This window comes from Felis catus, chromosome B1, assembly GCF_018350175.1.
Source record: "Felis catus isolate Fca126 chromosome B1, F.catus_Fca126_mat1.0, whole genome shotgun sequence".
Classification (NCBI taxonomy): Eukaryota; Metazoa; Chordata; class Mammalia; order Carnivora; family Felidae; genus Felis; species Felis catus.
In genome coordinates this window covers 65232404-65376582 of record NC_058371.1, presented here as the reverse complement: position 1 = coordinate 65376582, position 144179 = coordinate 65232404, and the positions used below count along the sequence as shown (strand labels likewise).

The 144179-nt window shown below is 36.2% G+C and overlaps 1 long non-coding RNA gene across 1 annotated transcript; it reads left to right on the top strand.

The window, feature by feature from the left end:
• The first annotated feature begins 58607 nt into the window (after positions 1 to 58607).
• Positions 58608 to 132188, top strand: LOC123384889. The gene is made up of 4 exons (XR_006596605.1): positions 58608 to 58724; positions 75373 to 75469; positions 121099 to 121198; positions 131871 to 132188. It is a non-coding gene; the product is annotated as an uncharacterized LOC123384889 (long non-coding RNA).
• Positions 132189 to 144179: the final 11991 nt, after the last annotated feature.

Sequence of the window (144179 nt, the reverse complement as noted above, 5' to 3'; positions counted from 1 at the left end):
ATGTAATACTTGGCAGAAACAGAATTTGAATTTGAATCTCTACTCTTTAGTGCTATTTAAATTATACCAAAGACAACAGCAAGCTGATAACCAATGTTTTTATCACAAACTAAGGTTATTTTACGTTGGGCCATGAAATAGATTTCTTGTTTCTGTATCATGACCTTTCTCCTATATTTTCCATTCTGTCATTCATCGTTCATGAATTACGTTCTTTCTCTCCTAGTCCGGTCTTCACATTTTAACTGCCCCGAATATGTGGCAAGGTTGTAAGTCACATGAGGTAACAGTGATAGACCCCCTCTTCAAATTGTTCATAGTATTTAGTACTTTAATTAGACATAAAGTTCTATGAAAGCTGTGTATTGGATGTATGACGTTGGCAAATTACTTAGCCTCTCTATGCTTTGGTTTTCTTATCTTTAAAATGAAAATAATAAGAATGACTCCTTCACAGTATTAGTAGCAAGATTAAATGTGTTAGTATTTCGGGGCGCCTGGGTGGCGCAGTCGGTTAAGCGTCCGACTTCAGCCAGGTCACGATCTCGCGGTCCGTGAGTTCGAGCCCCGTGTTGGGCTCTGGGCTGATGGCTCAGAGCCTGGAGCCTGTTTCCGATTCTGTGTTTCCCTCTCTCTCTGCCCCTCGCCCGTTCATGCTCTGTCTCTCTCTGTCCCAAAAATAAATAAACGTTGAAAAAAAATTTTTTTTAAATGTGTTAGTATTTATATAGCACACAGTAAGTTCTGTAAAAATGTTAAACACAAATGCATAAGAAGATGACAATCTGCCAATCTTTATATTGTAGCTTTGTATTTACATAGCCCTTACCTGATGTTTTGTGGTCCTATTAATGGATTCTCAGAAATTTTTAGAAGTTGGAATTTTGAAAATACCAGTATTAATTTTTCAGTAGAGACCTGACTCATGTTGACTTCTAAAATTATTATGATAGAGTATAGATATAGATAATTTTATCAGACAAAGATTTTTGGTGATATCCTTTCAAAATATCATTATGATTATGAAAAATACTGTTTCACCTAATGCAAAGCCATTTAGAAATAATTTCCTCCTCAAATAAAGATGTTTTTCCTACAAAATTTAATGTACATCCTTTTGGCTGAAGCAACAGTGGAAAGGTGATTACATGTAAGCTGCGTTAGACAGTGTCCTGCTTTATGATGATGATGCTGCACTGAAAATCCTGGAGTAAGATTACGTATTAGCTGTTCCCTTAACTTGTCTATAGAGTTGAGATGTTTGTTTCATAAAGTAATCCATGTGATCTGAGATTGTTTTTAACATGCAGCTGATAGATTTACTGAAAGAAGAGAAATAGAAAAAAATAATGACAGAAACCAGTTGACTCTCACTGCTCTTATGCCAGCATTTGTATAGATTTACTTGGTAAAAACTCATATAGAGAGTACATGTATGTTTGTGTTTGCAGAAACATTCTTATGTAACATGCGTATATATGTAAACATGTATGTGTGTTAATATGTAAATGTATATATAAAATACATACATCTTTTCTGTGACTTAATAAGATGATGAGAAAGATATAAAGAGGCTTTATAAAGATATGAAGTCAATCAGAAAGATATAAAGTAAGGGAAAAATGATAGAGAATACATGGACATTTTACCAGCCCTCTACAACACTCAGAAAGTATACTTCTCTACAGTGCAAAATTACACTATATATATGTTAAATCAACAATTATATCATCAATCTAGAATTTCACTTTAATTACAATTATGCAAAACAACATTCAATAGATTATTTTTTAAAAGTGTATGGTAGCAATCTTCCACATGCTAAAGTCTTCTCTTTGTCAACATGCCTACTCTACCTTTTTATATTAACACGTATCATGTTAAGTTTTTATATAATTAGGACTTTTTAAAATTTGTCATCTGACAAAGTAATTACTTCTCTTACCAACCAAGTGTTTTAAAGGATAAGGTCATTTCTTTCTCCATCTTTGTATTTCCAGCACCTGAAAAATTGTATAAATAAGCCTTCAGATCAAGAAAGGCTCTTGGCTGAAGATGCTATCGTACCATACAGATGGCATTTAACTGTATAACCTCTTCAAGGAAGAAGAGATGAATCAGTGAGACAAGTGGGAAGCATCAAAGAAGACTGAACCAGCTCTTATATGAAGAAAACTACAGTGGGATGTTCTTGAAGCTAAGTGATAAAGGTATATTATAAGAAAGCAGAGGTAAATGTTGAGAAATGAGATGAAGCTAGGAACAGTTTATTGGATTTAACAATGCAGAAATCATTAGTGATACTTATAAATGCAGATAGCATGGAATTGTGGAGGTAAAAGCCTCTAAGAGTATGTTTAAGAGAAAAAGGAAAGAGAAAAACTGAAGACAGGCAGTACAGAGAATTCTTTCCAGGCATTTTATTGCAAAAGGTAGCAGAGATATGGGATGGGAATGGACGTGCATGTCAGGTCAAAAGAAGAGTTTGTATTGTTTTATATATAATATATGTTATATATTATACAGAATATATAAAGAATATATATTATAGATATTATATATATATTAATATATATATATATGAGAAACAGAGGCTACTGACATATTGTATATTTTGAATTATATAGTATAGAAGGAAAAAATTGATGAAGTGGGAAAGAAAGCAGAACTGAGGTTTTCCTTAGAATGATTCTCAGCATATATGCAACATAAACATAACAAAGAAAACATGGTTTATCACTGGATGCCCATGTCAAAAAAATACAGCTTTTGTTTTGACCACTGATTATTTTGCTATCAGTGGGCTACATTGAAAAAAAATGTTGGAAGCAACATCTGTGATGTGTGTGACAGTGATGGCATTTTTACAACACACGCATACACCTATGTGCTATCTCATCTTCCAAAAACACTTGGTGATCGGTGCTATGTCTCCTGATGTTGTGTGGAAGAAAAAAATGGCAAAAGATAAAAGCTGTCACAACACTTCCACTTGTTATATGTAGAAATCTTTGTGTGATCTAGGAAAACACTGTTTAATCACTTTCGTCTTTGTTACTTGAACATTTGTACACACATCTGCGAAACCACCAAGCTGTACATAATTCTCATATCAGGAATTATAAATCCGTCTTTTACTTTCTCCTATAGAATTTATATAACATGTAAGTGCTTGAAAGTGACACAGTTATTAGTACAACCTTATAACCTTGAATTTATTCCATATAATAAAAACAATAAAGGAATCAAACTTTTATATCACAGTGACACAAAGTCGGGAAAATGCAAACAGCAGCAGCCTCTATGCCAGAGCCAGTTCAGCAAATATGTTGTGAGGATTTTACAGCAAAATGGAACAGATCCAGATTTAAATGTGAAGATATTTTGACATTACATTTCTGTCCATCGAAATGTTATAAACACAAGATGATACATAACGGCTTTTCAAACTAAAATTTTTTGATTGACTTTTGCAGTTTTATATCAAATCAGAAATGTGCTCAAAACACACACACACAAAATGACATTGGAGGACATCTACATAAATACCTCAAAATTTAACTTCTGGTGTTTTCTCTTTTTTAAAAGATTATTGTCTTGATCTGTTATAACCCACAAATATTCTGAGAGGCTCTTAATGAATTTTGGGAATTTAAATCAAATATTATTTGTCCACAACAGGCTAAATTATTTATGGCAAAGATTGATGGGAACAACTAAATATTAAATTATATATTAAATTAAGTTAAATTAAATTAGAGTAATTTAAGTAAAATAGAAAGATAAATATCAATTATTTATAAGGAAAACTTCAGATATATTAAAAATGAAAGAGAGGAAAATTTTTTTTTCATTTTTCATTGTTTTCACTCTGCAGTAATTTATAAAGATTGGTATAAAAATTCTGAAAATTTGGGGCACGTGGGTTGGTTAAGGGGCCGACTTCGGCTCAGGTCATGATCTCGCAGTCTCTGAGTTCGAGCCCCGCGTTGGGCTCTGTGCTGACAGTTCAAAGCCTGGAGCCTGCTTCTGTTTCTGTGTCTCCCTCTCTCTCTGCCCCTCCCCCATTCATGCTCTGTCTCTCTCTGCCTTTCAAAAATGAATAAATGTTAAAAAAAATTCTGAAAATTGACATAGATAAAAAGTAAAAGAAGCCTACTTAAAATGATGTGCTCCCACTATCACTTCCATCTTTATAACAAGTATACTGGGTATAACAAAAGAAAATTGAAAAATTATTTACTGTGGAAACCAAACAGTACAAGTGACCACCCCATGAGGCTATAGCTAATATAAGCCTCTTACATGATGTTAGTCGGGGTTCCTTAGAGAACCAGAGCAAATAGGAGATAAGATATATACATACCTCATATACATATATATGGGGTGGGGAAAAGAAAGGGAAAGAGGCTTGAAGAGACTGGTTCATGCAATTATGAAGGATGGCGTGTCTGAAACCTGTAAAGCAGGCTGAAGAACCAGGGAAGAGCTGAGGTTGAAATTCAAGTCTGAAGACAGTCTGAAAAGAATTTCCTCTTTCTTGGGGACCTCAGTCTTTCCTCTAAGGCCTGTGATGAGGCCCAGCCAAGTTACAGGGGTAATCTGTTTTACTCAATGTCTGTGGGTTTAAATATTAATCACATCTACAGAACACTTCTACAGCAAAACCTAGACTTGGATTTGGCGAAACAAATGCATCCCATAACCTAGCCAAGCTGACACAATTAACCATCACACATGGAAAGGCATTAAGTGAAGTAAATAGAGCTTAGAGGCTAGAATTTGAGCTAAACCTTTGCAACGAAATCTGCAATATGGACAATGTCCCCATAGATGGGTAGCATAAATACAAAAATATAATGTAATTCTGGTCAGAGAAGCCTAGAGAAGCATATGAAGGTGAGGATAAAACTGTAGCATTAGGAAGCACAGAAGGTGAAAAATACACATTTAAGATGAGTCTACAAAATACAACCCGAAATATGTGATGCACTTAACAGTAAGATAACTGGCAAATAAAAATTTGATGAATTAAATCTGTATAAAATTTATTTAAAAAATAAAACAATCTTAAAAGAGCTATATGACAAATGTATTTTTATCCTCAAAGAAATAAAGAATATCACTTATCAAAGCAATTAACTATAGAGGTTCCAGGGAAGATGGCAGAGTAGGAAGATCCTAGGCACACCTCGTCCCACAGATACAACTAGATAATACCAACATCAGAGTAAATAACCCAGAAAACGACCCAAAAACTGACATAACAGTCTCTGCACAACTAAATGTAGAGAAGAATCCACATCAAAAAGGGTAGGAAGTGTGGAGGCATGGTGAGGAACTAAATGGATCCATGGGGATTGATGACTTGGGCACGGAGAGGGGAGAGAAACACATCCTTGCACACAAACACCTAATGCACGGGGAACCCCCATAAAGAAGATGAATCTCCATAATATTTGGCTTTGAAAACCAGAAGGGCCTAATTTGGGGAGTTCTTACAATTTGTGGGGCTTAACACCTGGAACTTTAAAAATCAGCAATCTTGGCTCTGGGACAGCCAGAGGACAAAAGGAAACCGAGTCTCCGTCCTTAAAGACACTACACAACAATCAGCCCTGCTGAGATATAGCATAGAATCAGCAGCTTGAAAAATGCCTGGAGTATACAAGAGAGAGATTTGTTTAGTATTCTCAGAGTGTGTGTAGGAGAGGCAAGGATCTTTAGGACACTTCTCCAGAAACAAAGAAGCTGGTGGGCACCATTTCTCTCCCTCACTCCCCAGCCTGGATACATGGACACCTGAGGGAACCAGCACAGTACCAACACTTGCCACCTAACTTGCTAACAGTATCCTCTGCCCTAGCTACTCTCCTGTCAGCTCTCCACATCTGGCAATAAGGCAGGAGTCTTTCTAAAGCAGCTCCAAGTCCCCTCCCAAAACAGACCGGGGCAAACATTAACATTGCATACTCTGCCTGTGAAATCTCCTGTGGACCTTCCCCCTCCAATATGCTAAGCAGTGCCACAAATTTGAGAGTGTGTAAGCAGCCTTGACAGGAGCCAGCACCATGCCAAAATGACTAATGGCTAGGGAAGAGGAAAGTATAGCCACATACAATGGTATGACCAAAGCCCCAACACTGAGCTGGGGGCAGAGATCTGGTCTGACTACAAACCCACCCACTAATGAAAGCTCCTCAGAGGACAATACAGGAAAGCACCCAGCAGTTCACTGCTACCGCGTCTCTGGAAAACACCTGGTCTAACTCAGTTCAAGCCCAGGCTGTCCCTACATTGGCCCACTAACAACATGAGGACCAAACCCTGCCCACAACAGGCAAAGAGAGCCATTGAAGGTGACTAACCTAAAGTCAAACATGACTGAACCACAACAGTAGGGCCCACACAACATACAGAGGAGACATCCCTGAAGCTAAGGTTTATATGAACAGGCAACATTGCACTGCAAAGTACTACAGGACCTTGTCTTCCTTCATAAGACTACTACTTTCAAGACCATGAGATGTAATAGACTTTCCTAACACATACAAACAGACACAGAGAGTTGGACAAAATGAGGAAATAGAGGAATATGCCTCAAATGAACAGCACAAAATCACAGCAAGAAAGCTAAATGAAACAAATATAAGTAATATGCCTGATAAAAAATTTAAAGTAATGGTCATAAAGATACTCATCGGACTTGAGAAAAGAGTGGAGAACCTCAGTGAGACCCTCAACAAAGATTGAAAATATAAAAAAAGAACCAATTGGAGACAAAAAAAATTCAATAATTGAATTTAAAAATACAACAGAGGGAATACATTGTATACTAGAGAAAGTAGAAGAATGGATCAGTGACCTGGAACAGAGAAATATAAAGCAATCAAGCTGAGTAAGAAAAGAACAAATATAGTAAAAAAGAAAATAGACAGGGAACTCAATGATATCATCAAGCTTAACATTCACATTATAGAGATCTGAGAAGAAGAAGAAGAAGAAGAAGAAGAAGAAGAAGAAGAAGAAGAAGAAAGAAGAAAGAAAAAAAAGGTGCCAAAAATTATTTGAAGAAATAATAGCTGAAAACTTCCTGAATCTGAGGAAGGAAATGAAAATCCAGTTCCAGGAGGCTGAGACAGCTCCTAACAAATCATTTCAAGGAGGTCTGCACCAAGAAACAGTAATTAAAATGGCAAAAAAAAAAAAAGTAGTGATAGAAAATTTTAAATCAGCAAGAGGAAAAAAAAATAGTTACACACAAGGGAAAGCCCATAAGTCTATGAGTTAATTTTTTACGTCGGTAGGGAATGGCATGATATATTCAAAGTACTGAAAGAAAAAAACCTGTAACCAAGAATATCCTTTCCAAAAAGAGTATCATTCTAAATAGAAGGAAACCTAGAGCTTCCCAGACAAGCAAAAGTTAAAGAAATCCATGACCACAAAACCAGCCCTATAAGAAATACTAAAGGGAACTCTGAGTGAAAGGAAAGACCATAAATAGGAGTTAAAAAAAGGAAGTACAGGAGTAGCAAAATTAAGCATATCCATAAAAATCAGTCAATAAATTCACAAAGTAAAAGGATGTAAAGTATGACAACATATATCTAAAACATTGTGGGGGGGAGAGGAGTAACAATTTAGTATTTTTAGAATGGATTCAAGTGTAAGCGACCATCAACTGAATATAAACTGCTATATGCACAAGATGTTATATATAAACCTAATGATAACCAAAAATCAAAAACCAGTAATAGATATGCAAAAAATAAAGAGAAAGGAATCCAAGTACATCACTAAAAAAAGCCAGCAAACCATGAGAGAAGAGAGCAAGAGAAGAAACAAAGAGAGAGGAACTACAAAACAGTCCATAAAAAAAGTAACAAAATGGCTATAAGTATACACCTATCAATAATTTGCATGTAAATGGACTAAATGCTCCAATCAGAAGACATAGGGTGATGGAATGGATAAAAAAGCAAGACCTGTCTATAATGTGGCCTGTAAGAGACTCGTTTCAGACCTAAAGACGTGCAGGTTGAAAGTGAAGGGATGGAGACTATTTACCATGCAAATGAAAGCCAGGGTAGAAATACTTATATTGGACAAAATACAGTTTAAAACAAAGACTGTACCGGGGCGCCTGGGTGGCTCAGTCGGTTAAGTGTCCGACTTCAGCTCAGGTCACGATCTCGCGGTCCGCAAGTTCGAGCCCCGCGTCGGGCTCTGGGCTGATGGCTCAGAGCCTGGAGCCTGCTTCCGATTCTGTGCCTCCCTCTCTCTCTGCCCCTCCCCCATTCACGCTCTGTCTCTCTCTGTCTCAAAAATAAATAAACGTTAAAAAAAATAAAATAAAATAAAATAAAATAAAATAAAAAAATAAAACAAAGACTGTACCAAGAGACAAAGAAGGATGCTCTACAATCATAAAGGGAACAGTCCAACAAGAAGATAAAACAACTGTAAATATTTATGCACCTAACACAGAAGCGCCCAAATACACAAAGCAGCTAATAACAAACATGAAGCAATCGACAGTAATGGAATAACAGTAGGGGATTTTAACACCCCACTTGCATCAATGTATAGATCAACCGAACAGAAAATCAACAAGGAATAGTGGTTTAGAATGACATCTTGGACCAGATAGATATAACAGATATATTCAGAACATTCCATCCTAAAACAACAGAATACACATTCTTTTCAAGTGCACATGGAGCATTCTCCAGCCACAAACCTTAATACTTTCAAAAAGATTGAGGTCATATCATGCATCTGTTCTGACCATAACACTGTGAAACTAGAAATCAATAATAAGAAAAAATTAGAAAAGAGCACAAATACATGGAGCACAAATACAATGTCACTCATGCTATTAAACAATATATGGATCAACAAAGATATCAAAGAGGACATCAAAAAATGCATGAATACAAACAAAAATGAAAACATAATGGTCCCAAATCTTTGGCATGCAGCAAAATCTATTCTAAGAGAGAAGTTTATAGCAATACAGGACTATCTCAAGAAATAAGAGGTAAGAAAATAAGAAAAACCTCAAATAAACAATCCAACCTTACACCTGAAGGAGCTAGAAAAAAGGACAAATAAAACCCAAAAACAGTAGTAGGAAGGAAATAACAAAGAGCAGAAATAAATGAAAAAGAAAAAAAACAGAATAGATCAATGAAATCAGGGGCTAGTGTTTTAAAAGATCATCTAAAAAAGAGAGAGAGAGAGAGAGAGAGAGAGAGAGAGAGAGGGCTCAAATAAAAAAATCAGAAATGAAAGAGGAATTGAAAAAAAAGGAAATGAAAGAGGAGATAAAACAACCAATACCACATAAATACAAAGAATAAGAGTATATTGTGAAAAATTATATGCCAACAAATTGGACAACCTGGAAGAAATGGAAAAATTCCTAGAAACATAACAACCTCCAAAAACAAACTCAGGAAGAAATAGAAAATCTTAACAGACTGACTACCAGCAATGAAATTGAATCCATAATCAAAAAACTCCCAGCAAACAAAATTCCAGGACCAGAAGGCTTCACAGGTGAATTCTACCAAACATTTAAAGAAGAGTTAATACCCTTTCTTCTCAAACTATTTCAAAAAGTAGAAGACTAATCTATGAGGTCATCTTACCTTGATACCAAAACCAGATAAATATACTCCAAAAAAAGAGAACTACAGGCCAATATCTCTGGTGAACACAGATGCAAAACTCCTCAACAGAGTATTAGTAAGCCAAATCCAAAAAAAAAAAAAAAAAAAATTTATGATGATCAAGTGGGATTTATTCCCAGGATACAAAGGTGGTTCAATATTTGCAAATCCATCAACATGACACATCACATCAATAAGAGAATGGATAAAAACCATATGATCCTCTTAAAAGATACAGAAAAAGCATTTGACAAAATACAAGATCCATTCATGATAAAAACCTTCAACAAAGTAGGTTTACAGGGAACATACATGACCATAACAAAGGTCATATATGAAAAACCCACAACTAACATCATACTCAATGGCGGAAAAATGAAAGCTCTTCCCCAAAGATAAGGAACAAAACAAGGATGTGTGCTTTCACCACTTTCATTCAAAATAGTACTGAAAGTTCTAGTTATAGGAATTAGACAACAAAAGGAAATAAAAAGCATCCAGAATGGTAAGAAAGAAGTAAAATTTTCACTATTTGCAGGTGACAGATACTCTATATAGAAATCCCAAAAGACTGCAACAAAAAACTACTAGAACTGATAAATGATTTCAGTAAGTTTGCAGGGTACAAAATTTATATATAGAAATCCATTGTATTTCTACACACTAATAATGAGGTAGGAGAAAGAGAAATTAAGAAAACAATCCCATTTACAATTGCACCAAAAATCAAAAGATACTTAGGAATAAACTTAACCAAGGAGGTCTTTCTTAACCAAGAGAGACCTGTACTCTGAAAAGTATAAAACACTGATGAAAGAAATTAAAGATAAACAAATGGAAAGACATTCCATGTTCATGGATCAGAAGAACAAATATTATTAAAATGTCCATACTACCCAAAGAAATCTACAGATTTAATACAATCCTTATCAAAATACCAATAGCATTTTTCACAGAACTAGAACAAATAATCCTAAAATTTGCGTGGAACCTCAAAAGACTCTGAATAGCCAAAGAAATCTTCAAAAAGAAAAACAATACTGGAGGTATGACAAGCCCAGATATGAAGATATACTACAAAGCTGTAGTAATCAAGACATCATGGTATGGCAGGAAAAAATAGACACACAGATCAACTGAACAGAATAGAGAGCCTGAAACAAACCCACAATAATATGGTCAATATTCAACAAAATAGAAAAGAATGTTGTTTAAGCATAGGTCATGATCTCAGCCTAGCTCATGATCTCGCCGTTCCCGAGTTGGGACCCCACATCGGGCTCTGTACTGACAGCTCAGAGCCTGGAGACTGTTTCAGATTCTGTGTCTCCTTCTCTCTTTCTCTGCTCCTCTCCATTCACGCTCTCACTCTCTCTCTCTCTCTCTCAAAAATAAACATTTAAAAAATTAAAAAAGAAAAAATATGTATAATCGTTGAGGAGTAAGACAAGGTAATAGACAAGAAGAAATGTGCAAATACATACATGTATGCATTCACCCACATGTCTTTTCCCTTTTTCAATAGAAAATCGGTAAAGCTAGAAAAGCATCATGATATTTAAGCATACTTTTCTTTTAAACGTTTTTAATAAGTAAAGCACATTGAGATTTGCTCTTGTTTCGAGAGGAAAGACTGGAGCTAACCAATCATTCCCCGGAGCAACAGCACACCTCTCCAGAGTGGTGCTCCTCCCTTGCACCACACTTCTCTTTAGCTTCATGACACTGATCTTGTCCTGGTTTTTCCCCCTTCAATAAGATTTTCAGTTTCACATTTTTTAACTCTTTATTGCCCATTGCCCATTTTTATTAACCAATTTTTAGTGTTTAGAAGGGAAGGTTTCATTTTCTCAGAAGTGCTGCGTCAAATGTCACAACATTCTCAGCCAGACCTCCCTGAGAAATGCTCCCTGTTACACTGCTAAATAGATGGGATAAAAAAAGAAAAAAAAACACTCATTTTTAAGACCAGATTTTGTTAACACTTTTTACCATTGGTTTCTTTAAGAAAAATATATAAATAACTTGAGAAAATTACCTGAATATGCTATGCAAAAAGTGGGAAGGAAAACAGAACAGTAAATACTGCCTAGCAGCTCCATCCTTGGCCATGGGTAAGTCATTCACCATCTCTGGTCTTAGTTTCCTCAGCTGCAAAATGTGTCTGATTAAGTGAAGTATTTTTTTAGGATTATACACAAAGTTGATGTAAACTATAACATAGTAGATACTTGATATTTTTTCCTTGATCTAGCATGAGTAAATTTAAATTTCTAAGCAAAGCTGAGAAAATGTAGGTACTGTGCAAAATTAAGTTATTAACTAATTGACTATGGCCTTTGCCTTTTCATTTCTACCACTATTACTTTGGTTCAGACATCATTCTTTTCCGCCTGAGCTATTACAAATAGCCTTCAAATTCCAATGTTCACAATGGTCTCCCAATACCATGTTTCTCCTACCTATAACTACATTCTCAAGGACTTTTATTAAGGAATATTCTTTTTTTATGTTTATTTATTTTTGAGACAGAAAGTATGAGTGGGGGAGAGTCAGAGAGAGGGAGACAGAGGATCTAAAGTGGGTTCTGCACTGACAGCAGCGAGCCCAATGTGGGGCTTGAACAGCAGAAGTTGGATTCTCAACCGACTGAGTCATCCAGGGCCCCAAGGAATATTACTCTTGAAACATAATTCCAAATACTATACATTTAAATGATTCCTCTTGGCTTAAAAAATGTTAAAACACTTTGTATTCTAGGTCCTTCACGACCTGACCACAACTCATCTTTTCATCCTTATTTAGGATACTTTCTATCCTGCATTTAAGACTTACTCTTGGGGTGCCTAAGAGGCTCAGTTGATTAAGCATCTGACTCTTGATTTCAGCCCAGGTCATGATCTCACTGTGGCTGGGACAGAGCCTCACAGTGGGCTCCCTGTTGACAGTGTGGATCCTGCTTGAGATTCTCTATCTCCCTTTCTCTCTGCCCCTACACTGCTCACGTGCATTCATTCTCCCTCTCTCTCTCTCTCTCTCTCTTTCTCTCTCTGTCTCAAAATAAATAAATAAATAAATAAATAAATAAATAAATAAATAAATAAATAAATAAATAAATAAATACTTAAGGAGAAAAGACTCCCTCTCACATCTCTGCTTCTACTCATCCATTTTCTATGCTTGAAGTGCCCTTTCTCCCATTCTTCCACAACTACCTAAAATACTAGGTCTACTAAGAATTTTTCCCTAAGAATGCTCTGTAATACAGCAAAAATACACTGCCCTTCGTACACCCACATATCTCTTGACCAGCAAGAACTTTTCATTTTTCACTAAAGCTGGGTTTTATACATATATAAGCCTTTATCTAGTTTCCCACAAATTTCCCACCCAAACCTAAGACTACTGGATTCTTAGAGAAACAATATTTTACCTTCATGTCTGCTGCATCCAGTATCTTGTCTGACACATGTGTGTTATGATGATGGTCAAACCCTCTGTCTTTAAAGAGGGTGTGTTGCTCTCAAACTCTTTGTCTAAATGTATAATGCAAATCCCTTTGTTTTAAAAATCAAGCTTTAAGAAAAAAGTTGTTTTATATAATATCCCATGGTGATATATTTAGATTTCATTCACAATTTTTACTTATACTTTATATGAATAAGCTTTTAAGAACAATGTGAAAGTCAACGTCATTGAAAAGATGTGACAAGGTATACCAAACTTCCTGACAGGGGGATGTACATTTCTGAGCACACATGGTATGTGTTAGAAAGGAGAAGTGGAAAATTTTTAAAGTGGCTGAACTGTTCATAGATCTTCAAATAACCAAAATATATATACATATCCAACAGCATACAGTATTAGTGCATCTCTATAGTAATGGTAGTCCAAGAGCAATTATCCATTAATTTTCCATATTATCAGAAGTCCAGTGAGAAAACAAATACTTTAACCATAAGTAGCAAATATATTTTCCATAATTATTGCCCTTTGCAAAATTTGCTAACTATATTTGTAATAAAACATGTAGGATGAACATTGATAATGTTATTTAATGCAATATTTATTACACACTGGCTAAAAATAGGTTATATAAAAATAATATATCCATTTAGGATGTTCACTATATTAATTGTATGCTAAAAATAAATATTATTAATATTATATTCCAGAATCCTCATATTGATTCACATTTTAAAAATGAGTAGCATTCTTAAAATGTAATGTGATTCCTGACACTTGTATTAGCTTGAGCTCCCAACACATACTGCATAAAGGCTGTAGTATGCAAGAAATGGAACAAAAGCCCATCTGACAGAGGCTTTAAACTTTATACTATTTTTCTACTCCCTTTTTTCCATAACCTCTGCAAATTAATTTATCTGGGGACTAGCAGTCATGACCTAAAATTAATTTATGACAAAATTGCTCATTGCTCTTTGTTCCCCTGAAGAAACTGAAATTAGCATTATCATTTAGTCATTAGAACATACTTGCTTCAGAATAATCAGTGAAATATAAAAGCTGTTATAGTGCTCTGTTCTTAATCCTAAAGTGGCATTAGGACACTTTCATCCCCAACCATAGACCTGACATTATATGCCTCAAGAAAATCAAATCAGAATGTCAGCATGTAAGAAAGTAATATATGCACATTAAGACAAATAAATATATATGGAATTTTATGTGGGATGATTAAAATGAGAGGGAATAATATATTTATCCTTACTGCTATTACTTTAGTTCAGGCATCATTCTTTTCTGCCATAAGGTATGTACCTATCTATGTATTTATGACAAAATTGATATTTTGTTTAAAATGTGGTTTCTCTTATCTAACATAAAAATAAAAGGGCCAGAAACAGCTCTGGGAAGGGTAAATTTTACCATCAACCCAGGTAAATGCTAATTATCCTTCTAATGAAAGTTATTAAATGTAACTCTTGGTGACCTCTGAATGAATTCCTTCAAAGAAAAATGTTCCTATGTATGTTAATTTTATGCAAAGTTAAGTTCTGTGGTTAAGCTTTCCCCAAAATTCATTTTTCAATTATACGCATGATGCTCAGATAGTATAGAAAACCTGCTAATCTTATCAGTCATAATTTTTCCTTTTACTTATAGACTGAACAACTAATTAATAATAGCTTTTAGGGATATAGAAAAAATGCTTCATTATGTTGAAGATAATACAAAATTTTATACAGCCTTTCTAAATTTTAAATTCTTCACCCACCACTGAGAATGTTCCTTAAAAATTTCATGACAGCATACCAATTAGACAACTAGATGTGATTTTTAAAATATGATCTAGAGATTTAGTTGTACAAAGATTTTACATAATCTTTGACATTGGTGATAAAAGAAAGGCAAGGTATCTAAGCAAGATCAATAAATTATCTAATTCATTCATTTATTTTACTTTGATAGTTGAATTTACATCTTTAAATGCAGTGTTCCCAGGATCTTATTTTTGTTTTTTGTTTTTTTTTTTTTTTTTTTTAATTTAAGGCCAAGATTCAGGTCTTTTTAAAGCTAGCTTAGCAGGAAACTCCTGCTTCTCACTAAGACAGAGAGGCTTGTGGCCAAACAATTCTTTCATAGAAATTAACTAGAAAAGTTAGAAAATTAGAAATTTATTTATTTTCTAATTTGTTTGCATGTTCTTATTTAAAGGCAGCAGAAATGCTTCTGAGATAATGACAGAAAGCCCACCTTCCATGGAGGGGGACTGCCAAGAGGTGAGGAGATATTGTGTAGACACTTTTGTTTAGGATATTTGTTTCAAGGTAAATGGAAAGAGGCTGAGATTATAGGCAACGGGCCTGGGAAGAAGACCACAGTTGAGAGTCAGAGAAATCACCAAATATTTTGGTATTGTTGTATGGCTGAAGATAGAGATGGGAGTGACCAAGGTTCTGATAAAAATGAGAGTCACAGAACAAAGCCATAATACAGATGATTTTTCTCTCAAAGTATTTTCAAAATTATGAACTATGTAGGTAAGAAGTAAAGAATGTGAGGGGCTGCTGGGTGGCTCAGTTGGTTAAGCATCCAACTCTTGGTTTCAGCTCAGGTCACAATCTGACAATTCATGAGTTTGAGCCCCATGTCAGGGTCCATACTGACAGTGTGGGTTCTGCTTAGGATTCTCTCTCTCATCCTCTCTCTCTGCTCCTTCCCTCCTCCCTCTCTCTTTCTCTCTCTCTCTCAAAATAGATAAATAAAACTTTAAAAAAAAAGAGGTAAAGAAGGTAAGCTAAAACTTTATGAAAAGAACAGAGTTTTCCATAGTCTCACTGTACTTAAGAGACAAAGATTATAAAATTCAGAGCCCACTAGGGGACCAACTTCACTGAATATCTCACTCTCATTGGGAATCACTGGAGGCCATGCCAAGAAGTGAATGTAAAACATATACAAATATATATATTACTATGGCAACTCTAGCCCATCTCAAACTCAGCAAGTTCATAATTAGATTAAGTTCATCGATCACCTGCTCTATCTTCCTAGCAGAGCAAGGGGTAAGCCCTCTTTGACTGAAGATAGTATAATTTAGAACATCTATTTTTCAAACAATAACAGATGTTCAAAAAAATTACTAGGCTTGCCAAAAGGTAGGAACAAATGACCAAAAGACAAGAGAAAATGCAGACAGCAGAAGTAAATCCATAGGTAATCTAGATATAGTAATTAGCAGACAGGAATTTTACAATATTTATGTTCATTATTTTTACTGAAGTACAGGAAGAGATGAAAAAATCAAAGACAAAGAGATGGAGAATAATACCAGAGAACCGAAATCTGTAAAACTGGAAGTGACACACAATGCTTTAGATAGTTTCTTTCAAAGTTTGAAATTTGTATACATTAACTCAAACTATATTGAACCTACAATATAGGCGCATGACAGTTTTAAAATACAGCATTATAAATTATATCCCTCTTGAATTCAAGAATTGGGGAAATTTGAAATATACGTTGAACACTTTTGGATTATGTCTTTACTAGGGAAATATGATTCAATAAATGTTTAAAATAAAGTATAACCAAGACCCTTACTGGTGACAATCTTTCCCCTAGCCTGATGTTTTGTTGTGAAAAAATTTAGTTAGGGTAAAGTCTTGACTTCTCTCTTCATCTCGTGTCAACTGCTTACAGGAAAGAGTGAATTTTATGTTTGGGAAGTGTGATAGGAAGAATTGTAAGTTGACCTCAAAGATTTCTATCCCCCAGTGTTAACACAACACACTCTATAATCTCCTCTCCTTGTTTGTAGGAAGAACCTATGAATGTGATAGAATTCACTTTCATAATGATGTTACATTATATAGCAAAGGTAAAAGCATTTTTGCAAGTGTAAAAAAAAATGTAAAGTCCCTAATCAGTTTGACTTTTAGTTAACAAAAAGAATTATTCTGGGTAGGCCTGATCATATCAGATGAGTTTTTAAAATACATGGGGCGCCTGAGTGGTTCAGTCAGTTAAGCATCATGATCTCACAGTTTGGTTCCTGGGTTTGAGCCCCCACATCAGTCTCTATGCTGACAGCTCAGAGCCTGGAGCCTGCTTCAGATTCTGTGTCTCCCTTTCTCTCTGCCCTTCCCTGCTTGTTCTCTGTCTCTTAAAAATAAATAAATGTTAAAAAAAAATACTGTTTAGGCTTCTGCTCAGATCAGAGAGATTATCCAGCAGGTCTTAAATAAGCAAGCTGCATGTATTCTATAGCAGCAAGAAACTGAACTCTGACAATGGGCACATTAGCTTGGAAAAGGACCCTGAGCCTCAGTACTGGCCAATATCTACATTGTGGATGTGATGCCCTGAGCATAAGACTCATATTAGCCATACCTGAACTTCTGATCTAAATGTGAGGTAATATTCGAGTATTGTTTTAAGCTGCTAGATCTGTGGTGATTTTTGTGAGCAACAGAAAGTGAATATAGTAATATGAAAAAAATTAGTGAGAAAGCATTGCTCAGTCTTGTATTCTCTGGTACTGCCTGACCACAAGATGCATGGGGCTATTCCTACATGGAAATCCTGTGAGTTTTCTAATTGTGCCCCTAACAAGGTTGATTACTAAGCTCAAACCAGGGATGAGTAGTCGCAAGTTTTCTTCCCACATATATAATTCATGTCCTTCACTCAGGTCTATTTAATAATAAAGGTAAACTTTGGATCTTAATCTAAAAATCCTGAATCTCTCTCAAATGGTTCTGAATTAATTTGGAGAAAAGAAACACACATTTATTATTGGATGTTTACAAACCCCAAAATGTACAGTATTATCACTTGTCCTATAATAATAACATATTACCAGTTTGGTACATCATTCTGCTAACCAAGACAACTGAAAGTAATAAAACCAGAAAAATAAAGTGCATAATGGGGAAAATGGCATTTCTCTATGAAACTCTATAACAACTTCAATGTTATCATCAAAATTATTGCCCCTAAATTTCATTATTTTCTTCCTGATGTTAAATGGCTTGAAAATATAACTTTTCTTTTTAAATGCACAATTACAAAGATGGTCACTGTAGAAGAAAATCTTTACAAACACCGTGTCCTTGAATGATGTCAGAGTTGTTGTTTGGAATGAATTTGCATAACTGGCAGCTTTGAGCTTCCTAAATCTCCTTGGCAGAAATAACGTTCCAATTGTTTTTTCCATAACCAAGATGACAATGTTCTTAAATAAAATTGTCACTAAATTTCCTTTTGAATTCTGACTGCATCATTGAATAAATATTGTCTGCTGAAACTGGCTGTGAAGATAAGTATTTCATGACTGTTAATATATTTCCTATGCAAATGTTTTGGCCTCCTTTGATATTGGAAGCATGGAAGAAAACTTTTGCTATCTATTTAATTTATAATGTACTATCGAATCAGATGCATAAGTCCCTGAAATTAAATAGCTATTTTATTGTATCATGTTATTAAAGTAGCACATTGTGTACTGAGGACAATTCAGTGATAATATGCTGATTTCAGTGTGTATGAAATACTACCAGAAAGAAATATGTCTTATTAAATATGAATTATTTAAGTAAAATCTGCAGTCTTTACAAAATTTGTTATACACACACACACACACACACACACACACACAGACACTTGAACTCGAACTTGGGCTGGCACCCAATTCACATTTGGGAATTTGGGAAACTTGGGCTATGTCCAAATTTTCATCTAAATTCCTCCCCATAATTAAATCATCATATATTTTATCATGAATATACCCGGATTCCTTGAAACATTACAAAAATATGTATTGCTTATCTACATAAAATACCTCTGTTTAGATTATTTTAAATTGCTTTTCTATGTACACATTTCGCTTAATATCATCAAAATTTATCACCTCCACTTAAAATTATATCAACAATTTCCTTTTAAAAGATTCACAGGATTTATTTTCCCACATACAATGAGCTTTGGGCTTAATAAGCATTTTAAATTAAAAGTATGCTGGATGAGAAACGTATTAATATTTTTATTTTAGAAACACATGAATGATTTCTCATTCTCTAAAGGCAGTTCCATATTTGCCAATTCAGAAATACAATACTTCATGTTTTCTTGACACCAACTGCTCTCCTTTTCTAAAGAGGCATGGTGTTTTAATATCGTTTGTACAAGTAATGAACAATCTTGTGAAAATTCTCACTTGTCTTTAACTCTGTACTTCCAGTATTATCCCATTCACGATGGCCCTACTGTGTCCACTCCAGACTTTTCCTCTAGTGCTAGCTGTTAGCCTCCTTCCTTATCAGTACTCTGATGGTTGGTTTTTATGAAGTAAGCCAATATACTCTCTCTTATAAAATACAATTGCTTTTTATATTTCTGGACTAAAAACAAAAGATTCTGAAACACCAAAACAGAAAAAAATACTTTAATTCTTAGAAACATTAAATCTCTGAAAGAAAGAATTAGTAGGAAGATCAAAGGCCAAGGATCCAGAGGTAGGGAAACACTCAGACTTAAGCAGCAGAAACTGGAAGGAGGGGAAATGAAAGAATGAGGCTATAGGGGCCAAGGGCAGGTCACCAAAAGTGTACCACAGTGGCATATTGATTATTTTGAATTGAAGTTACCTCAGAAGCAGCCATTGTAAGGACCTTCAGGCCCTACTCTGTCCTCTGAAAGCCAGAAATAAAATCTCCCATATGAAAAACACATTCCCTGTACTAAGAAATAAAAAGAAACCCCCATTACTAGAGACAGGGACTTTAAAACGCAGAAAGTTGTAGAAGTAAATCTTGTTACTTTTTTACTAATCTATTATTTCAGCCCAAGTTCCATTTAGAATTCCTTACTAATTAAAGCTCGCCAACATCTGTTTTCTCTATCCTGTCAAGTCCTCACAAATTTATAGTCTCTTTGTCTAAAAAAGTATAGAAACTGCCGACCTTGGTCATGTCTTTAGCCCTCAGTGTCATTATCAGACCTCCATGTGAATGTAATAAAACTTCGGGTTTTTTTCTCCTGGTACTCTGTCTTGTGTAAATTTCTTAGTCCAACTGAAAGAACTTGAGAGTGAAGGAAAATGTTTCCTTCCCTACAAGGTGTTAGAGCCAAAAGAATAATGATAACTTTGAGTCCTGTGAGAAAAGCTAACAGGGAGGAGGAGGAGCAATAAAGCTTGTGAATGCTAAGAAATGTAGCAAGGAACACATGAAAGTGACAGTGTTCAAAACAGCCTCATGCAGTTGTAAAGACAAAAGCAATTTTTTGTAAAATGTAGACAGGAAAGTTAGGTTAAATTGTATGGAGACTGAAGGAATATTTAATCTACTACCTCAAAGTTGGTTCCTACTTAACCTTCTTAATTAAGTCCTCTTATGTAAAATAAACATATTTTAATACTTATTTTTCTCTTCTGTCAATAACTAAAGAAAAAGTCTTGTGATGCCCAAATGAACCACATACAGTAAAACCTTGGTTGGTGAGCATAATTTGTTCCAGAACCATGCTTGCAATCCAAAGCACTTGTATATCAAAGCGAATTTCCCCATAAGAAATAATGGAAACTCAGATGATTTGTTCCACAACCTAAAAATATTCATATAAAAGTTACGTTGCTATAATAAAATATAAAATAATAAAGAAAATAAAAATATAAAGAAAAACAAATTAACCTGCACTTATCTTTGAAAACCTCATGGCTGGTGTGAGGGAGACAAGAGAGAGGAGGGTTATTGTGTAGCATGACTTTCACTATCACTAACAGATGTTGGCTACAGTACAGTATTAATAAACTTGTGTCATGTACTGTATGTAGTGGAAGTGACAATAAGGCAGCAGAAGAAAGGGTCTGAGCTTACTCTTGTATGGAAAAGCAAAAGACTGTCCATAGGTGCTTTGAGGTGACAAAAATGCAACAGTGCAAGTTGTGGGCATGTTCCAGTGTTCTGTAAAATCAGGGATCTCTGCCAAACACTGTGGTCTGAGACTGAGCATCAGAGCATGGGAGATGATCACCCACAATCCTGCAGCAAGAGAGAGAGAGAGAAACAGAGAGAGAAGAACCATTGGCTCAGCTGTGATCATGTGACATTTGGTGTCACATATGACTCGCATTGCAAGACATCACTCATTTATCAAGTTAAAATGTATTAGAAATGTTTGCTTGTCTCACAGAATACTCACAGAACAAGTTACTCACAATCCAAGGTTTTACTATACTTATTACTAAGAATTCTATTCTCACAAAGTCACAACAAATACAAAATGGAAAGTTGAGATATTAAAAGGAGAGATTTTGTGATTATAGTTTTTAAATCCTATCAACCAATCTAGTGCTTTATCATAGTATAGATCCCTGTATCAGTCAAGGTTATCTATATATAGATAAGGTTCCAGATCATATATATATATATATATATATATATATATATATATATATATATGTGTGTGTGTGTGTGTGTGTGTATGTATATGTACATATATATATACATATATATACACATATATATGTGTACATATATATACACATATATATGTGTATATATGTATACACATATACACATATATACATATATACACATATACACATATATACACATATATATATACATATATATATATACACATATACATACACACACACACAGAGGTAAGATCTATATAGAGAGATATCTATATCTGTATATATCTCATCTATATATCTACACATATATCTATATATCTTATCTATATATCTCCTCTGTGTATAGTGATATCTATGTATTTTATCTCTTTATATATTTATGTCTATATAAATATATATGTCTATAAGAAACTTATATGTAAGCTTCTATATTTTATTGATAGATAGATAGATAGATAGATAGATAGATAGATAGATAGATAGATTGCAGTCTAGACTCTGAAATGTGTAGGGCAGCCTGGCAAACTAGAAATCCAGGGAAGAATTTTATCACAGTTTTGAGGCAAAATTCCTTCTCTAGGGAACCATAGTTTTTGCTCTTAAGGCCTCAACTGACTGGATGAGGTTTATATTCTTAAGGATAATCTCCTGTATTTAAAGTCAACTGATTGTAGATGTTAGTCACATCCAAAAATACATTCACAGCAACATCTGGAGTAGCATCTGACCAAACAACTGGGCAGTATACCATAGCCAAGTTTATGTAAAATTAACAATCACAAGCCCTAAGAATTAAAAGAATATTAAAAACAGAAGAAAGGAAATAAAAATGGAAAAGAATGGGATCTTAAAAATAAGATGAAATGCAAAATTACAGAATGTAACCTTTCAGATTTGTGAAATAGAAAATAAGAAAGTTATAAAAATGTATTAGTTAATAAATAGCATTTTCAATCTTAGATATCTGTGTAAGATTATTTTTCTGGAGCATTTCATGTTCCTCTGAAGATGACAACTGGCTCGGGGTGCTGAATTCCTCTTCTCAACTCAGTCTCAAAGATATTGCAGAAAGCAGAAATAAGTCAGAGGATCTATCACATTAACATAAAAGCTATGAGAAAACTGTAAAATAGTTTTGGGGTAACAGACTGAAAGGAAAACATTAGCTTAAAGTGAAGTACATCTGGGTAGAGCATGAAAATGAGTATTTTTTTTTAGTGTATCATTTTATCTCTTGCCTACTGGACACAGAAAGACAGAAAAATAATGGTCAACTCAGAACCACCAGGATCCCTAGGCTAATATATAGGCAGCATCCATGGCTAACCTGGATTAACCTTCCTAGTCCCTCAGATTATTGTCCTCCCCTATTTGTCTGTATCCTGAAAACTAGGTGATCTTAAGTAAGGAGAATAGCAAAGGTACAGATTGTAATCCTATAGGCACTATTCTAGGATACTGTTCATCCCCACCTCAAAATCATCACACAAGTTACAAGCTAGTATCTGCCTTTAGCTGATCCTCTGTGGTATACCTCATGAACCACTATGAATACAGCTCCAAATACAGGAACTCACAGGAAAATAAGATATTTAATGTGCTGCAACAGAAAGAGAAAGAAAAGCTAGATCACATGAGGCAGAATTAATATATGCAATAAAGAGGCATGTGAAATCATAAAAAACCAGACAGTATTAGTAATGAAAAGCAATAGTTAATATAGAGAACACAACAGATGTGCTGAGTTCTAGATTTAAAAGAGACGGATGGGTTACTGACCTGCAAGATTAGGCAGAATCACTTTCTCAGAGGTATTAGGAAGAGCAGAAGAAACGTTAGAAGAAAAAAGAGATATGGAAGTTGGAACTATAATTGCCAATACATATATCATAGATTTCCTAGAAATAAAGAGTAATAAGGCAATATCTTTAAGAAAAAATACTGAGAAATTTCTCAGAATGAAAAAATGTTGTCAAACCTATGGGATCATAAAGCGCCAGGACAATTCTACTCTAAACTTGTATTCATGAAATTTCAAATCATCAGGGGAAAAAAAAAGAAAGTGCCAGGAGAAAAACTAAATTAGCTAGTCAGAAAAAAAAAAGAATCAGTTTGACATTATAAATTACACTTGCTGCAACAGTAGAATGGAATCATATTTACAGGTGTTGAAAACTGAAACCTTAAAATGCAAATTCTTCATCTATTTTCAGGAAGGAGAAAAAAAAAAGCCTTTCAAAAGTTCACCACATAAAGGCCTAGATGTGAAGTCCTACAAGAAAGAACCACATCAAGGAGGATAATATATGACACTAGAAGTTATATTTAACAAATGAATTTAAAAGAACTTAGTTATCTTAATAAGCATTAACAAGAAGGAGAGTGGAGAAGGGAGAAAGGAGGAGGGGGGGAAGACAAAATGGTACTTAATGAGTTAGTTTTCTCACTTATGGATTCTTATATTCCTACAATATTGATAGGAAAATAAATACATGTTTGGGTAAACACTAAAATGCATTTCAAGGATGAGTTCTAGGAGAATAAATGTTACACATACATTTGGAAGCAGAAAGAAACATTTGGGGGCACAGGGGTGGCTCAGTCAGTTGAGCATTCGACTTTGGCTCAGGTCATGATCTTGTGGTTTGTGGGTTTGAGCCCCACATGGGATTCACTGCCGTCAGCACAGAGCCTGTTTTAGATCTTCTGTCTCCCTCTCTTTCTTCCCCTCCCCTGCTCGTACTCTTTCAAAAATAAATAAAAACATGTAAAAATTTTTTAAAAATAAAAATAAAAAATGAAGAAATAAACATTTGAACTAAACAGGAAAGGAGGGAAAATGTTAAAAAACAGAGTTGATATAACACAAAGTTAGACTGTAAATAAGCCTATATAAAGCAGTAATCACAGTAAATCTAAAGGACTTGAATATTATTACATCAAAATTCAGAAATTTTGTCCGGATATAATCACAATAAATAAAAGCCTTCATGTGTAAAGTTAAGGAGATACAAATTGAAAAACAATATTCCAATACCAAAAATCATAAAGAATAAATATTCATAAAATGCAAGAGACTTTTACAAACAAAAAGAAAACCATATTGCCAATAGAAAAAAAAAAGAGTAAAATTATGAATAGTCAATTAACAGAAGGGGAATTCCATGTAACGAGTATCAATGATCAGTATATTTTAACTATCAGGTTGAAAAATATCAGAAAATTTGATAATTCCAAATGCTAGTGAATAATCAAAAAATAATTTTTTTTCTGCATAGTTTGGACAACTCTTTACTCCTATGACTGTTGTTATTTATGACTAATTTTTAGACATTTTATTTTTTCATGGCAGATAGTTTGGGTTTTTTTAAATTTTTATTGTTGAAGTATATAGTCGATATACAATGTTCAGTAGTTTCAAGTGCACAGCATTGAGATTTGACAATTCTACACATTACACAACGCTCACCACCATAACTGTAGTTACCATCTGTCACAGTACAACCTTCTTATTATAGTATTGACTAGATTCGCTGTGCTGTACTTTTCATCCTCATGACTTAGTTATTTTATTTTTTCTTAATTTTTGTTATGGTTTATTCATTTTTGAAAGACAGCAGAGAGTGAGAGGGGGAGGGGCTGAGAGAGAAGGAGACAGAATCCAAAGCAGGCTCCAGGCTCTGAGCTGTCAGCATATAGCCCGACATGGGGGTCGAACTCACTGACTGAGAGATTATAACCTGAGCTGAAGATGGACACTCAACTGACTGAGCCACTCAGATGCCCCATGACTTAGTTATTTATTTCATAACTGGAAATTTACACCTTTTTGTTTTAAGAAATGAGACTTTATGTATAATATGTGTTCAAGTTCCTTTCTCCCATATTGTTCCTTTTTGCTTTACTTTGTAATATGGGCTATGCATAGGATTTTTTTTACCCTCATGTAGCTAATTTTACAATTGTCTATGTTTGGGGTTTTTAATTTTTTCTTATGCACAGAAAAACCTTCATTATTATGATCTTTTAAAATATTCTTTTTTTTTTTCTCTTTTTACAAGAACATGTAATAATTTTTATTAGGTTTAGTGCTGGCTCCATTATTTGATTTTACTTTTTCTGGCTATCCAACAGGTTTTTATTTGCATATATACTTATGATTATCTTGTTTCATTTAAATTTTAATATTGGAATCACATTAAGATTTATAGATTCATTACAGAATTTTCTGACTCTTTGGTCTAAGATTTTTTCTGTTCTATAGCTATTCTTTGAAATTAAATATGATTTGAATTTATTATATTCAATATAACATTTTTCTTACCAAAATATATTGATAAGTATCTCTCTCCTACTATTAAATAACAGCGGTTATAGTGGAGAATTTGGTCTTATTATTTTGATGAATGTTACTGCTTCTGTCAAGCTGTTAGTTTTAATTAGGGAAAAGTTATATGTTATTTCATTAAGAGTTTTCTTTTTCAAAATTTTATTAAATTCTAGTTAGTTAAAAAATAATGCAATATTGGTTTACAGGAGAATTTAAGGATTCATCACTCACATGTAACCCCCATTGCTCAACACAAAAAGTGCTCTCCTTAGTACTCATCAATCATTGAGCCAATTCCCCCCACCTTTCCTCCATCAATCAGTTTGTTCTCTATCATTAAAAGTCTGTTATGGTTTGCCTCCCTCTTTTTTTTCCCCTTCCCCTATGTTTATCTGTTTTGTTTCTTAAATTCCACATATGATTGAAATCATGGTATTGTCTTTCCCTGACTGACTTACTTCATTTAGCATAGTACACTCTAGCTCCATTCATGTCCTTACAAATGGCAAGATTTCATTTTTTTTAAGCATTTATTTTTTAGAGAGAGAGAGAGAGAGAGAGAGAGAGAGCATGAGCACAGGACGGTCAGAGAGAGGGAGAAAGAGAATCCCAAGCAGGCTCCGTGCTCAGCACAGAGCCTGACCGGGAGGTCAATGTCACAACTGCAATATCACAACCTGAGCTGATACCAAGAGTCAGACACTTAACCAACTGGGCCACTCGGACTCCTAAGATTTCATTCTTCTTGATATCTGAGTAATACTCTGGTTGTGTGTGTGTGTGTGTGTGTGTGTGTGTGTGTGTGTGTGTACCACTTCTTTATGCATTCATCAGTTAATGGAAATTTGGGCTCTTTCAATAACTTGGCTACTGTTGATAGTGCGGCTATAAACATCAGGGTGCATGTGCCCCTTCAAATCAGCATTTTTAAAATGAATCATTTGTATCTTTAAGGTACCTTGGGGAAAATGTCATCTTAGAATTCTTTAACTCAGAAAAAATGTCTTTCTAAAATGTCAGGCAAAATAAAGATTTTTGTAGAAAAAAGTTAAAGAGAGTTCATTACCTGTATACTTGTACTAGAAAAAATGTTTAAGAAATTATTCTGGCAGAAGAAATACACCAGATGAAAACAGGCATCCATACAAAGACTTGAAGAGCACTAGAAATTATAAAAATTCAGGTAAGTATATTTTTTTCATTTTAAATTCTTTAAATGATAATTAATTAACTAAACAAAAATAGTTTAGTTTTAGTTTAGTTCAAAAATAGTATAGAAATAAAATGTATGAGAACAATAGTACAAAGGACTTATCAGAGATAATGAAAGTCTGTTGTAAATATTTTTATTTATTTTTGAGACAGAGAGAGAGGGGGGGGGGAGAGAGAGAGAGAGAGAGAATGAGCAGGAGAGGGGCAGAGAGAGGGAGAAAGAGAATCCCAAGCAGGCTCTGCACTGTCCACACAGAGCCCTACACAGGACTCAAACTCACCAATCATGAGATTATGACTGAAAGCAAATCAAGGATCAGATGTTAAACCAACTGAGCCACCCAAACACTCTCATTGTACATTCTTTAATGTTTATTTATTTTTGAGAGAGAGAGAGAAAGCATCGGTGGGCAGAGAGAGAAAGAGACAGAGGATCCAAAGCAGACTCCATGTTGACAGCAGAGAGCCCAGTGTGGGACTCAAATTCATGAAATGTGAGATCATGACCTGAACTGAAGTCAGATGCTTAATGGATTGAGCTACCCAGATGTCCCTAAATTTTTTATATTATGTGAGAAGTGGTATAACATTACCTGAAAATAGACTGTAATAAAAGTTAAATTTGTAATATGTAAACTTTAGGCAACCTCTGAAAATAAAACAATAAGCTAATGAACCAATAATGCAGAAAAAAATATATAATCATAAGAAACACCCAGTACAAAAGGGAGAGAGAGAGAGAGAGAGAGAGAGAGAGAGAGAGAGAGAGAGAGAGAGAGACCCAGTCCAAACAAAAGCAGGAAAAATAGAAGTATACCATCGAATTGGTAGATGTTATTTCTCTCCAAATTTATAATGGGTCGAATATGATAGAGAAAATAGATTATTATTATTGGACATTATTATTAACAGCAATCTAGTAATAAGTTTATGTAAGAGAGAAGAGCACAGTGCTTATAAGGACAACCTTTAGTGTCAGGAAAACTTGGATTCAAATCCAAATTCTGCCTCTTATAAATTGTGTGGCCTTTGCAAATTCTTTTCTTTTACCCTTGTTCTTCGTATAGTTGGGGCCTTTTAATCTCCTTCCAAAAATTTGTGTAAGAATTTTTTTTAATGTGGTTTAGCTGCTACTCCATTTATGTTTTATATAAATGCTGTCTCTTATTTTCACACAGTAGATATTGAGTATCAGAAGCTGAGAATCATCAATACTTGTTCCTTAATTACACGATGGTCTCCCTTCAACCTGCTTGTCTCTCCCATACTCCAAATTAATACATTTAGGTAAGAGCACTTTGGAGTAAGTTTGGTAACATCGCCATATTGTAGTGTATTGTTTTATTTTATTTTTTTTATCAAAATGAAATTTATTAGGTGGCCTTTTGGAAACTAGTCAACAGTCTGATTATTCATTCTGAAGGAAACCGTTGTCTAGAGACTTATTGCACAGCCAAATATCAGGGTAAATATATGGTGGGAAATTACTCATAATTATGCAAATATCATGTTACCTCCTTATTTAACTATTACATATTTGAAAGGAAATGTTTGCTAGAGCTCATACAGGACCTCTCAACAAGGTAAAAACAAAACAAGATCTGATGTGGCAAAAAAAAAAAAAAGTTCAGAGTCTTGACTCAAAAAGCAAACACAGAGGCTCTCCTTTCTTTAATTTTTATTCCCCCTGAAGACTGAATTAAAGCTACCAATATGTGAGAGATTTACTAACAAACTAGCTGCAAATTTACCAATTTGTATTGGTGAGGAAAGCTGTCGTTTCCAAGTAACTGGAATACAAAAACACTTTTCTTTTAGACAGCATTCTCTCTGTTCTCCAAATTTCCAACAGAATAATTTATGAAAAGAGAAGGGAAGGATGGCCTTTGATTTTACACAGCCCATTATTAGAGCAAGTATATTTAACAGATCATGAGCGATGCTTAGACTACTGCATAAAGATGAAACATCCCTGCCCCCTGTGATAGGATGAATGATAGCCCCCAAGAACATCCACGTCTAATCCCTGGACTCCGTGAATGTAGCCTTATATGGATTATCTGTATAGAGCCTGGACATAGAAGTGTCTTTCAAGGAAGGAGGCAGGGGGAATTTGACACAGAAGAAACGATGTGACAACCTCAGCAGGAAGACAGAGACTTAGAGAGGCTACCCTGCTAGCTTTGAAGATGAAGGGACAGAAACCAAAGAATGAAAGGGAGGCAGCTCTCGAAACAATAGAACAAATAAACCAGTCCTCTCCTTAGACTTTATGGAGGGAGTATGGTCCACCTGACATCTTGATTCCAACCCAGGGAAACAGATTTCAGACTTCAGACCTCCAGAACTGTCAGATAATGAATGTGTGTTTAAGATAATAAATAAATGTGTAAGAGTAAATGAGTATCACCACAAAGCCTGTGATAATTTGTTACAGTAGCCACAGGAAAACCATGCAGTCCCCTGCCACCCCAAAATAAATAACAAGTAAAATTCTTGTGCCTGACAGAGAGAGTGTGCCTTCCCTTAGGGCAAGGCTGCAAATACAGTCACACAACTTTTAACTGGGGAGTTCTCTTTTCTAAAGCCCATGTTTTTTGCAGGTATTTTAACCAGACTTTCTTTAAAAACTTAGAATAAAATTATCATTTGTGGAGAATGCATTCTCCATGTAATTGGCAGTTTACAACTCTAATTTACAAAATATCTCTTAAAGATATTAGTTTGCCACGTGTCAGCATCTATCAAATTTGTGTATCCACTTGCTAGTTTTATTTTTTATTTTCAGGAAATTGCTTCTTTTCAATGTGGCCTCAAATTTGAGAGAAGTGACAAATTTATTGTACCCCCTAAGCAATAAAATAGTTGCATTTGTATTTTTATATTTTCCAGGTATTTTATAGTAATGACAATATTTTATGATATTTTTGACAAGCATGTAAGATATGCATGAAAAGCAATGTTATTGTAACTAAAAGACAGCTCACTGATACAGAGGAAGCGTAAGGGATTTAATCATTCCACTCATTAAGATGTTACATCTATGTCAAGAACCTGAATCTCTGGCAACTAGTTACTTTCTAGATTTCACCCAGTGAATCAGACCTGAATTTTATACCTAACAGTGACATAAAGATTTGGAATAGCAAGATTGGTTCATACTACCAACCAGATCAAAGATGCCACAGATACTGGCACTAATAGATCATTCTGGAACTGAAGAATCAATTTATTTTATATTAAAGAGAGTTACTATTCTTACAAAAATAGTTTTTAAAAATGCATGTTACTAAGCATGCATGATAAAATGTAACCAAAATATCTTTCTTATTTTAAAAAAAATTATAAAAATAAAACACTGAAAGGGGTTAATAAATTGTTTTCAGGACTTTTAAATCAGGTATGCCTCATTCAAAATAATATGCTATTTCTATTATATTATAGCAAGAAATCATACTTGATGCATTAATTAATACAAAGTATTTCAATTCTCAGTCCCCAGTTTTGTTTTGTTTTGTTTGCTACTCAGTAATTGGTGGGTAAGAATGAAATAAAATGGGTTCCCAGAACCACTATCCCATAAGGCCATGAAAACTGAGGATCAGTCAATTAAAGTGATCAGGGGCATCTCTGAATAATACTCATAAAACTCTAAGAAAGCTTTTCTATCAGAAATGCCTCCTAGGGGCACCTGGGTGGCTCAGTCAGTTAAGAGTCCTACTTTGACCCAGGTCATGATCTCACAGTCAGTGAGTTTCTTCAGTGAGTTTGCTCAGTCTCTGTTTCTCTCAAAAATAAATAAACATGAACAAAAAATTAAAAAAAAAAATTCCTCCTGAAATTTAAAGATATATTCTATATTTTTTAAAGGTGCTTAAGAGAAAATGCATTATTAATTCAGTCTTTCCTATTTCTTTGGAAGAGCTGCAGTTAAATGGAAAACTTACTTATCCAAGATTCTGCTAGAAAGTGCTTTCTGGGTAAGTGTTTCATAAACATGAACGGCTAATCCAAGTTTCTGTGCAGGGTTACTCTTGGTTCTCAGCATCACAAATGGTTTTTCTCTGTTTTAACCTTCAACACCTTAGATCCAAGGATGGGATTTTCACATGCAGAGTTAGTTACCAAGGCAGACTTTTAAAAATGAAGCTCCTATAAAATTGCACAAATAGACATCAGCCACCACCACAAAACACAGATACTGAGATTTCATCCCCAGCAAGGATTTCTTTATTTGAGTCTGGAATGAGTTCACCATTTAACTGGGTGACAAGTCAAAGTTTTCAGAAAAACCATCCCCTTTGTTTTCCAATTATATTACATGGCATTTCATACCTGCCTTTCATTCATTTGGGGCTTTTCCAGATGCCTGCTTGAGAATTTCTTTGCCTGCTCTTGGTCCATTCAACTTAGGGTCCAGTGGGCTCCAGCCAGAAGTGCTCTGGAGAGGCTACACTATCCCAAATATCCTTCCTTGTTATGGATGAGTGTGCCTGACAGAGACCTGGTTCCTCAGTGAGGTTGGTTAGTGGCTTCTGAGGCAGTGGTGAACAAGGCAGTCACTACCAGTAGTAAAAAGTGACCATTATTCAGAAAGCTGGGCCATCATTTTGTTTTTGTTGTTTTTTATGTTTTTTTAAATTTTCAACGTTTATTAATTTTTTAGAGAGAGAGAGAGTATGTGTGTGAGCAAGAGGAGGTAAGAGAGAGGGAGACACCGAATCTGAAGCAGGCTCCAAGCTCTGAGTTGTCAGCACAGAGCCTGACACAAGGATTGAACTCAAAAACTGTCAGATCATGACCTGAGCTGAAGTCAGACACTTAACTGACTGAGCCATCCAGGTGTCACTGTTGTTTTTTGTGTTTTGTTTTTGTTTTAATATTTTTATGTTTACTTTTGAGAGAGAGAGAGAGAGAGAGAGAGCGAGTGGAGAGGGTAGGAGAGAAACAGGGAAACACAGAATCTGAAGCAGGCTCCAAGCTTTGAGCTGTCAGCACAGAGTCTGACATGGGGCTCGAACCCATGAACTGTGGTCGAAGTTGGATGCCCAACTGACTGAGTCACCCAGGTGCCCCTGTTTTGTTTTGTTTTTTAATGTTTTATTTATTTTTGACAGTGAGACAGAGTGTGAGCAGGGGAGAGAGAGAGAAAGAGAGAAAGAGAGAGAGAGAGAGAGAGAGAGAGAGAGAGAAAGACGACACAGGATCCGAAGCAGGCTCCAGGCTCTGAGCTGTCAGCACAGAGCCCGACTCAGGGCTTGAACTCACAAACCATGAGATCATGACCTGGGAAGAAGTCTGATGCTCAACCAACTGAGCCACCCAGGCACCCCAACCTCTGTTTTTGTTTTTTTTTAATCTTTTTTTTTTCAACGTTTATTTATTTTTGGACGGAGAGAGACAGAGCATGAACGGGGGAGGGGCAGAGAGAGAGGGAGACACAGAATCGGAAACAGGCTCCAGGCTCTGAGCCATCAGCCCAGAGCCTGACGCGGGGCTCGAACTCCCGGACCGCGAGATCGTGACCTGGCTGAAGGCGGACGCTTAACCAACTGCGCCACCCAGGCGCCCCTGTTTTGTTTTGTTTTTTAATGTTTTATTTATTTTTGACAGAGAGACAGAGTGTGAGCAGGGGAGAGAGAGAGAGAGAGAGAGAGAGAGAGAGAGAGAGAGAGAGAGAGAGACAGGATCCGAAGCAGGCTCCAGGCTCTGAGCTGTCAGCACAGAGCCCGATTCGGCTCGAACTCATAAACCATGAGATCATGACCTGGGCAGAAGTCTGATGCTCAACCAACTGAGCCACCCAGGCACCCCAACCTCTGTTTTTGTTTTAAACAGTGACGTGGGATCCTAAGGATGTTTCCTTCTTGTTAACGTCTACTGTAATTCAATCTACTGTCTGGGGCTACCACTTACAATAGTTGTTCTTCACTGTCACTTGCATTTTTTAAGTAGCATAAACCCAAAACCTCAGCAAAGTTGGGAACTTACTTAAAATAAGAATAAAGTTACTTTCCAAGCCACACTTAAATAAGCCCGGATGTTCTCCAGCAACAGAGCGCAACAGCAAACTTGAGTTCACACAACAAAATAAATACGCTACAGAGTTTGCCAAGTGGTGAGTACTCTGAATACAGCAAAGCCTTTCTGCACAACTACAGTCAACATTCAAGGGGGTGTATACCACTAGGGGTCCCCGCTCTCCTAGTGGGGAGAGCTCTGGGTTGGCTCTGGGTTGGCATCACAAGGTTTTTAAGTGGCAGTTTGCCCCTTGTCAGGCTGAGTGAGTGACACAGGTTCAGAACAGGTCTTGGATGGAGTGTTCCAAGCCTTTCACAGAAAGCACATCAGTGACTGATTAAATGTGGGTTCCAGCTGCAGGTGAATTTGGGAACACTGGCAGAAGGCCATCAGCCTGGCCAGTCTCATGGTAGCCTGGAAAAACTAAGCACTCCAAAGAAGACTCCATACTACTCTGGGCTTTCCCCTTTTGTTAGTTTCTTTGATGTGGTGAACCAGCTACTTCTGAGTATCTTTTCCAAGAGGGAAAGGCAGAATAACTTTCTCTGGAACAATCCACAGGCTGTGTGGCATGCCTGTGAGAACAAGTATGAGGCTAGAAATTATCACAGGGGTCCTAACTGTTTTTCCATTTTGGTGCTGAGCATGATCAGAGCCTTGGGTAGTCAGAGATATCAAAGGCCCGGATGGTTTCAACCAGAGGAGGATGCTCCAAGGAAAAAGAGCACAAGAGGTCTCTTTCCTCTGGGCTAACCTTTCTGGAAGGTTCTGTTCATTATTCCCCATGCCCCACTTAAATGGACTGGAAGTGTCCAAGTCTCCTGTATAAATAAATGAAAGGTCTGAGTCCATTGCAGAGATTATTTCCTCCTACCCCTGCCCCATGAGTGCCAGTGAGTGTGGGGTCTGTGCTAGACATGACCTGGGGTTCCTAACTCATTCTCAAGCTCTCAAAACCAGTCAGACAAGGCTTGTGGGTGACAAAATAAAGCCTTGAGGTGGTGTGACCTGACTTGGTCACTGGGATAGGTAGAGGACTGACTGGTCCCAGCACTCTCCCCCTCAACCCTAGCTAAAGTAGGTTGCTTTGTCAGATGCTGATGGAAGTATGTGAGCCCTGACTGCAGATGACTGGCTTCCAGGAATCAGGCACAAAGAGCCCATCAAAGACGAGCTCTCTGTGACTGGAGAAGGAAAGGGCCATAGAGAACAGGAATCTCATCTCCTTCTTGTCCTGGGAAAGAAAACAGGATTCGTCTGTCCCAAGGGAAGATGGTTCCTGGATTACAGGTACAGCCTAAGCACCAGGAAGTGGGCAAATGGGGTGCTACAAAATCTGGCAGATTCATGAATTATACCTATTTACAGTTAAGTTACCAAAGACTTTTGTTAAGAGGGTTCTTACCCAGATTATGACATTAATAAAGAAATCTGCAGGTGAGACAGAAATTCTTGTTTATATAAACAAAGAAGAGCCATCAGCTAAAAAGTCAGCCGTAATGGCCTATGCACAACTTTGGCTTTTGGTCATGGTGTCAATGTTAGCCAGCATTTGGGCTTTAGCTATAGATATCCACCACAGACCCTCAATATATGGTGAGTTCTATTTCCTGGATTATCTTTAGTTTCAATTCTTATGGTGATTTTTTGAGCCAAGAGGCCTAGCTGAGTGAAAGGCTTTGCTGGAGGACAGTATTGCTCAGACAGAGAAGCAAGAGGAAAAGTAGTTAGAAGCCTCTCTGTAATTGCTGAATTCTGGAACAACCTCAAACTTACAGAGGCAGGAATGGACAAAAGCATGATAGAAAGTGGCTGGTTGGGATCCCAGGAGGGTACCTTGTACCCAGGTACAAGTCCAGGTACCTTGACTCTCTCAATGGTCCTATAGCCTCCTTTACCTGGAAAGACCTAACAGCCTCACAAAGTTTGGTCAGGGAATCCTGGCTCATGGTCATCCAGGTGCCCCCAGGAGAGGCCAATGGTCTCCTGAGTATTAAAATATTTGGCAGTGTCCCTTTGGGCATGAGGACATTTGGGCCCCTAATCTAATCAACTGAAACATAGTTTGAGCTATTCAAGGCCATGGGAACTAACCAGTGCATAGTACTGAGTACACAATTCTCCAAAATAATGCAGCTTTGGGGAGCAGTCAGAGAGCCTATTGCCCAGCATTGCACTGATGATCTCACCTTCACAGCAGATGATCGTGTGTGTGTGTGTGTGTGTGTGTGTGTGTGAATAGTGTTTCCTATGAATAGATAGAAACTATTAAATCCAGGTGCCTGAGGCTTTGGAAAATCGTTTCCATTGTAGATCACAGTCCATTTCATACTTCTTAAAAATCCCCACTTAGATGTAAAAAGAAGAGCATTAAAAGTGTAAACTTTTAAGCACACAATAAAATTAAAATTAAGTTTTGAGGTTAACTATCAAGAAATAAAAAGTTGATAAAGTCAAGTGATTGTGTTACCATAAATGAAACCAACTGTGGTTTTGCCTTTTGAACAACTGTCTTGATGATATTGACATTAACTTAAACGTACTGTAAAAAGTGAGTCAGTAGTAATGAAAAAGTGTTTAATTATGCACATTAATTAACCATCTGGATATATGGTGAAAGTAGACTTTTTATTCATTAACAACACCATAATGATCACAAAATCTGGATTGGTCTAATTGCTTATTATTTTTGATAAAATTGCAATGATACTCATATTATGGTCATAAAATTGCACTAAATTAGAGTATGAGAAATTACAGATGAAGCAGAATTAGACATCTGGTAATTATTAAAAATTATAAGAACAGTTTTCAATGTATACTCACACCAAGCCTATCACTGATGTTTAAGATTTTTACAGCAACAATAATCAATTTATAAGTCAGACTAAAATTAGTGCATGTTCACCTGCAGTGTTACATTTAACCTTTACTAACCTTTACTATCCTTTACTATTTTCCCAGATATTTGACAAGCTGGGAATTCAATTTGAATGTCTGTTTCAAAATCCTCTTTCTTTGCCTTGTAACAAACGTCTCTAAATTAATCTCCAACTTTATTTCTACTCTTTACTCTCCTGTGTGTTTAAATAATGGTGAATTTATGTGTTCATTAAAATTACAAAAATTGTCCGGGGCGCCTGGGTGGCGCAGTCGGTTAAGCGTCCGACTTCAGCCAGGTCACGATCTCCCGGTCCGTGAGTTCGAGCCCCGCATCAGGCTCTGGGCTGATGGCTCAGAGCCTGGAGCCTGTTTCCGATTCTGTGTCTCCCTCTCTCTCTGCCCCTCCCCCGTTCATGCTCTGTCTCTCTCTGTCCCAAAAATAAATAAACGTTGAAAAAAAAATTACAAAAATTGTCCTTACCTCTAAAATGGGAAATATGGGAAAATTAGAATTTTTAATTAAATGCAACTAACATTAATCAAGTTTACAAAAAACGAGAAAGGAAAAGAGAAAAGAGAAGAGAAAAAAGGAAGGAAAGGAAAGGAAAAAGGAAAGGAAAGGAAAACAAAAAAAGTAAGGCAAGGCAAGGCTAGGAAAGGAAGGGAAAGGAAAGGAAGAAAAAGTCTGTAAAATAGCAGCGTAGGAGGATGCTGGGCTCACCTCATCCCCCTGATCGCTTATATTCCACCCACATCTGCCTAAATAACCCAGAAAACTGCCAGAAGACTAGCAGAATGGACTCTCCGGAGCCAAGGGTAGACAAGATGCCCATGGAAGAGGGTAAGAAGGGCAGAGAGGAGGTGTGCGCTACCCGGACTGGTGGGAGGGAGCCGGGTTGGTGGAGGGGCAGCCCGCCCTGCAAGGCAGAGCCCCCAAATCTGGCTTGCAAAAGCGGAGGAGCCAGACTCTGTGAGTTCTGACAGCCAGCAGGACTTAACATCTGGAATGTTAAAAGTCAGCAGCTCTGTTCTTGGAGAGCTGGGAGGGCGAGAAGACACCAGGAGGGAGAGTTGTTGAGCCCCAGAAGACAGAGCTCAGCTCAGCAGGGGAACAAAGGCACTGGCAAGTGTCATCTCCCTCTCCCATCCCCCAGCCAAAATTCCAAAGGGAACCAGTTCCCTTCCCCAAACATGCTTGCACCAAGCAAACGCCCAATGCTATGCTTCTGTGGATTCATCCCTCCAATGGGTCTCCCTCCCTCCCAGTGCTGCAGGGCCCCTCCCACAGGGGACCACCACCAACAAAACGAGCTAAGCATGCCCCTCCCACCCCTGTGCACTTTGCGGATCCACCCCGGTTTATACGCCAGATCTCTTGGAAGTAGCACCACAAGCCTGGCAGTGTGCAAGTAGCCAAGACAGGGGCCACACCACTCCACAGTGAGTTCTGTCCCTGGTAGAGGGGAAGATAAGGTACACACGAGTTTAACTGTGGCCCCAGCAGTGGACTGGGGGCAGGCATCGGGTCCGACTGCGGCCCTGCCCACCAACACAAGTTACTCCGGACAGCACAGGGGAAGTGCCCTGAAGTTTTGAGCCACTGCAGGGACTACCCAAAATGATGAAACAGAAGAATTCTCCTCAAAAGAAACCCCAGAAAGTAGAGACAGCTAACGAATTGATCAAAAATGATTTAAGCAATATAATGGAATAATAATTTAGAATAATACTCATAAAATTAATTGCTGGGCTTGAAAAAGCATAGAGGACAGCAGAGAATCTATTGCTACAGAGATCAAGGGACTAAGAAATTGTCATGAGGAGCTAAAAAATGCTATAAATGAGGTATAAAATAAAATGGAGGTGGCCATAGCACAAATTGAAGAGGCAGAGGCGAGAATAGGTGAATTAGAAGATAAAATTATGGAAAAAAGGGAAGTTGAGAAAAAGAGAGATAAAAAAAATCCAGGAGTACAAGGGAAAAATTAGAGAACTAAGTGATGTAATCAAATGGAACAATATCTGTATCATAGGAGTTCCAGAAGAAGAAGAGAGACAGAAAGGGCTGAAGGTGTACTTGAACAAATCATAGCTGAGAACTTCTCTGATCTGGGGAAGGAAAAAGGCATTGAAATCCAAGAGGCACAGAGAACTCCCTTCAGACGTAACTTGAATCAATCTTCTGCACTACATCATAGTGAAACTGGAAAATACAAGGGTAAAGAGAAAATTCTGAAAGCAGCTAGGGATAAACAGGCTCTAAGTTACAAAGGTAGACCCATAAGAGTAGTGGCAGACCTATCTACTGAAACTTGGCAGGCCAGAAAGGAATGGCAGGAAATCTTCAATGTGATGAACAGAAAAAAGATGCAGCCGAGAATCCTTTATCCAGCAAGTCTGTCATTCAGAATAGGAGAGATAAAAGTTTTCCCAAACAAACAAAAACTGAAGGAATTCATCACCACTAAACCAGCCCTACAAGAGATCCTAAGGGGGATTCTGTGAGTGAAATGTTGCAAGGACCACAAAATACCAGAGACATCACTACAAGCATGAAACATACAGACATCACAATAACTCTAAACCCACATCTTTGTATAATAACACTGAATTTAAATGGACTAAATGCTCCAACCAAAAGACATAGGGTATCAGAATGGATAAAAAAAACCAGACCCATCTATTTGCTGTCTACAAGAGACTCATTTTAGACCTGAGGACACCTTCAGATTGAAAATGAGGGGATGGAGAACTATCTATCATGCTACTGGAAGTCAAAAGAAACCTGGAGTAGCCATACTTATATCAGACACACTAGACTTTAAATTAAAGGCTGTAACAAGAGATGCAGAAGGGCATTATATAATAATTACAGGGTCTATCCATCAGGAAGAGCTAACAATTATAAATGTCTATGTGCTGAATACGGGAGCCCCCAAATAAAAAAAAGCAATTACTCACAAACATAAGCAACCTTATTGATAAGAATGTAGTAATTGCAGGGGACTTTAATACTCCACTTACAACAATGGATAGATCATCTAGACACAGGATCAATAAAGAAACAGGATCAATGAATGATACATTGGATCAGATGGACTTGACAGTATATTTAGAACTCTGCATCCCAAAGCAACAGAATATACTTTCTTCTCGAGTGCTCATGGAACATTCTCCAATATAGATCACATACTGGGTCTCAAAACAGTCCTTCATAAGTATACAAGAACTGAGATCATACCATGCATACTTTCAGACCACAATGCTATGAAATTTGAAATCAACCACAGGAAAAAGTCTGGAAAACCTCCAAAAACATGGATGTTAAAGAGCACCCTACTAAAGAATGAATGGGTCACCAGGCAGTTAGAGAAGAAATTAAAAAATATATGGAAACAAATGAAAATGAAAATACAACAAGCCAAACGCTTTGGGATGCAGCAAGGCAGTCCTGAGAGGAAAATACATTGCAATCCAGGTCTATCTCAAGAAACAAGAAAACTCCCAAATACAAAATCTAACAGCACACCTAAAGGAAACAGAAGCAGAACAGCAAAGACACCCCAAACCCAGCAGAAGAAGAGAAATAATAAAGATCAGAGAACAAATAAACAATATAGAATCTAAAAAAAAAAAAAAGTAGAGAAGATCAATGAAACCAAGAGTTGGTTTTTAAAACAAAACAACAAAAAAATTGATAAACCTCTAGCCAGGCTTCTCAAAAAGAAAAGGGAGATGACCCAAATAGATAAAATCATGAATTAAAATGGAATTATTACAACCAATCCCTCAGAAATACAAGCAATTATCAGGGAATACTATGAAAAATTATATGCCAACAAACTGGACAACCTGGAAGAAATGGCAAATTCCTAAGCACCCACCCACTTCCAAAACTCAAACAGGAAGAAAGAGAAAATTTGAACAGACCTATAACCAATAAAGAAACTTAACCAGTTATCAAAAATCTCCCAACAAATAAGAGTCCAGGACCAGATAGCTTCTCTGGGGAATTCTACCGGACATTTAAAGAAGAGATGATACCTATCCTCCTCAAGCTGTTCCAAAACATAGAAAGAGAAGGAAAACTTCCAGACTCATTCTATGAAGCCAGCATTACTTTGATTCCTAAACCAGACAGACACCCAGCAAAAAAATGGAACCACAGGCCAATATCCCTGATGAATATGGATGCAAAAATTCTCAATAAGATACTAGCAAATCGAATTCAACAGCAAATGAAAAGAATTATTCACCATGATCAAGTGGGATTCATTCCTGGGCTGCAGGGCTGGTTCAACATTCACAAATCAACCAATGTGATATATCACATTAATAAAAGAATGAAAAGAGCCATATGATCCTGCCAATCGATGAAGAAAAAGCATTTGTCAAAATTCAGCATTCTTTCTTAATAAAAACCTTCAAGAAAGTCGGGACAGAAGGAACATACTTAAACATCATAAAAGATATTTATGAAAAGCCCACAGCTAATATCATCCTCAATGGGGGAAAACTGAGAGCTTTCTCCCTGAGATCAGAAACACGACAAGGATGTCCACTCTCACCGCTGTTGTTTAGCATAGTGTTGGAAGTTCTAGCATCAGCAATCAGACAACAAAAGGAAATCAAAGGCATCAAAATTGGCAAAGATGAAGTCAAGCTTTCACTTTTCGCAGATGACCTGATATTATACATGGAAAACCAGAGAGACTTCACCAAAAGTCTGCTAGAACTGATACATGAATTCACCAAAGTTGCAGGATACAAAATCAATGTACAGAAATCAGTTGCATTCTTATACACTAACAATGAAGCAACAGAAAGACAAATAATGAACTCTGCACATTTACAATTGCACCAAGAATCATAAAATAACCTAGGAATAAACCTAAGCAAAGATGTAAAATATCTGTATGCTAAAAACTATAGAAAGCTTATGAAGGAAATTGAAGAAGACATAAAGAAATGGAAAAACATTCCGTGCTCATGGATTGGAAGAATAAATATTGTTAAAATGTCAATCCTACCCAAAGCTATCTACACATTCAATACAATCCCAATCAAAATTGCACCAGCATTCTTCTCGAAGCTAGAACAAGCAATCCTAAAATCTGTATGGACACAAAAGGCCCCGAATAGTCAAAGTAATTTTGAAGAAGACCAAAGCAAGAGGCATCACAATCCCAGACTTTAGCCTCTACTACCAAGCTGTAATCATCAATACAGGATGGTATTGTCACAAAAACAGACACATAGGCCAATGGAATAGAATAGAGACTCCAGAATTGGACCTACAAAAGTATGGCCAACTAATCTTTGACAAAACAGGAAATAATATCCAATGGAAAAAAGACAGTCTTGGGGTGCCTGGGTGTCTCCATTGGTTAAGCGTCCGACTTCGGCTCAGGTCACGATCTTGCGGTCCGTGAGTTTGAGCCCCGCGTCAGGCTCTGTGCTGACAGCTCAGAGCCTGGAGCCTGCTTCAGATTCTGTGTCTCCCTCTTTCTCTGACCCTCCCCCATTCATGCCCTGTCTTTCTCTGTCTCAAAAATAAATAAACATTAAAAAAATTTTTTTTTAAATAAAAGACAGTCTCTTTAACAAATGGTGCTGGGAAAACTGGACAGCAACATGCAGAAGATTGAAACTAGACCACTTTCTTATACCATTCACAAAAATAAACTCAAAATGGATAAAGTTGCTCACCTAAATGTGAGACAGGAAACCATCAAAACCCTAGAGGAGAAAGCAGGAAAAAACCTCTCTGACCTCAGCTGCAGCAATTTCTGACTTCACACATCTCCAAAGGCAAGAGAATTAAAAGCAAAAATGAACTATTGGAACCTCATGAAGATAAAGTTTCTGCACTGCAAAGGAAACAATCAACAAAACTAAAAGGCAACCAACGGAATGGAAAAAGATATTTGCAAATGACATATCAGACAAAGGGTTAGTATCCAAAATCTATAAAGAATTCACTAAACTCCACACCTGAAAAACAAGTAATCCAGTGAAGAAATGGGCAGAAAACATGAAAAGACACTTCTCTAAAGAAGACGTCCAGATGGCCACCAGGTACATGAAAAGATGCTCAACGTCACTCCACATCAGGGAAATACAAATCAAAACCACACTCAGATACCACCTCATGCCAGTCAGAACAGCTAAAAATGAACAAATCAGGAGACTATAGATGCTGGTGAGGATGTGGAGAAATGGGAACCCTCTTGCACTGCTGGTGGGAATGCAAACTGGTGCAGTCGCTCTGGAAAACAGTGTGGAGTTTCCTCAAAAAAATTAAAAATAGATCTACCCTATGACCCAGCAATAGCACTGCTAGGATTTTACCCAAGGGATACAGGAGTGCTGATGCATAGGGGCACTTGTACCCCAATGTTTATAGCAGCACTTTCAACAATAGCCAAATTATGGAAAGAGCCTAAATGTCCATCAACTGATGAATGGGTAAAGAAATTGTGGTTTATATACACAATGGAATACTACTTGGCAATGAGAAAGAATGGAATATGGCCCTTTGTAGCAACGTGGATAGAACTGGAGAGTGTTACGCTAGGTAAAATAAGTCAGGCAGAGAAAGACAGATACCCTATGTTTTTACTTTTATGTGGATCCTGAGAAACTTAATAGAAGACCATGGGGGAGGAGAAGGAAAAAAAAGTTAGAGAGGGAAAGAGCCAAACCATAAGAGACTTTCAAAAACTGAGAATAAATTGAGGGTTGATGGAGAGTGGGAGGGAGGGCAGGGTGGGTGATGGGCATTGAGGAGGGCACCTGTTGGGATTAGCCCTGGTTGTTGTATGGAAACCAATTTGACAATAAATTTCATATTAAAAAAAAGAAAGAAAGAAAAAGTCCTTACTCCCTTCTGGGAGTCTTAACAAGTTTGCCAGTAATATATATATTTAAAGCTAGTAGGGGTATGAAATAGACACTGGAAATAGACACTATGGACAAAATGCAAATAACATCATTTGTATTTGCATCAGACACTACAAAGTACAAATAATGTCATTTGTATTTATGTCATGAAGAAAGTGCTATTCATTCACAACAGAAAAAAAAATAAGTCAGAAGGGGCTTAAAAGTATTTTTATATTAGGCAATGTGGTAGTTACCTATTGTGTTACCTCCTACCATTCATTCTCCATTCTTCTAAAGACTCTCTTGACAAGCATACCTTTTTTTGTAAGCTTTATTTATTTTGAGAAAAAAAGAGAGATTGTGAATGGGGGAGGGGCAAAGAGAGAAACAAAGAGAATCCCAAGCAGGCCCCCACTGTCAGCACAGAGACTAATGTGGGACTCAAACCCACCAAATGTGAGATCATGACCTAAGCTGAAATCAAGAGTTAGACACCCAACCAACTGAGCCACTCAGGTGTCCCTCTTTAATCCCTGAAGGGGGTGGGGGGGGGACATAATTAGCACTGAACAATACCTTGCATTCCCCTACCCCAGTGATTTGCTCGGTGATGCATTGATGATCTAATTAATAGTTGAGGCAGTAATTAGTCAATATATGTGTTAAGAGGGGCGCCTGGGTGGCGCAGTCGGTTAAGCGTCCGACTTCAGCCAGGTCACGATCTCGCGGTCCGTGAGTTCAAGCCCCGCGTGGGGCTCTGGGCTGATGGCTCGGAGCCTGGAGCCTGTTTCCGATTCTGTGCCTCCCTCTCTCTCTGCCCCTCCCCCGTTCATGCTCTCTCTCTGTCCCAAAAATAAATAAACATTGAAAAAAAATTAAAAAAAAAAATATATGTGTTAAGAAATGTTGCTTTTCCGTCTGCTTTTGTTAAACTTGATATGGAAGATTATACTGCCCCTATTTTACCCCAACATGGCACCTAAAAATGAAATTAACTTAGAGAACATCACAACAACAAGGAACTGAAAAACAAAAGAACTCACAGAATAAAACTTCTAGACAACAATTAACACACTTTTAGAATAGATAATACAAACTAAAAGAAATCCAGTCAATTGGTAAATTTATTAATTATAAATTATAAGCATAATGTTTGTATTATAATACAGCATTATGCTATATATATTATAATAAAATATATTATAAAAAATATGACATAGAGCAAATGAACATCTTCACATATAGCCAGCAACATGAATCATAATTCAGGGAAATGAATGGTGTCTTAAAAATGCAAATATATTATGAACACTAAAAACTTGCATGTGATTAGAACTATCAAGATTACAGTATCTATACTTAAAGTTACCAAGAATAATTACAAAGAAAACATTGTAAGTACAATAAAATTTAATAATACATTAGCCCAGCAGTGAACAGATATCAAGGACTCTGGTGAAAAATGTCATAACAAATGTTCCCTGGTGGGCTTCCTTATCTTATCCGACTCTTTTATGTGAAAGAAAATCTGGACACACTTCAACATGAAGTTTCCTTTGGCATCAAATCCAGTGAACTGTATAACAGATAAATTTATTATGGTAGTTCATTTCTCCACCAATGTAAATTTCATACTCCAAACAGAAAGAGCATGGTAGTTACACTACTCAGGGTTCACTTCCATGAATACAAAGCATTGACATTTAAGGAGAAATGTGTTTAAAATATGGAATGAGGAACTTGAGGCATGGGCTTTACAATGGGCCTCTGGAAATAATTCCTAGTATAGCAATATTGGCCTCTGGAGACCTCACATGTAACTTCTGTAATTCCACCACAGAAATGCTATCTCAACTACAACAAGAAATGCATGGACATTAGGAACACATGGTTTTTTTTTGTTTGTTTGTTTTGTTTTTCAATGCTTATTTATTTTGAGGAAGAAAGAAAGTGGGGGAGGGGCAGAGAGAGGGGAGACAGAGAGAATCCCAATCAGGCTCCATACTCAGTGCAAAGCCCAATGCAGGACTCAATCACACAACCTGCTAGATCATGACCTGAGCCAAAACCAAGAGTCAGACACTTAACTGACTGAGCCACCCAGGTGCCACAGGCACACGATCTTAATTTCAAATGGATCAGCAATTGGGAAGTAAGCCTGTGATACACGCAACACAAAAGATGAATTCCAAAAGCATTATAAAAAGTGAAAGAAGGAAGGCACAAAAGACTATATAATATTTCATGACATTTATATGCAATTCTTAAATAACAAAAACTATATTGCAAAAAGCTAATCAGTAGTTGAATAGACAGAGGACAGGACCGAATCTAAAGAGGTATTGAGAATTCTATAAGGTAAAGAAACTTCTCTACATCACAATTGTGGTGGTGGTTACATAATACATATTTGTCAATCTTATTGAACTGTATACTCGAAATTGGTAAATTTTATTGAATTTCAATTATACCTCATTAGCAAAATGAATTCAAAAATACATTAAAAGGATCATATACCATAATTAAGTGAGATTTATTCCAGGGATGCAAGGATGGTTCAACATCCACATATTAATCAATATGATACACCACATTAACGAAATGAAAAATAAAAAGCATATGGTTATCTCAATAGATACAGAAAAAAATATTAACAAAATTCAGCATCTATTTATGATAAAACCATCCAATAAAGTGGGTATAGATGAAACAAATCCCAACACACTGAAGGCCATAAATGACAAGAACACAGCTAACATTATAGTAAATAGTCAAAAGCTGATAACTTTTCCTCTAAGATGAAGAACAAGAAGGATGCCTACCCACTCTTACCACACTTTTATTCAACATAGTATTGGGAATCCTGGACAGAGCAATTAGGCAAGAAAAAAATAAATAAAAGGCATCCAAACTGGTAAGGAAAAAATAAAACCATCACTGTTTGTAGATGACAACATAATATATAGAAAACTAAATACCTAAAAACTGTTAGAACTAATAAATGAACCCAGTAAAATCACATAATACAAAATCAGTATACCAAGATCTGTTATTTTTTTTATAAACTAATAATGTAATATCAAAAAGAAATTAAGAAAACAATTCAATTTATAATTCCAACAAAAAGAATAAAATACCTAGAAATAAATTTGAAAAGGAGATAAAAGACCCATACTCCAAAACTATAATATACTGGTGAAAAAAACTGAAAACAAACAAAAAATAGACACTTAACACTCACGGACCAAAAGAATTAATATTGTTAAACTATCCATGCTACCCAAAGCAACCTACAGATTCAGTATAATCCCTATCAAATTTCCAATGGAATTATATTCTAAAATGTGTATGGAGCCACAAAATCACCACATAGCCAAAATAAAAGAGATTTAAAAATAGATTGTTTTTTGAATTTTTTTAACATTTATTCATTTTTGTGAGACAGAGCATGAGCGGGGAAGGGGCAGAGAGAGGGAGACACAGAATCGGAAGCAGGCTCCAGGCTCTGAGCTATCAGCACAGAGCCTGACACGGGGCTCGAACTCACGAACTGTAAGATCATGACCTGAGCCAAAGTCAGACGCTCAACCGACTTAGCCACCCAGGTGCCCCCCAAATTTTTTTTTATCAGAGCAGAATATAAAAGAAGTTTCATTTTAAAAGTTATAAAAACATATAAATAAATAAATAAACAAAAGTAAAAAATAAATTCTTACCAATTACTACCTTAAAATAAAAAAAGACTTCTATATAATGACTTTGCATAAAATTAAAATAAAGTCTTAATGCATTTATAAAATAATTAAAAGATTTATAATATATAATATATACTTACTGTATATAATATACATATAAGCAAAATAAAAACACTACTTCACTGATGGTGAGAGAATCCATGAAAAACATTACTAATGGATCATATGCCTTAACAACAGCCAAAGAAATAAAACATATTGCTCTAAATATAGATACATATATTAAATACACAAACACATTCTTGAGATGGATACAGAGAAATTAGTATTGTCAGGTGGGAAATAATAAAAAAATGGAAGGGATAATGACCTAGTCCTCTATATGCTACTTTTTATTGTCTATATTCTTAAAAAAAACATGGGAAAGTACTAATATTTTAAAATATGGATGGAAATTGCACTGGTACTTTTTACATTTTGGATACTTTTCTGCATATTTAAAATATTTAATGAGTAGATGTTACTTTCCAAATGTATAATTCTTGTAAAAATATAGCAAGAAAATAAATGAAAAAAAATGGCTCTTTCTTTTTCTAAAGGGAGTATAAATACATATTTTGAAATGCATAAAAGAAAACCAGGATTGATTCATAAAGATCAAGAAAAATGTTTCTTTAGTAAAAAGTAAAAATATACTATCACAAATATCTGTAATATGAAAATTTTTTCAAGATGGGGTCATGGTAATTATTTTTCTCTATTCAGAATCAGAGAAATTTTTAAGATACAAAGAGAATTTTTTTTTTTAATTTTGGAGAGAGAGCACACAAGCGTGGGAGAGGGGCAGGGTGGGGAGAGAGAGAGAATCCCAAGCAGGCTCCACACTCAGCTTAGAGCCCAATGAGGGACTTGATCCCTTGACCCTGGGATCATGACCCAAGCCAAAATCAAGAGTCAGACCCTTAACCAATTGACTGACCCAGGAACCCCTAAAACTAATTTTAATATATTTAAAACACTAAATGAAGAGTAGGTAAATTACGAGAAATTTGTGAAAATGTTTTAGAGAACCAATGGACATTCATAGGCTCTAAGTAAATAAGACAGAAAATGTAATGACCTATCCAAGGAAACCTCTGCGATTAGCAATGAATTCAAAGCAGGATGGGAAAATAATACTACAGAAAAATTAGAAAAAGTCTTTAAAATTTACTTGTATTAGGGGCACATGGCTGGCTCAGTTGTTGGAGCATGCAGCTTGATCTCAGGGGTGTGGGTTCAAGTCTCAATTTGGGTGTGGAGATTACTTAAAATCTTTTAAAAAAAATTACTTGGTCAAGAAACCACTAGAAAAAAATTAATAGGTAATGTCTTCCAGAAAGTATGAAATTCAAATGGGCTTCCTTTCTAGAGCTTTATCTTAAGTATTTCCAGAGATTAACATTAATTATTGATTCATATAATTACTAATATACAATCCCAAACAAGGAAGGACTAACATTAAATTGTACACATCAACCAAAATTATTATTTCAGTTTGTTCTTAACATATTGCTTCTGTCTTCTGTAAAGTTGTCCTATTTTAGCTGAAGTTATAACAAGTATGTGTACATCCAGCTGCCATCTATTTTTGTTGTTGTTTTGTTTTATCTCTAGTCTCTGCTGTGAGGCTGTACATTAGAGAATACTGCTACAGTGCTGCTTGTATAGCTGTTTTCATGGTGCTTTCCCATTATAGACTATAACCACTGCATTCAGAAAACACAGAGCATTTACTGAAGAATAAAGGACAAGTAATTTTTTTTTGAACAAGTTATTTAGGTTTCTGATCCTATTTCCTCAACTGTAAAGGAGCAATAATACCAATGATATGGTGGTGTTTGGGGAATCAAATAAGATGGTGTATGTGGAGTACATGACATATACTGAATGTATAATACCTATTAATAACCTCTCCCAGGTTATTACTGACAGATGATACATAGATGATAGATAGATAGATAGATAGATAGATAGATAGATAGATAGAATAGATAGGTGATAGACACACAGATGATAGAATAGATAGGTGATAGACACACAGATGATAGATATCTTCAATAAAAGCATGAGAACTTTCTTCAACTATAAAATGGGGATTTAATTACACATACCACAAAGGGCTACTGTGAGGACAAAGAAATAAAGTATTTAAATCACTCAAAACACTGCTAACACAGTGTAAAATACTCCATGGAAGGTGGCTTTATTCCATGAAACCAATTTCATAAGATGTTTAGTTTGGGGAAAATATAACTTCATATATGTATACGATGATTACTTAAAAATGCAATATGAATGTAACATACAAACATCATAAGCATACAGTATGCGAACGTTAAGAAATAAATAGCCATGAAACACAATCTATGAAGTCGAACATTACAGGAATTTTTTAAGTCATCTATGTGTCCATTCTAGTTATTACGATACTCATCTTTCACCACCAGAAACCAGTGTCCTCTACATTTTGTGTTACTCTTTTACTTTTCTTTGAAGATTTGCAGCATAATTAGATATCCTGAGACAATATATTGGTTAGTTTGACATGTCTGTTAACCTTCACATAAATAGAGCCATACTGTTATGTATTCTTCTGTAACTTGCTTTGGTCAGTCAACATTGTCCGGGATTCATACCTATGGAGGAATGCATGAGGATACTCATTTTCTGTGCTTTGTTTTGTATCATCTTTAGAATATAAAATTATGTATGCACTCTTCTGGTTTATACTAGAGTTGTTTCCAGTTTTGTATTATTTATAACAATGCACCTATGAATATTCCAGTTCACATCTCTTGGAGCATATATTCAGTAGTTCGTATAGAACAAAGTTGGAAAACTTCCTACAAAGTGCCAGACAGTAATTGTTTTAGGCTTTGAGGGTATATGATCTCTGCCACAACTAGTCAGTTATACCATGGTCATACAAAAGCAACCCTAAATAATAGGCAAATGAATGGACATGGCTATGTCTTAATAAAATTTTATTTACAAAGAGGCAGGTGGATTTAGGAGGAACATAGTTTGCCAAGCCCTTCTCTAATGTAGGAGAGGTGGGTTGGAATTGTTGATTCATAGTGTGTCATATGTGCATCTTCACTTCACTGCTTTAGGACAATCTCTTTTCCAAATTATTTCTATCAACTTATACCCTCACAAGCAGTATGGAAGAGACCTCCTTACTTCACATTGTCACCAATACTTTTATTTTTTTTAATGTTTACTCATTTTTGAGAGAGACAGAGTGTGAGCAGGAGAGGGGCAGAGAGAGAGGGAGACACAAAATCAGAAGCAGGCTCTAGGCTCTGAGCTGTCAGCACAGAACGCTACACGGGGCTACAACTCACGGACCATGAGGTCATGACCTGAGTCGAGTTCAGATGCTTAACCTACTGAGCCACCCAGGCATCCCAATACTTTTATTTTTTAATAAATATTTTTTTATTTATTAAATTTATTTTATTAAAATGAATTAAATTAAAATTTAATTTTCCCTATAAAATGGGTTTGAATTGGTATATATTGTGGTTTTATTGTATATTTATGATTATTAATTAGAATAGGCAAATTTTCATACACTGATTTGTTATTTATATTCCCTCTTATAGAAAGCCTATTTATATAATTTGACCATTTTTTTCTGTAGGAGTGTTTGTTTTTTCCTTATATGTGCATAGAATTATACATTGAAGATCCTACTTCTTTATTGATTAAGTATGTTGCAAGTTTCTTCTTCATATTTCTGGCTTGTGTTTCCATTCTTTATGAATTCCTCTAACGAGCACAATTATTTAATTTTAATGTGGATAAATGTATCAATATTTCCTGTTACAGTTTGCCGGTTTGTGTGTATTTGCCATGTTTAAGAGAACATCTCTGTTCAAGTTCATGAGATATTTCTTTTCTATTTACTTCTAAATTGATGGAAATCTTTGTGCATGGTTTAAAGGAGTTTATTCATTATGCATAACCAACATCCAAGAAACAAATATTAAGTTCACCATTTTTCCTCTGATCTACAATACCACATCAAATTTCTATATATGTGTGAGTGTCTTTATAAACTTTCTTTTGTGCTTAGTCTACCTATCTACTCCACAAACCAGGCCCTAATATCTTAATTACTACTCTTTTATAATAAAACCTTGAAGTCCATTAAGGTAGTATTACTCATTCTTATTCTTTTTCTCCAAAATTACATTACATATTCATTGATCCTTACATCTCTATATTAGTTGTATAATCAGCTCTTCAACTTCTATGAAAAAATTGAGGGACTCAAGTGGAACTGCACTGAGTTCCACTTGACTAGTTTAAAGAGAGCTCATATCTTTAAATATTGTCTTCCTAGCCATTAAAAATCAGGTTTTGACAGGTTTTAAAGGAATCAATCTGACTTTTGGTATAAGAAATAAAGAAAAGAGTGGAGTCAAGGGGCCAGCTTGGAACTCTGCAGTATTATGGATCAAAGACCGCGGTAGTAGAATAATGCCCCTCCCCCAAGAGGGCAATGTTTTAATCTCCTTAATATCCTGTGAATATGTTACCTTACAGGACAAAGAGAGTATGCAAAGAGAATAAGTCAAGGATCTTGGCATGCACAGAATGTGTTGAATTATCCAGGAGGGCTTAATATAATCATAAATGTCTTTATAAGAGGGAGGCAGAAATGTTACAACAAGAAAATATGTGACAATGGAAGCAGAAGCCAGAGAGAAAAGGATGAAGATGCCATGATGCTGACTTTGAAGATGGAAGGAGAATTCCATAAGCCAAGGTGTACAGGTAGCCTCTAGAACCTGGAGAGGGATTCTCCCTTAGAGCCTATAGAAGGAATACAGCCCTTCTGGCACTTTGATTTTAGGACTTCTGAACTGAAGAACTATAAGATAGTCAAATGGTATTGTTTCAAGCTGATAAGTTTATGGTATTTGTTATAGCAGTAATAAGAAACCAATTCAAAATGGAAGGAAAATTAGATTAGGAAAGTCAGTGAAAGTTCTGAGAACTGGGTGAATTCATCTTAGGACTTGAAGTGTGAATCAAATATGATATTTTCATAAATTCATGTGGATCATGAGAGTCAAAGACAATAATTCTAAGGCTTAGGGCTTGAGCAACCAGAAAAGTAAACTATAATTTCCTGGTATATAATTAATCTGTAAAGAAAGATTAGGGGTTGGAAAATGAGTTTTAGTTACTTTAAAGTTGAAGTGCCTGTTAGATATCCACATGGAAAAGTCAAATTGGCAGATGAAAGAGGGCTAGAGTGAGGACATATGTTGGATACTGTCAGTATCCAAAGCCCCTAAAGAAGAGTTAGATCATCTACTGACTAGATAAAGGATAGAATGGAGCATGGGCTGGGTAATAGACAGTATGCAAGTCAGGAATAGGACAAGAAAATATTAGAGAAAAAAAATCAATTTAAACAGGAGAAAGTTGGTCCTGAAAGTCAAATGAATAAATTGAAGGGAGTTATCAACTGTAGCCTATGGTACAGGAATGACGAAAAGGCAACCTAGACAAGAGTTGTTGAAATGGAGTAGGAATGAAAACTGCATAGACCGAAATAGTAAAAAGTTGGAGAACAGAAATTGAGAGCAAATATTGGCAACTTTTTTTGTTAAGTTTTCTGAAAGGTGAAACAAAGAAACAGAGTATAGCTGAACAGAAAGGTAGGGTTTTTTTTTAATTCTAAATTGAGATGTATCACATAATAATTTAATGCTAAAAAGAATGATTTAGTGGAAAATTTGAGTGACGAGTTTGAATAGGAAAGTTGTGATTTCATTAGAATATAGAGATGTCTAGCTTATATAAGATAAAGAAAAGAAATAGCTGCTCTTATTTGGTGCTGAGAACCTATAGATGTTCTCTACTACTTTTTTCCAGTTTTATTAAGATATAATTGACCTATAACATTATTGTAAAATACACAACATAAGGATTTGATATATGTACATAGGTGAAATAATTATTGCAGTAAGTTTAACATCCATCACCTCATATAACTTGTTTTCTTGTGATGAGAATGTTTAAGATCTACTGTCTGAGCAACTTTCAAACATACAATACAGCATTATCAGTTATAGTCACTATGCTATAGCTTGCATCTCCAGAACTTATTTATCTTATAAGTGGAAGTTTGTACCTTTTGACTATATTCATCTAATTCCCTCAACTCCAACCCCCACTTCTGGAAAAAACCAATCTTTTCTCTCTCTCTTTCTCTCTCTCTCTCTCTCTCTCTCTCTCTCTCTCTCTCTCTCTCTCTGTGTGTGTGTGTGTGTGTGTGTGTGTGTGTGTGTGTGTTTGTGTGTGTGTGTGTGTTTAGTTTGGTTTGATTCTTTTATGTTTATGAGTGAAAAAGGCAGGAATATCAACAGCTGAATCAGAATCAAATACTGGATGCCTGAAAAAAGAGAAGAAATAGAATCATACAGAAGAATATTATGCTTACACAATTGTGTAAGATTGTTTGGCAGGCATGCTGGGTGAATATAGGTAAAAAACATAATTGAGTTTCTTTCAGGTTAATATGACAAAGAGGGAATAAGTCATGAGTACTATGAGTTCATGTAAGGGTTTATGAACCAGAGTGATACTACATATGGCCAGCAGCATCCAATCTCAAAAATGAGAGAAACTGAGGACATGAGGAAGTGGAAATACAATAGAAGAGTGATAGAATCTATGAACTGGAGGACTGAGATGGGTAAATAATTGTGGGGACTTCAGTCAATAGAAGTTATGAGCTGGAGAAATAGGATATTGGTAGATGGAGAGTAACTAACTTGAAGGCTGCATTATTGAGGAAGTAAAGGTAGTGGTAATGATCACATTTATAGGTATAACCATAGGTATAGGTAGCTGAGGCACTCAGAAGGTACCACCAAAGGAAGAAACTAAATAACCAATATATTAAATCACTTGGTGGATATTAAAAGCCTCAAGCAAAGTTCTAAGCCCAAATCTTCAAAGACAGGGGTATTTTCAAGAGAAGGATTGGAAAAAGACTGGAATTATCAAAGTGAAGCCAGAAGACACCTACCAGACTTCTAGATCTAATGGAATGTGCAGTGGCAGAGTCATGTGACTGACCTTCAAAGGCAGTCGTGCCCTCCAGAGCAGAACCATTCTAACAAAAAGTGAGCAGAACTTTCAGAGAAGATGTGAGTGATAAAGGGAATATGTTGATGAAGGGCTTGAGTTCCAAAGTGCACAATGAAAGCATTAGTCAGAGGTATAAAATGGGGTTGGGCTGCAGGATGCATAAAGCTGCAAGTAGGGTGTCCTGATGAAAACGAGGGCCTGAGGGTCTTGGGCTTACCATGGTGACACATGTAAACAAGTGTAAAAGACAGTGGAAATCTCTTAAACAGATTATGGTGATAATGCTCCCCTTGGGAGTTTGTTTTTTTTTTTACCTGATACTGTAATCATGAAAAAATTAAATTATTATGGAGAAGAAAATATGTCATTGTCGAGAGAAAATTTAATTGCACTGAAATTACAAATTATAGCCAAATGTTCATGAATAACTAATGCTGTTAATTAATTCTAAATTCAAAAGTAATGTATTCAAGTTTTATTAAAAAATTAAAACCACCTAAGGGTTTCCAACTAAGAATGAGAATTTACTACATCCAATTTTATTTAAAGATTCAGATTAGAAGGTCAATAACCTTAATAAATCTTTAATATGCGATTCTTATACTCATTTAAAACTAGATTATATTAGGTCTACATAGCATACCATTAAGCAACTTTATTAATAAACTCAATTGAATTATTCATTAACGGATGTACTATTTTGAGCTTTAGTGATCATTTTATTTACTTTTAGAATCAAGGATTTTTAAATGTTTGGGCTCATCTTATTCAGTTACAATAATGCCCTGATATTTAATGAATGTTTGAAATTCTAGTCTAGACTAAGAAGAGAGCTCATAATGCAAACTGAGTCACCTCATATAAAAGATAATTTAGCAATAATAACTGTAAAAAATGCTAATTACCTCCAAGAATGTGGGATCCTTTCGAAAATTCAACACAAAAGGGAGGCAATTTAATTGTCAGCATATGGTAGAAATACAATTCTGACAAAAAGAAACTGCTTGTTTCTTCTTGTCACCATTATACTGAGTACCAATGATGAGCTCTTTGTGTGCTCACTTATCACTAGTTCACTTTCTAGTGGATTTCTAAACACAATACGAAATGCTACCTTAGTAGTTTCCAAATTTCTGAGGAATTCTCTATTGTGTCATTTTGTTTCAAAGTACTTTGTGGAAGAAGTATTGACAATTCCAGCGGAAAAAATATCTCAGGGAATATTGCCAAAAATCAAAAGCAGGTTCTAAAAGGCATATCCATGATGATGGAGGCAACCTCACTACTTAGCACATACCTGAAGAGGAAAAGTCAAGCTCTGACAGCCCCCTTTTACCTTTCAGCATCCTTCCGTAAAACCTGCCCACACACCCAAAGTGGGTATCACTTCTGCCCACAATCTCCTCTATTTTGTAGCACTCCAATAATGGCATGCTTTCAAATAGCTGCCAGTCAACACTTAACCAAGTGAGCTTAAACTAAAAGCAGATTCATTATTTAGCTTTCCCAGGAGTTGTGTGTATCTTAAGAGGGAAATCAAAGACAAAATAAAACAGCTAATCATCATCATCATCATCATCATCATCATACCAATAACAATCCCAATCTCCACATAACCCAAATACAGAGGAATTAACCCTTAAATATGGGATTTTAAACTTGTGATGACTACATAATATGTCATTTACAGTACTATGTAAGGTGCGTCTGACTTCCTGAATCTTCGTGTCTTTTTTACTATGCTGATTTTGTCTAAGATATACATCCAGTCATACATCACTTGAGGGAGAATGGCTTTTTTTTCTTTTTTTTTAATTCTAGGAATTTGAATCTTGTAAATAGAACTGTTTAAGTGTGTTAATGTAGCTCAGGGAATTCTCTCACCTAAAGCTTTCACTAGATGACACTGTTTTACCACCTAGAAGTGCTTCCAATTGTATGTACAACAGATTGCCAGTGTGTTTCCTTTCTTTCTAATAAAGGAACTGCATTTTTAAGGATTTCATCTTCATAGGTTTCAGATTATACAAACTTTAAATGAAAAATGATAGTCCTTTACAACTTAAGAGAAAGAATCTTTCTAGACTGTGAAATCCAATATATTTTTTCACTCGCAGGGTATGAAGTTTCATGCTTGCTCTCACGTTCTTAAATATTCTAAGCAGTATCCAGTAATAATGGCTGACATGTGACTATTTATTTTGCACCAAGTACTGTCCTAAGTGTTTTACATATATTAAATAATGTAACCTTCACACAAAAGGTTAAAAAAGTAACCCACCATCACACCTCTAATAAGTGACAGGGCAGTGTAACTGAGAAGCCCAAGCCAGGTACGTGCTGGACCCATAGTGTCCACTACTTGCCATAATGAACAACTACTTATAGATCAAAATAACTGATACCGAATTTATTTTCTCCCAACACAGGAATTAGAGTTCAATAATCCATTTCTCTCCTTCTTTGGTTTTAGCATCAGGAATAAATTTAAAATCAAGTTCCACATTAATGGCATGTTATGTGTTAAAGGGAGAATCAGACTGTCCAGATTCAAACCCCAGCTCTATCATTTCCTGGGGCGGGGACATGAGCTTGGACAAATTATTTAGCCTCCTAAAGCCTTAAAATTAGGATTTTTACAGTAGCAATCAAGTCGTTATTGAGCTATTGTGTTATCAAGTCATGTTGCACAATTCATGAAATATGATTGCTATTTGAAGTACAGTTCAAGCAGAAAATAATTCTTTCTGGGCTCCTTCCCAGAACAACTACAAAGGATATATTATATAGAGAGAGTACAGAAAAAGCCACTTTGATGAAAAAGGCATATTAATTAAAAACCATTTAAATGTTTATGGACATCTACAATGATAAATGTAGCTTCAGAGGTGATCTGTAGTATGCTTTTATAGATCAGGTGGACAGATTTATTGATGTTTCTTGCAAGAAATATTAAATCATTTAATCTGCCTATAATCACCAAATAAACAGGCTCCCAGTCTCCTGAAAGACGGAATAAGGACAACAACGTATCAACTCCACCATGCTCTATAAAGGTTAGCTTTTTCTTTTAACACAATCCTTCACTCCTCACCTCTCCCAACAATCTTTTTCCAATGTGTCCGCTAATATTTCTGCTTCATGAGTTCACTTTCTAAAAACTTATAAATTCTTCTGTTGATACACAGTCTATGGCCTTAACTGGACTCTAAAATGACCAATTTTTCTGTACCCTTTCAAAGATGAAGATATTTTACCTCTTGCCTTATGTACCATAGAACCAAGTTATAGAACCCATGTCTTCGTGTCCAGACCGTTTTCCCCTTCCACTTATATTTAAAAGTAAAATCTGCTTCTTTGACACTCAGATCATTCTCTTCCTTAACTTGTTGTGAAAAAAAAATGGACTTCCTATTTACCAAATTTATAAAGATGCACATACCTGGTTTTTAGCATTCAATCCCATAATATTTATTTTCATCCTGATTATTTCAAAATTTATCAACATCCTGGCTTTTCTTTACTTTGGCGTAAGTTCCATTGTCCTTTGCCCTCTGCCCCACTTTAACCTTTTCCTCTATCACATTCTAAGACTGACCAGAGATTTTCCCAACAACCACATCGCTAAATCAGAAATCCTAATCCCCACCAACAACTTTTTACGATACTTTTCTTTTCAGTATTTCCATTATTGTATAGAATTATCCCTCTGTGATCTCTCAATCCACTCATTACTTTTCTCCTATCTTTCAACATTTTCCTGTATTTTCCTCATTTCTTAAAGAATTTAAATTTTTGAGGTTAATCATTATAATCAGTATCTGTTCTCTTCTATTTCTCATCTGTTACTACAGAGAAAGTGTCTTTTCTCTTATGGGAGACAAAAATCTCCTCTCTGCTCCTAAGGACATCTTTCTCCATCAGCTATATATCCTCTATCTATATATGATATGAATTATTCATATAGATATGAATTTGTTATATCCTATGATATGAATTAGAGGATCTACCAGAGATCTAGCCTTAAAAAAACTAAGTTCTAGAAACAGAAGAATAAAATAGAGTAGACAAAATCATCAACGACGTAATTAAAAATAAAAACTCCAAGACTGAAAGTTATGAACTTCCAAATTGAACTGTCTTGTTAATTACCCAACACAAAGGATAAAATTACACATACAATGATATGTATCATCATGAAATCTCAGATTCTGGCCAAAGAGAAAATCTTATGAAATTATGAAGAGAGGATTTGTAAAGAGTAATTTAAAAAGAATTTATAAACAGTTTAAGAAAAAAAAGTCATGAAATTATAATTATTGTCAATTTCTTTACAGAAAAACTTGAAGCTCAAATGTCTTAACACTTGTAAAGAAAAGAATGTCTCCTAACCCAGTAAAACTACTAATTACACAAAATTACAGAATAAATGTATAGACAGACTAAGATTAAAAAACAAATGGACAAAATAAACCACCCATGTATCTTTCAACAAAACACAACTGGAAGATATATATTAAACCAAGAGCATAAATAAAGGAATGGGTGTACATGGCACCTAAAAAAAGAGGCTCCAACACGAGAGAAGCAGAAGCACTTCCTAAAATAATGGTGAAGAAGGATCATACTTTTGACTGCTAGAGACTAGGTTTGGAGGGAGTGGGGGTGGGTGGACAATAAATACAGAGTGACATTTTCTTAAGGCACCATCTTTCCATCATCACTTTTAACATTTATTTATTTTTGAGAGACAGAGAGAGACAGAGTGTGAACGGGGGAGGGGCAGAGAGAGTGGGAGACACAGAATCTGAAGCAGGCTCCAGGTTCCGGAAGCTGTCAGCATAGTGCCCGATGCAGAACTGGAATTCATGAACCGTGAGAACATGACCTGAGCCGAAGCCGGATGCTTAACCAACTGAGCCACCCAGGAGCCCCTCCATCATCACTTTTATGAATGAAATCCATATCATTATGAGGTACAGTTGAGTCTGAATGACAAGAAAATAAATAGCTACACTGAAGGCTAAGCCTCTTTCTGAAACAATATCTTGTCCAGATTCTTCTGATCCAAAAAGCTTTCAAAGAAGAGAAATACACAAGTCTGTCCAAATGACAGTCTACATCATTGCATATGTGTAGTGAGATGCCACAAGCTGATTTTAATTGCCTTTGAAGAGTAGAACTGTGGACTTAGGGTAAGAAGTGTTGTGAGGAAGACTTTTTTCAAATGCTTATTACTCTGATTCCTTCAGAATTTAATAATTTATGAATGTATTTACCTATCAGAACTGAAGAAAATAAATCATCTTAAAGTAAATAGAACCTCTTGAATATTATTGAGGCTGTTGTTTGTTCTGAGCTTTTTAGTGAAAGGATCTGTCTTCATCAACATTGTCTCAGTCCTGAGATTTTGCTTTTGTTCCTTTGTCTGTGACTCATCAGTCAATGTCCATCTTCCCTTGAACATCAGCAAACTTATCCACAGTGAAACACTAGAATTTTAGCCTTTTGCATTTTATCTTAAAATGTAAACCAGCAACATCAACATAACTTCCTGTATGATCTGTAATGAGTTCAAGATTTGTTTAAACTGAGATAAATAGCTTTATCAAAATATACTGAGGAAAAAAAACAGTAATATGGAGTGCAAAAGAGGATCCTGAATTTGTCTTGGTTTCAACTTAAATTTCTGTCTTCAAAGCACCATTTTGTTATTTTTCTCCTCACTGATTAACTGACTTTTGCTTTTCGTCCTGAAATGACCCTCAGCTTCTTGTGCTGTTCCCTTGCTCCTTGATGCTCCTTTTTGATCTATAGCTTATACATATATTTTGATATCTGAAATTTTCTCTCATTTTTACTAGTCTTTGGCTGGGCTATTTCAATCCTAGAATCTCTGATTCACCTCTTTCTTGGTTGAAAATAAATCACACTGAACATCTAATTTCTTGTTTATATTACTTTATAGGTGAAACACTATTACAGCACCTTTCAATCTAGAATTTTTATGTACTTATATGTTCTTACTTCCCCAGTAAAAAATGTTAAATGTCTAAATGTAATTAAAATAGATTAAATTGGGTCTTCACATTGTACTCAGACATTAGACATGGACATTTATGAGACTGGCTGTTGTCTGGGTCACTCTATCCTAATATAGTGGTATGATATGATACTTTGTAAAGAAGTAAAACATTGATGGTACTAAAAAAATAAAAATCTACTTAACCCTATTTGTAGCTTGGGCTGAAACATATTAAGGCACTAAAACCATATTAACAACTTTTGAAGAATAAATTTTGAAGAAAGAACAGTGAATTTGCTATGTATCATTTCACAAGAAGAAAATTTTGATCACTACAAAGTTTTCCGTCAATTTTTCTTTGCAAACTTAAAATGGAAAGTTACAAAAATCATAAGAATATTTACGCTACCCAGTGCTTTATGTTCACACTGCACTTCTTCTTCAAAAGTCATGGTGCTACTGTCCCATTGCCCTTGTAATATTTTCTGTCATGATAATAATTAAAAGATACTTGAAAAATAAATGTTCACTTAACATGATGTGCCAGATTGCTTTAATAAATACTATGTACAAGTTACAACAGTAAATTAATATTCACTTGAAAAAAAAGGAATAACCTTAGTAGTATACCTATTAGAAATTAGAAAGATTTGGTTATAAGGCATTATAGGAATTTTTTTAGTGATTTTATCATTCTTTGTATTTGCTTATTTGTTTTACTGGAAAACCATATATAAGCTAATGAAACCAACAGAATATTCATAACATCAATCAATATATAATAAAGATAATACTATGTACTCCACAGAGCCATAATTAATATGAAATGTGGTGACATTAAATGTAGATATAAAACAGCACTTAATGGATAAAATGTGAAATTGAAATCTGTAAGGCAGCATCATTAAAGAGGAGATGTCAGCTAGTTTGTGTTTCAGGACTATTTAAGGTACAAGGCAACAGGATCTTATAACATGAGTTGATACTAAATTGAAGCTAGTTCTGGAAGGCAGCAGAAACGGGTAGAAGGTTCAAAACAGGAACCCAGCAAAGAAGGGATCAACATCCTACAAGGCTTGGTAGGGGAAAAATGGCATATAGATCTGGTGGCCTCATCTTCTAAAGCAAAGATGGGGGATTAGCTCTTACAAGTATTTGTTTACTAATGTGTAGGATAGGTTCATGATATTTAAAACAATGTCTCCAACTAAACCCGTATGTGTGGTTTTACCCACATCAATTCAATCACTATGATTTTCTTAGTGGTTTCTCATTAAGAGATGCATATCCCTCATCATAGTTGTTGTATTCATTTCCCTTCTTTTATGAATCTCTTCATTAAGATATTGAACTAAATAATGAGAATAGATGTATTTTGCTGTTGATGTGAAGATTAATTAACTTTTATTTCCCACACATAGCATTTAATTATATAACCACCATTAACCCAGTTCTGAAGATAGAAAGATGGAAAATGAAAGATTATTTGGATTAAGAGATTTGCCCAGGGTCACTCATTAGGAGCAAGGGGACTCAATACCTCTGACTTCAGATATTATGTTCTCAACTACAACACTACATTGCCATTGTGTGAGTTTCATTCATACTAACACTTACATTTATACTAATGCTCTTTGGGATACAATGAAAAACAAAGGATGAGACAGTGTCTTGGTGATCATAGATATAAATTATTCATTTATAAAACATTTAATCTAGCATGGGCTAGGTTCTATGGGCACTAAGATGAACAAGACTTGACCCTTCTTTAAAGAACTGCAGAGTCCAAAAGCAGAGACAGAAATAGAAATTTCACAGAGGAAGAACATCTGTGATCATGACATACACCTTATAGACTTCAAACTACAGGAGCATGATAATTGAGACCTCCAGCTTCTGTGCTCCGAAATCCATGCTATGCCCTCCACAAACCATCTAATCAATAAACAGATGTACTAGAAATACCAATGCAGGCTCCTGCCAATTTTGTCTTAAAGATTCCTCAAAGACTCTGGGAACCTTTCCAAGGAAGTATGAAATGCTTCTACCCAACTTTCTCTTTCTCTCTCTTTCACTTAGGGTCAGTTTGGCATCTCAGTCTGATTGCTTTCCCAGCCTTGATTAGTTTATTCTAGTTTCTCAGAGAGACATTTCACCTAATACAGTCTTTTAAGTGTTTAATTACCTCTTCCTGTCTGTTTCTCAGAAAATCTGGACTAACCTAGGATTTAACCAAAGAAAGATGGATAGATGTAGGCTATCTGAAGGAAGGTGTGCCTATATTTATGAATGTAATAGTTAAAAATAAACTAGTTTCATAAAAGTATCTTTAGGCTAGGTAGAGCTGATATGAAAAACAGGACTGGCCTTTGCTTAGGCTTTCCCCCCAATCCCTTGTACCTACAATTCCATAATCAAATATTAGCCTTCAGTTGAGGTTTTCAAGAATTACCTGTTAAATTCCAAATGTTATCAGAAGTTTTTTTCTTTTTATATATCCCAATTTTATTGTTTCTTTTATTGTATTTTATTGGTGGTCATGATGGTGGTGGTCGTGGGTTTTGAGGGGAAGAGAATGATTGAACCTAGAATCAATGTGTGAAGAGAGACACTGCTGAGGTGACTGAAGTGTCAGAGCCAGATAACAGGTTAAAGACAGATGAAGTACCATGAAGTCTAGGGACTTCCACCCAAAAAATTGGGTACTATTATAACAATTATTAGGCATTGATATTAACCAGCTTGTTAGTATTTCAAATCTTCTAGTTAAACCCATTGTAATGAATTATGTATGTGCCTGGGTTCCCAGACTTCTCGAAATTAATCGGCTTTTGTATACCTACTTTTCACTTTAAAACTTGGCATATAATGGGTAACAGTTATTTGTTTTAACATTCATTCATTCATGCATTAAACAAATATGGAATAGTCATTCATGCGTTTAAGAAATATAGAATAATTTTTAAGTGTATTTATTTATTCTGAGACAGAGACAGAGAGCAGGGGAGGGGCAGAAAGAGAGTGAGAAAGAATCCTAAGCAGGCTCCAGCTGTCAGCACAGAGCCCAATGTGAGGCTCCCAGAACATTGGGATCATGACCTGAGCCACAAGCATCAGACACTTAACTGACTGAGCCACCCAGGCGCCCCTGGAATAATCTTCTTATAACAGTCAGGGCTATAATAGAATTTGAGGTTTCAGCAGTGGATAAAACAAAATCCCTGATATACTGAAGCTCACATTCCAATAAGAGGAAATAATTAAATGGATATGAAATATATTGTGTAAGGTAAAAAGAAAAATTAAGGAGGTCAAAGGCTCACAAATAAGTGAGACAGGGGAGAGGTGCTAATTAAATAAGGTAGTCAGGGAAGGCAGAACTAAAAGGATGATATTTGAGTAGACATTCAAATAAAACCAAAGGAAGGAGCCACGCATACATGTGGAGGAAGAGTGCTCCAAGTTGAGGGAATAGTGATTGTAACGACACTGTGATAGAAGTGGGCTTGGAATGTTTGACTAACAGTGAGGGTGCCAATGTGGCCAGAATAGAGTGGAAGTGTCATGAGAAGCAGGAAATGAGATTGTACCTATGGCCAGATGCACGACCAGATGGGGTCCTATATGCAATCATATGGAAAATAAAGAATGCTATTACAAAATGTATTCTGGCAGTTATTTGCCAGAAGTTTAAGTTAATGTTAATAAGCTGATTACCTCTTTAATAAAATGCACCTCTTTCCCAAATGGCCATTTTTAAGTGAAACTTTCCACAGGCTTCATTGGAGGCCTGTCACATTGTTAATAAACACGCCTAATCTTTACAACCTGGCACATTCAGCTGGACTGATGTAGTATCTAACAACCTGGTATAATTTAATCAATAGCAGTACTCTCCAATAATACGTTACCTTTGAGACCGTCTGATATTTAAACAGTTCCAAATTATTTTTTACTTAGCTATAGCTAGCAAATAATTTAATGTGTTCAATGAGAGTAAGTTGGCTATCAAAACAAATGGTTTTAATTTTCAGGAAAAATGTTATATAGCAAAAGTATGTTTGTAGATAGCATAACTTGAAGATTATTGGTGTCTCATCTAGCAGTTTATATAATTGCTGATATATTGATACACAAGAGAGCCTATAAAAATAATTTTTGAAATTCTCTCTGAATAAAATGTATTTAATGAATTCATGTTTTCTAGAGTTTATTCACTAACAATATAAAAAATCTTTTATAGTGTTACATATTCCAAATAGTTCCAGGACCTAATCCTTTATTTTATCAAAAATATTTAGTAGTTCTTTAACAGCACATATGTACAAAATATCCCCAAAGAAAGCACACCTTAGATGATATTGATTATTTGCCACAATGGAATGTATTTATCTGATTAAAGATCATGTTGGCCTTTGTTCCTACCTAGCATGAATAAAACTGTTTTCAGAATTATTTCTCTAAACAGTTTAAAAATGGTTAACAAAATATGGGGCACCTGGGTGGCGCAGTTGGTTAAGCATCCGACTTCAGCCAGGTCACGATCTCGCGGTCCGTGAGTTCCAGCCCCGCGTCTGGCTCTGGGCTGATGGCTCAGAGCCTGGCGCCTGTTTCCGATTCTGTGTCTCCCTCTCTCTCTGCCCCTCCCAGGTTCATGCTCTGTCTCTCTCTGTCCCAAAAATAAATAAACGTTGAAAAAAAATGGTTAACAAAATATGTATAACATTGGTATTTTTTATTTTATATAACAAACTTTTATGAAGATACCAAGTTATTTAGAGTAATATCCCATGTCAGACTACTTCTCACTACAAGAAAGGGTTAAGGCATCTTGACTGGAATTAAAGAAGTTGGTAGCCAGGAAAAAAATTAGGTAAGAATCCAGTTGCTTGATTTTGTCAGTTTTATAAAATCATTGATTAAGAAGAGGCTGTAAAGCAACCAAAATATTTATTTGAGTTCTTAGGAACTGCAGTTTTAAACACACAGAGTTGACCAAAATTGCCAGTGTGCTCCAATGAAGGCGTATGAAGGCAAAGCCCCAAGGTTACATAACTTGTTTTGTGTTTTTTGTTGGTTTGTTTTATTTTATTTTTAATTTTTTTCATTCAAGTTATTTAATATACAGTGTAGGGTTGGCTTCAGGAGTAGAACCCCATGATTCATCACTTACATATAACACCCAGTGCTCATCCCAAGTGCCTTCCTTAATGCCCATCACCAATTTAGCCAATCCTCTCCACCCACCTCCCCTCCAGCAACCATCAGTTCGTTCTTTGTATTTAAGAGCAGGGCTGGTTCGATATTTGCAAATCAATCAATTTGATACACCACATTAAAAAAGAAGGGATAATAAACCTATGATCCTTTCAATAGATGCAGAAAAAGCATTTAACAAAACACAGCATCTTTCATGATAAAAACCCTCAAGAAAATAGGGATAGAAGAAATATACCTCAACATCATAAAAGCCAAATATGAAAGAACCACAGCTAATATCCTCAATAGGGAAAAACTGAGAGCTTTCCTTCTATAGTCAGGAACACGACAGGGATGTCCACTCTTATCACTGTTGTTTAATATAGCATTGGAAATCCTAGCCTCGGCAATCAGACAACAAAAAGAAATAAAAGGCACACAAATTGGCAAGGAAGAAGTCAAACTTTCACTCTCCACAGATGACATGATACTCTATGTGGAAAATCCAAAAGACTTCACCAAAACACTGCTAGAACTAATACATGAATTCAGCAAAGTCACAGGATATAAAATCAACGTACAGAAATCGGTTGTAGTTCTATACACCAATAATGTAGCAGCAGAAAGAGAAATCAAGGAATCAATCCCATTTGCAATTGCACCAAAAACCATAAGATACATAATTTTTTTAAAAGATTTATGATTGGTGTTGGAAGAGTTCAAACTCACTCTATAATATACAATTGGCTATTTAGCTAGCAGGTATTACCTTATCTCTAATTCAATCCAAAGTAGAAGGATGTATACTAAGAGGTAGTGGAGTTGCAATTGACAAGTCACAATTCACAAAAATCCTAAGTTCATGGGCCCTGCTTTCTCAATGTCCTTCCTACTCCATTTTGAAGGAGTCCCTTAACAATGTTAATTTTATTTTGAATCTTCTTTCACAAAACAATACCTACAGTTCCTTAACTCCAACCTTAAGCCAGACTCTGTTGGAGACTCCACCACTTAGGTGGAGGAAAGGATTCTTCATCAGTTATTTATTCTATATTTATCTTTCCTTTCACCTTGAGGGCATAGGGTACCTTTAGGGTACAATTAAATTTACCATTATATCTCACATTTCCATAATCTTCTGGTTAATTAGACAATTTTGATTTAAAGTAGATGGGTTTACTTCCTTTGATAAAGTATGTAACACTCTGCCCCCAAACAGTATCAGTATATCAGAAAGATCCTAAAAGCTGGTTTTGATACCAGAGAGAAAAAACATGAGTATGCAGCAGGATGTGACCATAGGTTTATATAATAAATGAAAGAAAGAGAATGAAGAATGGTAGATGGTGTGACTGATTTGATTTTATAGGTTGACTTGTGTTGAATATTTTGGGAAATACCAATGTTTGCTATGTCTACTATCTAATTAGCTAGTTATAAGTTAGTTATAGCTTAGTTATAAGTCTTTGTTTATGTACTTATATATTTTGGTGTTATAAGATACTTTTCAGTTTGGTAAAGAGTACTTCCAAAGGAGGAAAATTAGAAATTCTCTAACGTAATCCCTTGCCTTATATTGTTTCTCATTACAAATTGGGATACTATAGTTTTGGGGGCAAGTTAGAAGTAGGTGTGTGTGTGTATCTTAATGTGGTCTTAATGTAGTCAGGATTAGAGGATCTAAGGATCTAATGGGAGAAGAATTACCATGTTTAAGGTTGGGGAAAAAGTGACAAAAATCTTTTATAGACGGATCCATGGATAAAGTCAAAAACTATTTACCTTCCATAAAAACAATATTTTAATTAAATATCAGCTCACTATTCCTCAGAATTAGAAATATTATGCATATTTTCTAAAAGTTCCTATTACAGTAAAAAGGACTAAAGAACACTGATTTAAACTAATAGTCCAAGAATTTCTTCTTTGGTACAAAATAGATTAACAAGGATCAGATTTACTCTCCTACCTGAACTCTAAAGATATTGGGTATCAGGGCGTGGAAGGCAGCAATCCCTGAGAATTGGAAAACAAACAAGGTAATTCCTATGATGGCCACAGCTTTCTGCCTGAATAGAGTATTCAACCTGCAGGACAAGAAAAAGAAACCAAGGCAGAGTCAGATGGTCTCTCTGTATTAAAGAGACTGATCTGTAGGTCCAGGGAGACTAAGTAAGTTAGAGTTTGTAAGCATGGTATTGGAGAAAAGAGATGTACATAGATAGAGACAAGTTCAGAGATATGAGAAGGTCCGTCTTGAGTGTTTTACTGAGGATTTTTCAGCATGTATGTGTGAGATAACTCCCTAAAGTCTGGAAAAAAAGACACATCACTATATTAAGGAAAATAGTGGCCAAAGTTCACATAGGCCAGATCGAAAAACCGCATAATTGAGGAACATCAGTTAGACTACTAGAAGGATATTGTCTCAGCAGTACAAAAGATTAATCACAGACTAAGTGCTGCTCAGGTTCTACTTAACAGAAAATAAAAATGAGACGAAAAAGGGACCAAACTTTTTTCCAAATAACTCAATCACCTCCTAGAACAAAGCCTAAGAATATTTTTAAAACTGCAAAAATATGCAGCACCAAGTAAGATAAATTTCACAGTGTCTGAAATCTAATAAGAAAATTATCAAATATGTAAAGATCAGAAAAATACCACCCATGCTGAAAAAAATTAGTTGACCAAACTTTTCTATAAATGACATAGATAATAAAATTAGTAGACAAAAAATTAAAATGTTACTAGTTTTCAAGAAGCTATGTTAAACATACTAAAGACAGAAATAGAAGATATTTAAACATCCAAAGAGAACTAGATATGAAAAATTACAATATCTGAGACAAAAAATACAATGGATAGAATAAGTAAAATAGATCCCGCAGGGAAAGAAAGTTAGTGAGCTTAAAGACAGTAATTGATATTATCCAAAATGAAATACAAAGAGAAACACACACACACACACACACACACACAGAGAGAGAGAGAGAGAGAGAGAGAGAGAGAAAGAGATAAGCAGAGCATCTGTGAACTGTTTAGCCAAATATATGTTTATTCAAATCCTACAGGAAAGCAAAGGCCAATTATTTCAATAAATAATCACCAAAATTTGTCCAAAATTTATGAAAACTGTAAACCCACAGATCCAAGACGTTCAACTATCCCCAAGCATATAAACCTGAAAAAAAATTACACCAATACACAGTTTAATCAAATTGCTTAAAAACAGTGATAGAATAAATAGCTTAAAAGCATCCGGGGGGTGTGGGGGGGCGCCTGGGTGGCTCAGTCGGTTAAGCGTCCGACTTCGGCTCTGGTCACGATCTCGCGGGGGTTTCTTTTACAAAAGAAAAAAGCTAAAGATGAGAGCAATTCCTAGTGGAACAATATCTTATAAAGTACTAAAAGGAAAAAGTAAATAAAACTCTCAAACTGTCAACTTAGAATTCACTATCCAGAGAAAATCTTTCAAAACTGAAGGTTAAAGGTTTTTTCAGACATGCAAAGGCTGGAAAAATTCATCAACAGTAGGCCTGTACTACGAGAAATGTGAAGAAAGATCCTTCAGGCAGAAGAAAAATGGTATCAGATGAAAATAAAGATCCACACACAGGAATAAAGAGCATGGGAAGCATAATGATATAGGTAATTATAAAATTGATTTTCTTATCAAATCTCTTTAAAATAATATCATTATGGCTTCTAGCTTTTTTGATAAGACACACAAGCTAACTTTTCTAGAAATGAAAAAACTGCCTGCCTTGAAACAGTCAAGAAAAAGTAGCTCTCAAAATCTCTCTCAGGATCCTGTCTTTCACCAAACCACCTAAAATTAGATACTGGTAAAGTAGATGGGATGGTACAAATTAAAATGCTATTTCTATAATATAAAAATCTCAAGCTATCAGGGCACCTGGGTGGCTTAGTCGGTTAGGTGTCTGACTTCAGCTCAGGTCACGATCTCACGGCTTGTGAGTTCGAGCCCCATGTTGGGCTCTATGCTGACAGCTTGGAGCTTGGAGCCTGGAGCCTGGAGCCTGCTTTGGAGTCTGTGTCTCCTGCTCTCTCTGTCCCTCCCCTGCTCACACTCTGTCTTGCTCTCTCTCTCAAAAATAAATAAAAACATTTAAAAATTTTAAAAATCTCAAGCTATAAAAATATTAGAACACGTTCTCCAGCATTTAATACCTTTTCTTTCACTACAGAAATTAAGAAAATTGTTCAATGCTCTGGAGTTCTCTTTAACCACAGTTTAAGCCAATCTTCTCCATTCTGGAGTCCTTGAGACCTTCTGAAGAAATATCGTGCAAGTCTTTGTCCTCTCTTCCTTACTCATTACCCAACATTATGATTCTTTTCATTTTTAAGACTCTCATCTGCACTTGCAATGATCTCAAAATAGATTCTGAGGCTGAAAATATACTCACATCTACTATGATGAATGCTAGAAGCACAACTTAATACCAAAATATTGTTTCATTTGAAAATCAATGAAAAATAGGTTAAATTTAATTAATATGTATGATTTTCCAAACCCATTAAGACATAGGCAAGACTATGCATAACAATATGCATACTCTATGTTGCCGTAAGTTTCACTTTTATTTCTCGGCCTCATTCCTACGGACTCTAGCCAGTCCCAATTCCAATTGTTTCTATGTATTAACATAATAGTTATGCACAAGAGCAATCTATTGTACAAAAGAAAAAAATTACATTAATGAACTATTAGTTTAAATACCTTTGTTGGATATAAATCATTGCTTTGCTAGACTCTGGCCTAAAGAACTGTCTCTTGCCATTTCATTTATGTTTCATCATCCAACTGAAAAACAAAGACTCCAAAATTTAATTGAATCATGTAAAAGGCTGTTATCTAGGGCAGCAGTTCTCAAACTTTAATGTGCATACAGTCACCAGAGGATCTTATTAAAACATAGATTCAGATTCAGTGTGCCTGACATCTTGCATTTCCAACTAGCTCCCAAGTGGTAAGGCTGTAGCTAATCCTGAAACCACAATTAGAGCAGCATGGATCTAGAAGTAAAGTCCATGAATTTGTTATGGAGATTTTAAGAGTAGTTTGTTTCCTACATTAGCTAGAACTAGGATTATCCAATTCTTTGTTGTGTGAAATGTCCCAGTACAAAGAAACACATACAAACATACAGACAGACAGACAGACAGACACACACACACACACACCTCCTTCAGTATCTTAAGCTAAATAGCTTTAATGTGCTTAAATCACACGCCTTTCTTTTCAATACTTTTTTTAGAGTTTTAAGTTCATAGCAAAATTGAGAGGAAAGTGGAGAAATTCCAGTGTACCACCTGCCCCCATACATAGATAGCCTCCCCTGTTATCAATGTCTCCTACTAGAGTGGTATATTTGTTACAACTGGTAAATCCACACAGACACATCATAATTACCCCCAAAGTCATAGCTTACATTAGAATTCACTCTTTTGTGTTTGTTCTTTGTTTTTAAATTATTTATTTTGAGAGAGAGAGCATATGCACAATATTGAGGTGCTGAGAGAACGAGAGAGAGAGAATCCCAAGCAGGCTCTGCGCTGTGAGCACAGAGCCCTACACAAGGCTTGAACTCATGAACCATGAAATCGGGACCTGAGCTGAAATCAAGACTCAGATGCTAAACTGACTGAGCCACCCAGGCTCCCCTAGAGTTCACTCTTGATGCTGCACATTTTAGACAAATGTGTAATGACATATATCCACCAATATAACCATGAAGAATATTTTTATGGCCCTAAAAATCCTCTGTACTCCATCTATTCATGCCTCTCTCCCAACCCCTGGCAACCACTTACTGTTTTAAAGTCTCCACAATTTTGCCTTCTCCAGAATGTCTTAAGGTTGTAAACAAAGTACTGCAGCCCTTTCAGATTAGCTTCATTCACTTAGTAACATGCAATTTGTATGACTTTTACTTTTACTTCCACATCTTGAAAAATGCTGATTTCATGGTAAAATCAACTTTTATTGATTCACTATAGATTAGAAACATATAAAAAGGCAGATTTGGGGGCACCTAGGTGGCTCAGTCAGTTAAGCATCTGCCTCCTGATCTCAGCTCAGGTCTCGATCTCAGGGTCGTGAGTTCAAGCTGCATGTTGGGCTCCATGCTGGGCACAGAGCCTACTTAAAAAAAATAAAAATTTCAAAAAAGGCAGACTTCAGAGATGTTATATGAATTGGCAAGAATTATTTCCCAGCAATCAACTGCGCTTACTAAATTTTAATAGTAGTTAGTACAGTCTCTAATTAGCAAAATCTATGTTCTTGGCAAAGATAAATAGCCCTGAACTTTATTGCTTTAATGTTTGCCAGATATTCCTTCAAATTTTAACTATCAAAAAGTAATATGAAATAAATATATGATGCCCAAGTTTAAAGAAGTGATGCACTATATGTGGCAATTTCTAAGATATCTTTTCATGTTCTACAAAGAAGCTCTCATTTTTTAATTCATTATTTGCTGTTGGGATTGTAAATAAATAGCCTAGGTATTCTAGTCCTAGGGTAATTGTAAAAGATAGCAAAGAGTCCAAGTAGCAACATCTCCATTCTGACCATCTTACATAAAACAAATACCTTATCTAGAGAACAATGAATTGGTACATGTATTAAAATATACTCAGGATTTGTTTTAATCATGTATAGTAAGGTGACAAACAGAACAGCCTTTGAAAGAAGAGCTTATCAGCTACAATCCTCAAGAAACAGGAGCATGCCACACAGGTCAGTGTCGTAGAGGGAAACAGCAGGGACTGTCAAGAGGCAGAAGAAGTGATGGAGAAAGTAAAGCCCAGAGTCTTTATTGTGGTTTCTGCAGGAAAGAGTGGGTTAGGCAGGGTTGGCAAGTTTGAACAAGTTTAGAACGGGATACTTTGAATGCTTTTGACAGGATATGGGCTACAGGAGTGGTCTCAAGTTGCCCAGTATCTGGCCCTAGAGTGATTTAAGGCATGAGAAATATCGGCTTGCTGTGTGAGAGTTAGATAAAGAAGGTGGTTGGGTATATAAGCTTTGAATTGGTTGGTTTGCATACATAAGTAATGCTAGCAGGCAAATTGTTTACCATCTCTAGGAATTAGCAAACCCTGGGAGTCACAGTCTCTCCCAGACTGGCCAGGAAGAACCCCAAGAAGTCAAAAAGTCAAAGCATCATAAATTACAGAAAATGAAAAAAAAAAAAAAACATGATTAATTCAATGCATTAACCACTAAGACCAAATCTTACCTAAACTCCGCCAGGTTTCCTGAATACCCGTAAAACTGATCATGACCTCAGAAAGTATGTTTAGCCACAGATGATTCTTCAGCCGTCACAGCCAAGACAAAGCTTCCCTGAATTGGATTTTATTACTTTATATCCTTTGCAAATAATCATTGTCTCAGATAAAATAAAATCAGAATCACTATTAAGTCCCCATGTCCTTTTCCTCGTGTCCCTAAGGAAAAATCGTAAAGCACACTCTTCAGCTCACGTGACTCCTAGAATAAACTTAATTTCAAAAGACAGAAAGGAGAAAGAAAAATATCAGTTTTTTTGTTCCATCCTAAAGTAAAAATGATTTCATATGCAACAAACCTTTTAGAGCATATATACTTATAACCATCCTCCTGTTCTCTGAAGCACTTTGTATATAACTTATAATAAAGAGTAAAAGAATTTGGCTCAATTAATTAGGAGAAAATATTTATTTTAATTGACAATAAAGCACTGGGGGAAAAAGGCTGAATGGATATTATCAGAATGAATCTATTTTAATTATGTGGACTGTAATGGACATTTTAAGACAATATCCTTATTTTTTGTAGATGTTTATGCCTATCATGATTATAAATGATGATCTGAGTTATGTTATCTGAAAAATATTATTAGTTTTAGAAACATTGCCTCTCAGTGTAATGTCATTTTAGTATAGTGGTAGGAGATATGTTAGTAATTTTATTTATCCAACATCATTACTGTACTTATTTTGCCATAGGAAGAAAAAAACATAATGGAGTGTATTTCTACCATTAACTTTTATGATCTTTAAAAACTACTCAGTCTTAGTGACATCAAAGGATGAAAATTTTCTGGAAAAATAAGAAATAAAACAGATTATAACATAAAGTGGCCATATTTATAAACTCTTAAAGCTACCTAAATACTAATTATGCTTATTATTAGCAGAATAAGCTCTTAAAGGTTGTATGATCTATACAATTTCACTATTAAAAATCTATGTAATAGTATGACTGGTATTTATTCAATAATAAATGCAGCAATTAAGTTGCATGTGTTCAATGAAATATTTTTAGAACTTAATTAGCACCAAGTGTTACCAAATCATTTTCTACATCATTTGAGGTGTACTTTCCATTATTCTTCAGGAGCAAAGAAAAGATTAACCTCTAAGGATAAAAAAAAAAAAAAAAAAAAAAAAAAAAAAACCTCAATTCTGTCTCCTGACAGATATTCTTTGAAAAATTAGACTACTTTCATCCATACTATTGTGAGAGTTCTGTAAGAAAATAGTTTTGGTAGTTTCCAAGCAGTTTTAAGCTCGTTATTAAAAATGGTGTGCTTCTGGGACACCTGGGTGGCTCAGTCAGTTAAGCATCCAACTCTTGACTTCGGCTCAGGTCATGATCTCATGGTTTATGAGTTCAAGCCCTGTATCAGGCTCTACGCTGACAGCGTGGAGCCTTCTTGGGATTCTCTCTCTCTCTCTCTCTCTCTCTCTCTCTCTCTGCCCCTTCTCTGTGCGCTCTCTCTCTCTCTCTCTGAAAAAACAAATAAACTAATCAAAAAAATTTTAAACATTGTGTTTCTGGAGTATATGTATCACACACCAGGATGCATATTTTCTTGCTGGATAGTATGTATATATAGCATTATCTTAAATTAATTCAATTCTGTGTGACATGTTTTCATTCTAGCCCTCGTATCACTCTTCCTCACCCTGACACCTACCCAATCTTTGAGTAGTCACTAACACTGCTCTTCCAGGAATGATACATTATTCTGTTTTCATTTCTTCATCAGGACACTCTTCATACTGAGACCCAAAGTGATGGCCTATGCTATAAACATCCATTAGACTTCGACATCTGACAGTCCTTACCCTCATGGTTTCTTCCCCCCCCCCCACCCCACCCACCTGGAGAAATTAAGGCAAGTTTATCCAAGGATTAGTGTTACCTAAAGCAAATTTCAACATTGAAAAGAAATTGTATGATTTACACAGTTTCTGAATAAGACATTTCTTGGTTCCAAATCTCTATACATATTTTCTCATGTGGACTGAAACATGTTCACCTATTTATATCTATTTTCTTAAATATGAGTGTAACCAAGCAGTATAAGATTATGAAAGGAAAGCCTGGTTCACTGGTGATCTTATTTTAGAATTTCTTCTTAGAGATAAGAAAGAAAAAAATCCATATTAGGTGATCTTGAGCCACAAAATTCATAGTATCATTCTCCATTGTTTTCTCAAGTTATTTACAAGTTCACTGTCCTTTCCCTTCATGCACCTTAAAAATACTTCACATAATATCCAAAACCATATTGTAAATTTGATAAATGAGTCTCTTAAGATCTATCATTGTTGGCATTTTGTGTATTTCAAGAATGTTGTGTTAGTGATTAACTCACCACATAAATATATCAATAGTTATCCATCATTAAATGAGACTGATTAGACAGTTTCATTTTTTTTTCACAATTACTAGATCACAAGGGGAAAATTGTCTAAAATTGGACATTATATATTATTAACACCTTCAACATCTTTTTAGAGGAACTTTGTTAAAGAGAAAGTAGTAAAAAGTTGAAAAGGAAAAAAGTTATATGGTGTCCAGGACATTTTGTAATGAAAATCTGGGTTTATTTTCCAGTTTGATATTAGAAGCAAAGACCAAAAAACAATGTACATACTGTGACTCAGAACCAAATTGTTAAATAACATGGATAAAGGTATTCAGGTATTATTTGGTAGCTGATTCTAGACTAGTTTTCATAGTGCCACACACAACCCCACTAACAGGCAAATACAGGCTGGTCAGGACAAAGGCCATGGCACTCTTCATATCCAGATTATTGGAGGGAATGAGAAAGAGAAAGAGAGAGAGAGAGAGAGAGAGAGAGAGAGAGAGAAGTAATCAGAGCTTTGCTAGAATAGATCTCCTATACAGAGTACATATGAAGAGGGCTCTCTCACTATAGAAGATTCAGGCATGTATCCATTTTTGAAACTTCAAGAATTTAGGACAGTACTACGGTTATCTGGTCCATTACAGGGGAATTTTAGAAACCTGTGAACTTCATTTTGGGACATCAAAATTCTTCCTAATGGGTGGCTGTGCTCTTCAGTTTCTTCTAGGTCAACATCATTCTGTGCGAGGTCCACAGATCACTGCCTGTTTGCAAACTGGTCCTAATCCACAATGAATTAAGTATAAAACTGAAGGTAAGCATTTAAAACAGGTGTCTACACACTAAAATTCATGAATCAGCTGCCCCTTTGGGTAAATAAAATTCTATTAGAATATAGTCATGCTCATTCATTTACATGTTGTCTCTGACTACTTTGGAACTACAATGGAAGAATCAGTAGTTATGGCAGAAATCATATGGCCCAAAAGCCTAAACTTTTTACTATCCAGCCCTTCACAGAGTTTTTCAAACCACCATACTACTCGATGTCTAGAAACATTAATAGCAAGTTGACATGATCATGACATATTTTTCTAGTATTTCTAGTATTTTTTTCTGTATTTTACAAATGTATTGGTCTACAATGGGTTAGCAAAGGAAAAAAAAAGGCTCTTAACACAGTTTAAGAAGTGCTGTTCTGGATCAGATATATTTCATGATGAGGTAAGTCTGTTCATAAAAACCACTTTATTTTGAACACACATACTGATGTCAATGGACTGGCATTTAATGAGATTCAAGGGATTAGTCAAGATTATTCTCTGGCTGGACTTATGCTTTTTCAATGCTTCTTCTGTCTTAATAACAGTTTGTTATAATTAGCTATTGTAAAAGCAGATATTTTTCACAACAAAATACTACCGTTGTGCAGTGGTAATAAAGATTTTAAAAAGGGGGGGGTTGCGCCTGGGTGGCTCAGTCGGTTGAGTGTCCAACTTCGGCTCAGGTCATGATTTCACGGTTCATGAGTTCCAGCCCTGCAACGGGCTCTGTGCTGACAGTTCAGGGCCTGGAGCCTGCTTCGGATTCTGTGTTTCCCTCTCTCTCTCTACTCCTCCCCTGCTCACACTCTGTCCCTCTTTCAAAAATAAATAAAAAAAATTTTAATTAAAAAAATACTATTGTGCAGTGGATTTTCTAATTACATATTGGCTTAAGTAAGACTCTAGACCTTACAAAATTTCATTACAATACAAATTTACAGAAGCTACATATACATGTTATTTATGATTTTAAAACTCCCAAACCTGAATGAGATTAGCATGGATCAAATGGAAAATCCTTTAGCCGAACATAAATTTAGTTTATGGCTTCTTATTAAGTTTGGCTTTCCTACAAACCATGAACCATTTTATTTATGGTTATAAAAATTTATAAAAAATTATAAATATTTTATTTATTTTATTTTATTTTATTTATTTATGAACCATTTTATTCATAAAATAAAATCTGGATAAATTTTCAGCATAAAGTTGATGATTTCTTCTAACTTTTGGGCTACACATAGTACTAGAAAGTATTTGCAAACCAGCATAAAACATTCTCCTTTTTCCCTGATCAGAAAACTACAGGAATTTTAGTTATCTTGATAATCTGGTATCAGAATTATGGCTTGGCAAATTAACAATACTTAAGACTGCCCAAGGGACATAGACTTTCTAACTTGTACTTTCAAGCGAGATCAGACTCAGCTCACCCACTATGGGTTGTTGGGGACTTGGAACTGATTTGGGGAGTGGGCTAGGCTCTTGATTTTGCTCTCAAATTCCTCTAAAGAGGATCCATGAACATTCTAATCACTGACTACCTATTCTGTGGTCTCTCCAAAGGAGGATGAGTACCCCAGGTCCTTGCTGAGAATTAATCACTGTTAACATACTTGCAGATAATCAAGATTTACTAATTTAGATTTAATTATGATTTTGGAAAATGTGACCCAACAATGTTCTCCCAGACATTTACAAATTACCTTGTTTATTGGGTCAGCTGCCTTTCCTGTGAGATAGTATAAAACAGTTAAATTAGAAGAAAATTATATCTAGAAAGAATTATCACTTTCAAGTATCATTTTAACCAAGTCATAAAAGCTAAGGCCAAAAGAGTCTGCTCTGTTAAAGAAACAAAGACCTTAAGAAACACAAGAAATCTTAATAACAAGAATAAGAAACTCTTTAAAATTCCACATAATTAGTTGAATAAGCTACTATCAAGGAGGATGCTAGTTGAAGCATGTAGCTATTTATAGTGATAGTTAATATAATTCTACCAAGATGATAATAACCAACTTAAAATTATGTAGCCATAAAGAAGTAGATAAAGGACCTTCCTCCCAAACTTCAAAAACTAAATTTCTAAGAAGTGGGGCAAATATTTCTACCAGCAGTGGTGGAGACGGAAAACAATAGGATAAGTCAGTTGTAATTTTGAAAATCTGTTTAAAGACATTTATGTAGAAGTAGGGCTATATGTCAAATTAATTTAAGTCACTTACATTTGGAAATGCAATTTCAATGTACTATTTTCATTCTCCATAAGAATTTTGCAATTTATCTTCTCACCAGAATTAAGGCCCATTATCAAAATAACTAGATATAAAAAATTAAAATGTTGGTGGATTTCTGTGTCTGGACTTGTGATTTCAAATATGCATATTTGTAAGAAAAAATTCATAACTTAACACCCAAAAAAAGGGTGGCAAAAAATGTAATTTTGTTTTAAGTACATTCCAATTTATAAACTTAAGAGTTGAGTTTTAGACTTCTATAGAAAGCAAACTTTTAAGAAACATGTTAGAGAGGTGCCCAGGTGGCTCAGTCAGCTAAGTTTCTGACTTCAACTCACTTGATCTCACGGTTTGTGGGTTTAAGCCCCGATGGGGTTCTGTGCTAACAGCTCAGAGCCTGGAGCCTGCTTTGGATTCTGTGTCTCCCTCTCACTGCCCCTCCACTCTCTCTCACTCTCTCTCTCTCTCTCTCTCTCTCTCTCTCAAAAATAAACATAAATAAATAAATAAATAAATAAATAAATAAATAAATAATAAACAAAGTAAAAAACATGTTAGATATAACAATACTTTTTTCTGTATCATGAGATCACAAACATTTCCATATCAAATATCTCATTGAAATTTAAGAGAGCAGTGGAGCCTTTTTTTGCAGATAAAATGAATATAGGGGCATCTGACTCTTGATTTCAGCTCAGGTCATCATCTCACAGTTCATGGGTTCAAGTCCCACCTTGGGCTCTACATGACAGTGTGGAGCCTTCTTGGGATTCTCTCTTTCTCCCTCTCTTTCTGCTTCCCCCCTCCCCCACTCATGCACGTGCACATCTGCTCTCTCTCTCTCTCTCTCTCTCTCTCTCTCTCAAATAAATACACTTTCTTAAAAAATGCTTTCTTCATTTCTGTTTCAATATGTTATCAAAACCATTGTTTTTCAATATCATATATCATTTGATACAGCATTTCTTTTCGACTCAGAATTTCCATCTCTCTGCTACAGTACCCATCTGGTTTTGTTTTTTTTTTTTTCTTATCCAAGTCCTCCATTGGAGTCCTTAACATATGAATCATAGCTATTTTAAATTATCCATCTATTCATTCTAATATCTGTTTCATATTTGTGTCTGGCTCTGATGCTGGCTTTGGGTCTTAACAATGTAGTATTATATTTTATGCTTCGGACAATCATTGCAAATTTTTATTGAAAGCTGGCCATGCATCACAATCCCAGACTTTAGCCTCTACTACAAAGCTGTAATCATCAAGACAGCATGGTATTGGCACAAAAACAGACACATAGACCAAAGGAATAGAATAGAAACCCCAGAACTAGACCCACAAACGTATGGCCAACTCATCTTTGACAAAGCAGGAAAGAACATCCAATGGAAAAAAGACAGTCTCTTTAACAAATGGTGCCGGGAGAACTGGACAGCAACAGGCAGAAGGTTGAAACTACACTACTTTCTCACACCATTCACAAAAATAAACTCGAAATGGATGAAGGACCTGAATGGGAGACAGGAAACCATCAAAACCCTAGAGAAGAAAGCAGGAAAAGACCTCTCTGACCTCAGCCGTAGCAATCTCTTACTCGACACATCCCCAAAGGCAAGGGAATTAAAAGCAAAAGTGAATTCCTGGGACCTTATGAAGATAAAAAGCTTCTGCACAGCAAAGGAAACAACCAACAAAACTAAAAGGCAACCAACGGAATGGGAAAAGATATTTGCAAATGACATATCAGACAAAGGGCTTGTATCCAAAATCTATAAAGAGCTCACCAAACTCCACACCCGAAAAACAAATAACCCAGTGAAAAAAATGGGCAGAAAACATGAATAGACACTTCTCTAAAGAAGACATCCGGATGGCCAACAGGCACATGAAAAGATGCTCAACATCGCTCCTCATCAGGGAAATACAAATCAAAATCACACTCAGGTATCACCTCACGCCAGTCAGAGTGGCCAAAATGAACAAATCAGGAGACTCTAGATGCTGGAGAGGATGTGGAGAAACGGGAACCCTCTTGCACTGTTGGTGGGAATGCAAATTGGTGCAGCCACTCTGGAAAACAGTGTGGAGGTTCCTCAGAAAATTAAAAATAGACCTACCCTATGACCCAGCAATAGCACTGCTAGGAATTTACCCAAGGGATACAGGAGTACTGATGCATAGGGGCACTTGTACCCCAATGTTTATAGCAGCACTCTCAACAATAGCCAAATTATGGAAAGAGCCTAAATGTCCATCAACTGATGAATGGATAAAGAAATTGTGGTTTATATACACAATGGAGTACTACATGGCAATTAGAAAGAACAAAATATGGCCATTTGTAGCAACATGGATGGAACTGGAGAGTGTGAGGCTAAGTGAAATAAGCGATACAGAGAAAGACAGATACCATATGTTTTCACTTTTATGTGGATCATGAGAAACTTAACAGAAACCCATGGGGGAGGGGAAGAAAAAAAAAGAGGTTAGAGTGGGAGAGAGCCAAAGTATAAGAGACTCTTAAAAACTGAGAACAAACTGTGGGTTGATGGGGGGTGGGAAGGAGGGGAGGGTGGGTGATGGGTATTGAGGAGGGCACCTTTTGGGATGAGCACTGGGTGTTGTATGGAAACAAATTTGACAATAAATTTCATATATTGAAAAAAAAAAAGCTGGCCATGTATCAGATAACAGAAAACTGAGGTTAAAAGGTCACTAGTGTGAGGATTTTATTAGTCTGCCTAGGAGTTTCTCTTTGTTTAATGTTCACCATAGTTACAGGTACAGGGATTTCATATTTCTCTGATGTCTTTGGTTTATTCTCCTCTGTTGATTTTGGCTTCCCTGAGTACTCCTAGTCAGAGACAGTATATGTCTTGCAGCTTTTCATCCATGGCCCACTATTATTATACTGGAATCCTGTTGGTATGATAGTAGGATGTGATGATTAGAAATATTACATTTCTATTAAAACAGTCTTTTGGTGGGGTGCCTGGTGGCTCAATCAACTAAGCATCTGACTCTCGGTTTCAGTTCAGGTCATATGATCTCATAGTTTCATGAGTTCAAGTCCCACACAGGGCTCTGTACTAACAACACAGAGACTGCTTCAATTCCCTCTCTCCCTCTCTTTCCACCTTTCCCCTGCTCATGCCCCCTGTCTCTCTCAAAATAAATAAATAAACTTTAAAAAAACTTAAGAAAAAATAAACAGCCTTTTGGTGGCCTTATGTCTCTGGTCTATGAAGTGCTCACTCGCTTTAGGTAAAATAGGAAGGACAGAGGGCCTGCAAAGAGAAGAATGTCCTTTACCCAAGGCTCTGTACCCACACACTGATAAAGTTTTCCTCTTGGACTGTAGGCCTTTATTGCATAAAGCCCCCAGACTTCTTTCAGAATTACCTTGTCAGGATAGGATGGGTGTGACAACTTCCAAGCTTTTTAAAAGTCAGAGCCAAAACTGAAAGTCTAATCCTCTACTTTTAACTTGACTTTTGAAGCCACAATGCTTGGATTCAAGTCCTGACTCCTATGTCAGAATTATAATTTCCTTTCTTATCATCAGTCTTGTTTGTGAAGTTATTCAATCTTTTCTTCTAATCAGATTGCTTAATGATTTATCTTTTCACAGAATCTAAAATATCTACCAAACATTCTAAGTAGGTAATTTGATTTTCCCAGCTTATCATTGTAATATCAGATGACAAAACTTCTAGAATGCTGGAATATTCATAAATAGACATCTTTTCAGCTATACATTTATCCAAAGATCAATGATCTAATGACCTATGGATGAGAAGTAAGTTTCATATAGAATACCTTGGGATTAAGAGTGATTGTGAATAAATAATAATTTTAAAAGGTGTATTTATATTAGTTGGGTTCTCTGGAAAATCAGAACCAAAAGGAGTGTGTGTGTGTGTGTGTGTGTGTGTGTGTGTGCATGAATGAATCAGGCTCACATGATTTTAGAGGTTTACAAGTCCAGAATCTGGTCAGGCAGGCTGAAAACCCAGGAGAGCCAATGTTCCAGTTTGAGTATAAAAGCTGTCTCCTGTAGGACTAGGAAGAGTCAATGTTGAAAATGAAGTCTGAAGGCAGTCTGCTGGAGAATCCTCTCTTGCTTGGGAGAAGCCAGTCTTTTTGTTCTATTCAGGCCCTGAACTGATTAGATGAGGCTCACACCCATTGAGAAAGACAGTTTGCTTTACTCAAAACTCAGAAATTTCACTGTCAATCTCATCCAAAACACCTTCACAAAAACATTCAGAATAATTTTTACCCAAATATCTGGATACCTTATGGCCCAGCAAAGTTGACATTGAAATTAATCATCACTGGGGCACTTTGGTGGCTTAGTTGGTTGAGTGTCTGACTCTTGATTTCAGCTCAGGTTATGATCCCAGGGTTGTGGGATTGAGCCCCATGTAAGGCTCAGTGCTGAGTGTGGAGCCTGCTTAAGATTCTCTCGCTCTCCCTCTGCCCCTCTCCCCTGCTGGCTTTCTCTTTTTCTCTCTCTGTCTCTTTTTCAAAAAAATTTAAAATTTAAAAAGAATAAGCAAGAGCTTTTAAAAAATTAATCATCACAGTATTTAAATAGGTATCTTTATATAGATGTACTATATTTTCTAGAGCAATATTTATAAATGGATATTAGTATTATTTATTTTATAAATGAGTAAACTAATAGTTATATAGAATAAGTGATAATTTCATGACCACAAAGTATATATTAGAATAAGAATTCAAATTCAGGTCTGACTTCAAAGTCCATGCATATTCTTTTTTGTATCCTATAATTAACTAAATTTCATCTGGCTCTTACTTTGATTTTTTTATACTGTGTTTAATTCTGATTCTATTATCCATAGCCATACCAGCTTGCAACTAAGTGCTAGTATTATACAATAAACAATGTGTCTAGTCTTTGTCTCAGGTTCCTTGGACAGAGCTTCTAAACCACTGGAATTTTCTCAGTAATAAGAGTACATTTGTTTATTTAAAAAGGGGGTAGGCCCCTTTTTAGTGTAAGCTAATGATATGACTCATGTTAGGCCCTTACATAGTGTCAGGATGGGTGCTGGCCATGCCAGAAAGACCAATCATGAGATTAGAATGTTGAGGTGACATCAGCTTGACTTCCATGGAGGAAAGGGAAGGCTGAAGATTGAACTCGATGACACAGCTAATGATTCAATCAATTATGACTATGTAATAAAATTTCAAAAACGTTCTAGGTATTGAGGCTCAGGTGATCTTCCTAGTTGAACACATCAATGTGCCGGGAGGCAACTATCTCCTGATTCCACAGAGAGAGAACACAGAGGCTCTATAATAAGGATCCTCCCTGACTTTGTCCAATGAGTCCTTTCTTTTGGCTGGTCTTCACTTGAATCTTTTGTAATAAAACTATAATCATAAGTAGAGTGCTTCCTTGAGTTCTATGAGTAATTCTAGTGAATTATCAAATCTGAGAAGGTAGTGGGAATACCTAATTTGGAGCCAGTTGGTTAAAACTGTGGATGGCCTGGGAACCCTGTAACCTATAGCTGGTGTCTAAGGTGAAAATAGTCCATGCAAGTGCAAAGTCTACAGTAAGGTAGACAGTAATGTCCACTTAGTGTCACAACTGCATCACAGTATTACGGACAGTCTACATGAATAAACTTGGTGCATCTAGAAGTCATACTACCCTAGAGAAGGGATAGGAAATATGGAGTAATTCTTCCTTTTTCATCCATGATGGTCATTGTTTCACATGGATGAAATCACACTTACTGAGCCTAGATAAGGTCTCAAAGCCTTAGAGTGCTCCTCCAAGTATAAGTGACATCACCACTTGATTCAAATTACAAATTGTTCATACAAATTAATTTGACTAGCTCTTCTATACAAACCAGGCAACACAAGTCACCCTAAGAATGGGACACACTAGTAGGTCATGTGTTCAACCTTATTTCAAGTAAGCACAATTAAACCCATGCTTCTCAACATATTGCAAATCATTGGTCAAAAATACTGTTTCTCAAACTAATTTCCCAATGGTAGAATTAGGGTCTAAAGACCTACGAGTAGGGAGGATAAAGAAGGCCAGATTAGGGTCTAAATCTTATTTTGTATTGTAACATCAATGATAATGCAAATAATATTTTGTCAGTTACAAAATATGGGTTTCTGTAAAGTTAAGCACCACCTAATTAATAAGGTACACAGAGGTACAGCTTAAATAAAAGTAGTTTTCTAAGTCCTAATAATCAACAGCTAAATCAAAAGGATATGAAGAGAGGGGTACCTGGGTGGCCCAGTCAATTAAGTATCCAACCCTTGATTTCAGCTCAGGTCATTATCTCACTGTGGTGAGATTGAGCCCCATGTCAGGCATGAAGTCTGCTTGAGATTCTTTCCCTCTCCCTCTGCCCCTTCTCCATGCTCCTCCATGCTCACGCTATCTCTCTCTCTCTCAAAAAAAAAAAAAAAAAGGATATGAAGAGGATATCTGTCAGGCAGAGGGACTATAAATCTATAGAATGGTATTAAGGAAGGAGACACAAGCAGTCCTCCTCATATTACAAAATGCATTATAGTCCTGGATGCTCATATATAAAATGCTCATAATTCTTGAAGTGGGGGTTACAACAGCAATTGAGATAACAAAACATGTATATATAATCAGCTCATTTACAGCTATGAATGATAGCAGACATCTCCAGATGAAGGTTTACTATTGCTAAGTCAATAATATAGATGAATGTTTCTTTTGCAGTAATAATTCACAATTGCAGGGCATTTTTCATTAAATAAAACTACTTAGTAAGTCTGTGCCTATCAAACTCCTTCCATTTCTTAAAAAGGGATCATTACTCAACTCTGAAATATTTATCTATGGTATTAAGTGAAATGAAAAATCAAGAGCCACACAAATGAAGTGAAAGAGGAAACTATCTTCTTTATGAACATATTGTACTTCATTTGTTTTTGTAGACACTCTCCTCCATGTTATCACCTTTAGCCATCAAAACAACCTTAAAATATAGACATCATGATCCTTGTTTAAACTGAACAATCACAGTCTCAATGATATTGGCAATTTGACAAATATCACACAGCCAGTAAGAAATAAAGCAGGGTTTTAACCTGACATTTTATCTCTATTCAAATCTTGGCTTCTCCCAAAATGTGTTTAGATAGAATAAATCATTGTTCCAAGCAACCTAAAACAGTATAAATTGTTTCTTTCTTTGATTGGGACTACTGATTTATAAAGAAAAAGTCAAAAGAAAATAGAATATCCTCATGCAATTTTGAGCACCTCAAGGAAAATATACCCCTAAGTAAACCTAACCAAGGCACATTATTGTGAAATGTCACAGCACCAAAAGAAAGACTAACATGGGATACCACAAGGGCTATCCTGAAAAAAAAAAGAAAAAGAAAAAGAAAAGAAAATGAAATATCCAATTCCATCTTTTAAGAACATCTTTAAAATAAGTCTTTTCTCCCCTTCATTCTTTTCATTATCATCAGGTACTTTTATTGCCTTATTTTCTCGTTCTGGCCTAGAACACAAACCTAAGGATATTATTCTTATTATAATTTAAGCTTCTAACTAAAGAATATTCACTTCAAATACCAGTATTTTCCCCCCACACATACACACTTTCTGTACGAGTAAGACTGTCAGTGTCTAGAAGATGACACTTAGATACATCAGTATTCTGATACAATCCAATTGGGACTTATTTTAACCAATACTCCATTCAAAACAGTACAGTTGGGAGAATAAATAAGGTACTTATACTTCTTTCAGTCTTTTACATTTTCCCAAAGACGTTCTCTTCGTGGAGACAGATTTTTTCAACTTATTATATTCATTCTACTAATTATATGAAAGCTTTTGTCACTAATGAGCTATGCTTTTTGCATTTTTAAATACTTAATAACACTTGATGAATGTCTAACAGATAATGAGTAATTCTCCAGGGAGCAATATATTATTTCATGTCATTGTTCAGTCTTTTGTGTCAGTGAACAAAAAGTAGTAAAAGAATTTGAAAGGAAAATAAATTCACAAAATAAAGGATTTTTTAGAGCTACTTTATGTTTGCCAAGTGACATGTCTCTAAGACATTTGCCAGAGAAGACAATGCCTTTAGGACAAAGGGTAAAAAATATGTTTTAAATTAAAATGAATAATGAATTCCAGGCAGTCTCTTCTTTAAATACTTGTTAAAGTATTAAAGTGTGTAATTAGTCTTCATTTCATGAAGTTTAATTTTTTAAAGTGTTCTAGAAGCTAACATATGCTTGACATATGTTTGACTGGTCAGAATAAGCCACACTGACTTAGTATTAGAGAGCATGTATTACAGATTATAATGATTTCCTTAGTTGAAGAGCCTCAGCTCTTCGATGATTTTCTCAGGTATGTTTCAGAAAATTAAAAACAAAATTGTTTGGGATGCCTGAGTGGCTCAACCACGAAGTTAAGCGTCCAACTTCGATTCAGGTCATCATCCCACTGCTAGTGAGTTCAAGCCCCACATCGCGCTCTGTGCTGACAGCTCAGAGCCTGGAGTCTGCTTCAGATTCTGCATCTCCCTCTTTCTCTGCCCCTTCCCTTCTCTCTCTCTCTCTCTCTCTAAAATAAACATTAATTTTTTTAAAAAAAAAGTTGTGTCAACTTAAAAAAATTTTCCCTTTTCTAATTTTTAGAATTTAACATAAAGAACAATAAAAGGAAATAAAGAAAGGAAGAGGATGGATGTCATAAATTTTCAAGATAAGAGCCTGCCCATAAGCCAGTATTATATGAGGTGCCAGTGGGTAACTATTACCTAAGGGAGTCATAAACAGTTTAGTGTAATGTAAAACATCAAAAACAAGCAGATTAACAGTTATTAGACTTAATCCCACCATTGATTTAGTATTACTCAGTAACTATCTAAACATGATTTATCTTGTTTTTCATATGATTATTAAATGAATCAATTTGAAACTTTATCACAGAACTCTACATTGAGAGGATCATATGGTTCTTATCCTTTCTTTTATTAATGTGGTGTATCACTTTGATTGATTTGTGAATATTGAACCAGCCCAGCAGCCCAGGAATAAATCCCACTTGCTCATGGTGAATAATTCTTTTAATGTACTGTTGAATTTGAATTACTGGTATCTTGGAATACAGCAATACTACAGGGATATTAGCCTGTAGTTCTCATTTTTAGTGGGGTCTCTGTCTGGTTTTGGAATCAAGGTAATACTGGCTTCATAGAATGAGTTTAGAAGCTTTCCTTCCATTTTTATTTTTTGGAACAGTTGGAAAAGAATAGGTATTAACTCTTCTTTAAATATCTCACAGAATTCCATAAAAGTTCTGTGATATGGAACATAGAATAACACGCATTGTTATTAATAACATAAATAAGATGCACTGTTATTAGAAGAAAGATAACCTAAAAGAATAAAGATAGGGGAATAAAAATTTAAAAAAAGAGAGAGAGAAAGGGAGAGAAAAAGAAAGAGAAGAATGGGGAGAGAAAGAACAAATGAAAGCAAATTACTTTTTTTGCAGTGGGTAATTTGATCTACTTAATTAGTATAACTCCCCACTCTCTCTTCTAATTCTTTGGTTTTTTTAGTGTTTATTTTTGAGAGATAGAGACAGACAGTGCATGAGGGTGGGAGGGGCAGAGAGAGAGGGAGACACAGAATCCAAAGCAGGCTCTTGGCTCTGAGCTGTCAGCATAGAGCCCAGCGCTGGGATCAAACTCACAGACCACAAAATCATGGCCTGAGCCAAAGTCGGATGCTTAATTGACCCACCCAGGTGCCCCTTCTATTTCAAAGCAAGATACTCTTGTCATTTTCTATTCTCTGTCTTCCTCTGTCCCACAACATACACTATAGCTGTAGCTGTCAACAGACACAGTATTAATATATTTTGTACCATGACTTCGCTGCCTTGGATTTGGGGCAGATATTAAAAATCAAGTCACTCAAGGGGGAGGAGCCAAGATGGTGGAACAGCATGGAAGCTTTTTGTGTCTCGCATCCATGAAATAGAGCCAGACCAACACTAAACCATCCTGCACACCTAGAAAACTGATCTGAGGATTCACACAACAATCTGCACAACCTGAACCACAGAATTCAGCAGCTTTGTGACACGAAGAGCTGATCTTGGGGAGCAAGAAGCCCCGAAAGGTAGGAAATCCCTTTTGTGGGCAGAGAGAAGGCAGAGACTAGGGAGAGGGGAGCATACGGGAAAAGCACCACTCCCAAAAAGCAGCTGGAGAGAGGGTAGAAAATTTGAAACAGCCGCAGGGAATAAACTAAAAAGGGAGAAAGGAGAAAGGAGAGAGTTTAAATTCCATTAAGACTGTAAACAAGGGGAGCGCAAAGGCTGCAACTCAGCAGCTTGATACCTGGCGGTGCTCTGGTGGGAAGGGTGAATCCCCAGGAAAAGAGTGGGGTCCAGGAGGTTCTCGGGCCACACGGGGAAAAGCGGTTCCACTGCTGGAAGTATACTTTTTAGAGACTGTTGAAGCCACCTGGTCCCAGCAGACCCTGGAAGGCAGACACATTCGCTGGTGCTGGGGCAAGGTCGTTAAGGGTGAAGCCTGGTGCCAGATGTGTGTTGCAATTTTCCAAGGTCCTGAAACACTGAGGCTACACTGTTTCATGATTTTTTTGGGGGGCGGGCTGTCACCTGGCCGCAGTCTCGGGGCACCGGCAACAGCAGGGCCCAGCAGGCATTCCTGGGTGCAGCCAACATTCGGCCATTGCTCAGTGAGACCCTCCCACAGAGGGGCAGAGCGGGTCAAAGCCACAGTCCTTCAGAAGTAAAGGGCTGGGGAAAACAGCCCCATCTGAGACAAAACTTGGGAGAGAAGTACTACCTGGGGCCTGGTCATGGAGAATGGAAAAGCGGGGAGTGGATGACAGCTGAAGACGGAGGACCGGTGTGTGATTGCTATCCGGGAGAACAGACTGGGTGGCTCCAATTTTCACCGCTCCCGCTCATGCGCATGCGCACTGATGAGCACCGCAACAATTCACCCCAGTAGGCTAGCAGCGCCATCTAGGGGAGAGCGGAGCTGTTACACGAAGCCCTGCACAACTGGGCCAACTTTGCTCTTCAAGAACACAAATGTTGGGGCACCTGGGTGGCTTGGTCAATTAAGCATCCGACTTCAGGTCATGATCTCGTGGTCCATGACTTCGAGTCTGGTGCTGGGCTCTGTGCTGATTAGCTCAGAGCCTGGAACCTGTTTCAGATTCTGTGTCTCCCTCTCTCTCTGACCTTCCCCTGTTCATGCTCTGTATAAAAACGTTAAAAAAAAAAAAGAAAAGAAAAGAAACCTCACTGCCGACTTAATTTACGAACTATAAAGAGCTACATGGACTGACCTCTAGTGGAAACGAAGCAATTTCAGTCCTACTTCAATCTGTTAACAGGTTCACCTATTCAATTGGTTTTTCTTTCTCTCTTTTTCCTTTTTCTCTTCTACAATTCTTTTCTTTTTCTTGAATACAGAAAGAGGAAAAAACTCATTTTTATTTTCAATTTTTATTACAAATATGTCTTCAATTTTAATTACTATATTTTTTACTTTTGTGTAAATGTTTTCAAATTCTACTTTACTTCCATCATTATATTGTAGTCTACTTCAGTGTACTCACCTTTTCAAATTTTCAAACAATTTCCTTTTTTTCTTTCTTTTTCTTTTTTTTCATTTCTTTTTCTTGAATACAGAAAGACAAAAACTTCATTTTTACTTTCAATTTCTTTTAAAATATTTTTATTTAATTTTTATTCCTATGTTTTTTGCTTTTATATAATTTTTTTCAATTTTTTATTTTATTTTTTTTTAATTTTTTTTTCAACGTTTATTTATTTTTGGGACAGAGAGAGACAGAGCATGAACGGGGGAGGGGCAGAGAGAGAGGGAGACACAGAATCGGAAACAGGCTCCAGGCTCTGAGCCATCAGCCCACAGCCTGACGCGGGGCTCGAACTCACGGACCGCGAGATCGTGACCTGGCTGAAGTCAGACGCTTAACCGACTGCGCCACCCAGGCGCCCCAATTTTTTATTTTTTTAATCTTTTTCTTTTAGTTTCTTTATTCTTAAATACAGATGAAAAATTCATATTTCTTTTTAATTTTTATTAAAAATATTTTTCTACAATTTTTTTCTAGTATATTCTCTACTTTTGTGTATTTTAGTCTACTTTAGTGTATTCATTTTTTCAAATTCTCAAACGATTGCTTTTTTTCTCTCCCCCCACCTTTTTTTTGTTTGTTTCTCTAATCTGTCAAACCACTTTCTACACCCAGACCAAAACACACCTAGGATCTAGCATCATTTATTCAATTTTGTGTGTGTGTGTGTGTGTGGTTTTCATTTTTAATTTTAATATTTTTTTAATTTTAATTTTTTTTAATTTCAATTTTTCTACCTCATTAATTCCTTTTCTCCCTTCAAAATGATAAAACGAAGGAAAGAAAGACCACGAAGAAATGACAGCCAGGGATTTATCCAACATGGACACAAGCAAGATGTCTGAACAAGAATTTAGAATCACGATAATAAGAATACTAGCTGGAGTCAAAAATAGGTTAGAATCTCTTTATGCAGAGATAAAAGAAGTAAAAAATAGCCAGAATGAAATTAAAAATGCTATAACTGAGCTGCAATCACAGATGGATGCAGCAGCGGCAAGGATGGACAAGGCAGAACAGAGAATCAGCAATATAGAGGACAAACTTATAGAGAATAATGAAGCAGAAAAAAAGAGAGAGATTGAGGCAAAAGAGCATGATTTAAGATTTAGAGAAATCAGTGACTCATTAAAAAGGAAAAACTTCAGAATCATAGGCGTCCCGGAAGAGGAAGAGAAAGAAATAGTGGCAGAAGGGTTATGTGAGCAAATCATAGCAGAAAATGTTCACAACATGGGGAAAGACACAGACATCAAAATCCAGGAAGCAGAGAGGCCTTCCATTAGATTCAACAAAAACTGACCATCAATAAGGCATATCATAGTCAAATTCACAAAATACTCAGGCAAGGAGAGAATCATGAAAGCAGCAAGGGGAAAAAAGTTCCTAACCTACAAGGGAAGACAGATCAGGTATGCAGCACACCTATCCACAGAAACATGGCAGGCCAAAGGAGTGGCAGGATATATTCAGTGTGCTGAATCAGAAAAATATGCAGCCAAGAATTCATTATCCAGCAAGGCTGTCATTCAAAATAGAAGGAGAGATCAAAGTTTCCCAGACAAACAAAAATTAAAGGAGTTTGTGACCACTACACAAGCCCTGCAAGAAATTTTAAGGGGGACTCTCTGAGGGGAGAAAACATGAATGTGTGTGTGTGTGTGTGTGTGTGTGTGTGTGTGTGTATACACACACACATATATATGTATATATATATATACATATATATGTATATATATATGTATATATATATATACACCAAAAGCAACAAAAGATCAGAAAAGACCAGAGACCACCAGAAACTCCAACTCTACAAGCATCATAATGGTAATAAATTCATATCTTTCAGTACTCACTCTAAACATCAATGGATTCAGTGCTCCAGTCAAAAGACACAGGGTAACAGAATGGATAAGAAAACAAGACCCATTGATACGCTGTTTACAAGAGACCCACGTTAGACCTAAAGATACCTACAGATTGAAAATAAGGGGATGGAACACCATCTATCAGACTAATGGTCAACATAAGAAAGCCAGAGTAGCCATACTTATAACGCACAATCTAGACTTTAAAATAAAGACTGTATCAACAGATGCAGAAGGGCATTATACCATTATCAACGGGTCTACAGACCAAGAAGACCTAACAATTGTAAACATTTATGCGCCAAATGTGAGAGCACACAAATATATAAATCAGTTAAGCACAAACATAAAGAAACTCATCGATAGTAATACCAAAATAGTAGGAGACTTCAACATCCCACTCACAGCAATGGACAGATCCTCTAATCACAAAATCAACAAGGAAACAATGGCTTTGAATGACACACTGGAAAAGATAGACTTAACAGACATACTCAGAACATTTCATCCTAAAGCAGCAGAATATACATTCTTCTCCAGTGCACATGGAACATTCTCCAGAATAGACCATATACTGGGACACAAATCAGCTCTAAGTAAGTACAAACAGATCGAGATCATACCGTGCATAATTTCAGACCACAATGCTATGAAACTCGAAATCAACCACAAAAAAATTTGGAAAGGTAACAAATACTCGGAGACTGAAGAACATCCTACTGAAGAGTGAATGGGCTAACCAAGCAGTTAAAGAGGAAATCAAAAAGTATATGGGAGTCAATGAAAATGATAACACCACAATCCAAAACCTCTGGGACAGCAAAGGCAGTCATCAGAGGAAAGTATACAGCAATCCAGGCCTTCCTAAAGAAGGAAGAAAGATCTCAGATACACAACCTAACCTTATGCCTTAAGGAGCTGGAAAAACAACAGCAAATAAAACCCAACACCAGAAGAAAACAGGAAATAATAAAGATTAGAGCAGAAATTCATGCTATCAAAACCAAAAAAAAAAAAAAAACCAGTAGAACAGATCAATGAAACCAGAAGCTGGGTCTTTGAAAGAATTAACAAAATTGATAAACCACTAGCCAGTTTGATCAAAAAGAAAAAGGAAAGGACCCAAATAAATAAAACCAAGAATGAAAGAGGAGGAATCACAAACAACACAGCAGAAATAAAAACAGTAATAAGAGAATAGTATGATCAATTATATGCCACTAAAATGGGCAATCTGGAAGAAATGGACAAATCCCTAGAAACATATACAATACCAAAACTGAAACAGGAAGAAATAGAAAATTTGAACAGACCCATAACCAGTTAGGAAATTGAATTAGTAATCAAAAATCTGCCAAAAAACAAGAGTTCAGGGCCAGGTGGCTTTCCAGGGGAATTCTACCAATCATTTAAGGAAGAGTGAACACCTATTCTCTTGAAGCTGTTCCAAAAAATAGAAATGGAAGGAAAACTTCCAAAATCTTTCTATGAAGCCAGCATTACCTTGATTCCAAAACCAGACAGAGATCCCACTAAAAAGGAGAACTATAGACCAACTTCCGTGATGAACATGGATGCAAAAATCCTCAACAAGATATTAGCCAACCAGATCGAACAATACATGAAAAAAATTATTCACCACAACCAAGTGGGATTTATACCTGGGATGCAGGGCTGGTTCAATATCCACAAAACAATTAACGTGATTCATCACATCAATAAAATAAAGGACAAGAACCGTATGATCCTCTCAATAGATGCAGAGAAAGCTTGGACAAAATACAGCATCCTTTCTTGATAAAAACCCTCAAGAAAGTAGGGATAGAAGGAGCATACCTCGAGATGATAAAAGCCATATACTAGCGACCCAACGCTAATATCATCCTCGATGGGAGAAACTGAGAGCTTTCCCCCTAAGGTCAGGAACAAGACAGGGATGTCCATTCTCCCCACTGTTATTCAACATAGTATTGGAAGTCTTAGCATCTGGAATCAGACAACACAAAGAAATAAAAAGGTATCCAAATCGGCCAGGAGGAGGTCAAACTTTCACTCTTTGCAGATGACATGATACTCTATATGGAAAACCCAAAAGATTCGATCAAAAAACTGCTACAACCAATTCATGAATTCAGCAAAGTTGCAGTATATGAAATCAATGCACAGAAATCGGTTGCATTCCTATACACCAACAATGAAGCAACAGAAAGAGAAATCAAGGAATCGATCCCATTTACAGTTGCACCAAAAGCCATACAAACCTAGGAATAAATCTAACCAAAGAGGTGAAAAATCTATACACTAAGTACTATAGAAAGCTTATGAAAGAAATTGAAGAAGACACAAAAGAATGGAAAAAGATTCCATGCTCCTGGATAGGAAGAACAAATATTGTTAAAATGTTGATACTACCCCAAGCAATCTACATATTCAATGCATCCCTATCAAAATAACACCAGCACTCTTCACAGAGCTATAACAAATAATCCTAAAGTTTGTATGGAACCAGAAGAGACTCCAAATAGCCAAAGCAATCTTGAAAAAGAAAACGAAAGCAGGAGGTATCACAATCCCAGACTTCAAGTTATACTACAAAGCTGAAATCATCAAGACAGTATGGTACTGGCACAAAAACAGACACTCAGATCAATGGAATAGAATAAAGAACTCAGAAATGGACCCACAGACGTGTGGGCAACTAATCTTTGACAAAGCAGGAAAGAATATCCAATGGAATAAAGACAGTCTCTTCAGCAAGTGGTGCTAGAAAAACTGGACAGCGAGTAAGTGGAAAAACTGGACACCAAGAATGAACCTGGACCACTTTCTTACACCAGACACAAAAATAAACTCAAAATGGATGAAAGACCTCAATGTAAGATGGAAAGCCATCAAAATCCTCGAGGAGAAAGCAAGCAAAAACCTCTTTGTTCTTGGCCACAGCAACTTCTTACTCAACACGTCTCTGGAGGCAAGGGAAACAAAAGCAAAAATGAACTACTGCGACCTCATCAAAATAAAAAGCTTCTGCACAGCGAAGGAAACAATCAACAAAACTAAAAGGCAACTGATGGAATGGGAGAAGATATTTGCAAATGACATATCAGATAAAGGGTTAGTATCCAAAATCTATAAAGAACTGATCAAACTAAACCCCCAAAAACAAATAATCCAGTGAAGAAATGGGCAAAAGACATGAATAGACACTTCTCCAAAGAAGACATCCAGATGGCCAACCGACACATGAAAAAAGCCTCCACATCACTCATCATCAGGGAAATGCAAATCAAAACCATAATGAGATACCACCATATACCTGTCAGAATGGCTAACATTAACAACTCAGGCAACAACAGATGTTGGTGAGGCGGCGGAGAAGAGGGTCTCGTTTGCATTGTTGGTGGCAATGCAAGCTGGTGCAGCCACTCTGGAATACAGTATGGAGGTTCCTCACAAAACTAAACATAGAACTACCCTATGACCCAGCAATTGCACTACTAGGCATTTATCCAAGGGATACAGGTGTGCTGTTTCAAAGGGACACATGCACCCCCATGTTTATAGCAGCACTATCAACAATAGCCAAAGTATGGAAAGAGCCCAAATGTCCATCGGTGGATGAATGAATAAAGAAAAGGTGGTATATATATACAATGGAGTATTACTTGGCAATCAAAAAGAATGAAATCTTGCCATTTGCAACTACGTGGATGGAACTGGAGGGTACTATGCTAAGTGAAATTAGTCAGAGAAAGACAAAAATCATATGACTTCACTCATATGAGGACTTTAAGAGACAAAACAGATGAACATAAGGGAAGGGAAACAAAAATAATGTAAAAACAGGGAGGGGGACAAAACAAAAGAGACTCATAAATATGGGGAACAAACTGAGGGTTGCTGGAGGGGTTGTGGGATGGAGGATGGGCTAAATGGGTAAGGGGCATTAAGGAATCTACTGAAATCATTGCTTCACTATATACTAATTTGGATGTAAATTTTAAAAATAAAAAATAAAGTTAAATTTTTAAAAAAAGTCCCTCAATATCATTTTAACCTCCAGTAACAAACTTTACTGCATGATAAAGTCTGGAGAAGCAATTACTACATTATCCAAACAGCCTAACACATATGGTTTGATACACTGACAAAAGTTTCAGCCAACAGACACACCCACTAGAGATTTTGGAAGGCAAAAATAAAGCCCTTGAAGTAGAGACTCTCATTTCAGGTGACAAGTATAGAAATGAACATGTTTTACCCCAGGGCAGCTGAAGCAGGAAGCCCAGTGTCTCATAATTAGTGTTGTTTATGTCAAGAGGAAAATTAGTCCATAAATCATGCTGGTGCAGGTGGGAAAGAAAAATTCTGTTTTGGAGCCAAAAGTTGTCTATGGATTCCTCACATCCAGATCACAGTGGAGATACATTTCAATAACTCAGGTATTAAAGGATAAAACCCTGGTGTCCTGTTTTGCAGAGGTAAAAATATTAATCCAGATATCACTTGGTGGGAGAACAACATGATAATCAGCTGTGTAGTGACAGGGAAGATGGTCAGGAAAAAAAAAACTTTATTATTGGTGTTTTCTGATCGTTTGCTGTTTCTGCCTCCATTTTACTGTTTTTGGCAAAATTCTATGAGAGAAAATACAGAGGCAATCCCAGTGTCTTTTAGCTAGTCTAAACAAACAACTTACTCCCATGAGAAGTCAGATAATCTGTGCAATTCTTGCCAAGCAGTGTTTGATTATAGCTACAAGTAAAACATTGATGAATTTCTTTTTATCTTCATTTTTCAATTTATTTATTTTTTTTTACATTTCTATGCTATAAGAAGCCATATCTGAGCCAGATGGACAGGACAGGACAGTTTACCACACAGAAATCTTCAACATTGGGCTGGATAAAAGGGGTACATTAACAGAACAGAATGATGAGGTCGGATGACACCATAGGTCATTCCTGACTTAGAGTCCCCTCACAGGAAAAAAAAAAAAAAGGATATGAGGATGATATGAGAATAGAATTAGGAGCTTCACTTGGGCAATAGGAAATGTGTTGTGTGTAAGAAAATACCATAGCTGGGGGCACCTGGGTGGCTCAGTCGGTTAAGCGGCCGACTTCGGCTCAGGTCATGATCTCGTGGTCCATGAGTTCGAGCCCCGCGTCGGGCTCTGTGCTGACAGCTCAGAGCCTGGAGCCTGCTTCAGATTCTGTGTCTCCCTCTCTCTGACCCTCCCCCGTTCATGCTCTGTCTCTCTCTGTCTCAAAAATAAATAAACGTTAAAAAAAAAAAAGAAAATACTGTAGCTGCAGTTTTGTGGGTTTTTTTTTTTTTTTTTTTTTTTTTTTTTTTTTTTTTTTTTTTTTTTTTTTTTACATAATAACCATTCTCTTCTGGTTGCTCAACAATGGGCCCTGATTTTTAGCAGGGTATATGGCCACTATGAATAAATGTTTCCTGGACTGCCTTATAGCTACTTTGACCAATGATATAAAAGGAAAAGCATTGTATCCAACATGCCGGAAATATCCTTGGAGTTATCCACTCCCCTTCTTTGCCCCTTCCCTCTTCATGATGGCTGCACTAAGATGTCATGACTGGGTGACATCAGCAAAAATAATGTGGTAAGAATCTCTGAAAATCTTCCTCTCATAATATCAGTGGGAAAAAAAACACAAAAATTGTCAGAACAGATTTTTTTCAGAAGTTAGGAAACGAATCAAAAGTTCACAGCAACCTGGAAAACATTTATGCAAAAACGATGGCAGAATATTGGTAAGAATGTGACCTTATGGCATTTTAATTTACTATAGATGCATCCTTGCTTCCTATCTCAATGGTAGTATTGACAATAACATCACAGATTCCCAAAAAAATGAAGAGAAAATGAACCTAATTCACAAAGACATTTTACATGTCTCATGGTTTGTTGGCAGAGGTACTCAATAGGATTGTTTTTATGAGATCTGATCAGAGCTTGCCTGGTGCTAAAAGCTGCTCCTAAATTGGCATTTGATGAAAATATTTACTGGCAACTGTTTTAATGTCATGACTGATTGAGGCAATGAGTAGTAGTTAGGAGAAACAGTCTAAGCCAAAAGGTGAGGAATAAGATGTTCACAAGAACTTTGAAATGTTCCAACATATTCCTGGCAATCTACAAAGTCACACAAATGCAGAGATGTACACATGTACAGGAAAGATTTGGGAAGACCCTAAGATCTCACTTCTATTTGATCTTGAGGCTCTGTGTAAGCAGAAAATGAAGTTTAAGCAAAGTTTTAAACTACCTAGATAAACATTAAAGACATGCTCCAATATATACACAGTCCCTTGGAAAATATTGGGAGATTTATTGATTCCAGGCATTTAAGGAAATCTCTCTTCTATCATTTGCTGACTACTTGGCTAACTGAGGATTCAGTGGCCAAGCATGACAAAGAATAGGGACCATACAGAATTCATTCAGAAAAGTCATAAACAAACTACAACAACTATACTAAGCAACAGTAACAACAGACTCTGGGAGACAGTAGAATCTGATTTCCAGAGTTACTTCATTCTATTATTTAAAGTGTACGGTTTTCAACAATGACAACAATCATGAGGCATCCAAAGAAACAAGAAACGATGGCCCATACATAGGTAAAAAGATATCAGTAGAAACTTATCCTGAGAAAACACAGACACTAGACTTACTAGACAAATACTGTAAGCCAACTATTATTTAAAATATGTTCTAAAGCCTAAAATAAAATATGTTTTAAAAAGTAAAGTATGAGAACACTGGTTTTTTGCTTCGTCAAGATAGTTAACTTGATCGATGGTATTATCTTTGTCAGGATCACTATGAAAAAAAAGGCACTTAGGTTGGAAGCAGAAAGCAATGTGCTGATGCCACAAAATGCATTTCTTTTCCCAAGAAGAACAGTTTGTAGGACACCTCAGTTCATTTGTTAAAATAACCCTTCAACATTTCCAGCTTATTTGTTAATTTCACAGAAAAGGTGGGCATTTACAATTCTTTAAGTGAGGCTTTATTTATATTAAGTATTTTAGGATGCTGACAAGAAGAAGTATGATCTTATGATAAATTGATAGTTTCTCTTCTCAAGAGATACTACCTAGGATAAATATACTTCAACTTTGGGTTCTTAGAAATTTATGAGGCACCTGGTGGCTCAGTCAGTTAAGCGTCCAAATCTTGATTTGAGTTCAGGTCATTATCTGATGGCTTGTGGGACCAAGCTCCACATTGGGCTCTGCACTGACAGCCTAGAGCTTACTTAGGATTCTCTTTCTCCCTCTCTCTCTGCCCTTCCCTCTCTCTCATGTGCATGCATTCTCTATCTCTCTCTCTCTCAAAATCAAAATAAGTAAAATTTAAAATAAATAAATAAACTAAATTTATGATTCTTTAGTTTATGCTTCTTTGCAGGCTTAATTCAAGAACAGTTAAGCATACTTTACCTAATTTAAAAGAATTGAAATTCATATTACAAAGTAATACATAATTTAGCAGGCAAAGATAAATCAAACTTTTTAAAATCCGTGAAGAAGCTTGAAATTGTATCCAATCTTAATACACCCACATGATGATATCTGAAAACTCCTACACTTCATAAACCTTGCCAATTATTCAAGAAGAAAATATTGAAACAATTTACTTATTAGAATAACTTGGGATAGAAAAGAAACCTGTGATTTCCACCTGCAAAACAGCAAAGAAATTAAATATAATAATTGGCAGGGACACCTGAGTGGCTCAGTCAGTTGGGCATCCAACTTCAGCTCAGGTCATGTTCTCATGGTTTGTGGGTTCAAGCCCCTGCGTCAGGCTCTATGCTGATAGCTCAGAACCTGGAGCCTGTTTAAGATTCTGTGTCTCACTCTCTCTCTGTCCCTCCTCTGCTCACACTCTGTTTACCTCTCTCAAAAATAAATAAACATAAAAAAAATTGGCAGATGATTTATTTAAAACAATCAATTTGGACAATTGTTCTGCTTTCTCAATGTATTTATTTTTAAAATGACAATTAAGACTTTATGCCATTTCCAGTACTTCTTAAAAACGAATTTATGTCTATAAACGTCATTTCATTAAAAATCATAATAAATAGATTGGAAAAGTATATATATTTTCAAAAGGAAATTTAAAGTCTCTTATTAAAACTGACACATCATTTAGTATGTCCTCTCAAGATGAAAGATGAAAAAACTAAAAACATTTTATTTAAAACTAGCTTTAAAAAAATGACTTTGCCTCTTGAGTATAACATAAGTTGCATATAGTTTGCTCCTTTGCTACTTAATATAAAAATCATCAGGAACGTTATGTGTTATATATGTAAAACCAATCACAGTAAGGTGGATTATTCAGGAGAATAAAGATTACTTACTTTGTTTCCAAAACTTTCATTCCCCAGAATAAACTTAGATCATATCATTAATTTTATACACATACACACATACACACACACACACACACACACACACACACACATTGAATTCTCCTACATAACTTTAAAATGACACTAGTGAGGGAGGCAGCCAAGATGGAGGAACAGCATGGAAGTTTTTGTGTGTCTCACGTCCATGAAATACAGCCAGACCAACACTAAACCATCCTGCACACCTAGAAAACTGATTTGAGGATTTACACAACAATCTGCATAACCTCAACCACAGAATTCAGCAGGTACACGGTGTGGAGAGGTGAACATGGGGAGAGAGAAGCCCCGGCAGGCAGGGACCTGCTTTTGCGGGCAGAAAGAAGAGGGAGATGGTGGGGAGAACATGGGAAAAGCACCCCTCCCCAAAAGCAGCTGGAGAGAAAGTGGAAAATTGGAAACAGCCACAGGGACTAAACTAAAAAGGGGCAAAGGAGAGAGAAAATGGTTTAAATTCCATTAAGACTGTAAACAAGGGAAGTGCAAAGGCTGCAACTCCACTGTTCAACACCTGGCGGTGCTCTGGTGGGAAGGGCAAATCCACAGGAACAGAGAGGGGTCCGGGAGGTTCTCAGGCCACACGGGGAAAAGTGGTTCCACTGCTGGAAGGGCATTTGGTAGAGACTGTTGAAGCCACTGGGTCCCAGCAGACCCCAGAAAATGTCCACATTCACTGGTGGTGGAACAAGGTCGTTAAGGGCGAAGCCTGGTGCCAGATGTGTATTGTGATTTTCCCTAATCCCTGAAAAGCTGCTCATACACTATCTTGTGAACTTTTTCTGGGGTGGGCTGGCACCTGGCCGCAGTCTCAGGGCACTGGCAGCAGCATGGTCCAGGAAGGGTTCCTGGGTGCAGCCGACATTCAGCCATTGCTTGTTGAGACCCTCCCACAGAGGGGCAGAACGGGTCAAAGCCGCAGTCCTTCAGAAGTAAGGGGCCGGGGAAAACAGTTGCATCTGAGACAAAACTCAGGAGAGAGGTTCTGTCTGGGGCTTGGACACGGACAGTGAACGGTAGTGGACGAAAACTGAAGACAGAGGACAGGTGCGCAATTGATGATCGTGGAGAATAGAGTTCCGATGCTAGAGGCTGGGTAGCTGGGTGACGCCATTTTACCACTCCTGTGCATGTGCATACATGCCTATGAGCATCACAACAATCTGCCCAAGTAGGCTAGCAGCGCCATCAGGTGGAGAACGGAGCCGATTCACTGAGCCCCGCCCAACTGGGCCAACCTGGCTCTTCAAGAACACAAGTCCACCACCTGCTAGTTTATGACTATAAAGCGCTTCATAGTCTGACTTCTAAGGGAAAACAAAGTAATTTCAGTCCTATTTCAATCTGTTAGCAGGTCCATCTATTCAATTTTCCTTCCTTTTTTTCTCTCTCTTTTTACTTCTTTTCTTTTTCTTGAATACAGAGAGAGAAAAATTCATTTTTATTTCCAAATCTTATTAAAAATATTTTTATTTAATTGTTTTTACTGTATTCTTTACATTTGTGTAATTTTTTTCAAATTCTGGGGCACCTGGGTGGCTCAGTCGTTTAAGTGTCTAGCTTCAGCTGAGATCATAGTCTCGTGGTTCATGAGTTTGAGCCCTGCATTGGGTTCTGTGCTGAGAGCTCAGAGCCTAGAGTCTGCTTCAGATTCTTGTCTCCTCCTCTCTCTCTTCCCCTCCCGTGCTCATGCTCTGTGTCTCTCTATAGCTCAAGAATAATAAATAAACTTAAAAAATTTTTTTAAATTTTTTTTCAAGTTCTATTTTACTTCCATCATTTAATTTTAGTATACTTCAGTGTATTCATTTTTTTTTAAATTCTCAAACGATTTCCTTTTTGCTTCTCCCCTCTTTTTTCACTTCAAACCACTTGCAACACCCAGACCAAAACACTCCTAGGATCTAGCATCATTTATTCAATTTTGTGTGTGTGTGTTTTTAATTTTTTAATTTTAATATTTTTTAAGTTTAATCTTTTTCAGTTTAAATTTCCTACCTCATTGAGTCTTTTTCTCCCTTCAAAATGATGAAATGAAGGAAATCACCCTAAAAGAAAGAGCATGAAGAAACAAAAGCCAGGAATTTAGCCAATACAGATTCAAGCAAGATGACTGAACAAGAATTTAGAATCATGATAAGAAAACTAGCTGCATTCAAAAATAGACTAGAAGCCCTTTCTGCAGAGATAAAAGAAGCAAAAACTAGGCAGGATGAAATAAAAAATGCTATAACTGAGCTGCAATCACGAATGGACGCCGCGGTGGCAATGATGAATGAGGCAGAACAGAGAATCAGCGATATAGAGGACAAACTTATAGAGAATAATAAAGCAGAAAAAAGTGGGAGATGAAGGCAAAAGAGCATGATTTAAGAATTAGAAAAATCAGTAACTCATTGAAAGGGCACAACATCAGAATCATAGGGTCTCAGAAGAGGAAGAGAGAGAGAAATAGGGGTACAAGGGTTCTGTGAGCAAATCATAGCATAAAACATTCCTAACCTGGGGAAGGACACAGACATCAAAATCCAGGAAGCACAGAGGACTCCCATTAGATTCAACAAAAACTGACCATCAACAAGGCATATCATAGTCAAATTCACAAAATATTCTGTCAAGGAGAGAATCATGAAAGCAGCAAGGGGAAAAAAGTCCCTAACCTACAAAAGACAGATCAGGTTTGCAGCACACCTATCCACGGAAACTTGGCAGTCCAGACAAGAGTGGCAGGATATATTCAGTGTGCTGAATCATAAAAATATGCACCCAAGAATTCTTTATCCAGCACAGTTGTCATTCAAAATAGAAGATGAGATCAAAGTTTCCCAGACAAGCAAAAATTAAAGGAGTTTGTGACCACTAACCCAGTCCTTCAAGAAATTTTCAGGAGGACTCTCTGACGGGAGAAAAGATGAAAAGAAAACACATACAGACATACATACATACATACATACATACATAAACACCAAAAGCAACAAAGATTAGAAGAGACCAAAGGCTGACTCTCTGAAGGGAGAAAGGATGAAAATATAAATAAATAAATAAATAAATAAATAAATAAATAAATAAACAAACAAACAAACAAACAAACAAATACCAAAAGCAACAAAGATTAGAAAGGACCAGAGAACACCACCAGAAACTCGAACACTACAAGCAACATAATGGAAATAAATTCATATATTTCACGACTCAATCTAAATGTCAGTGGACTTATTGCTCCAATCAAAAGACACAGGGTAACAGAATGGATAAGAAAACAAGATCCATTGATACGCTGTTTACAAGAGACCCACGTTAGACCTAAAGATACCTACAGATTGAAAATAAGGGGATGGAACACCATCTATCAGACTAATGGTCAACATAAGAAAGCCAGAGTAGCCATACTTATAACGCACAATCTAGACTTTAAAATAAAGACTGTATCAAGAGATGCAGAAGGGCATTATACCATAATCAACGGGTCTATAGACCAAGAAGACCTAACAATTATAAACATTTATGCACCAAATGTGAGAGCACACAAATATATAAATCAGTTAATCACAAACATAAAGAAACTCATCGATAGTAATACCATAATACTAGGAGACTTCAACACCCCACTCACAGCAATGGACAGATCCTCTAATCACAAAATCAACAAGGAAACAATGGCTTTGAATGACACACTGGAAAAGATAGACTTAACAGACATACTCAGAACATTTCATCCTAAAGCAGCAGAATATACATTCTTCTCCAGTGCACATGGAACATTCTCCAGAATAGACCATATACTGGGACACAAATCAGCTCTAAGTAAGTACAAACAGATCGAGATCATACCGTGCATAATTTCAGACCACAATGCTATGAAACTCGAAATCAACCACAAAAAAATTTGGAAAGGTAACAAATACTCGGAGACTGAAGAACATCCTACTGAAGAGTGAATGGGCTAACCAAGCAGTTAAAGAGGAAATCAAAAAGTATATGGGAGTCAATGAAAATGATAACACCACAATCCAAAACCTCTGGGACAGCAAAGGCAGTCATCAGAGGAAAGTATACAGCAATCCAGGCCTTCCTAAAGAAGGAAGAAAGATCTCAGATACACAACCTAACCTTATGCCTTAAGGAGCTGGAAAAACAACAGCAAATAAAACCCAACACCAGAAGAAAACAGGAAATAATAAAGATTAGAGCAGAAATTCATGCTATCAAAACCAAAAAAAAAAAAAAAAAACCAGTAGAACAGATCAATGAAACCAGAAGCTGGGTCTTTGAAAGAATTAACAAAATTGATAAACCACTAGCCAGTTTGATCAAAAAGAAAAAGGAAAGGACCCAAATAAATAAAACCAAGAATGAAAGAGGAGGAATCACAAACAACACAGCAGAAATAAAAACAGTAATAAGAGAATAGTATGATCAATTATATGCCACTAAAATGGGCAATCTGGAAGAAATGGACAAATCCCTAGAAACATATACAATACCAAAACTGAAACAGGAAGAAATAGAAAATTTGAACAGACCCATAACCAGTTAGGAAATTGAATTAGTAATCAAAAATCTGCCAAAAAACAAGAGTTCAGGGCCAGGTGGCTTTCCAGGGGAATTCTACCAATCATTTAAGGAAGAGTGAACACCTATTCTCTTGAAGCTGTTCCAAAAAATAGAAATGGAAGGAAAACTTCCAAAATCTTTCTATGAAGCCAGCATTACCTTGATTCCAAAACCAGACAGAGATCCCACTAAAAAGGAGAACTATAGACCAATTTCCCTGATGAACATGGATGCAAAAATCCTCAACAAGATATTAGCCAACCAGATCGAACAATACATGAAAAAAATTATTCACCACAACCAAGTGGGATTTATACCTGGGATGCAGGGCTGGTTCAATATCCACAAAACAATTAACGTGATTCATCACATCAATAAAATAAAGGACAAGAACCATATGATCCTATCAGTAGATGCAGAGAAAGCTTAGACAAAATACAGCATCCTTTCTTGATAAAATCCCTCAAGAAAGTAGGGATAGAAGGAGCATACCTCGAGATGATAAAAGCCATATACTAGCGACCCAACGCTAATATCATCCTCGATGGGAGAAACTGAGAGCTTTCCCCCTAAGGTCAGGAACAAGACAGGGATGTCCATTCTCCCCACTGTTATTCAACATAGTATTGGAAGTCTTAGCATCTGGAATCAGACAACACAAAGAAATAAAAAGGCATCCAAATCAGCCAGGAGGAGGTCAAATGTCACTCCTCGCAGATAACATGATACTCTATATGGGAAACCCAAAAGATTAGATCAAAAAACTGGTAGAACTGATTCATGAGTTCAGCAAAGTTGCAGGATATAAAATCAATGCACAGAAATCGGTTGCATTCCTATACACCAACAATGAAGCAACAGAAAGAGAAATCAAGGAATCTATCCCATTTACAACTGCACCAAACCCATAAAATACCTAGAAAAAAATCCAACCAGAGAGGTGAAAAATCTGTACACTGAAAACTATAGAAAGCTTATGAAAGAAATTGAAGAAGACACAAAAGAATGGAAAAAGATTCCATGTGATAGGAAGAACAAATATTGTTAAAATGTTGATACTACCCCAAGCAATCTACATATTCAATGCATCCCTATCAAAATAACACCTGTACTCTTCACAGAGCTACAACAAACAATACCACAATTTGTATGGAACTAGACAAGACCCCAAATAGCCAAAGAAATCTTGAAAAAAATAACCAAAGCGGGAGGCATCACAATCCCAGACTTCAAGTTATACTACAAAGCTATAATCATCAAGACAGTATGGTACTGGCACAAGAACAGACACTCAGATCAATGGAACCTAATAGAGAACCCAGAAATGGACCCACAAACATATGTCCAACTAATCTTTGACAAAGCAGGAAAGAATATCCAGTGGAATAAAGACAGTCTCTTCAGCAAGTGGTGCTGGGAAAACTGGCCAGTGACATGCAGAAGAATGAACCTGGACCACTTTCATACACCAGACGACCACTTTCATACACCAGACACAAAAATAAACTCAAAGTGGATGAAAGACTTAAATTTTAAGACAGGAAGCCATCAAAATGCTCGAGGAGAAAGCAGGCAAAAACCTCTTTGATCTTGGCCGCAGCAACTTCTTACTCAACACATCTCTGGAGGCAAGGGAAACAAAAGCAAAAATGAACTACTGCGACCTCATCAAAATAAAAAGCTTCTGCACAACGAAGGAAACAATCAGCAAAACTAAAAAGAAACCGACAGAATGACAGAAGATATTTTTAAACGACCTATCAAATAAAGCGTTAGTATCCAAAATCTGTAAAGAACTTATCAAACTCAACACCCAAAAAACAACTAATCCAGTGAAGAAATGGGCAAAAGACATGAATAGACACTTCTCCAAAGAAGACATCCAGATGGCCAACCGACACATGAAAAAATGCTCAACATCACTCATCATCAGGGAAATACAAATCAAAACCACCATGAGATACCACCTTACACCTGTCAGAATGGCTCACATTAACAACTCAGGCAACAGCAGATGTTGGTGAGGATGCGGAGAAAGAGGATCTCTACTGCATTGCTGGTGGGAATGCAAGCTGGTGCAGCCACTCTGGAAAACAGTATGGAGGTTCCTCAAAAAACTAAACATAGAACTACCCTATGACCCAGCAGTTGCACTACTCCAAGGGATACAGGTGTCTGTTTCAAATGGACACATTCGCCCCAATGTTTATAGCAACACTATCAACAATAGCCAAAGTATGGAAAGAGCCCAAATGTCCATCGATGGATGAATGGATAAAGAACAGGTGGTATATATATACAATGGAGTATTATATGACAATCAAAATGCATGAAATCTTGCCATTTGCAACTACATGGATGGAACTGGAGGGTATTATGCTAAGTGAAATTAGTCAGTCAAAGACAAAAATCGTATGACTTCACTCATACAAGAACTTTAAGAGACAAAACAGATGAACATAAGGGAAGGGAAACAAAAATAAGAATAAAACAATGAGGGGCACAAAACAGAAGAGACTCATAAATACGGAAAACAAACTGAGGGTTACTGGAGGGGTTGTGGGAGGGGGGATGGGCTAAATGGATAAGGGACACTAAGGAATCCACTCCTGAAATCATTGTTGCACTATATGCTAACCAATTTGGATGCAAATTATTAAAAATTTTAAAATAAAAAATAAAAAAAATTAAAAAATTAAAATGACACTAGTGACTATTTTTGATCCTAAGTATTACTACATATTTACAAACATTATTTAATATTCTTAAAATAAATTTGCAAATGAGTTATTACTGCCTCCTTTTTTATAGATCAGGACATTAACACTCAAAACAGAGTATGCTAGTTCCACCATTCAGCTTTTAATTAACAGATTCCAGTTTCAAAGTTAGGTCTGTCTGACTCTAAAGTCTGTATAATAGACACATCATAATGTAACCACGGATTACATATGATACAAATTATTGGATACTGACAAATATGTATGTGTATATAAACATATGTATATACGTCTAAACATATGTATATATGTATATATGTGCTCCTAAAGTGTTATATCATATACATATGATATAACTCATTTGATACTGACAAATATGTATATATATACACACATATAAAGTATATATGTATATATAAGCATATATATATAAATATGTGTATTTATATGTGTGTGTATGTGTATATATATATATATATATATATATATATATGCAAGTTTTATCTTTATGTGATCTTTATATACAATCAAAAACACACACCAGCTGCGTACAAATATTTCTAAGTGACCATGACATTCTTTTCTGGAAATCCTTGAATCAGCTTCAAAATTCTCAACACAGTTCTTTAAGAGCTATTATCAGTCAGAGATTTCTTCCAGTGTTTACTGTCAAGTCATTCACGATTTGTTTATATTACTTGCACACACCTACCTTTTCTGCCTGTCCCTTTATTCTCTTCTCTAATCACTTTCTCCTCCAGCACTATACACCAGCTAGAAGAGCCTTATTTCTAGCCTCTGAACTCAGAAATACATCTGCTTGGTTCCATCCCTGGACTTTTACAGTTGTTCCTCTCTTTACTTGGATATTCTTTCCTCAGATCTTGGCTATTTCCTTTAGCTACAGTTCAAATATCAAATCCTCACAGAAGTCTTCTCTAACAAAATTGGCTATAGGAGCTGTTCCCTATATCTTAGTAATGTTCTATCACATTACCCTGTTTGTTTTATAGGTCTTATTGCAACCTGAAATAATTTATTAATTTTTAAAATTTTCTATTACATCTGCCACTAGAACGTAAGCTTACTGAAGATAAATCTTTGATTTTCCTTATTCATTTCCATATTCTGAATATCTGGAATACTTCTTAGAACATTTAAAAAAATAAAAATTTGATAAATTAGCAATTGAATAGAAAATATGTATTTATTATATAGGTTGAAAAATATATTCTTGGCATTTTTAGGTAGTATATATGTTAACTTTGCTCTTATTATTTAACTTAATTAGCTAGTAAATAGGTGACAATAAGCTAGTAAATAGGTGACAAGCTTTCAGTTTGGTATCTTGGAAAATGCAAAAAGTATGTTTTAATTTTTTGAAATTCCTTGAGATAAGAAACTTATGAAACTAGTACAGTTTTCTTCACTACAGTTCATTAAACAGTTTGAGCAGTTTCTAGGACTTCAAGTGGATGACCCCTATCTTCACTGTCATGGAATTGTAAAATTAATTGGATAAAAATCCTTTATCCTCCGAAAGCCATACAACCCCCACAAAACACTTTTTGAACCTAAGCATAGATGCATACCTCAAATCCCCTCAAGTTTCAGGACAGTTCATTTCTATATTTCCCATCACAGTGTGAAGTCCTTAATTCCTTATACATACCTCAACTCTAAAATCCTTCTTTTTTGTGTTTAAAAGTAACCCACCGATATAAACCCTATTTTCCAAAGATTTTCTTATATAAACTTGGATTTAGTCTACTTCTCTCGTTTGCCCTCTATATTCATACTGATTCATCCCTCATTCTCAATCTAAACTCACATTTCTTCAAAACAATAATTTTTAATATCCTTGTTATTCATTTCTCTTTGTATATGATAATGAATCATTTATTTATTCCTAGAAGAAAAGTGTATTTGATAAAACATTGGTTTCTGGTCATGAAGAATCAACTGTAACCAGACTTACTCTCCTGCCATAAAAAAATTGGAAATAGGACATAATATGTGAAACTGTTTTTGGACACTGGACAACAGGTAGAGTGATACTGAGATCCTTCAAAGAAAATAAACAAATAAGATGAACATTATAGTTACTTTGGTCTTCTGCCCAGTGGCAGTATGTGCTATGAAGTACACATGGGATTCCAAGCACAACATGGAGGTTCAGACTGATTTGAGGAGACAGGTTAGAGTTTAGGAATATTCAGGAGGGTGAAATTTTCATGGTAGAAATCTGAAGAGAAAGGAACCTAAAAGAAATCTGAAGAGAAGGCGCATGAGTATTTTGCTGAATGTTTATATTATGTACACAATGAAAATCCATGAGACTGAAAAAGACTATAGGGGAAGCTGTAAAATGAATAATTCTTGGAACCCAAACAGGTTTGGATCCTTCAAATTCTACAGAGCTGGATGAAGAGTCTTCACTAAACACCTGCAGCATACAGTATAAATCATAAAAAGGTCATCATCCCGTATTAGTAGGACTAAATTTTATTAAGAATAAATATTAATCTAAACCAAACCTAAAGTGTTCCTTTTAAAAGACTTTAAAAATTATATTGATTATAAGAAATAATGTAATTGCCTTCCAAAACAACATCCAACATTATTTAAAGGAACACAACAAAACCCAATCCTCAATATCATGAGAATTACAATATCAACATCTAAACAGGATGGCTATAAAGATGGTGACATGGGAGGCTCCTAAACTCCTCCTACAGATGCACTAAATGTACAGTTACATAAGGAGCAATTCCCTTGAAGGAAATCACGCATATTCTGGATTATCCTCTGGGAGATCCCAAACACAGTCACAAATAAGAGAATTAACACCAAGTATTCTCAATCACTCCCAGGACTGGAAGTGGAGAAGAAATACTTCCTAACCTAATCTATTATAAGGTTACATGATCCTGGTGCCAAAGCTAGACAGAGAGCTACACACACACACACACACACACACACACACACACACCAATATCTCTTATAAATATAGATGCACAAATCCTGAAAATTACTAGCAAATTGAACCCAGCAGCATATAAGGATTATATACCATTACCAAGTCAGATTTATCCCAGGAATGCAACAGTACTTCAACATACAGTAATCAATTAATGTAACATACTATTATTAACTATTATACTAAAAGAAAAAATACATATGATGATCTCAATAGATGGTGGAAAACAGCATTTGACAAAATCCTACAACCTTTCATGATAAAAATGCATAACAAACTACAAAGAGAAGAAAACTTCCTCAACCTGATAAAGGGCATGTATAGAAAACTCACAGCTAACATCTTAATGGTGAACGAATGATTATCCCCTAACAACAAGAACAGAACAAGAATGTCTATTCTTTCCTTCCAAGAAAAATTTTATGGAGGTTCTAGTCAGGACAATTAGACAATAAAATAAATGAAAAGGATGTATATGCAGGGGCCAAGGGCTGGCTTCCCCAAAATGTGCTATTTTGGAATAGTGATGAGTTTCAATAGAGGTTAGTTAAGAGACAGCCTGTACAAGAAGCAACTCAAACTCTCCTCTGCCCCTCTGAAAGCAGGAAATAAATTCTCTCCTGTGAAAGGTACTCCCCCTGTACCAGAGGGTAAAGAGATACCCTTATCACCACAGATGGGAAGTTTAGAGCCAGGTATGCTGTATGAACAATCCATGTTACTTTTTACTAATTTAATACCACAGCCCGAATTCTATTTAGAATTCCATACTAATTGAAGCTCCCAAAATTAAGCTTTCCTTGTCCTGTCAATTCCTCACAGATTTATTGTCTCTACCTAAAAAGTATAAACCTGCCTGCCTTGGTCATTTCTTTAGGTCTCAATTTCATAATTGGGCCTCCATGCTCACATGATGAAACTTTGGATCTTTTCTCCTTCTAATGTCTCATGTATATTTAATTCTTAATCCAGCTGGGAGACCTTGAGGACAGAGAAGAATTTTTCCTTTGCTTCATGTGTTTGTAAGGAAGAAGTAAAACTATCTTTATTTGCAGAAGACATAACATTATACATAGAAAATTACATTCACAAAAAATTATTAGGGCTAATAAATGAGTTCAGCAAAGTTACAGGATGCAAGATCAAATACACAAATATCAATTATAATCTTATGCATTAGCAAGGAACAATCTGAAAATGGAATTAATAAAGTTCCATTTACAACAATACCAAAACAAATAAAGGAATGTCAAAAATACATAATGAGAGCCATTTTTCTTTTTAGTTTATTTATTTATTTTGAGAGAAAGAGAGCTCAAGTAGGGGAGGGGCAGACAGGGAGACAGAATCCCAAGTAGGCTCTGTGCTCTCAGCGCTCCCAGTGCATAGCCCTACATGGGGCTGGAACTCAAGAACCATGAGATTATAACCTGAGCTGAAATCAAGCGTTGGACACTAAACCAACAACCACTCAGGCACCCAAGGAGAGCCATTTTAAAAACAGAGCTGGGGCAGCCATTTTAAAGGAACTGCCTTGCATGTCCAGTTTTCTAAATTTTGAACTGAGCCAAACCACCAATATTTCAAGATGTCAGCAAGAATGAGAAAAATACTATATGAAAATATTGATATCAGTAAAACTTTTTGTCTAATGATTGCTTAACCTGACCAATTAATGAAGTCACCCCCAATGAATTCTTCTTAAAAATTTTACCTAATCTTTTCTTTTCCATAAAAAACCATCTATCTCCTGTAGTTGGGACACTATTGGGTTTCTACCTAAACCTGTGTTTGCAAGTTATTTATGCCAAATAAATGTTTTGCTTTTTGAACTAGTTTTTTTGTATTTAGGCTGACAGAAATTAGGTATAAATTTGAGCAAATAAATTAAAGTACAAGTGGAACATTCTTTAGCAGAGACAATATGGCAGGGGTAGATCTTCACATACTAAGGTTAGGCAAAGCCTTCCTAGATATGACACAAAACCCACAAGAAACCAAAGGAAAAAGAAACGAATTGGGGGGCGCCTGGGTGGTGCAGTCGGTTAAGCGTCTGACTTCAGCCAGGTCACGATCTCGCAGTCCGTGAGTTCGAGCCCCGCGTCAGGCTCTGGGCTGATGGCTCGGAGCCTGGAGCCTGTTTCCGATTCTGTGTCTCCCCCTCTCTCTGCCCCTCCCCCGTTCATGCTGTCTCTCTCTGTCCCAAAAATAAATAAAAACGTTGAAAAAAATTTTTTTAAATAAATAAATAAATAAATAAACAAACAAACAAACAAATTGGGTTTTACCATTTTAAAAATTTTGTATGTCAAAGGATACCCTAAGGAAACTGAAAATACAGTCCATAGAATGGCAGAAAATACTTCCAAGTCACATATATTATAAAGGATTATATCCAGAGTAAACAAAGAACCCTATTAACAACAACAAAAAAGATAAAACCCAATTAAAAAACTGGATAAATTATCCAATTGATATTTATCCAAAGATGGTATAAAAATCACAATAAGCACATGAAAAGAAGCCCAGCATCATTAATCAGGAGGAAAATACAAATCAAAACCATAGTGAGATGCCACTTCTATCTACCAGAATACCTACTAGGATGACTATAACAAAAATGACAGATAATATCAAGCTCTGGCAAGGATGTGGAGACTCCATAACCCTTATCCATTCATTGGAGGAATTTAACATGATGCAGTCACCCTGGAGAACAGTTTGGCAATTCCCAAAATGTTAAACGTACAGTTACCATAAGACCAACCAATTCCTAGATATATACCCAAAAGGAATGAAAATACACTTTCACACAAAGACTTGTACACAAGTATTCCTAACACCATTTCGTAATATTCAAAAAGTGGAAAAAAGCCAAATGTCCATCAGCTCATGGATAAACAAAGCAATATATCCATGAAGTTGGGGTATTATTGGCATTAAAAATGAAGTACTTGGGGCATCTGGGTGGTTCGGTGAGTTAAGCATCTGACTCTTGGTATCAGCTCAGGTCATTATCTCGCGGTTCATTGGATAGAGCCCTGCATCCAGCTCCTTGCTGACAATGTGGAGCCTGCTTGAGATTCTCTCTCTCTCCTTCCTTCTCTCTCTGCCCTTCCCCTGCCTGTGCTCTCTAAATAAACAAACTTTTTTTTTAATGTTTATTTATTTTTGAGAGAGACAGAGACAGAGTGTGAGCGGGGGAGGCACAGAGAGAGAGAGGGAGACACTGAATCTGAAGCAGACTCTAGGCTCTGAGCTGCCAGCACAGAGCCACATGCAGGGCTCAAACTCACAGACCACGAGATCATGACCTAAGCCGAAGTCGCAAGCTCAACCGACTGAGCCACCCAGGAACCCCAACAAATAAACTTTTTTTTAAATTAAGTATTGGGGCGCCTGGGTAGCTCAGTTGGTTAAGCGTCCAAATCTTGGTTTGGGCTCAGGTCATGATCACAGTTTCATTGGTGTGAGCCCCACATCTGGCTGTATGTTGATGGTGCAGAGCCTGCTTGGGACTCTGTCTTTCTCTCTCCCCCTCCCCTACTCATGCTGTCTCTGTCTCTCTCAAAACAAGTAAACCAAAAGAAGAAGAAGAAGAAGAACTGATACATGCTACAACATGGATCAGCCTTAAAACCATTTAGCTAAAGGAAAAAATCTAGTCACAAACAACACATATTCTATGATCCTATTTATATGAAAGGCCAAAAATATGGGGCGCCTGGGTGGCTCAGTCGGTTAAGCGTCCGACTTCAGCCAGGTCACGATCTCGCGGTCCGTGAGTTCGAGCCCCGCGTCGGGCTCTGGGCTGATGGCTCAGAGCCTGGAGCCTGTTTCCGATTCTGTGTCTCCCTCTCTCTCTGCCCCTCCCCCGTTCATGCTCTGTCTCTCTCTGTCCCAAAAATAAATAAACGATGAAAAAAAAAAAATTAAAAAAAAAAAAAAAAAAGAAAGGCCAAAAATAGGCAAATCTGTAGAGACAGAAATTATTGTAATGGTGGCGTAGGCCTAGGGCATGCAGGGTTGTGTGGGGAAGGAAAATGGGGAATGACTGCTAATGCATACAGGGTTTCTTTATGGGGTGATGAAAATGTAAATTTGTGGTAATAATTGAACTACTCTGTAAGTATACTGAAGACCAATTAACTGCCTTTGTGTATGAACTAAATTTCAGTAAACCTGTTAAGTCAATCTAATTTAGCACATTAACAAAAAAAAAAAAAAAAAAGGAAATGCTCACATCTAGGTATTCAGAAAAGATTAGATAAAATTCAATTTGCATTCATTAAAAAAATTCTTAGCAAACTAAAAACGGAAATGACTACAAAAAGCCTACAGTAAACATCATCCTAATTTTGAAATATAAAAATTTCCCCTTGATTTGAGAACAAGTTAAGGATACTATCTTAATCAACTAGCTATAATATTGTACTGGAATTTTTAATACATTTAAGGAGGTAAAAAATGGAAATAGCATAAGATAGGTAAAGAAGTAACAAAACTGTCATTGTCTGCATGTGATTTTGTATCCTTTAAAAATCCAAAGAAATTTGTGGGAAAACTATTAGAACACTAAATGAAATTAAGCAAAATCTCGGGATACAAGGTTAGCATACAAGGTAAATATGTAGAAAGAATTCCTATGTTCCAGTAACAAATACAACATGATATTCATAAAACTACCATTTCAATAGCATCAAAAACATCAAATGCACAGGCATTAAACTAATGAAAATATCCAAGACTTCTACAGTGGAAACTGCAAAGCACTGTTGAGAAAATTTAAATAATCTAAACACATAGAGGGATTATATAATGTTCATAAATTAAAAGATTCAATATTATAGATAACTTGTCCTAAATTTTTCTATGGTTTCAATACAAAATATATAAAGAACTTATATGAATCAACAGACAAAAGGAGAAAATCCAGTAGAGATAGGACAATAGATCCTTATAATAATATATATCCAAATGGACAATAAGCAATGAAAAGTTCACTTTCATTAGACTTCAGAGAAATAAAAAACAAAAACACAGTGAAATGCCACTACATATGACCATCCCTTCAAAAAAATGTCTAATATATATATATGCATATATATATATATAATTTTACATAACAAAGTGCTATAAAGGATTAGAGCTATTTAAACTCTCATACACCACTAGTGAGAGTACAACTACTTTGCAGTTTGTTTGGCAATATCTAATAAAGTGTAACACATATACTTTATTACCCAGTAATTCCATTTCTAGGTGTATAGCCACCTGAAATGCATATAACACATTCAGCAGATACATAGTGATAGATTAGAATTTTTATAGCAGAACTACACATAATAGTGCCAAAATGTAAGCTTCCCAAATGTCCAACAACTGAGAATGGATATATAAATGGTGATATATTCACATATTAGAATGTGATACAGCAAGAAAAAATTTTAAACTACAAATATCTATATCAATATCTACACAAATATGGAGGCACCTGATAACTGAAATGTTGAAATAATAAATGCTAGGCACAAAAAAGACAATACTGCATATATACGAAGTTCAAAAATACCTGAAACTACTCTGATTTTAGAAGTTTCTGGGGCACCTGGGTGGCTCAGTCAGTTAAACGTCTGACTTCAGCTCAGGTCATGATCTCACGGTTCATGGGTTCGAGCCCCGCATTGGGCTCTGTGCTGACAGCTCAGAGACTGGAGCCTGTTTCAGATTCTGTGTCTCCCACTCTCTCTGCCCCTCCCCTGCTCACTCTCTGTCTCCCTCTGTCTCAAAAATAAATAAATATTTTTAAAAATTTTAAAAATAAAAGAAGTTGCCATAATGGTGACTCTTAGGGGAGAAAAGAAACCAAAAAGAGGTGGTTTGACAGAGGTGATAATTGTGTTTATTATTCTAGTTGTGCTTACCATGACGAAGCGGAATTTTTTAAATTTATCATTATACAATTTATTTAGATATATTTTTTCTGTGCAAGTTATACCTTAATAAGTACCTTACAGAATAAGCATGACAAAATTTTATTGAAATAAAAATATTGTAGTGTGCCTGGAATACAGGAAAAATATTCTGAAGAGAATGCATAAACAGAACACACTGCATAATCCAAACTAGAAGAATTTTTATAATAAAAAAAGGGAAATTTTTATAGCAAGTTCACTTGTCTGTCACTTTAGAAAATACAATTCATAATGTTATTTAAAAATTAAGATAATGGATGGGGTGCCTGGGTGGCTCAGTCAGTTAAGCATCCGACTTTGGCTCAGGTTATGATCTCACAGTTTGAGGGTTTGCGCCCCTCATCGGGGTCTGTGCTGACAGCTCAGAGCCTGGAGCCTGCTTCAGATTCTCTCTCTCTCTCTCTCTCTCTCTCTCTCTCTCTCTCTCTCTCTCTCTCTCTTTTCCTCCCCCACTCACTCTCTGTCTCTCTCTCTCAAAAATAAATAAACATTTTTTAAAAAGATTAAAAAATTAAGATAATGGAATCCTCTATATTTGAGAACCTGTTTTCCTTTTCATGATTTCTCAGGGATGCTTAAGAGTTACTGAGCAGTATGTGTAAATTATTCCACTACTGTGTAATATAAATTGAACAAGCCTCAAAGGAAAATTAATTTTTAAAAGCAACTCTGCTCTTTCTTAATGGCTCTTCACCTTTCAGAAAGCAATCTGCTCTTTGCATTCTTTGTAATATTTTTCCAAGTTTGAAGATAAATTCTCTTGTAATTGAAAGAAAAACAAAATAGAAGTGGACCTTTTTTATCGCCAGCCTTATTTCAAACCAGTGGACCAACATGTTTCCGGTTGTCCATTTTAACATTAAATATAACATTGAAGACTTTTTTAAATTGAGGAAAGTATTTTTCCCTTCAGCGTTAGTTCATTTTTTTCATGTAAGGATGTTACTGTGACAGGATCCTTAGATTTGTACTGCTCTTGCATTCTCAGTTATTTACTGTTCTTTTCATTGCTTTAATTATAGCATCATAGCTTCTTGAATGCAAAATTCTAAAAGAACAATATCAGTTAATATTTTTAGTATAATGGTTAGAATATATTTTTTAAAAAAGTTTCTGGGGTACCTGGGTGGTTCAATTAAACATCCAATTCTTGATTTTAGCTCAGGTCATGATCTCAAGGTTCATGGGATCAAGCCCCACGTCAGGCTCTGGGCTGACAGCGTGAAGCCTACTTGGGATTATCTCTCACCCTCTCTCTCTGCTCCTCCCCTACTTGCTTTCTCTCTCTCTCTCTCTCTTTCAATAAAAAACTAAAAAAGTTTCTGAAATTTAGGAATAACAGTGATTGCAATAAAGCACATCCATGAATGCTTCTGATAGAAGAAACAGTATGTGCTGGGTATAAAGGCAAAACAATACAATTTGGTAATTGAAATCAGATAATTTGCCAAACAATAAAAAGATCCTATGCACTAGTTCAGGGCACCCATGAAGATTTATTTTGCTGGATTTATACAAAGAAAATATTGCCTTTAAATTCCTATATTTAAGACTATCCCTGATATAAAGATTACAGAAGCAAATGCTCTGATGTTCACTGGTTATCCTGTAATATCAACATACTCAGATCCTACCCTTCTTGTGCCAAGTACTTCAAGCTATTCTGTTATCTTGGCCCCTTCTTGTGCTTTAGAAGGATTAATAATCTTTGACCACTACATCAATAGCACAATAACTAATAAACACATGTATTCTCAACTGCAATACTTGTCATCCAAGTAAACTCATCAGCCCATGATGTCAAAATCATTTTAGTAATTCATAATGATCTCACTAAAATGATATATATATTCAAAGAACTTCATAGTCTGAATTTGTTCCTTTAAAGTCAGAATAAGTATTTATTCCTTGAAATGCATACATTGTTGATTTTACTTTATCTTCTTTTAATAAACGAGTACATCTTGTCTTAACCACTCTCTGTTTTGCATCTGTTATCATGTCAAATATACCATCATTGCTTCTCTCTCTCTCTCTTTTTTTTTTGTTTTTGCATTTCTCCCTCACATTTTTTTCTGCATTGTAACACAGTCCCCATCTGTTTACTCTGACACAGATTTCTGGCCTTTACGTAATAGTATTCCTTATATCTGGCAATTTTCCTATCAATTAATTTCTTCTTTCCAGGAACAAATGCCATTCTTAATCCATAAATGGTAACCCAGCTACCAGTAGAAGGGTGGATTTATTTTTCTTCCTTTTTTCCTGTTTACTTGGAGCAAGAGGTTTGAATGGATCTAGCTACGGAGTTCCACAGGGTTCTTCTTTCAACAAACATACACAGGATTTGGAAATAAGTTAGCTAAGTCTGGGATTTTGAGTTAGACCAGTGCAACTAGCCTTTATTTGACTGTCTACTTTGTATTTTGCCCACATTTCTAGCTCTTTCTCATGATAAACAACCAGTAACTATTACATGAAGTGTAATACTTTGCAGTCATTCTTTGCTTCTCCATTCTTATTCCACAAATTAACATTATCTATGTATTTAAAATTGTAGGGTAAGATACAAACTGAATTCAGTAGCACATTACATCTCCTGTGATACAATAAATTGTCTCCTCCTATTCCTAAATGTAAATGTATCTTTCAAATCACCTAATTTAAAGATACCTTTGAGGGGCGCCTGGGTGGCGCAGTCGGTTAAGCGTCCGACTTCAGCCAGGTCACGATCTCGCGGTCCGTGAGTTCGAGCCCCGCATCAGGCTCTGGGCCGATGGCTCAGAGCCTGGAGCCTGTTTCCGATTCTGTGTCTCCCTCTCTCTCTGCCCCTCCCCCGTTCATGCTCTGTCTCTCTCTGTCCCAAAAAAAAAAAAAAAAAAAAAAAAAAAAAAAAAAAAAGATACCTTTGATAATAAAAGCATCTTTGAAACTTATTTGATTTTTCTAATTGTACTGCCATATTTCTTTCCTAAAACCAGTAGTGACACATGTGCATTCCAATAAATATGTGTGTGTAGATATATAGAGATTTATTTTAATTAGTACAGCAAGTTCATAATGTGAATGGATGGAATACTCTACACAAAGTAAATCAATATAAATTTAGGGGTAAATAGTCATTGAGAAGTTTCTTGTTTTTGATTTTTCTAAATATATATTTTGTAAACTTGAGCTTCAGCCTTCTAAATACATACATGTCCACATATATTATACATAGTCCTATGTATACACAAACATTTATGCATATATACACACTAAAATTATGAATTTTATAGGAAAGATAATTGGAGAAATATCCCAACTTATCAAGACAAATATTTACATTTCATTTTACCTTGAAAAATCAGTAAGTTGAGGGGCACTTGGGTGGCTCAGTCGGTTAAGTGTTTGACTTCGGCTCAGGTCAGGATCTCGTAGTTTGTGAGTTCAATCCCTGCATCAGGCTCTGTGCTGACAGCTCAGAGCCTGGAGCCTGCTTTGCATTCTGTCTCCTTCTCTCTCTGCCCCTCCCCACTTGTGCTCTATCTCTCCAAAATAAATAAATGTAAAAAAAAATTTTTTTTAATCAGTAAGTCGATTATACTAATAAAAACTCTAAAAGCATTGCTATCAAAGATAAAAATCAATACAGTTCTCTATCTCTCTTGGCTTCATATTTTTTGTTTGTTTCAGTGCACCAACTTCTTTTCCAATATTAAAAAAACTCCTATTTAAAAGGTTGGAAAAAATATGTCTTTGGCTCTGATTAATTTATAGCCATTTATTTGAAGGAGACAGTTTTATTAACAGAGCTATGCTGTTACAGAAAATACTCGGTGCCCAGGAAGGGACAAGCAGCACGCACACGAGGAATCAGAAAAGATGGTTTATTTTGCACTGATGCCAGGCTGGTGGACTCACCTCCAAAGGCTGAGCATCTAGCTCAGGTTTTACTGGTCTTTTATACATATGTGCTTCTAGATTAGGCAGGACTAGTATAATCAAGCTTCTGGTTCCTGGCTGCTGACTGATGCAAGAAGCAAGCAAGATGCCCAAAAGCATGCAAGGGGAGTATCTGGCCTTGGACAGCTGGCTGGCCCTTTTTATCTGCTTTTCACCAGCTTTCCTTCTCAATGCAAACATTTCCGTATCTTTACAATATATTTTACTTAGAAGAAAAAAATAAGTCTTTCCACCTAAATTCCCTCCTGCCCAATGCATTTAATTCCTAAGGTCATTAAGAGTTTAATGCATGAAAGAATTAGACTTATTTTAGATTGTACCCTAAAGAACCATTTTATCAGAATGAATGGTTCTCACATTACCTAATAAAGAAATATTTAGCTCTGTAAAAGCAATGTTAATCTTGAACATTTTGGGTGATATTTTTACCCTATTCAAAGCATCTTTTTTATGATATATATATATGACTTATTTCAAAGGCCAGAAATATTGTACTATTCAAGACCTATGTATACCCATACTACTATAATTTCTTATGAGAAACTTATTACATTTTTTAGTTCAAGTACATCTGGTGCTTTAAAAATTGTTGTTAGGTGTTTTCACACAATATGAGATTTACATGTTAGCTAAAACATTCATGTAGACATTTCTCTAGCATATAAGGTATTACAAAATCCAATTAGAATGAAGCATTCTCATTCAAACCCAACGCTCTGAAATATGTGCTTACATATAGTTGCATATACATTGGTGAACTTCACAATATTACTCTAATAACTCCCTATCAACTGTGCAGATTGAAAACAGTTTAATGTAATTGAAATCTCCATCAGGAGTCACAATGATCACTTGCTCTAACAGCAATTAGCTGTTGTTGTTGTTGTTGTTGTTGTTGTTGTTTTTCTTCTGTAGTTAAAACCAGCTAACTTCAGAATTTCTTAAAATAAAAGGTTTAAAGTAGGTCACCATTGTCTGATACTTCCTATCGCTAAGGTTATAATTCATATTGGAATATTGTTTATAGAAGAAGCCATTTAAATAAACTACTTCCTGGGCATTTTGCCTGAACATAGTAATCTTTACAAAACTTTTGATTTAAAGCCATTGTTTATCCAAAGCCTGATGGTGATGTCATGTCTTTCTTTGGCCTCAAGAAGCAAAATCTGCAACGAGCTCAAGACTGTCCTCTCTTTGGAGTATGTCACCAGGATAAGGAACCTCTATGTCCTTATGTGCCTTTTGAAGTAAATAAAGGTAAGTATGTTTTCTAATAGAAAACAAAGCTTTTCTTATCAGTAAAATAGAGAAATAAGATGATAAAGTATAACTAAAATTTAACAGTGTTAATGGCTTCATTTATGCAGCATTTTTCTTTAACTTACTTGATTATAAGAATAATTTGGGGCTCTCATTCAAAATGCATCTTCCCAAACCCCTCCATCCTTCAGATTCTTGAAATCGGCCTAGAAATATGTATTTTTAGTAAATAACCCGAATCATGGTGGATTTGGGGAAAATGCTTCACTAAGGAACAAATAAACTTGAAAACTTAGTTCAAATATGCACCAAACTAAGCTGAAGTCCTGTACCACTCACGTAATGGAGACGCTGCACATGAGTACAATATGAACGTGGGCATTACAAGTCAAGAATCTTAGGCAGAAGTCTAGGGCTAGAGGAGCGGTACTGAAATTGTTTACTTTCCCACTTTTTTTTTTTTTTTGATGTTTATTTTTGAGAGAGAGACAGAGACAGAGATAGAGTGTGAGCAGAGTAGGGGCAGAAAGAGAGGGAGACACAGAATCCGAAGCAGGCTCCAGCACGGAGACCAACGTGGGGCTCAAACTCATGGACCATAAGATCATGACTTGAGAGAAGTTGGAGGCTTAACCGACTGAGCCATCCAGGCGCCCCTACTTTCCCACTTCTTAAAGCAGATCTCAATTTAACTGCGTGATAGAATCAATTGAGAGTAACACAGACCAATTAAATCGGAATTTGGGGAGGTGAAACCTAGGCACCAGAAGTCTTGAGAGCTCCCCATACGATTCTAACAGGCAATGTTGACACCTTCTGTCTTAAAGATTAAGATGTTACGAGCTGCACAACATCAGTGAAGTTCAGCTTCAATGTCTGACCTCATACAGATTGAGAAAAGCTAGGAAACTTCACTTTGATTTTTGGGTCACTACACAAACCTGTCAACCCCACGGTTAGAAGCAAATGAATTTCAATCAGCACATTTCTTCCATATTGATTTTTTATCTAGAAGTCTTTCTAAAATCTATTATTAATTCAAGTATTTTTTTCCTCTGTATAATTTTGGGTTTTCTTTGTAACTAAGTATATTATCTGCAAATAATGAGAGTATAGTCACTTCCTTTCAAATATTTATTCTTTTGCTTTTCTTGATTACTCACATAGATATGACCTTCCAGATCAATACTGTCTGGAAACAGTGATATTAAGTATGCTCACTTAGTTTCTGATTTTAAAGGGATCACTTATGATGTTTTCATATTAAGATTAATGCTAGCTGTAGGTTTTTGGTAGAATCACTTTAGCAAATTAAAGAAATGCCCTTTTATTCTAATTTGCCAAGAAACTGTAATTATCTACTGAGAGCTTATATTTACATACTCTTTATATCCATTGCATCATTGTTTTCCATTTCTTTAGTTTTTTGCATTTCCTCTCATTTTCCACATCATTTGAATTTGTTTTTTTCTAATTTTCCTAACTAATTCAATTGGAATTTTAGTTCATTAAATTTTGGTCTTTCTATTTATTTATTGTAAACATACATGGCTACCACATTTCCTTAATAAAATAAAATCTCACATGTTTTTATATTAATATTTTCCTTTTCACTTAGTTAAAATTATCCAACCCATTAATTATTTGAAAGTGGGCCTAAAAAAGTCAAAGATATTTTTAGTTTTTCTTTCTTTTTTTTGAGTTTTAATTTTCATTAAGAAAAATTTAAAACATATAATAAGGAAAGAAATAGTGAACCCCTATGTATCCATTACTGAACTTAAACAACAAATAATTTATGGTCCATTAAAATTTAATCTACATATACCCAACCACTTTCTCCCCACCTAAGATTATTTTAAAGCAAGCACACACATCATATCTATTAATCTGTAAATGCTTCAGTACATGTCTCTGAAAGGTAAAAATATATATTTTCTTTAAATATAAACATAACGCACTATCGCAACTAAAGTAAAATTTAGCAATAATCACCTAACATTATCAAATATTTGATCACTATTCACATTTCCCTGATTTTATATTTTTACACTTGATTTGTTCAATTCGTAATCAAAACAAGACCCATATTTTGCATGCTAATTGAGTCTGTTTTAATCTGAAGGTTCTACTTCTCTTAAAAAAAAGAAAAACTTTTATTTTGTAGAATTTCCCATATTTTAGATTTTGAGAATTGCAAAAAAAAAATGCTAAGGTACCTGTTTTCTATGTTCCACATTCTCTGTACACTTTTAGATAGAAAAAATTCAAGTTCAATTCTTGGAAAGAATTCAGATGTTGTCAGCCTCTTTCTTCCAATATACATTTTTCTGGCAGTCTTCAACATAAAGGTATTGAAGATTATTGCCTAGGTTTACTATTTTGTATTTACAAACTGCTGACATTCTAATTCTATTAGTATTTCTGCATTTATTTTCTAAACAGCTAAAAAATAAGATTTTATTATTAAGAAATAAGGAATACATGAATATTGGAGTAGTCACCTAGCACCCTGCAGAAAATACCATGTTATGCACCTGTAAACCTAACACAAATATAACTTTATTTCATTTTAATTTTTATAAAATCCTTCAAGTAATTGTTACTTAATTCTTCTAATAGCCCTCTGGAGCAGAAAGACAAACAAACTCCTTCCTCTACTTTTTTGTTTGACATACACATTACAAACCTCAGGCTACGAAATTCTATGAGATGCCTAAGATAATACTATTTTTAAAAGCAGAATTACATAACCCTTCTCTAGGGATAGATGTAAAGAACACTAAATTAGTTTTCATAAAAGGTGAGATTTTTCTGATTTCTCCCTGTAATAATTTTATGACCTTAAGCCTCTCTGAGCCTCAATACTTGCAGCTAAAAATAAGCACTATAATTCTGAAGTTATGAACTGCAAATGAGAAAAATGCAAGAAAAATGCTATGACAACTCAGGAATAGCGAAACACAACATGCAGTAGAATGGTAGGATACATCCATCTGTTGTACATTATTGAAATAATCAATATATGTGAAATATTGCACACATATTTCCTAGAGTGTTGTTGGCAATTAATAAATATTTATCTAAAAACTGAAAATGTGAATATTTGTGATGGGTATGGTATTTTCTTTTTATTACTTCATTTTTATTTCTGCATTTTGTTTTTTTAATGTTTATTTATTTATTTTGAAAGAGATAGAGAGTGCATGAGTGCATATGTGCACACACAGGGGAGGGGCAGAGAAAAAGAATTGCAAGCAGTTTCCGTACTATCAGCACAGACCCAGATACAGGGATGGATCCCAGGAACCATAAGATCATGACCTGAGCCAAAATCAAGGGTAGGATGTTTAACCAACTGAGCCACTCAGGCGCCCCTTCTTTCTGTATTTTCATGTACAAGAACTGGTTGGCCTCAGGTTTCCAATTGCCCCTGGGCTGTGGGTAGGTGCTGTTAAAGTAATTAAACAAGTGGCACAAAAACAGACACATAGACCAATGGAATAGAATAGAAACCCAGAACTAGACCCACAAACGTATGGCCAACTCATCTTTGACAAAGCAGGAAAGAACATCCAATGGAAAAAAGACAGCCTCTTTAACAAATGGTGCTGGGAGAACTGGGCAGCAACATGCAGAAGGTTGAAACTAGACCACTTTCTCACACCATTCACAAAAATAAACTCAAAATGGATAAAGGACCTAAATGTGAGACAGGAAACCATCAAAACCTTAGAGGAGAAAGCAGGAAAAGACCTCTCTGACCTCAGCCGTAGCAGTCTCTTACTCGACACATCCCCAAAGGCAAGGGAATTAAAAGCAAAAGTGAAGTACTGGGACCTTATGAAGATAAAAAGCTTCTGCACAGCAAAGGAAACAACCAACAAAACTAAAAGGCAACCAACGGAATGGGAAAAGATATTCGCAAATGACATATCGGACAAAGGGCTAGTATCCAAAATCTATAAAGAGCTCACCAAACTCCACACCCGAAAAACAAATAACCCAGTGAAGACATGGGCAGAAAACATGAATAGACACTTCTCTAAAGAAGACATCCGGATGGCCAACAGGCACATGAAAAGATGTTCAGCGTCGCTCCTTATCAGGGAAATACAAATCAAAACCACACTCAGGTATTACCTCACGCCAGTCAGAGTGGCCAAAATGAACAAATCAGGAGACTATAGATGCTGGAGAGGATGTGGAGAAACGGGAACCCTCTTGCACTGTTGGTGGGAATGCAAATTGGTGCAGCCGCTCTGGAAAGCAGTGTGGAGGTTCCTCAGAAAATTAAAAATAGACCTACCCTATGACCCAGCAATAGCACTGCTAGGAATTTATCCAAGGGATACAGGAGTACTGATGCATAGGGCCACTTGTACCCCAATGTTCATAGCAGCACTCTCAACAATAGCCAAATTATGGAAAGAGCCTAAATGTCCATCAACTGATGAATGGATAAAGAAATTGTGGTTTATATACACAATGGAATATTACGTGGCAATGAGAAAAAATGAAATATGGCCTTTTGTAGCAACGTGGATGGAACTGGAGAGTGTGATGCTAAGTGAAATAAGCCATACAGAGAAAGACAGATACCATATGGTTTCACTCTTATGTGGACCCTGAGAAACTTAACAGGAACCCATGGGGGAGGGGAAGGAAAAAAAAAAAAAAACAGGTTAGAGTGGGAGAGAGCCAAAGCATAAGAGACTCTTAAAAACTGAGAACAAACTGAGGGTTGATGGGGGGTGGGAGGGAGGAGAGGGTGGGTGATCGGTATTGAGGAGGGCACCTTTTGGGATGAGCACTGGGTGTTGTATGGAAACCAATTTGTCAATAAATTTCATATAAAAAAAATAAAGTAATTAAACAAGGAGGCCATTAGATTGAGGTGGCTCTAATACCCTGGCAGCTTGGGTAAGGAAACCAAAACTTAAGCAGGGTCAATTCTGGTAAATGCCTCAAGGTTAAGATATCAAAACTTAAGAACAAGCAATCACAAACAGCCAACAAGTCTTTCCCAAATAGGGCAATCACTCAAGCTATAGCCAATCAAATAATCCCCTTGCTTTGCTTCAATGTCTGCTCTACAAAAACCTCTCCTTTAGGGGGACCTGGGTGGCTCATTTGGTTGAGTGGCCGACTTCAGCTCAGGACCTGATCTTATAGTGTGTGGGTTCAAGCCCCACATGGGGTTCTTTGCTGTCAGGGTGGAGCTTGCTTCAGATCCTCTGCATTTCCCCTGCTCATGCTCATGCGTTCTCCCTCTCTCTCTCTCTCAATCTCTCTCTCTCTCTCTCTCTCTCTCTCTCTCTCTCTCTCTCAAAAATAAATAAACATTAAAAAAAAGGCATATCCTTTATATCCTGCTGGTAGAGACCTCCTAACCATTTTCAAGTTGGCATCACCAGATTCAAATCAATGTTTTCAAATAAACTCTTCAAAATTTTAATGTACTTCAGTTTATCTTTGAACAGTGTAGAAATTCAGTTGGTTAAATAACTGGAAAGCAAAGAAAAAAACACTTACAATTCAGCTTCTAAACTAAAAATAGTAATAAATTGAGAAGTGCCAGGATTTCTCTAGAAGAATTCTGTAAATTTATTTAGCTCCCATTTTTACATATCAGCAGCCAGTCCAGGCCACTAGTCCATAGAGTTTCTCCCCTAGAATAGTTAGCATATCACTTCCTCTGACAACTGTTAGCCAATGAAGTTTATTATGCTAAGATGAAAAGGATCTTATGCAGAAAAGGTAGAAAACTTAAAATGCTCACCTTCTCTCTTAGAGAGGGTATGGGGAAATGTGTCCAGATGTATGTCCAGATCTTTTCAGATTAACATCCAAGGTGACAAACGATACTAGCTAAGTCTAAAACAATGTTTTTGGTGCACCTGGGTGGCTCAGTCGGTTGGGCGTCCAACTTCGGCTCAGGTCATGATCTCACAGTCCGTGAGTTTGAGTCCCGCGTCGGGCTCTGTGCTGACCGCTCAGAGCCTGGAGCCTGTTTCAGATTCTGTGTCTCCCTTTCTCTCTGACCCTCCCCCGTTCATGCTCTGTCTCTCTCTGACTCAAAAATAAATAAACGTTAAAAAAAATTTAAAACAATGGTTTTCAAAGCATGGTCCCTGCACTAACAGCATTTTAGTATTCACAATTTATAGAATAAAGAAAAGAATATCCTGCATTTCTAATGAAGAGGGACATGAATATCAGCTGAAATCTATTTGAGGAGTATGTCAAAGTGGTTACTTTCACAGGAAAAAGTGGCCTGAGGCTGAGGGCTACAAGGTGAGTTGCCTATGCCAGGTCTGAGAACTAAAATCAGATATCAGGGATTAAATAAAGCTTGCAAGAATCACACTAAGGTCTTGTAGTGGGCTGGATAGTGTCCTTCAAACATGTATCCACTCTGAACTTTAGAATGTGATCTTATTTGGAAATTGGATGTTTGCACATGTAATTAGTTAAGATTAAGATAGTTAAGATTAGATAATAGATTAAGGTGGTGTGTAAATCCAATGACTGGGTCTCTATAAGAAGGTCACGTGAAGAGACAAAAAGACATATAGAGGAGAGACCCATGTGAAGACAGGAGCATACTACAGCGATGCATCTACAAAACCAAGAAATGCCAAGGATTACTGGCCACCACCAGAAGCTAGGAAAGAGAGGCATGGGACAGTTTCTGCCTCAGAGCCTCTAAAAAACTTACCTGCCAGCACCTTGAGTTCTAACTTTCCAGCCCCCTGATCTATAAGAGAACAAATTCTTGTTTTAAGCTACCAGGCTTGTGGCAATTTGTTTTGGCTGCCCTAGGAAATCAATAACATACCTAGTCAAAGGAAGATGGAAAGATGACCAAGTAGGAGAAAAAACCACAATTTACCCCAGGCATACATTTCAGCAAGCAGGACATTCAGGAGAGACAAATTTTATATCAGAGTCAGCAATTCAAGGAGCTGCCCAGATCAGCTTTTCCTAGACAAAAATGGGATACTACAGTCATATAATCCTGCCTATCCCCTACCACCTTGAGACCTCATAAGCTACCCCCCTCCTTCTTAAATCCATGCTCCATCTTGGACTGAAGAAGGGAGAAGAGACAAATCTGAAAGACCAGCCATTAACTAAGGAATATTAAGCGTTAAAAGACGCTCAAATAAAAACCTGCATCCATCTCAGATTACAGACTTTCTGAAAAGATTGTGATCAAAACAATCACCGCTTTCTGTTACTCCTCCATCTGCCTCCTCTCTCCCTCATCCTTGGAACAGAGGCCATCTAAAAGACCTATTGATCCTCTGTGGTTGAGAAAGAATCTGATTCTCTTGGAATTATCTCAGCTGTTTGGCAATGCTGAGGTAGCACCATTTGTCCAGGAAAGAGTGAAGAGCAGGGTCAGGTTTTAGTTAGGGTCATGGGGATGATTAGTAAAACATCATAAAAATGGCCCTGAGAACTGGATATTTTACTGGGGCTTCATATTCATAATTCCAATCCTTTTTTTTTTTTGAGAGAGAGAGAGAGAGAGAAAGAGAGGGCACAAGTGAGAGAGGGGCAGAGAAAGAGAGAGAGAAGTGGGGCTTACCCAAAGCAGGGCTCATGCTTACCAGAGGTGGGGCTCATGCCCCTGAAGCAGGGGCTCGAGCTCATGAACCATGAGATCATGACCTCAGCCAAAGTCAGATGCTTAACAACTGAGCCACCCAGGCACCCCATAATTTCTATTTTTAATTTATATATCAATTTATTATTTCTTTCCTTCAAATACTTAATTGAGCACTAAGTACCAGCTATTTTGTTCAGTGCTATAGTAAAGTAAAAACAAACAAAAAAGATAAGGTTTTTCCAGTATTTAATTGTGAAAATTTTCAAACAGGAAAAACTTAAAGAATTTTTCAGTGAGCATCAATATACTATCATCTAGTTTCTGTATGTAAGCATTTTACTATGTTTGCTTTATAACATATTGATCCATCCCTCCATTCATCCATCCATCAATATTATTTTTTTGGTATGTTCAAAGTAAATTTCAGGCAACAGGAGACTTTTCCTAAATACCTCATCTTACATATCATTTACTAGAATTTCACATTTGTTTGCAAATTTTCTTTATGGTTTAAACTTCTATATAATGAACTGCAGAAGCTTTGGGCGAACATTCACTGAGTTTTGACAAGTGCACAGATATGTAACCTGCCAGAACTCTCAAGATATAAACCCCCAGCGTCTAGACCCCAAACTTCCTTCACTTTTCCATCCATTCTGTATCCACAGACCCCAGAGACAAGCACTGTTTTTTTCTCACCTTAGAAAAATGTTGCCAATTCTAGGACCTCATGTAAATAGAATCATATATAAGGTATGTTTGTGTGTGAAAGATGTTTTCACTCTTTGTGTATTGAATCATGTTTTTTTTTTCAACGTTTACTTATTTTTGGGACAGAGAGAGACAGAGCATGAACCTGGGAGGGGCAGAGAGAGGGAGACACAGAATCGGAAACAGGCTCCAGGCTCTGAGCCATCAACCCAGAGCCCGACGCGGGGCTTGAACTCACGGACCGCGAGATCGTGACCTGGCTGAAGTCGGACGCTTAACCGACTGCGCCACCCAGGCGCCCCTTGAATCATGTTTTTACCTATAATTTGTTCCTTTTTATTGCTGAGTAGTATTCCAATATAAAAGTTCTTCCCAATTTGTTTATTTATTCTCTGATTAAGTAAGGGACACCTATTAAAGGGCACTAATTCAAACTGTTTTCAGTTTGAAGCTAATATAAATAAAGCTGCTATGGGGTGCCTGGGTGGCTCAGTTGGCTAAGAGTCCAACTCTTGATTTGGGCTCAGGTAATGATATCACAGTTAGTGAGATCAAGCCCCAGGTGGGATTCTCTCTCCCTTCTCCTGCTCATGCCTGTGCACTCTCCCTCTCTCTCTGTCTCTCAAATAAGTAAGTAAACTTTAAATAAAGCTGCTATATATATTCTGTAAAAATCTTTTGGAGTATGCAGGTATATGTGCACGCACACACACACATGCACACACTAACTAGACTATCATGACATTTGATCATATTTTTATGTGTGCATTTTTAGTTTTCAAAAATAAAATAATTAAAAGAGAGATAGATAAGCCATGATGATGGCTGTTTCTTTCTGTCACAAATATAAGAATGCTCATTCTAAAAAAAAAAATGTTTTCAGCTTTATGACTTTGCTGGAATTCTTCTGGAAACTTTCTGTATAGCTATAATTAACAATCTTATAATATTCAGTTATTTACAGGTGAAAGTTCTTTAAAAGACTCTGATAAGTCTGTATTTTCAAGGTAGATAAAAATGAATACCGCACCATTTCTTTTTAATGTTTTTAAAATTTATATACTTATTTTGAGAGAGAGAGAAAGGGAGAGAGAACACATATAAGTGGGGGAAAGGTAGAGAGAAGGAGAGACAGAATCCCAAGCAGGCTCTGTGCCATCAGCGCAGAGCCTGATGAGGGCCTCAAACTCAAAAACTGTGAGATTATGACCTGAACCAAGATCAAGAGTCAGACACTTAATGGATTGCACCACCCAGGCACCCCTACCCCAACATTTCTCTCAGAAGCAGTCATGTCCAAAAAAAGTAAATACCAAATATCATGTATAAACCATGTGATCATACAACAGAAGCACTGAATGACCAGAGAAAGTAAGAAAAATTAATATACTTCCTAATTTGGAGGTTATAAAACCTTTCTGCCATTCCTAGTACAAAGCAATATCCATTATCTTTAAAGTATTATGCACATTATGTCTGAATAAAATTTGCTTTTTTTTAAATGTTTATTTATTTTTGAGAGTGAGAGAGACAGAGCATGAGCGGGGGAGGGGCAGAGAGAGAGGGAGACACAGAATCTGAAGCAGGCTCCAGGCTCTGAGCTGTCACCACAGAGCCCAGCATGGGGCTCGAACCCACCAGCCATGAAATCATGACCTGAGCCGAAGTCGGACACTTAACAGACTGAGCCACTCAGGCGCCCCTGGATAACATTTGCTTTTACCTTGAGGTTCTGTACTCTTCCAGTGGCTTCCCTTTATAAAGACCAGTATGTTAAATATAAATTGTGAAACTTGAAACATATGGACTTATACCATATGGACAATGTATTTATTGCCTTCTTCATACCTTACGTGAATGTTTTATTCTAGAAAACATTTTATTGCTTGTACTTTCAGAACTTGTGCAGGGAGGTTTAATGCCTATTCACACCCAATTTTGCATACCATAGCCATTAAGAACCTGAGTAAACAAATCTGTCAAACCAAAACTAAACACACACCCACAGAGCAGACACTGAATTATTGAGGCTGACATCAAATCGACAATAGGAAGGGAAAACATAGTAGTTCCATCATGGAAAAAAATTAATTTTTATTTCCAAACAGAATTATCCTCAGATATGTTCATTGAGCAAGAGTCAATACAACAATTAAGAATTCGTATAACAAGACACTGATATTTTAGAAACTTTCCCAAAGATAATGTGTCTTATGTTTTCTATCAAAGTAAATGCCGCCTCGGTATTCCTGGCATTCGTTTCTGATTAAATCCCATAAGTTGCAGAGGTACCACATCTTCCCTGTCTATTCTAATTTTTAGCTGCTGTTATGTTTTCAGCTCCACAAAGACCCTTCACTAACTCTACGGAGACCTGTGAGAGAGGCCTCTGAATTTTTTTTTCTCCATCACTCTGGAGTAAGGCCACTTTGGGGTAGACTTTTGCAAATGTAAGTAAGAATTTTTCATAATATCTTTAAAATCAATCACTCGCCAGTGAGTGAAATATGTGTGGTACCACCTGTACAACTCCACCCTGACAGAGGTTAATGTTACTAAATACAGTGGTTTCCTGAGAGGGAAAGTGATGTATGTATGTATATATTTATCATAAATAAAACATGATGCAAGGCTGGCTGTATTAAAATTTGAATTGTGTTTTCCCAAGATGACTTAAGACTGTGTGCATTTTATCATCTTTCCAGTTTTATATCACTTTCAGGTGGCTAATATAGACTACTAGTTGCTGAGTTTCATGACCTCAATGTAAGCCACTGTTTTTTTTCCTTTAAATATTTATTTACTTTTAAGAGAGAGAGAGAGAAAGAAAGAGAGATTCGGCGGGGGGGGGGGGGGGGGGGGCGGGGCATGAGCGGGGAGGGGCAGAGAAAGAGAGGGAGACAGAGAATCCCAAGCAGACTCCTCACTGCCAGCCCAACTTGGGGCTGGAATTCACGAACCGGTGAGATCATAACCTGAGCCACCCAGGCACCCTTCAACATAAGATACTGTAATGAAAAAAAAAACCATAAAAATAATAAAAATAATCACTTTAAAAGACCATTTTACTCTTACCAGTTTTGATCACATTTTATAATATTTAATTCTCTTGGCTCCAAAAGCTCTCAAAGAAGCTTATTTTTTCAGAAGGAAATTTTTTTTTCCATCTAAAGAATATTTTTTATGAAAAGAACAGAAGGAGTATCTCAAACCCAGGAAAAAAGAAAACTATCTTAAAAAACTACCTAAAGGGCAATGCCAATCTGAAAATTTTGCCCAGGTTCCACATAACCTACTTGGAATTCTGTTCATACAAACAAACAAATAAACATGTCCAGACTAATTCCAAGAAACAAGATATTTGGCACATAAGCTAATTCCCTAAAAATACACTCTAATAAAGATGGTTTTGGAGAAACTTCAAGGCCCTCTAACTTTCTCTTCCTTATTCTAACCAAAACTATGTGATTATACCATATCTCCATCAAAAGTGAAAGATGTAAGGGGCGCCTGGGTGGCTCAGTTGGTTGGGCCTCCAACTTCGGCTCAGGTCATGATCTCGCGGTCTCTGAGTTCGCTGACAGCTCAGAGCCTGGAGCCTGCCTCCGATTCTGTGTCTTCCTCTCTCTCTCTACCCCTCCCCCACTCATGCTCTGTCTCTCTCTCTGTGTCAAAAATAAATAAACATTAAAAAAAATTTAAGTTAGAGATGTAAAAGCTCTCTGTGTCAAAAATAAATAAACATTAAAAAAAATTTAAGTTAGAGATGTAAAAGTTAGGTTATGATAAAAAACAGTATTAGCAAGAAGAAGAAGGAGGAGGGGGAGGAGGAAGAGGAGGAAGAAGAAGAAGAAGGAGAAGAGGAGGAGGAGGAATAGTTTTGGCTAAAATATTACGCAGGATTTAGAAGCCAAGACAGTGGCCAGGAAATATTTCATCTGTCTAAGCAGGGGCCCAGAGAGCATAAAAGATAATAGAGAATATGCCAAAAATTATTGATAAGAGTGACACTTCTACCTAAAGGGATAACTCGACAACTGAAATTAATGAATGACTATAAATGGTGACTATTTATCAGATCGTAACATAAGGCCTATTCCAATTTGAGAAAAATACCTTGAGGAATCCAAAACAAAAGAAAATAGCTTCACACCCAACTTCTACCTGGAATCCCACAGGGGGAACCTTCTTCTGACCAACTGCTCAAGAGAGGTCTACTCTCAGTGGTCCCCTTATCGAGAGCAAAGGGCCAAAAACCTAAATAAAGATAACATTCTCCCCTCTTCGCCCTGTATCCATTTTATTTTACAACTGTAGCATAGAGGTATGGTACCTATGGTAGGGAGGAGAGGTAGTTTAAACATTCCTTCAAGCACACTGCCTCTTTCTATTCTCTTAGTTCCTATGTAATCTTTGAGATAAAACCATTTGCCACACAGGAAATTGCTAAGAACATTAACTGGGGTAGTTGAAATGGAAGCCAAGCACAGGAATCACAAATAAAATGGAAACTATTCTGTTTTCACACTCAGGCTCGCAGAGAACATATTCCACTTCATAGAGCATACTTATTCAGTAATTTCCTTAAAGAACACTAGCATTCCTTGCATTTCTAAAGCCCCACTTCCTGGGCTATTTCCTTCCACAGCACACGAAGTGTTGAATTAATCACCACAGACTTTTTTAAAGAAACATCAAGGCAGCCAACAGCTAGCTTTCCAAAGCCATATCCTCCACTCCAATTAAACAGGAAAGTCTTACGTTCGTGATGAAAGTTTATGCCAGCCTACGTCAAAAGAACAAACAAGAGAAAGAAAAGAAAACGTTCCACTCACTTTGGTCAGTAGATGTAGGTGAAATACTCAAAGCAGCTGGTAACTTGATGATAGAGACCAAATGAAAAGACCCTCCATCTCTTAACTTTCCTCAGAGAACGAACTAATACGGCCAATGCCATAAGCGGACAGATTCCATAAAGACTGAAGAGAGGGCCTCAAGCAGCTGTCCTTCACCTTGTCTTTGAAGTTGGGACTTGATTGAGTAAGCAAAGCAAAACGCCTCAAGGTTAGGGAACTGACGCCTAGTAACAACCAATCACAACCGAGTAGGCTTTAAGTTGTAGCCAATCAGTAATTTCCTTCCTTGGCTTCAACCTTTCGCTATAAAAGCCTCTGAGAGGATCCCTTCAAACCACTTACTATTTGTCTCTGCCTAATTGGAATCCTTTTTTGTTCAAATAAGCAGTTAAATATTTAATATGCTCCAGTTTATCTTTTAATAGAAGTAAACAGAGTTTTAAAGAAAAAGGGGCGCCTGGGTGGCTCAGTCGGTTAAGCGTCCGACTTCAGCCAGGTCACGATCTCGCGGTCCGTGAGTTCGAGCCCCACGTCGGGCTCTGGGTTGATGGCTCAGAGCCTGGAGCCTGTTTCCGATTCTGTGTCTCCCTCTCTCTCTGCCCCTCCCCCGTTCATGCTCTGTCTCTCTCTGTCTCAAAAATAAATAAAAAAAAGTTAAAAAAAATTAAAAAAAAATATTTATGTTTTTGGTAAACGAAACTGACTTTTAAAGTGTTTTTGTGTTAAGAGTTTTAGCGTGAATATCAGTTACTGCATTGAATGTATCAATGCTTCCATGGAAAACTTGCTTGTTCTGGCACTATAGCTTACCGCCTGGTGGGACTTCTGTCTCCAGATGCAGTGGTCTCTCCAGCATGTATCTTGTGATGTTCTAGTTAATACTTCTGCTCTTGTCTTGTAGCTGGGTGCCTGATGACCAAATATCTTAGCTCCGGATAGGTTAGTTTCTATTGCTTTCCAAACTACCATTCTAATATGCATCTTTATTTTTTATGTTTATTTATTTTGGAGAGAGAGAGAGAGACAGAGACAGAGTGTGAGGCAGAGAGAGAGGGAGACACAGAATCCAAAGCAGGTTCCAGGCGCTGAGCTATCAGCACAGAACCCATCGCGGGCTCCAACCCACAAACCACAAGATCATAACCTGAGCCGAAGTCCGAGGCTCAACCGACTTGAGCCACCCAGGCGCCCCTAATATGCATCTTAAGTTTGTAAAATCACTGCCCAAATTTCTGATTGTAACCTGAGGAAGCATGTAAAATCAATGAAAACAGAAACTGTTGTGAAATGGTTATTATGAAGAATAAATCCTTCTGCCTTTTATGATGTATTCGGTGACAAAGAATTTCTTCCTCTCCTAAATTCCTGTTATAATTTTTTGAGTACTTTTCCATGTCTACTTTGTATTATGTGTATTTCCATGCATGTCTTAGCTTCCACACTAAATTTTAGTCTTTTTAAGACCAGAAACAAATAATGATTTTTTTCTTTTCTTATCAGTTCTAATATAGTACTTTAAATGACTGTCTGAGAAGTATAAAATACACATGCTTTGAGACAGGATTATGTGACTTTACAATATGAATTTTGGCAAAGTAATAACTGAACATGTTGAAAAAAAAGAATGTAAAATAAACCCCAATATACCAGTAAAAAAAAAAATAGCACACTATTAAACACTAAACATAGTACCTATAAATCTATGAAATAGGACTTATAAAGAATACAAAAGAAAAGAAAAGAAAGAAAAGAAAAGAAAAGAAAAGAAAAGAGAAGAAAAAAGAGAACCAATAGACCCCTGTCCAATGTTTCCCCAAACCTAGACTTCCTCCCCAGAGTCAGTGATGTTTCCCGAATTTAACTAAATACACTTTTAATTCTTTTGGTTTATTTCAAATCAAGAAGTAATTTGCTTATAATGCTACATCTTGACATCTCAATTTTACACGTATAAAATCAATTTATTGTCAGTGGTCAAAATTGACTTATCAATAGTTGCTTATTGACTTGGCATAATAACATATGTTGACTTATAACCATTCTCTCATTCCCTTTTATCTCAATGTAATTAAATAAGTATTTTAATTGTCTGTCACCTTTTAATTTAAATAATATACTTTAAATCAAATGGATACTAGTTTTATTTATTATTATTTTTTAATTTAAATCCAATTTAGTTAGCATATAGTGTAATAATGATATCAGGAATACAATATAGTGATTCATCACTTACATATAACACTCAGTGTTCATCCCAACAAGTGGGATCCCTCCTTAATGCTTTTCGCCCATTTAGCCCAACTCCCCACCCAACCCCCTGACAGCAACCCTCAGTTTCTAAGAGTTGCTTATGGTTTGCCTCACTCTCAGTTTTTATCTTATTTTTCCTTCCTTTCCCCTATGTTCATCTGTTTTGTTTCTTAAATTCCACATATGAGTGAAATCATATGATACTTGTCTTTCTCTGAATGACTTATTTTGCTTAGCATAATACACTCTAGTTCCATCCACATTGTTGCAAATGGCAAGATTTCATTCTTTTCCATGACTGATGAAATATATGTATCCATTCATCAGTCAATGGGCACTTGGGCTCTTTCCATACTTTGGCTATTGTCAATAGTGCTGCTATAAACATTAGGGTGCATGTGCCCCTTCAAAACAGCACTCCTATATGGATAAATAGGATAAATTCTTGGTAGTGCAATCACTGAGTGTAGGGTAGTTCTATTTTTAACATTTTGAGAAACTTCCATACTGTTTTCCAGAGTGGCTGCACCAGTGTGCATTCCCACCAGCAGTGTAAAAGAGATCCTTTTTCTCCACATTTTCACCAACATCTGTTGTTGCCTGAGTTGTTAATTTTAGCCATTCTGACAGGTGTGAGGTGCTATCTCATTGTAGTTTTGATATGTATTTCCCTGATGATGAGTGATGTTGAGCATGTTTTCATCTTTTCATGTTGAGCATCATGTGTCTATTAGCAATCTAGATACCTTCTTTGGAAAAGTGTCTATTCATGTCTTCTGCCCATTTATTCACTGGATTATTTTTTTGGATGTTGAGTTTTATAAGTTCTTTATAGATTTTAGATACTATCTTCTATTTGATATGTCATTTATGAATATCTTCTCCCATTCTGTCAGTTGCCTGTTAGTTTTGCTGATTGTTTCCTTTGCTGTGCAGAAGTTTTTATCTTGATGAGTTCCAAATAGTTCATTTTTACTCTTGTTTCCCTTGCCTCTGGAGACACATCAAGTAAGAAGTTGCTGTGGCTGAGGTCAAAGAGGTTTTTGCCTGCTTTCTCCTCGAGGATTTTGATGGCTTCCTGTCTTACATTTTGATCTTTCATCCATTTTGAGTTTATGTTTGTGTACATGTAAGAAAGTAATACCACTGTTTTAAAAGTGAAGCACTATAGCAAAACTTTGTTGATGGTGCTAGTTGCATAAAGATCATCCCTACTCCCTTATACACAACTCCTCTATTAGGGTCATTACACAACTCCTCTATTAGGGTCATTAATGATCCTAGATAAAAACTACATTTCTTAGCATGCCTTATAAGAAAGGTGGCTGATGTAATAAGAACAGAAATAGTTTGGTGAGCTTTCCAGAAAACTTCTTTAAGGGAACAAACTCAGCTGCCCTTCTTTTCCTCCTTCTGACCTTGAACATGATGATAAGAGCTTGTGTCATGGGGGTGCCTGGGTGGTTCAAACCCTTGGTTGAGAGTATGACTCTCTATTTCAGCTCAGATCATGGTCCCAGGATTGTGGGATCAAGCCCTGCATCAAACTCCATGCTGAGCATGGATCTTGCTTAAGATTCTTTCTCTCTCCCTCTGCCCCTCTCTCCCCCTCACTCTCTCTAAAAATAAAAAAAAAATTAAAATAAATTAAAAATTTTTAAAAATAAATTAAAATATATAGAATAAAATATAAAATAAAATAAAATAGAGCTTGTGTGATGGCCTGCACTAATGAGCCTATGTTGGGTATAGAGAAAAACATGCTAAGCAGGGATGGTACAACTGAAAGAGAAAGAGCTTAGGATCTTGGTGGCCTATGGAACTGCCGTACTCTCCCTTGGCTACCTGTTTCTGGATCTCTCTTATAAAAGTTAAAAATAAATCTTTTTTTCTAAATTTTTTTTAACGTTTATTCATTTTTGAGACAGAGAGAGACAGAGCATGAACAGGGGAGGGGCAGAGAGAGAGGGAGACACAGAATCCGAAACAGGCTCCAGGCTCTGAGCTGTCAGCACAGAGCCCGACGCGGGGCTCGAACTCAGGGACCATGAGATCATGACCTGAGCTGAAGTCAGACGCCCAACCAACTAAGCCACCCAGGCGCCCCAAAAATAAATCTTTATGTTATTTAAAACAATGTCATTCAACTTTTCACTCATGAAAATCATCCTATATTTGACTTATATGTTGTCGAAATATTATATTAAAAAATGTCGACATAGGGAGAGGAGTGGAGGGGATGCTGGGCAGAGAAATTTTGAACGAGAACCTATCTAAAAGTAGTAAACTGTTCCCTCTGATTTGATAACTCCTTGTTTGTAGCAGCATGTTCTAATTTTTTATACGAAATTCCTGTAGCAATAGTATTAAGTAAGAAAAATGTAGACACAGAAGCAGTAGGATGCACGGAGCACTCGATGGCAGTGCACAGAGATATGGCAAGCAGGGTTGGCTATCAGACTTTGGACACGAAACCCCTTGCCCGTGGCTATTGCACTTTCAAAGTGCACAACTAAGGAAACACCACCTCTTTTCCTGGTGAAATTGAGCACAGGGCACAAAAAAATATGACATGGGAAAAGGGTCTCATTTAGCCCTGGTGCACCGTCTCAGGTTTCATGTTTGGTGCGAAGAACAGCCTCAACATCAGGCCTATCAGGAGCCGCTGTCTGAGGTTTCCAGTTGCCGCTTGGTGGCAGGGTGAGGCAGTGCGAACATTTTCCAATTTGTGCTTACGTTTGGGGAGGCGCGAGACTCCATTCAAGTAGCATAGATGTTGCATCCAAACATTCCTGTTGACTAGAACTGATATTCTAAAACTGATTTTCTGGGCTGTGGCTAGTTTCTATGGAGTTTTTCAGAAACTCAAATCTTTCATGGGAGGCCAGTCAAAATGGAATCCAAGTGAAACAAGTTAACTTTTCTCTCTCACCACTACTCAGTCAGTCTTAGAGGAAGCTCCTGCTGCGTCTTTCATCTCATCCCACCCTCCATTCACAGCACTCTTTCAAAGATAATAGTGTCACCTCCAGATTGTCAAACACATGGTCATCTTTAATCCCTGAGCATTTTAAAAATCAACATACACAAAAATGCTGATTCAAAGGGGCACATGCACCCCAATGTTTACAGCAGCACTATCATCAATATAAATTATAGAAAGAGCCCAAATGCCCATCACCTGATGAATAGATTAAGAAGATGTGATACACATACACACACACACACACACACACACACACACACACACACGTAATGGAAAACTACTCGGTGATGAAAAGAATGAAATATTGCGATTTGCAACTATGTGGATGGACCTGAAGAGGGATGGGGGTTGGGGGGGGGGGTCTTTTAAATGGGTGATGAGCATTAAGGAGGGCACTTCTCAGGATAAGCACTGGATATCATATGTAAGAGATGAATCATTGGGTTCTACTCCTGAAGCCAAGACTACACTGTATGCTAAGTAACTTGAGAATATAAATACATACATACATACATACATACATACATACATACATACATAAAATAAACTTTTAAAAAAGAATTCCGAATAACAGTGCGTGCCTCTTGTATTTTATTTCCTCCCTCAAATAGAGATATTGAGGCTTATATTAATATTCTTCAAAAAATCAGATCCTAAATTAAAAAAATTAAGTTCTCTATCAGTTTTTAAAATCATTTTATATTTATTTATATTCGTGTTTTCCTAATTATTTAATTTTGCCCCCAAAGTTTTAACTTATGCATTGATTTTTCATTCTTATTTTAAATAAAAAAAGCATTATTTTTATAGTTGAATAAAGATCGATATATTTTATAACTTATCTGACCCTGTTTACAACCCCTATATCATACTTCTTTTAGGCTACAGTTTGTCTTTCAAACAATTACTATCAGTGGCATATTCTATTAGTCCTTTAATGTCTGAAATGACTTGATTTCATCAATCTTGATAACTTTTGTTTTATTCTGGGAAGAGAGTACTAGACTGACAGTAATGGGACCTTCAAAGGCAGAAAATATTACTCAATGGCCTTCTGGCATTTATTGCTACTTATGAAAATTTTTCAGTCAGTATTATTGCTTTTCCTCTTTAGAAAATCTTTTCTCTTTGTAAGATTTTAATTTTTCACTTTCTCATTCATGCTACAAAGTCACCATAGTCTATTTAGGTGTGTGTTTATTGTATTTATCCTGCTCTACATGTAATTTAACAATTGTATTCAATTCTAAAACAAATTCAGTCATTCGTTTTTTGAATATTTTTATACCAGTCCTTCTGAATTTTAAGCCTTTTTTTTTTTGAGAAGGAGAGCAAGAAAGAGTGGGGGAGGGGCAGAGAGAGAGGAAGAGAGAGAATCTTGCACTAAAAGCATGGAGCCCAATCCATCTCACCAACCTGATGTTATGACCTGAGTAGGAATCAAGAGTCAGACACAACCGACTGAGCCACCCAGGCGCCCCTTAATTTTAGATACATAGGTCAGTAGACAGATACATGCATACGTAATATATGCATATGCATTATATACATATTTTTGCCTTATAGATCAGTCTCTATCATTTCTCTATCATCTATTTATATCTATAATAATCAGAAATCTCCATTCAATTTGTTGAGTTTTCTTCTTCCAGGAAATCTCTTCATTAGATCTGTCGCCTGTCCTCCATAGCTGTCAGTGTCTCCCCAGTTTCTTCCTTGTCTCTTTTTCCCTCTTCTCTGAAATTAAAGTTTATTTTTGGACTTAGACTATGCAACCCTCATTTTTTTTTCCCCACAGAGGTGATATTACTTTTACTGTAAATTCTACAGTTGGGTGTTCTGGTTTTTTCTTGTTTTTTTTTCTGTGACCACTCCTCAGCTGACTTATGTTTTTGTTATTGTTTTGTATTGTTTTTGTTATTGCTGCTATTCTACTGTGTGTATATATATATGGAAGTATTTTCTTAAGAATGCAAAGTAATTGTTTACTATTTTCACTTATTCCATTGCGAAGTTGCTTCTTAAAATATACTGATTGTAAATTATTTTTACATGCTATATTTGCATGCTTCTATTATTGCAAAACGTTTCATAAGCAATTTTTTCCTGTTGGGTAATTAATTATAAATCAAGATAACTATAACCTGGTCTTCAATTTTTGCCAAAGTAATGTGAGGGAAGTTTAGATGGGTCTTCTCCATGTTTATCTGGACAACATTTTGCTTAAGAACTTATAATATAACTATGACATCACAAAATGTAATTTTATACTTAGTCACAGTTGCCTGATGGAGGCAGTAAAAGCTAGAACTGTGTGCATTTCTGTTGTGAGTCTCTGCACAATATTATGACACCACAGTACTGCCATGTATAGTATACCACTTCAGTAAGTTTGAAAGGATCCTTTCTCTTCACATTAGGGTTCAATTCTGATTTCCAAATGACTCCTCTGATTGAGAAATAGCGGAAAGGCATATAAGCTAAAGGCTTTGTTTTGTTTTTAATTTAGCAAGTCTGCATGTATTTTTTTTCCTGTAAAACCAATATGGAAGTGTCTCCAGGAATATTGATCTCCACCATTTCTATGGCCACATCTCTTGACAGACTTCTGAATGGCAATACCACCCATGTCTGATGACACTAGAATTTTCCTACATCTTTGTAATTCTGGCTACAGCTTATTATCAGTTGTGGTGCACAAGGGGGCTTCCCACATCCAACTGGATATTGGATCCAACATCATTTAAGTTCTACCCACTATTCCAGCATATATTCCTTACAGTTAGGTGAGCTATGTATGATTTGCCAGATTTCTTCTTAATTCTCAAAATACTCTACCATTCTCTGGAAGACAGCTGTGTTTTGAATCCTGATGCCCTATTTCAGTTTGCTCAGAATTTTACATATACTGCAGAAATTACTTGCAATTTCTACTAAATGATTGGTATTACACTTTAGTATTAAAACTGGTTTTTTTTCCTCAAGGTAAGTAGCACTTCAAGACTTCCTCATTTTGTGATGATGAATGAATTGAAGTTGCATTAAAATCCAGAATTACCTCTATTATTTTACTAAAATAGATGACTTTATGTTCCAAGGTTTTTCTTCCCACATTATGTTGAGGTTTCTTAAGGAAGTGCACAATTGTTTATTGCTATAAACTTTTTTTAAATTGTTATAACTTTATCCTAACTCAGTACCTCTCTGCTTGAGGACTTAAACTCACGTTCTGTCATATAGTCTATATTACTCTTCACCTTAAATTGCTGAAAGTTTTCATTTTCACTCAAACTTTATTCAAACAATAAATTACTTGGCAACAGGTTAATTACTAACCAAAACATTCATTGCTCAGTGATGCTATGTATTCACTTGCTCTTTCTCAAATATAAAAGTATATTTGCATTTTGTAACTACACAGATTTTATTTATTGTTTTCATTTAATCTTTAGAAAGCATAATTCCTACACTCTTGTTTTTATACATGCTGAGCTCTTTAATCCAAGCTCCATAATTAATGGATTGGCCCCTGTTAATATCTCTCTCTCCCTCTTCCTCTTCTCTCTCTCTTTCTCTCTCCCCCCACACACTCACATACACACACATACACATTCATGACACATATTGTTAACCTAAGTTGCCTTAATCACTAAGCTGCCAAGAAACACTCTAGAGACCTGCTGTCAACGTAACTTTTACTGTCACCACATCCAGCATTCTAGATCGAGAAACCTTTCTCTGTAGTGGGTTTTTTGCTAAATATAAGTGTACTCAGTTCGACCTCATGGTGAAGATCTGTTGAGTCTATGATGCAAAGATGTTTCCATGAGGTGAGTTTCCTTTTTCTTTTTTATGTGTAACCATGTGTGTCTCATAATGGGCAAAACTGCCTGGCCCCAAGTGTTGCAGCTTTCTGGTGGTATCAACCCACACACGGTCTGTCGTTTTTACTCCAAATCCCTTCCATAGCGCTGGGTTGGTGGGTTGGGATGAGTTCTGAGGTCAGCACTTCCTTCCAGTCCTGGTGAAAGGAAACTATGCTGGATCAGATTCATTTCATTTTAATGGTAAGTTCCTTCCCAGATATATCTTTATTCCTATTTTAAAACAAGAAAGCTTATTAAAGCTGTCTTGTGAAGGTAAGGGGAAAAAAAGCTTATTAAAGCTGTCTTGTGAAGCTAAGGACTGTATCAATTTTATAAGCTCAAGAAATTAACATGTCTCAGAAGTGCTATTAATCTGTTTATGTATTTGCTTTCTCAACCTTCCTCTTCAATACCTTAACAGCAGGGATCATGTCTTTCACACTAAGCACTACACTCCCTGCTCTCAGTATAGTGCCTTGAACATAGGAAGTACTCAAACAGTGCAGTCTGAATAAATATTTGTCCAATTTATGGATGCATAGTGAGGCTTCAAACTGTCAGCCCACCTCCCTCCACTCCATTACAAATGCAAACAGATGTAAGGGAAACAAACCAAAGAATGAGGAGACACAAATATACCTTTAAATAGTCTCAAAGCTAGGCCTCAGATGCAGTAAAATATTATATAACT